The sequence below is a fragment of the Mustela lutreola genome, chromosome 6 (assembly GCF_030435805.1).
Source record: "Mustela lutreola isolate mMusLut2 chromosome 6, mMusLut2.pri, whole genome shotgun sequence".
Classification (NCBI taxonomy): domain Eukaryota; kingdom Metazoa; phylum Chordata; class Mammalia; order Carnivora; family Mustelidae; genus Mustela; species Mustela lutreola.
The window spans coordinates 70,741,048-70,885,226 of NC_081295.1; the positions used below are offsets into that span (position 1 = coordinate 70,741,048).

Sequence of the window (144,179 nt, forward strand, 5' to 3'; positions counted from 1 at the left end):
AAAGTTTCTTCCATTGGCCATTTCTTCAGGTCTTTATTCTCTTATGAAGGCTCCCATGTGCATGTAAAATTTTAATAAAATTTCCATTCTTTTCTCCTGTTAATCTTTGTCGGTTTCACTTTCAGACCCAACCAGGACTGTAAGAGGGTCAAGGTTAACTTTTTCTTCCTCTGCAATGTGGTAGAAGCACATACTTTTATTTTTTGGAAAATTAAGACTTTACCAAGCTTGTTGAACAAACTGTTCTACTCCTATTTGCTAATAAATGCCCATATTGTCACATAACGTGCTAAGAGACTTGTTTTCATTTTAACCCAATAGCAAGAGACCAGCTACATCTGTCTGTAACTATTGGCAAGAATTATAATCAACCAAAAAGAACTTAATGGTGATTTGTACCCCCATAGGCTTAGATCCATTTGACCAGTCATAAAAGTCATAGAGCATATACTCGGGAGACTTAGAGTAGATGTTTGGGAAGTTGGAGGAAGAATAAGGCTAAGGGATGAGCAGAGAGAATGGAAGCCAAATTCGGGTAGAGAGGAGAACAGAAGGAGTTGGGGGAGGAGCGTGTAGGGAGGGAATGAAGAGGTTCTGGATGGAGAGGTTCTAGATCCTAGAAAAAGCACGAGGAATGGGTCTTAGGCTCCTCCATTCCCATAGTTCCTGTGATAGTTCCTTGACAGCTAAGCCAGCTCTGGTTTTCCTTTCTGGAGAAGGAAGTTTCCAAAAGCCTGCACAGGTAGAATTTCTCCCTGCCCTGCCTGCTTGCAAAGACTGGAATGATTTAAGGACAACAAAGATGTTTGCTCCCCAGTTAGAAGAGAAATGGCTAAACATCAGAGTGTACTCAATTAATCAATGAATAAGCATGAATGATTATTTTAGATCTTTACCTCTTGGGAGCTCAAGGGATGGAGGAAGTTGCTCCCAAAGAGCCATGCACAGAGACAGGAATAGGCAGAGACAGTAGTGAAGGCTGAATTGCCAATAGACGGATATTGAAAATTTCCTAGGGTCTCCCCTGGCCTGCGACCAGTACACTTTTTGCCTGGATGCTTTTTCAAGTATAGCTAAGAATATAGGCCAATCTGTTTCTCAAGGTTTCAGAAGACTTTGTTTGAGCCTAGGGGAATATTTTTTTCTTCTTTTTTAAATAATAATTTTAGTTCTCAGAAGATCTGTCACTGAGAAAGCCAGAAGCTTAGAATATATGCGAATCCATTCAACGACAGGTAAAATGACTTAGTAATTTCTGAGTGTCTAGATCATCAGAGAAACAGTCTTTTCAAAAACCTCTGCCCTCCGTCTTCCTGATTCACCTCTTCATTCGCAGTCCATGGGCTCCATCTTCCCCCCCATCCTATGCTCAGCAGGGGATTCTGTGCTGGTTAGGGCAGGCCAGAGAGGCAGGAAGGTGACCCCAGCTAACAATGATAGCACAGTGGCTATGCCCGTGCTATGAAGGAGGTTTTAGCTGTTTGAACTTTGCAAGCTCCTTGAAGGACAATGTCTAATTTGGTTTTGTTTTCACTGCCCTTCACACAAGGGCTGGTAAACAGTGGGCTTTCAAAAAGTGATTGTCACATCAACCATCAAAGGGTGGGATCTTGGGGGACATTTCATTTTCTAAACGGTGCAATTCCATTTTGTAAGGATGTGGATTGTTTTTAATAGTGACCCCACATTCTTTCCATAACCGGTGGTTATCAGGCAAATAATTCTAAACATATGAACAAGAGTTGATGAAAGTCCTGAAGGCCAAAGAGAAGTAAAAGCATGAGGTGTCAAAGCAAAAGGAAAAACCTAGACATGGTTGGGAGACTAAAGAGATTAGGGACAGCAAATGGCAGGAAGAGCCAGAGAGGAAGATATGAAAGACATAGTTTGGTAGAAGCCAGCATCCACTGTCCAAAAGATGCCAGATGCAGGTGTAGGTTCAAGCGATGCCTTGGGGAACTGGGGGAGGGAGAGAGTATGAGAAAAGAGTGAACCATCAGCCTCTCTCAGGGTATTTCTCTTATGCTTAGGGAGTCTCTCCACTACCCTAGGACCTAGCTCCTTGGCCTGGCTTTTGAAGTTCTACTAATTTCCAATTTATCTTCTGTTCCTCTCTAGTTCAGACTCAATACTCTAGGCAGGCCAAGTGTCCTGCAGGCTTTACTTCTCCCTGATTCCAGTTCCTAACTTGAGCTGCAATTTCTCTCTAAAACACTGTCCTTGAAATATTTCCAGGATTCATATAAATCCTACAAAATCTAGTTCAAGGTGTTTCACTTCAGAGAGCGTTACTTTCTTCTTGATATTCTTCAGTGTGTCAAGGACGGTGCAGGTCTCCTTGAGGCTTCCCAATGCCACAAACAGAAGTCATGTAGGTGTGCGTGAGATACTTAAGAGTCTTTTAAAGAATCTAATACTTTACCTTAAACAATGGCAGGATTTTTTTTTCTTAATTAACTTGGAAGAGTGAATGTTTACATCTTAAATTTCTATTTTCCCACTCTCCTGGTATCTGCTCTTGGCACATAGGTATAAAATTTCATTAAGAGCAAGTTTCTATTTCAGGTTTATATCTAGGAAATGAATGTAATTTGCACACTCAGGTGCTGTTGGGATTCCTGAGAGACGTGAGCATGGGAATGATGTGCTATACCCAATAACGAGACCTTGGTAATGAACCGTATCCTGCAACTCTAAACAAACAAATGATCATTTTGACTTACAAATTTATGCAATTGAAATATTATGTACACCTGGGTAGTTGTTTCATTGATGAAATGAACTTCAAATAGGGCTTAGGCCTTAAAGACTGAAAGCAAATATATGGGACAAAAAGATAGCACAGAGATCATGTTTCAAAAAGGCCACTGACCAACACTATAAGTATTGAATTCCTTTTGCATTTCAGAAATAGCTTTTCTGTTTCCTAAGCTTTTAAAAAGATACACAAGCTTTTGAAATTGCTTTCTTATTTTTTCTAGTCAGATGACCCAGAGTACCACTGGATTAATTCTTCCTTTACTTTCCTGAAGTTGGTTTATAGACTAGTCCATGCCTTCCAGTTTTAGAACCAGCCACATATGTTCTCCCTTTCTTATTGTAGAGACTTTTGAAAACTGACCCATAAATATAGGACAGTGAAATACTGTCTGTATTTTTCACCATGAACTGAAAAGTAAGTTCTCCCAATTCCATTAGGAGCCCAATATGTTCCAACATTGTGTAAAAGTCTGAGGAATCTGGATGAATGGAGTCTGAAGTCTAGAAGAACAGAAATAATGAGAAGAGAGTCTACGACGAACATATTAAAATCAATTTCTTGGGGCACCTGTGGGTTAAGCCTCTGCCTTCGGCTCAGGTCATGATCTCAGAGTCCTGGGATGGAGCCCTGCATCTGGTCTCTGCTCAGCAGGGAGCCTGCTTCCCGCGCCCATCTCTGCCTGCCTCTCTGCCTACTTGTGATCTCTCTCGCTCTGTCAAATAAATAAAATCTTAAAAAAAAAATCTTAAATTCCCTGGACTTTCCAGTATACAGTTTATTCAGTGACATACTCAAATTGACAATAATCTCCATTCTGACCAAAAGTCAACTCTTGGTTGACTATGGCAACAGGAGCCAGACATCAGTAATAACACACATAAAGTATACCTAGAAATACCCAATATCACACCTTTTCAGATATTCTCCCTTTCCTTCCATTGCAAGCCCGTGGCAGTGTTACCATTATGCTATAGATGGTCAATACTCAATTTTATCTCTCCTTTAGCCGGACAACAGAGCCATAAATTTGTGTCGACAAAGTAAATAATGAAATATATAAGCTTAAAAAAAAAAGAATTGAAAGAGAAGAGCTTGAAGGAGCCACAGATGAAATACGACACATTTAAATATCGGGTAGCGGTCTATACTTTTAGAATGAAACTTTTTTGGTGTAAGTTTATAAACATACAACAATTTTGCACCAGAATTTCTTAATGTATATCATTGCCAGAACTCTAGCATAGGAAAAGAATGGCTTCTATTAAATTTTCTCTGTAAGTTGCTAAATATCTTGCAAGTCAGTATAAAACACAATGCAGTGATCACACAACAGAGTGTATTTCCCTTAGATTACTTCCTAAGAGACTATTCCCCTCTGTGAATTGGTAATGAGCATACTGTACTGTAAAGGATAATTAATAATCTATATTGAACATGATTCTGACTCTACATCCCCTTCAAATTTTTGCTCATCTGTATTTCATTTGACCGTCTTAAGGTCTTGAAACAGTAACAGACTGTAATAACAAACATAAAATACAAGAGCCTTTGAAAGATACTTCCTTAACTCTTTAATTAACTGGCTGGAAAGATCATTTGACTTCTCAGGCTATTAGCATTGTAAATGGTAACACATTTGGAATTGGAAGTGCTTTAGAGAAAAAAAATATACCTAATGAACACAGAAAATATCTGAGTGTAGAAAAAAAGTGATTTAATTTTTTAAATTTATTTATTTATTTGACAGACCAAGATCACAAGTAGGCAGAGAAGCAGGCAGAGAGAGAGAGAGGAGGAAGCAGGCTCCCTGCTGAGCAGAGAGCCCGATTTGGGCTGGATCCCAGGACCCCGGGATCATGACCAGAGCCGAAGGCAGAGGCTTTAAAACCCTGAGCCACCAAGGCACCCCGTGATTTCATTTTTTAAAAATAATAATCTCTGAACAGCTTTGAGCTATCGATGACTCATTAGTTGACAACCTCATTAGTTGTCAACTAATTAGTTGACAATAGTGATTACTTCGCTAACCCTTAGGGTGACTATTGGAAATAAGCTGGAAAATAAACACTGATAATATCTATTAAAATGTATTTTTAAATCAACTAAGAATGTTTTCTCACTGCTTCCATGATTAAAAATTATAGGCTTGGTTTTGTTCCAAAATAAATTGTAAATGGAATGCCATTTGCTATGCATGGGTTTTCAATAAGCCTTAAAAACATATGGTATTGTCTCCGCTCTATCCCTCAAACCCCACACTTCTTCCTTCCCTCCTCGTCTTCCTGCCTTCCTTCTTGTACATGTGGTTTATTGAATATGGATGCAAATGACTCATTTTAGTTCCATAAATCTTGTTCAAAGATAATATAATAGCTCAGGCAGGCATAATGGCATAATTTTCATGGCAGAGCTTCACAGTTAATATGTTAAAATGCAGGAAGTCAATGTGTAAGATAAATACTAAAAACTCCCATTTCTAACTGTGCCTTATCTAACACCTGTCCCAAGTATATCACACCCTGTGTACCCCACACATACTTCTAAGATATGATGAAAGTTTCAACACTCTATTTCCTACCTGAAATTTTAGATATTTTTCTCCGTGCTAGTCCTAATCAGCACAAAATCTATTCATCAGAGTTTGAACATAGGTGTTTTTAAAAATCTTAAAAAAAAAAAACCGACTTGAGGGGCACCTGGGTGGCTCAATGGGTTAAAGCCTCTGCCTTCGGCTCAGGTCATGATCCCAGGGTCCTGGGATGGAGCCCCACATTGGGCTCTCCTCAGCAGGGAGCCTGCTTCCTCCTCTCTCTCTCTCTCTCTCTCTGCGCCTGCCTCTCTGCCTACTTGTGATCTGTATCTGTCAAATAAATAAATAATATCTTTTAAAAAAAAAACTGACTTGATTTTAATTGATGTAGATCATGGGAATCAACAGACTTGGATTCAAGTCCTGGTTTTGCTACTAACTTTTGTGTCCCACTGGGTATCAGCTCTAATGTCTTATAGCTTCTAAATTCTAGGCTTTCATGTTTCCATCAGTAAATATTCAATCTTGGTATCATAAGTATCATGGCATTATGATCTAGATTATAAATAATTGCACTGCAAACAAAATCTCTAAAGTTAATTGACAGAGTACACATGCTCCTGGAGACACAATCCACACCATTTCATGATGAGAAGGAACTAGAAAGTCACTAGAAATCTCCAAATATTAGATGGGGAATTAGTAGGGAGGAATGAAAATAAATTTCTCAGTAATTTCTGTATAACTACTGAACCAACCGGTAGTAAAGGGAAACAATAAGAAGAGAATACTCAGAGTTTAAGATTAAAGTGAAGACCAACTTGATGCCTGAGAAAGACAAGATCCTATGTGCAGAAATTCCTGTATCTCTTTCTTACTTACTTTCTCTTCTCTTACAGTCAGCAAAAGAAGAAATACATATGTAAATCAGTTTACCAGGGATGTGTTTCCAGAATAGGAATTGACCTGCCGACATTTAAGGGTTGAAGGACCTAATTCTGTCACTTTAATGAACCCTGTTCTTGGGCAGGCCTGATTTTTAAATTTTATCTCAAGAAGGCATCAATGAGTCAACGGTACTTCAGTGAAGTTGGCCTTTTCCCCCCTTATGCATTCAACCTGAGTGAAACAGTGTATAGAAAGAAACCAACTGGACTACTTCAGTTTGAATTCAGATCACAGAGGACTTAAATCATTAAATGGGGATCTGATCCGATATTATGGTCATTATCACTATTGATATAAGGCCTGAGATGGGATTATATATAGCAAGGGGGAAAGTGTAATTCTTTGGAATTAAGTGGAAGGATAATCTATGTATGGCGGCTGCTACTTGGAGAAGAGTGCTTAAGATCTTTGAACAATCTGAAGACCACAGAGGTTGGATGTGTATCATGGGGCAAGCCAAGACTTTCATATTTAAAACACTGTAGGTAAAGTTTTGGTAAATTGATGGATTTTTTTAAAAAAACTTATTTTACTTCTTTTAGTCATTCATGGTATGTTTCCATAAAATAAAGAGGGTTAAATTTGAACTTGCTAAAGCAATGAACTAAAAATTTATCTTTAGTACACTGTTCTTTGCTAGTACAATATCCATTTTGCTTCAAAGCTGGGCTAAAAAAGTTTCCTTTTTACTGATATTACCACTGCTTCTTCTAAAATTACATGAACAGAAACACTAATTTGACGATGAAAACTTTTACAATTGGTAGCTGCTTTGAAGCCAAGAGTTTAGGATATTCTCTTACCCAAATATGGGAATATATATATAGAGAGAGAGAGAGAAAGAGAGAGAGACAGAGTGTGTGTTTGTACCTCTTAATACTCTCCCCCTATTTTCCCCATCTCTTCATCCCTCCCTTCTGGCAACCACTAGTCTGTTCTCTTTATTTATGAGTCTGTTTCTGGGTTTTTTTGTTTTTTGTTTTTTGTTTTTGCTTTCTTGCTTATTTCTTCATTGGTTTTGTTTTTTAGATGCTACATATAAATGAAATCATGTATTATTTGCCTTTTTCTGTCCAACTTACTCATATAGGATAATACCTTCTAGGTCCATCCATGTTGTCACAAATGACAGACTCCTTTCTCTTTTATAGCCAAGTCATAATCCATTGTGTATACATACCACATCATTTTTATTCATTTATCTATCAATGGACATCTCAGTTGCTTCCATATCTTGGCTCTTGTGAATATGCTGCAATAAACACAGGGGTGCATACATCTTTTTGAATTAGTGTTTTCATATTCCTCAGATTAAAAACCCAGACGTGGAATTACTAGATTTTATGGAACTTCCATTATTACCCTTTTGAGGAACTTCCATACTGTTTTCCACAGTGTGTGTACCAATTTACATTCCTACCAACAGTGTATAGTCTCCACATCCTTGCCAACATCTGTTTTTGTTTTGTTTTGGTTTTTGTCTTTTTGATATTAGTCAATTTGACAGGTGGAAGGTGTTATTTCATTGTGGTTTTGATTTGCAATTCTGTAATTAGTTATGTTGAGCATTTTTTCATGTGTCTATTGGCCATTTATTTTTTATTATCTCCCAAAGTCAATATTTCCTGCTTCAAAGCAGCTCTACTTCTTTTGTCTAAATTATTATACTTACATTATCAATGTCAAAATAAATTTTATGTTGATCATACATTAACTTTGGGCCACCTGCCATCACCTGGGATGGGTGCCTTTCACCCTGCTTAGTAGTCTGCTGACAACTGGCTCACTTCTCTGAAAAAACTCCTTTTGTTTGGGGGAATATATTAGTTCCCTGTGGCTGCTGTAACAAAATACATGGAGTTAGTGGATTAACATAGCATATACTTACTCATTTACAGTTGTGGAGGCCAGAAATCCAATCAGTCTCACTGTGCTTGAGTCAAGGTGTCAGCAGGACTGCTTCCTGCAGAGGCTCTAAAGGGAGAGTCCATTTCCCTGCTTTTTCCAGTGTGTAGAGCTTTGTTCCTCCATTTGTTGGCTTGTGACTCCTCCCTCCATCTTCAAAGCAAGGATCTTGGCATCTTCAGTTTTCTCTCTGGTGTGATCACATCATTTCCTCTGTAGCCAACTCTTTCTTAGTCTCCTTCTCATGAGGACACTTGTAATCACATGGGACCCACCTGAATAATACAGGATAATCTCCCCCATCTCAACATCCTTCATTTAGTTAGGGTTACAAGTGTTTGTTTTATTATTGTTGTTTTTGTTTTTTGGGTTTTTTTGTGGTTTTTGTTTGTTTGTTTGTTTTGCTACATAAGATAACATTCACAGTTATGCAGGGGTGTTTAGAGTAACTGTTTTCAAACTTGGGAGCATCTGACATTTGCTAGGTGCTATATACCTAGTTATTTTCCTGAAAGCCAATGAAATTTTAAGTGAGTGATCCCAAGTTTACTAGTCAGGGTTCTCCAGAAAAAGTGAACCAATAGGATAGATAGATAGAGAGAGATGGATAGATAAATATAGAGACATTTATTATGAAACATTAGCTCACATAATTGTGGAGGCCAAGAAATCCCATGATCTGCCAACTGCAAACTAGAGAGGCCCAGGAGAGGTAGTGGTGTAGTTTCACCCCCAACCTGAAGGCCTAAGAACCAGGGAAGTCAGTGGAATAAACCTCAGTCCAATTCCAAAGGCCCAAGAAACAGGAGTACCAATGTCTGAAGGCAGGAAGACAGATGTCTCAGCTCAAACACAAAGAACAGACCTGCCCTTCTTCTTTTTGTTCTATTCAATCCCTCGACAGATTAGATGATGTCCGTCTGCACTGGTGACCAGCTGACGGATTCAGATGTGACTCTCTTCTGTAAATACCCTTATAAACACACCTAGAAATCTGGGCATGCCTTAGTGTAGTCGACATGTAAAATTAATAATCACACAAGAACAAATATGGAAATGGTCTAATTCAATAGGTGGGTAGACCTAGCTCTTTAATAGGAGCAAAATAAGAAAGCCACAGAACCCAATACATATACTGGAGTATCAGAAGTCTTCAGCAGAATATATTTCAAAAGTTTGAAAAACAATACTTTAAACAGAATTGCATATTTAAAAAATGATAGCAAATTTAGGCAGAGCACAAATTTCTAATAAGAACAGAAGTTTATTAAATGCTTTATAGTAAAATATTGAGTCTACTCTATTACAGTATACAAGCTTGGTGTTCTAACAAGTAACATTGACTCAATGTCATGATGCCATCACAAGATGGAATTGTGGGGAGCTACGCACAGAAATTTATCTTCCTTCTCCTTTTCCACAATAGCTGCAATAATACTGATGCTCAGTAACATTTAGGCATTAGCAAGAACCTGTAAAATTTCCTGAGTATTCCATTAAACAGTTCTTACAATTAAATGTTACCTTAATGGGAAACATGAACATTTTCTAATGGAAACATTCATTTTCGTATTTGTTATCTTCAATAATTGAGAGTTACAATCCCCAAAATGTATTACACCATAAGAAAGTCTTTGGGGTCTTCATAAGGCTTTCCAGCACAAGACAAATTTCAAGGCAATTTGTCAAGGACTAAATTTCCTTGAATCACCAAGCTAGTGATACACAAAGATAAAAAGAAAAGTCAAGGTTAGCTGTTGTTTTCCAAAGAACAGGATCTGAAAAATCTCGAGGGAAAAGAAGGATGTGGGAATGAATGGATGCTGGATGATAAAAAAGATAGCTAGGAAAGATATGGAGACTAGTTAGCGTTAACTAACCCATAGCGTATTTTTGTGACTAATCAACATCTTCTTCATGTATATAATTATTTCAAGATAGCACTCCTACAAACTAAATTGGTTCATTCCTTTTTCAAGTTAGATGCAGATAAATTTTGATTCTGAATATCTAAAGTTATAGCTAATAGCATTTTGATATTTACTCCTAAGAATACCTGGCACTCTCAGCCATGGTTCTTGAATACATGGTTTCTTGATAAAATAACACTAAAATAGAACAAATAATGAAAAAAGAGTCCCAGAGCTCAGGGTACTAACCACAACGAAATTAAATAATTCCTATCAATCAGCTCACATGGAACTAGACCAATTTCACCAGTCCAAATTATTTAGCTCACCCAGGAACTAGATCTTTCTCCTTTTAAATAATTTAATTGATTTTTTATTTTTTTTAAAAAAGCAGTTGTTTAGAAAATTTGTACTCTGGACAATTCATCCTATACAGATGACCATCAATGAGAGAATTTAAAAGTAAAGAAAGGGAGCTTTAGTACAGATGGAAGTGTTCTGTGTGCATATTGATAGAAGAGATACATTTTCAAAAGAAGGGAGAATATAAAATCACGGGTGATCAGAGAAAGTCCTATGATCATAAGTAACCTGAACATACAGCCATCGCCGCCACAGAATTAAGCAACCAGGTCTAACCCACTACAAACCGTTTGATAAAAAATGCGTATGATCCATACTTTAACAGGGAAACACTAGTGAGTGAAAATAGTTTTAAAATATATAGCCTTGTAAAATGATATATTTTTGAACATTAAAACCTCGTTTCAGAAGTTCCCCGCTTTAGGTTGTTACTCAAGAATTCATCATGTTCAAAACTCAAATTGTTATGGGATCTTGAAATCATGAGAAGCTTCTCCTTATTGGTAAAGTCTTTTTTGATCGCAGCTTGGGGTACAAGCAGCCTCTCCATGGGGTCCTCTTTATTCTCTAGTTTCATGTATCCTTTGCTGTTGCTTCGATCCAACCGAGGCCAACTGGGGTGTTTCCGTTGTTCTGCCTGAACAGTTAGGGTGGAGGGACCCCTGTCTAAGTCTAAGGATTTTGAATGTGACGAGAGCAAATGTAAAGAAGTGTTGGACCCAAACTGTCTTCTAGCAGCCCCAGGAGACAAGAGCTGTCCAGCCCCGGGTCCAAGGGCCACAGAAGACTTGTATTGGCTCGACAACGACTCCCCAATGGAATTATTCCTTGGGAACACGGTGCTGACTGGCTGGAAGGACTCATTGGCATTGGGCACAGGGACCACGAGTGAATCCATCGACAAATTCCTTGACCTACTTTTGAGGTTCTCAGCATCTTCAGTGATGTTATCTATACTGGGCTCATCAATAACACAGTTATTAAGTTTGATCACAGGCAATGTAAAAGCACTGATGGACGATGACACAATTGATTTGGTTTCACATTTCTTAGGGCCGCTGGTCTTATCATCAGTCGTCTTGGAGGGAGGTGGATAGAGGCCAAAGACGGAGACGGAGCTGTCTGAAAGCAAAGGGGGCATGAGATGCCCCAAACTCTTATTTTCGTTTAGTGCAAACTCATCCTCCTCGACAGAGCTGTCCATCCGAAAACTGCTCCTAAAACCCGAAAAAGAGGCAATGGTATTTGCGGCCAGTCTCGAGGCACAGGAGCTCCCATTCTGTTTTACTTCTGTGTCTCCCATCAATGGGAGATTGTAGATGCCATTCATATGCTTTTGCTCCTTGATTCTCAGTGTGTGGATGTCGATAACTGTGGAATAGATATCCCTCATGTGTATGATTTTGGTTTCTTTGTCCCGGTTCTCATGGAGAATGGCGTTGGCACAAATGAATATGAAAATGCCAATCCCCATGGTGAAAGGGCCAAGCATTTTCATTTTATCAGAATGTAAATGTTGCTCAAAGAAGCGGACCACCACGCCACCTTGGTTCCGAATGACCTGAGTCTCGTTGGTTGACAGTGTCGTCTCAGCATCAATAAAATGTCCTTTTTGGGGCCAATATCCAAGGACTGCCATTGCAATTCCTACAATGGAGATAAGCACTCCCAAAATGAGGAAGAAACCGGATGGGGAATAAAGCCGGATTTTGCCTCGAACGACTACGACATCGGCCTGAGGCCGCCGCCTGACCGGTTTCTTCTCGTGGGCAGTAGGCGAGGGGCTGAGGCTGACATGATGCTGTGACCTGGCAGAGTCTTGCCTTTTCAAGGCAGCCAGGCCGGTTATCACACCACCGGTTGCTATCATAGCTCAGTCTTTTGCTCTGAAAAGAAGGAAACAAGATGATAATCTAACACGTCCTGGGACATGCTCATCTGTTCAACAATTGTTTCTATGTTCTTGCTGTTGCTGTTTCATATAATGAAAAAGGGCAGAACAGTATATTTTTAATTGACATAGTTTGAGTAGAAGTTTTGCTTATTGAGTAATGTAAAATCCTGGGGATTTCCTTCATCAGCTAAATTGGTATCTCCAATCAGATAAATTGGTATTTCTATTATTAAGGAAACGTGAGTTCAAGGTTTATTTTACTTAAACAATCTTTCACTTATGTAAAACAGTCCCAGGTCACAAGGTGCCCGCTCACTCTCTCGCTCTCTCTCTGTCACACAAACACACACATGCTATCTTATTATTTCTGTTATTTTAAAGAAATGGGACAATAGGCCCCAAACCATCAAAACCTAGACTTACAAAGAGAATAGATTCTAGCAACGTACACTATAAAATCCACTCTTGTGACAGTAACCAGTAAACTCTTAACTCCCACATTTCATTTCTCCTGTTCCATTCTCAACCTCCTTAGTTCTTTGTGTCCATGAACATTCCTGGCCCCTCCTTGCTTGAAACTCTCTTCTCCAGTCTTTCATGATTCTAAGTCTGGCTCTTCTCTGACCTCACTGACCACTTCAATCTTGACTCATCTTCCCTCCCCTACACATAGACCACCTTCTCCTGAGAGGCCTATCATTGGCCATCTTCTCTTTAGACCCTCCCTTGGCGTTCATATCCACTCCTACACTTGCCACCATTACGTCTGTGCTAGTGAATCGCAAGCCAGTCTTTCAGACTCTCGCTGAGTTCCCAATGGTGAACCATTGGGGAGCACATGTACATTCATGCACCACTAGCAAAGCTGAACCCACCTTCCCCCAGGACTGTCTGACTTGTTTGCCTTCCTTAAGGGTGTCACTTCTTAGGTTTGGATCTTCATAATTATCTTTGGCTCCTCCCTTTTTTCCCCCTCGTCTTCTCATCAGATTCTAAATCCTAGGAATGTTCACTGCCTGGTGTCTCTCAGTTCTATCCTCCATCCCAATCCCACCCCTCCTAGCCCAGCGCAGCTCGCAGTACCTCTTACTAGACTATTATAATAACCTCCCAGCTAGCCTTCCAAACTCCAATTTCTCTTCCTCCAGTCAAGCTTTTACACTGAGGACAGATTAATTATCTGATTAATTATCCTCAAACACAGCTCTGAAACGGTTTAAAGAGTGGAATAATGGATAAAACATTCCCCATTACCTAGCAGAGTTAAATGGGGGATTTCAGACCCAAGGGATTTAGTTTTATCTCTAACTGCTCCCTTTCATTTACATAAAACAAAAACCTTACGATGTTCCCTGTACTTCATACTGTACTATTTCTGAGACTTTGTTAATAATGTCTCACTATCTAGATTGCCCCTTACCCTCCGTACCACATTGCACACATTAACATCTGGCTAGTCATCAAAACTCATATCCCACTTCCTTTAGAAAGCCTTCCTTGACTCACTCAGCAAATCCCACCCGAGCCCTCATTTCTCAGTGCATTTTAGCAAGTATTACATGGCACTTGCTGCATTATAATGTCTCTGTTCTTTGAATTCTTGTGGTTAAACATCAAGTTCAAGTCATATTTTCATTACCAAAAACATTCAATGTAATAACTTGTACATAGCCAGTGTTCAAGAAACATATGCTAAAACATTCAATAGGAGAGTAATCCTTTCCCTGAGATTTATTGGATGACCATCGCGTTATTATACTAACTTTCCTAGTTAAAAATATGAACAAACAAAATTAATACCAAAACAAAAAGCAACATGTTGTGAGTTGGTAAAATATTTGTCATTATTTGCAAGAATAGTTCTCAAGCTGCCAGAACTGGCTGGTAGGAAACAGAGGATATTTTAAGACTCACAAGGTCTCTGGCAAATTTTGGAGAGGGTTGCTTCACGGCATCAAATCTCATCTTGTGAAACTGAGCTCTCTTTTGAGTTGCTAGTTATGATTTCTGAATAGTGTTTCAGTAACCAGGGTTGTGGATGGTATCTACCCTTTAAGCTAGCTGAACAAGCTGGAGAGGAAATCCAGCATTCATTGGAATTATAAGTAGGATTAAAATAGTTTGATGCTGAAAGAAGAAGCTAGACTGTAACCCACAGCATAAGTGTATGAAATGTATCAACGCATACATACTACAGTACAGAATGTCTTCCCAACCTTAGCTACCACAGGGTTTCATGTCAACCTATGTTTTCTTGATCCTAAAACAGTTTCAAATGTTTGAATACAGTAATTTGATTAGATAGAAGCCGTCTCACTCAGTTATTTCCATGTGGCAGACTGAGGATTTAGTCCGAGATCCTTCTGAACAGAAACAAAACAAGGCAAAAGCTTTCATCTGCTTTGAAAGGCCCCACTATGGTTGACCCTTCCATTCAGAGTCCACGTTCACCTCCATTTGTCAAAACCTTTCTGCTAGCATTGCCACTCTCCATTCCTGAGGCTGACAGAGGAAAGGGGGCTAGAAGAGAAAATCGTATTCGAGAAAGATGGGTGAGGAGAGGAAGGCAGAAAAGAGCGACAGTGAGTGGGCTTCGTATGCGAGCAGGTGGGTTAGACTAGACAGGAAGGAAAAGCAAGCGCAGTCTAAGTGGGAAAACTTACAGCAAATGGAAGGAGAAAAGAGTCAGGGCAGAGTTTGGAAAAATCAAGAACAGAGTAGGGGAAAAATGAAAGGATCCCATGGCTTCTTCAACAGGGCTGCCCTGGCCAGGCCCAGACGGGGGCACCACGAGTCTCAAGGAACAGGAAGCTCAGGGTATGTGCCAACATCCTTCTTTAGTGAGCTGTTGTTATGATTAGGTCCAAAGTGACCCAGAGCGGAAAGCAAAGATGCTTAACACAGTCATTGCTTCAAAGAACTTGAACCCCAGTGTAGGAGCTAGTCCATCCCCATAAAACAGAATTAATACCCCTAGAATGAAAGTTTCTATAATGGAGGAGCTAAACCAGCTTCCAGCAGGTGAAAGCTTTCTAACTTCCATCACAGTGAAAAGTCGAATGAATTGCATTTCAGGCAGGGTCAAAGGAAAGCAAGGCTGGCACACAGAGGCCCTGGTCTGCCTCTAGCTAGCACCCAGCTCAGCACTGGAGGAGGAAACCAGGTAAGGCTCAAGAGGAAAGGGAAGGGCAGGTCTTGGAAGATAGCAAGTGTCACTCCCAAGCACCTGAATATTCCATTCACATGTGATGGGGCTGGAGTAAGACACACATACTATTGTTATAATCTTAGGAAAATTAATCTCAACTTGTAGACCAAAGCAGCAATGGGGGACTGACCCTGGGAACAATATAAAGATGCTAATGGCAGTTCTGCAGTAAGAAGTCCATGGAACTGTAAATATGGAGAGAGTACATGCACAGGCCTTTGCACCCCCAAAGCGTAAGGTTAGCTTGGTCTATGGGGTACAGTCTATGCGAAAGCAGCCTCAATCTATTTTTTTTTTTAAACTTATGCTGCAAAGTCATATCCCCTCCACTCTACACTTTCATGATTGTGAGTGTGCTCTCTGCCATCCCAGGGCAGGGCTGGGACTTATCTCCTTAAAGATCCAAGTGGAGAATTTTACTAACTGAATTTCATTCTGTTGCCTTGGGCACAGAATTTATGCTTCCCAATCTATCTGGAAGCAAAGCTTTACCTAACCTTCTGGAACCTGAAGGAAGCCATGTGGTGTTCCAATAGGGCCCTCCTCCTAAGTGGGTGCTGTTACTTTGGGTAGCTGTTCTCTCATGTAATTAGTCAACACTGACATCTTGTATGGCAGTTATTGCAGTAGACTCAAAATCAGTTTTCTGGCCTCAAGAATGTAATGATCAGCAACCACCTTCTTCTTTTTTTTTTTTTTTTAAATATTTATTTGACAGAGAGCGATCACAGGTAGGCAGAGAGGCAGGCACAGAGAGAGGGGGAAGCAGGCTCCCTGCTGAGCAGAGAGCCCGATGCAGGGCTCAATTCCAGGACCCTGAGATCATGACCTGAGCCGAAGGCAGAGGCTTAACCCACTGAGCCACCCAGGTGCCCCCAGTAACTACCTTCTTGAAGAAGCCATTAGACTGGAGGAGTCAAGATGGCGGAGAAGTAGCAAGCTGAGACTGCTTCAGCTAGCCGGAGATCAGCTAGATAGCTTATCTAAAGATTGCAAACACCTGAAAATCCATCGGCAGATCGAAGAGAAGAAGAACAGCAATTCTGGAAACAGAAAAACAACCACTTTCTGAAAGGTGTTTTCTTTCTTTAAAAATATTCTTTTCTTTTCTTTTTTTTTTTTCTTTTTTCTTTCTTCCTTTTTGAACCTCTTTTTATCCCCTTTCTCCCCACTCACGATTTTGGATCTCTTCTAATTTGGTTAAAGCATATTTTCCTGGGGTTGTTGCCACCCTTTTAGTATTTTACTTGCCCCTTCATTTACTCTTATCTGGACAAAATGACAAGACGGAAAAATTCAACACAAAAAAAAGAACAAGAGGCAGTACCGAAGGCTAGGGACCTAATCAATACAGACATCGGTAATATGTCAGATCTAGAGTTCAGAATGACAATTCTCAAGGTTCTAGCCGGGCTCGAAAAAGGCATGGAAGATATGAGAGAAACCCTCTCGAGAGATATAAAAGCCCTTTCTGGAGAAATAAAAGAACTAAAATCTAACCAAGTTGAAATCAAAAAAGCTATTAATGAGGTGCAATCAAAAATGGAGGCTCTAACTGCTAGGATAAATGAGGCAGAAGAAAGAATTAGTGATATAGAAGACCAAATGACAGAGAATAAAGAAGCTGAGCAAAAGAGGGACAAACAGCTACTGGACCACGAGGGGAGAATTCGAGAGATAAGTGACACCATAAGACGAAACAACATTAGAATAATTGGGATTCCAGAAGAAGAAGAAAGTGAGAGGGGAGCAGAAGGTATACTGGAGAGAATTATTGGGGAGAATTTCCCCAATATGGCAAAGGGAACGAGCATCAAAATTCAGGAGGTTCAGAGAATGCCCCTCAAAATCAATAAGAATAGGCCCACACCCCGTCACCTAATAGTAAAATTTACAAGTCTCAATGACAAAGAGAAAATCCTGAAAGCAGCCCGGGAAAAGAAGTCTGTAACATACAATGGTAAAAATATTAGATTGGCAGCTGACTTATCCACAGAGACCTGGCAGGCCAGAAAGAGCTGGCATGATATTTTCAGAGCACTAAACGAGAAAAACATGCAGCCAAGAATACTATATCCAGCTAGGCTATCATTGAAAATAGAAGGAGAGATTAAAAGCTTCCAGGACAAACAACAACTGAAAGAATTTGCAAATACCAAACCAGCTCTACAGGAAATATTGAAAGGGGTCCTCTAAGCAAAGAGAGAGCCTACAAGTGGTAGATCAGAAAGGAACAGAGACCTATACAGTAACAGTCACCTTACAGGCAATACAATGGCACTAAATTCATATCTCTCAATAGTTACCCTGAATGTGAATGGGCTAAATGCCCCTGTCAAAAGACACAGGGTATCAGAATGGATAAAAAAACAAAACCCATCTATATGTTGCCTCCAAGAAACACATTTTAAGCCCGAAGACACCTCCAGATTTAAAGTGAGGGGGTGGAAAAGAATTTACCATGCTAATGGACATCAGAAGAAAGCAGGAGTGGCAATCCTTATATCAGATCAATTAGATTTTAAGCCAAAGACTATAATAAGAGATGAGGAAGGACACTATATCATACTCAAAGGGTCTGTCCAACAAGAAGATTTAACAATTTTAAATATCTATGCCCCCAATGTGGGAGCAGCCAACTATATAAACCAATTAATAACAAAATCAAAGAAACACATCAACAATAATACAATAATAGTAGGGGACTTTAACACTCCCCTCACTGAAATGGACAGGTCATCCAAGCAAAAGATCAGCAAGGAAATAAAGGCCTTAAACGACACACTGGACCAGATGGACATCACAGATATATTCAGAATATTTCATCCCAAAGCAACAGAATACACATTCTTCTCTAGTGCACATGGAACATTCTCCAGAATAGATCACATCCTCGGTCCTAAATCAGGACTCAACCGGTATCAAAAGATTGGGATCATTCCCTGCATATTTTCAGACCACAATGCTCTAAAGCTAGAACTCAACCACAAAAGGAAGTTTGGAAAGAACCCAAATACATGGAGACTAAACAGTATCCTTCTAAAGAATGAATGGGTCAACCGGGAAATTAAAGAAGAATTGAAAAAAATCATGGAAACAAATGATAATGAAAATACAACGGTTCAAAATCTGTGGGACACAACAAAGGCAGTCCTGAGAGGAAAATATATAGCGGTACAAGCCTTTCTCAAGAAACAAGAAAGGTCTCAGGTACACAACCTAACCCTACACCTAAAGGAGCTGGAGAAAGAACAAGAAAGAAACCCTAAGCCCAGCAGGAGAAGAGAAATCATAAAGATCAGAGCAGAAATCAATGAAATAGAAACCAAAAAAACAATAGAACAAATCAACGAAACTAGGAGCTGGTTCTTTGAAAGAATTAATAAAATTGATAAACCCCTGGCCCGACTTATCAAAAAGAAAAGAGAAAGGACCCAAATAAATAAAATCATGAATGAAAGAGGAGAGATCACAACTAACACCAAAGAAATACAAACTATTATAAGAACATACTATGAGCAACTCTACGGCAATAAATTTGACAATCTGGAAGAAATGGATGCATTCCTAGAAACATATAAACTACCACAACTGAACCAGGAAGAAATAGAAAGCCTGAACAGACCCATAACCAGTAAGGAGATTGAAACAGTCATTAAAAATCTCCAAACAAACAAAAGCCCAGGGCCAGACGGCTTCCCGGGGGAATTCTACCAAACATTTAAAGAAGAACTAATTCCTATTCTCCTGAAACTGTTCCAAAAAATAGAAATGGAAGGAAAACTTCCAAACTCATTTTATGAGGCCAGCATCACCTTGATCCCAAAACCAGACAAGGATCCCACCAAAAAAGAGAGCTATAGACCGATACCCTTGATGAACACAGATGCGAAAATACTCAACAAAATACTAGCCAATAGGATTCAACAGTACATTAAAAAGATTATTCACCACGACCAAGTGGGATTTATTCCAGGGCTGCAAGGTTGGTTCAACATCCGCAAATCAGTCAATGTGATACAACACATCAATAAAAGAAAGAACAAGAACCATATGATACTCTCAATAGATGCTGAAAAAGCATTTGACAAAGTACAACATCCCTTCCTGATCAAAACTCTTCAAAGTGTAGGGATAGAGGGCACATACCTCAATATCATCAAAGCCATCTATGAAAAACCCACCGCAAATATCATTCTCAATGGAGAAAAACTGAAAGCTTTTCCGCTAAGGTCAGGAACACGGCAGGGATGTCCATTATCACCACTGCTATTCAACATCGTACTAGAGGTCCTAGCCTCAGCAATCAGACAACAAAAGGAAATTAAAGGCATCCAAATCGGCAAAGAAGAAGTCAAATTATCACTCTTCGCAGATGATATGATACTATATGTGGAAAACCCAAAAGACTCCACTCCAAAACTGCTAGAACTTATACAGGAATTCAGTAAAGTGTCAGGATATAAAATCAATGCACAGAAATCAGTTGCATTTCTCTACACCAACAGCAAGACAGAAGAAAGAGATATTAAGGAGTCAATCCCATTCACAATTGCATCCAAAACCATAAGATACCTAGGAATAAACCTAACCAAAGAGACACAGAATCTATACTCAGAAAACTATAAAGTTCTCATGAAAGAAATTGAGGAAGACACAAACAAATGGAAAAATGTTCCATGCTCCTGGATTGGAAGAATAAATATTGTGAAAATGTCTATGCTACCTAAAGCAATCTACACATTTAATGCAATTCCTATCAAAGTACCATCCATCTTTTTCAAAGAAATGGAACAAATAATGCTAAAATTTATATGGAACCAGAAAAGACCTCGAATAGCCAAAGGGATATTGAAAAAGAAAGCCAACGTTGGTGGCATCACAATTCCGGACTTCAAGCTCTATTACAAAGCTGTCATCATCAAGACAGCATGGTACTGGCACAAAAACAGACACATAGATCAATGGAACAGAATAGAGAGCCCAGAAATAGACCCTCAAATCTATGGTCAACTAATCTTCGACAAAGCAGGAAAGAATGTCCAATGGAAAAAAGACAGCCTTTTCAATAAATGGTGTTGGGAAAATTGGACAGCCACATGCAGAAAAATGAAATTGGACCATTTCCTTACACCACACACAAAAATAGACTCAAAATGGATGAAGGATCTCAATGTACGAAAGGAATCCATCAAAATCCTTGAGGAGAACACGGGCAGCAACCTCTTCGACCTCTGCCGCAGCAACATCTTCCTAGGAACTACGCAAAAGGCAAGGGAAGCAAGGGAAAAAATGAACTACTGGGATTTCATCAAGATCAAAAGCTTTTGCACAGCAAAGGAAACAGTTAACAAAATCAAAAGACAACTGACAGAATGGGAGAAGATATTTGCAAACGACATATCAGATAAAGGACTAGTGTCCAGAATCTATAAAGAACTTAGCAAACTCAACACCCAAAGAACAAATAATCCAATCAAGAAATGGGCAGAAGACATGAACAGACATTTCTGCAAAGAAGACATCCAGATGGCGAACAGACACATGAAAAAGTGCTCCATATCACTCGGCATCAGGGAAATACAAATCAAAACCACAATGAGATATCACCTCACACCAGTCAGAATGGCTAAAATCAACAAATCAGGAAATGACAGATGCTGGCGAGGATGCGGAGAAAGGGGAACCCTCCTACACTGTTGGTGGGAATGCAAGCTGGTGCAGCCACTCTGGAAAACAGCATGGACGTTCCTCAAAATGTTGAAAATAGAACTGCCCTATGACCCAGCAATTGCACTATTGGGTATTTACCCTAAAGATACAAATGTAGTGATCCAAAGGGGCACATGCACCCGAATGTTTATAGCAGCAATGTCCACAATAGCCAAACTATGGAAAGAACCTAGATGTCCATCAACAGATGAATGGATCAAGAAGATGTGGTATATATACACAATGGAATACTATGCAGCCATCAAAAGAAATGAAATCTTGCCATTTGCAACAACATGGATGGAACTAGAGCGTATCATGCTTAGCGAAATAAGTCAAGCAGAGAAAGACAACTATCATATGATCTCCCTGATATGAGGAAGTGGTGATACAACATGGAGGCTTAAGTGGGTAGAAGAAGAATAAATGAAACAAGATGGGATTGGGAGGGAGACAAACCATAAGTGACTCTTAATCTCACAAAACAAACTGAGGGTTGCCGGGGGGAGGGGGTTTGGGAGAAGGGGGTGGGATTATGGACATTGGGGAGGGTATGTGATTTGGTGAGTGCTGTGAAGTGTGTAAACCTGGTGATTCACAGACCTGTACCCCTGGGGATAAAAATATATGTTTATAAAAAATAAATAAATAAATAAATAAAATAAAATTGAAAAAAAAAAAAAAAAAAAGAAGCCATTAGACTAATTATAAATAAACCTAACTAGAGGGTCAGCACACTCACTTTCCATATTCTTCAAAAAAATACCATGATTTTGTCAGAAGTCAAACTAGAAGACCGGTAAGACAGGTATCATCATCTGTTGACAACCAAAAATAAAAAAGAAATTTAGATAGGGTTAACTTTCAGCTACATATTCATCAGCCTCTTTTCCATTCCTGGGGCTTATATATCAGCCATAGTGTTGCTAGCCACAGCTATCAAGATGGCCAGCTTACGAATGACACGTGCATCTTCTTCCTCACTGCGCAAACCGGCTTCCTGCTTGGCTATCTCTGGGCCTTCACAATCTTACCCATTCACCGTAGATCTCCAGAAACCATCAGGATGGATTCAGTCGCAGTGGCCACCTTTCTCCCTACAGATGTAGACCCTTGGACTTACTCGTGCGCCCCATTCTAATCTACTCGTCTACCTGAGACTCATCTTCCCCTGGGACCATGCTTATTCTACACCCTCAGCCAAAACCTCTTTCTCTTTGACTGAGCAGATCTCAGCTTTGCATATCATATGTTAACCCCACACCATCCTGTCTCACCGTCAGGCTTCACCTCTCCTCCTCTTGCTCTGCTAATCATTTTTAAAGCCTTGTAGTTGTCCTTCACCCCTGTCACAAGCTTAAAAGCGCATTGTGGAATTGGCTCTTCAGAGCATTCATCCACACTTAGGACTCACATCCTCACAGAAGCTTATTGCCTGTACTCTTATGTCCTCATCTGACCACACTGACCTACTGTTCTGACCACAGTATGAGTCTCCCACACATCAGATGTGGCTCCAGAGGCATGCGCACACTTCCATCTGAGATAATAAGTAAGTATACTTGCAAAGTTGAGAGACGTTAGAAGTCTTTGAATCAGACATTCCTTTTAACCAACTAAGTACCAGGAATGCTGTCTCAGATCCAACAATGAAGTTGCAGAAAGAATAGGATTGGAATACAAGTTTTCAGATTCCCGGCCCAGTGTTCACTCTTGGTTAAATATTCCTCTTCTTATTGTTTTTCATGCTATCTCAATGCCTTACAGAATTCAATGCCAAAAATGTGATATATGCTCAGAAAGTTTCTCTTTTGACTATAAATTGACTTGAGGAAAGCCAACCCATGACTGAAATGTGCTGCAGATCAGGGACACCAAGTTAATAACACCTGGTCCTTGATTTCAAGGAGTATGGAGTCCAGTTGGAGAACAATAAAGTATATATTTAAAATAAAATGAGGCTATGATGATGGACTTATCCTGGAGAATGCTCTTCCACACTATCTGGAGGAATCAGGGGGAGGTTTCCAAGAAGCGGCAAGAGGGGAGACTCACTGTATCAGTAGGAGTTTGCCATGCAAACAGATTTGAATTCATTTGTGTTCCTCACTGTTTCATGACGGTCCTCGCACTAGGGCTTTTCTTCATCTTCTCAGCTGAAGGATGCTTATTGTCCTAAATATATTTGATATTGTCTTACTTCTATGTTTGAATTTTTATTCTTATCTCAAGGTTTAAAAATTCACCAGAATATGAGGCTATCTGCCAAAGGAAGTAAAAATTAATCTGTGCCTTCAGGACCAAACAAAAACATTATATAAAAACCCCATGTGGTATCCACAAATGTGACAGATGGAAATATTTTCTGTTCAAGCTAGAATAGTTATAGGACTCTTCCCAGTAGAGACATTTTAAACTTTCAGACTGGGATTTTTAATCTATATCCTTGCCAGAGTTGGAAGAGAAAATGCCTATGGGTGACTAATAGTTCTATCACATTAAAGTTTAAAAAGTAAGAATAGAGTAGAAATCATTTTTTAATGTGTAGAAATGGTTTTGCACATGGAAAGTGGAATTGTAGAAACCTGGTAGCCAGGCAACCTTGAACAAGTTTTTTTTTTGTTTGTTTGTTTGTTTTTGTTTTTGTTTTTAAGATTTATTCATTGGGCACCTGGGATGCTCAGTTGATTAAGCGTCTGCCTTCAGCTCAGGTCATGATCCCAGGATCCTGGGATCAAACCCCACATTGGGCTCCTTGCTCAATGGGGAGTCTGCTTCTCTCTCTACCCCTCCTCCCAGCTCATTTGTGCTCACTCTCTCTCTCTTGCTCTCTTGCAAAAATAAATAAAATCTTTTAAAAAAAGATTTATTCATATATCTTAGAGAAAGAGAGAGAGAGTGTGTGAGTGCACAAGCAGGGGGAAAGGCAGAGGAAAAGGGAGAGAATCTCTGGCAGACTCCACGCTGAGTGTGGAGCCCGACACAGGGCTCAATCTCATGACCCTGAGATCATCTCCTGAGCCAAAATGAAGAGTCGGATGCTCAACCAATAGAGCCACCCAGGCACCCATTGAACAAGTTGGTTTTAGATTCTTATCTTAGTTCCTCTATCTGTAAAATGGCAAAAAAAAAAAAAACCCTTCTTTAGTACATGGCATTTAGCACACGGGAGGCAGAAGACCAGGTAGGAAGGGCTTGAACTCTGCCACACCACTTAATAGCTACAACCGAGCAACTGACTCAACTTCCTGGAGCCTCAGTGTCCTCATCTGTAAAATGGGGACAGTAACAGTATCTGTAAGGTTGTTGTAGAGCAAAGGAAATCATGAACATGAAACACAACTCAGTATGTGGGAACAATGGTCTACGTTAGTGATGTTAGCTGTGTCTGTTGTAAGGTCATGTTAAGGATAAAATGAAGTATTATCCGTGAAATGTTTACTGTAGTGTTAATTGTAGTGAGTTATCAATAAACAATAGCTATTTTGATTAACTCTTCATTGCTCAGTGCCATTAACTTTTTCACTGTTCTGCTAGGCACATGGAGAGGAAATTATGATCACAACCTTGTACTGGGACTTAGAGTCAAAAACTATCTGCATTGGAGACTGCATATTTTAGTGCCCAAAGCATTAATAACTTGGTAGTTATGAAGAAGAGCCACATTTATAGAAGAGAGACACAGGTGGGGGGTTGTATAAAGCATGCCTTTCTTTTACGTTGTATTTCTTCAAATTTGGAGGCCTGTCTTGAGACAAAAAAATAATAAAAGCAATAATAAAAATTAAGTAGGAAAACCCAAACCAGTTCATCTGATGTTTTTACTTATCTTAATGATGCAATTGAACCAAACCCATGAATTTCTGATCAATTCTGCAGGCACTGTTCTGCTTCCATTGGGACCCTCGGGCATAAAACAGACTGAAAATGAAGAAGAATATGGGGCTTGGGGATATAGGGACTAGAGAATTTGCCATAAGGGTGATATAGGATGAAAATCGCAAAATGTTATTTTTGTGACAAGGGGTTTAAGCTGTGATTTTGTGTACACCGTGAAGACCTTTGCTGGTCTGCCTTGGAGAGAAGGGTTTCTTAATATTCAGTGTAAGTCCACATCTGCATGAGTGCTGGAACTAAAGGGAGATATAAAATTTTTTATAATGAGCAGAATGATACTCAGGTCCTTAAATATAAAATACCACTTCATGGTTGAGTACATCCTATGCACGCAGAAAACTCTAGAACACAGAATATGCTTGGAAATCTATACACACTCTTTGTTACTGAAGCCGGCTGACAAACTGTAAGATATGGGCCCAAACCAATTACAGACTCTGCAACAATGACATCGAACAACTGCTCTCCCAGGACTAACAGCCATGAAGCTCACAGAGCACAAAAGACTTCAGAAGGCCAAATAACAGATCCATAATGAGCCGTTAGACAAAATCCTGCTGAGACCCAGTGGGAGACATTTTCCGCGGGAACAGAAGAAATTAGAAGGCTATTTCCCCCAAAGTAAAAATATGCTTCCTTCCTTGTACCCCAATTCTTCAAATCTGTACAACACTTACAATGACGGTCACACACCCTGCTCACGGTGTTTCCGGGCAGGAAGTCGACCTGAAACGGATGCACAGGAGCTATTGTTCAATAGTCCCAAATTTACTAAAATGCATGAAGTTAGCTGTGATATTCTTGGATAAAGAGCTGAAACACTCAAAACCCCAGGCTGGACTTTGTATACGGTTTCCCTGCCGCAGAAGAACATCTATGGTAACTTCACTTAGGAGGTATGGTGACAATATTTTTTGGAGACAACATTGGTAAGGGAGACTCCAGTATTAGTATCCTTTCCAGGGACTTTAAATGCCTGGAGAGTAGCAAACATAGTATTGACATTCCTATAGGGCAAGGGGATAGGCTGAAGCTTGGTAGTGAGTTTCAATTTTACTTGCTCCACTTTGTGGCAAATGTCTTCTCTAAGGCCGCCAGCTCTGTCTGCAATGCAGCTGGGCCAATATTGTGAAGGATGCCAAACATCTTCCTTTCTTCTCTAGTGCAAATGAGGAACCATTTCCCACCAAAGCAAACCACCATCGAAATTAGCAATCAGCTGTTCATCCATCATAACATACTGTACATCAAGTTTCTTTTTTTTTTTTTAAGATTTTATTTATTTATTAGTCAGAGAAAGAGAACAAGAGAGAGCGTGTGCACAAACGGGCAGAGTGGCAGGCAGAGGCAGAGAGAGGCAGAGAGAGAAGCAGGCTCCCCGCTGAGTAAGGAGCCCGATGTGGGACTCAATTCCAGGATTCTGGGATCATGACCTGAGCCTAAGGCAGCTGCTTAACCAACTGAGCTACCCAGGCGTCCCTGTATATCAAGTTTCTTACATAGTTTTCCAAACCATGGTTGGTCAAGGCTGCCATGAAGCATTTGTAAAACCCAAGGAACACATTAGGAAGTAATTCAAACTTAATCATTTCCACTAGAGAATTTCTTTATCCCCTAAGTGTAACCTGAGTAGGATCACCCTTCAGGCGAGGGAGGAAGAGGTGTGACAGAGGGCAAGACCAAACTGCTCACCAGTCACAAAAAGAATGAGTCTCTTCAGCTCGGAAATACAAAAGTCCTTTAGCATTAAGGAACATATTCTTTAGAGAAACGTCAGTGAAGGAGGTAGCAGGGGTGCATGTGACTATTTCTATTTTCATTTTCTTCATCTTTTCTCCCACTTGTACAGGTTAGTGGCAGGAAGGTGAATGGTGGAAGACAGATTTTTAGACTTCCAATTTAAAAACGGTATTTGTTAGTCAGTTTGTCCTTCTCCCCTCCTTTCCCCTCCCCTCCCCTATTCTCCCCTTCCCTGCCCCCTATGTGGAAGCTACTTGAGCTCAAGGCATCTGGCAATACGAAGTGGAGAGTAATTACCTACACTCCTGGTTTCCCTAGTCTCCCCCTCCTAGAGGCCAAGAGAATGTTGGATTTCTCGTAGCTCTTTAAGAAGTGGGAAGAATGTTTTCTCATTTGGTTTCTTAGAATTGATTTATGAGAACTCTTTATATATTGAAGAAATCAGCTCTCTGGCAGTGTTATGCCTGGCAAACACATTTAATTTACATTTTTAAATACTGTATCCTTTATCAAACAAAATTTTAATTGTAAGTGGTCAGACTTATCAATATGTTGATTGATGGCTTCATAGACTCATTAGATCTTCTTCAGTGGAAGATTATGTTAAAAATTCTCCCATATTGTGGTACCTGGGTGGCATCTGACTCTTGGGTTTCAGCTCAGGTTATGGTTTTGGAGTCACGGGGCTGGGTCCTTCAGTGGGCTTCCAGCTCAACTTATAGTCTGCTTAGGAGTCTCTCCTCAGCCCCTCCCCCTGCACATGTGTGTGCTCATGTGTGCTCGTGCCCTCTTCTCTCTCAGATAAATAAATCTTTAAAAAAATTCTCCCATGTTTTCTTCCAGTAATTTTACGTTCTAATTCTCCTACATTTTAATTTTCTTATGTATCTGGATGTGTGTGTGTGTGTCTAAGAATACAGGTAGGGATCTAATTTGTTTACAAGAAATAAACCTCTCCCCCGCTGCTTCAAAATGTTACTTTCACTGCATATTAAATTCTTAGAGTTGTAGTATGTACCAAATCTCATATGCACTTTGGTCAATATTAAAGTTGACCATTCTGTTTCATTAATGTATTAATTGCCTGAACCAAACTGACTTGATTAGTATTCATATTATAATAGATATTTGGATAAGATTAGTTTATTTTCATTTTCCTGTGTCAAAAGTTTCTTATCTATTCTTACATTTTACTCTGCCTATGAACTTCAGAATTTGATTTTGAAAAACCTGGCATTTTTCTTGAGATCCCACTAGATTTCTACATAAGTACCGGGAGAACTGACAGTGTTATACCACAGTAGCATTTTATCTAAAAGTTTTCTTTTATGTCATAGTTGTTGTTTTTTTTTTTTTTAATATAGATCTTTCTCATTTCTTGTTACTTTATGTTTCTTGGGTATTTTGGCACTGGGTTTTCACTGTATAGCAGTAAGCTTTCTGTCACTATCATTTCTGTCTTCCAGTGGTTGTCATTTGGATATGGGAAGCCTACTGATTTTTGTGCATTAATTTACTAAGCTGCCTTACTGAACTAGTTGATTATTAAAAAAAAAAAAGAAGAAGAAAGAAAGAAAACTATTTTAGTTCATTCTCTTGAAGGTGTCCTAGGACAATTACATCATCCAGATATATGTTTGCCTTTTATTTCCCAATTTTAAACCTACAATTGGCATTTTCTTTTTTCTTTTTTTTTTTTTCTTTTTTTTTTTAACTTTATTTATTTATTTGAGAGCAAGAGAGAGATAATGAGCAGTGGGGAGGGGCAGGGGAGAGAGAGAAAAAGACTCCCTGTTCAGCAAGAACCCCAATGCATCCCAGGACCTGGAGATCATAAGCAGAGCCAAAGGCACATGCTTAACTGACTGAGCCACCCAGGTGCCCCTACAATTGTTATTTTGTAACTATACCACCTAGGCCATGGAGAGCAAAGGAAAACAAGTACATAATAGGGAGGCGTGGCCATCCTTGCGTGACTCCTGGGTTTAATGGAGCTCCTATGGTTTCACCATTGAAGTACCAGTGAGTGAATGTTTTATGTAGCGTTTTCACTTAGATTCCAGGGGACAAAATTAATTATGTCAGAGCTGCTGCTGGATAGAGACAGGGAGGCAGGAGAAGGAAAGAGGAGGGGAAAGGCAAAGGACAGAAAAGAAGGAAGAAGGAAAGGTGGATACAATGGAGGAAGAGAAGGAGAACCAGGTTGGGTGTGTGGGGGGGAGGATTATGGTTTATTAATGCAATGCTAACTACCTAAAACCATGAATCAGTTCTATATATTTTCTTGAAAATCCTTACTTCTTTTCATACCTTCTTAAAAACAAAACAAAAAATACTATACAATTATATAAGGTCAGGAATTGTCCTGCTGGGGATGCTGGGATTACCAGATCATCTATAAATCCTGACTGATTATACTAGTCAAGAGGGGAAAATTGAGAAGAATGATAAACTGCATATGATATCAGGAATATGAAAAAAAAAACTGGAAAGAATGCATGGCAGAAAATGATTTCAAGGGAGGTTTAACCTAATGGCAGCAAAAGATGGAACCCTGTTTCTAAAAACACCATACGTGCGCATCTCTGCTTTCTACAATGGTAGGGTATGTGGGGGTCATGCCCGAGATATTTTTAGCTTCAAATATCTGTTATACTTTATAATGGTTTGCTTTACTGGTAATTTCCCGTGAGAAATGACAATCCAAGAGAAAAATGGACAAAAGGCATTCATAGCCCAGTCACAGAAGGAAAAGTACAAATGTCTAGGTAGCAAAGGAAAAGAGCAACTCAACAGGAAAGAAAATTGCCAACTAAACCAATTTCAAAAGTCAAAACAGATCTTCACTTACTAATTGACAAAGAAGAAAAAGAGGGATTGAGTATGTCCATTACCGGTGGGGTGTAAAGCAAATAAACCCTAAAACGCTGTCAGTGAGAGCACACGTTGGTATATTTCTGTGGTTAGTTTGAGAGTGACTTTCAAAAGGTTAAGTGTCCATTCCCTTTGTCGCCGCCTCCCCTCCACCACTTCACTTCCATGACTACATCCTTTAGAAAGACTTCCGCGAGTCTCCACAAAGTGTGTGTTCAGTGCTATGGGAATGGTGACATCTGGGAAACTACTTACATGTTCATCAGAAGATTGGCTAAGTTGTTCATGCTGCATCTAAATAATAGAATAGTATATAGATATTTAAAATAAAGAGTGTGTACTAATGAGGTGAAACATTTACATCATATTTTTTAAAGATTTATTTATTTATTTTAGTGGTGGAGGGGTCGAGGAAGAAAGGGAATCTCAGGCAGACTCCTTATTGAGTGTGGAGCCCAACACAGGGCTCGAGCTCATGACCCTGAGATCACGACCCAAGCCAAAACCAAGAGTCTGACGCCCAAGAGACTGAGCAAACTGGGCGCCCTATTTACATCATATTTTTGAGATTTTAGAACAGAAATAAAGAGTTTAAGATCCTGTTTATATCAACGACACAGAACGTATGTTCAGATAGGCACTGAAGGGATGTGGAAGACCACAGCACAGCCAAGAGTGCTCAGATGACAAGAGGGTGAATGCTCGCTTCAGGTATAGCCAAAGTCTTCATCTTTTTGCAAGGAGCACACGCTGCTTTTATTTCAGTTCCCTTTTGGAACTCTAAGTACAGATCACCCAACGCCCCCCCCCCAAAGAAAGGACACTTAAGCCTGTAATATAGGAGTAAAAGGGAGAGCCATCTGGTATACATTTGGGTAATCTGGTGGGCTTGCTGATATAAAAACTGGTATAATTTTGCCTTTGAGGCAAAAATGCAAATATAGAGAAAATAGAAAATGGCTAAAATCCCTAACCGGACTAAATCAGAAACTCAGGAATGAAAGATTTACTTACGTTACATCATAATGGTGAAGGAGAGAGAACAAAAGTCAACACCTGCATTTACTGGGTTCAAGGTGACATAAAGGATGAGTTACCAACTGGCAACTGTCTTTAGGAAATCTGCAATCTGGGAGATGCTCATGGATACTGTGTGTATTGTAAAGCAAATCCTTTCTCCGGACTCCTTGGCTGGTCTGTGCCTGGGTCATCCTGACTTACTCACATGGCTCCCTTCTGGCTTCCAGAGGGGCTGGCGCCTTCTTTCTTTCCCCAGAGCTCAGTTCTCGCTGATGATATTCAGTTACTCTAACCTTCCAACTTTGATTCATTTATGGAAAACGGGCTCCTGTTGGAGATTAGCCTTCAACATCAGAATTATTATTCTCATCAAGCATGCGGCCACCGAGGCTGGACAGAGATTTTTCAGCCTTCATTGTGAGGGAAACCGGGTCTGGGGCTCCGGAAAGGGTTCTTCCCTTTAACCTCATTTGCATTCGTCTCCTCCAGGAGATGAGGCAGCAAGGCTGAATCATATTTAATTTTCATGCCCTGAAATTAGATCTCTGTTCTGCCCTGTCCATTGATCCTGCTTCATCCTTTGCGTGCAGCATGGTTCTGTTGCCTACAGAGACCCAAGAATTGTCCTAGAGGGTGAGGATTTGTTTTGGTAGGAGCTTGTGGATCAAGTTGGGTGAGGTGTTGGTAAGGAGAGGGTCTCTTGTGCTCAATTGTTACGCCATGCCCACCCTGCCCCTGCGTAATCTGAACACAGAGAAAGTCTATTCACATGGAACTTTCCTTCAAGAGTCGATATCCTTAGGCTTATCTAAGATGAGTTTATGCCAAGGTTCAGCCATCCTATAAATTCACGTGACTTCAATCTGAGGGGTTTTTTTGTTTTGTTCTGTTTTAAAGATTTTACTTATTTATTTGTCATAGAGAGAGAGAGCACAAGCAGGGGAAGCAGCAGGCAGAAAGAGAAGCAGGCTCCCTGCTGAGCAAGGAGCCCGAAGTGGGACTCCATCCCAGGACCCTGGAATCACAACTTGAGCTGAAGGCAGATGCTTAACCAACTGAGCCACCCCGATGTCCCTCTAGTCTGAGTTTCAAAAATGCCCTCAGATCTTGATGTATGTCATCAAAATCTAAAAAAAAACAAAGAGGGTTATGATGATGAACCTTTGACCCATGTACTTTTTAAAGGAATATTTGGTCCGTTAGTCTACATTTTTGATCCTCAGTGATACCCGCAGACAAACATAACTTGCTTTAATAGTCTAAGTATTTTTTAGATTTGCTATAGTTACATGCTGAACCACAGATTTTATCTGTAGCCTTTTGGAGATCAATCCAACATTTGTTGGCTTATTCATATGTTGGCTCATTCAATCCTCACAACTCTGAAATGCAGGCTGTAGCTTCATGCTCACGACGTACAGGTGCTTAGCATCCCCCTTATAGCAGATGAGCTAAGAGTCCAAGAAGATAACTAAGTTATGTAGCAGTAGCTGTTTCCCAGGCCTGTCAGAGCAAGTTCTGACCATGCCGCTCCTCTAGCCACTTCATTCCTTCTGAACTGGCTCATCTCCCAAAGGAAAAGTATGGAGAGGATTGAGGCAATAGCGGAGTTTCTTCAGGCTTCGGTATCCTTTGCTTTAAACCGTTTATTTATATGGCATCTGGGTTCTTTTTTATTACTTTTGACATAATGCAGAGGACTGTTCTTGCTTCCTAAATCCATATAAGATGATGAAGTCAAGTAATTAAATAAATCAAATCACATTCCTAATTCTTCCAGAATGATGTTGATCATTTATTCAAATTTCTCGTTCACTTTGGAAAGCAGAGAATCTCACTTAGCTCTAGTTAGCGCTGTCTGGGCTGCTTCTTGTTCAGACCGCCACTTACAAGGATTTCCACCCTCAGTGCTCCTCTGTCTGAGGATCCATGCTTGTGACCTTGGACACTGACTTCTGCACTCAACAGGTGTCAGCTGAGCACCAACTGTGTGCCAGAGCTCCACAGTGAGTCTGACACCCTCTGTGCCTTTATCGGGCTGACACTCCAGAAGCAGACCACCAAGCAAGTACTAAGACACACTGTAGGCACAGCAATGGAAGTGTTTATGGGAGACAGAGAAAGCCAAAAGGAGCCAGTGAAGTTAGGGGGTGAGAATCCGGGGAGGGAATAAGCAGGACAGGTGTCAAAAAGAAGGTGACATTCACACTGTCTTCAAAGAAGGGAGGAAGAAAAGCAGAGAAGCAGGAAGGAATTCCCAGTAGAGAAAACAGAGGGAGGAGAGCCATTAGAATGGCACGAATGACTTGCAGGAATTATGGCCAGGTGGGGGTTTAGACCCAAGAAGCGTAACTTTCTATCAGCAATGCCCAAGCAGAAGACAGAATTCAGTGGTAAAATCCCTGAGTCTTACTTGGTGGAGACACCAGTCATCATCATCATCATCCTAGCTCCCCAACCCTGCCCCACCTGCTCTTATAAAATATTGAAGACTATGTACTGCTTAAAAGGTCATTTTAGGATTCGTTTGGATTTAAAAGGAATAAAGTTAACTACCCTAAGTTCTACAACCTTACCAAGATCAAAGTAAATATTAGTTAAACAGTGACTTAAAAAAAAAAAAAATGATGAATTCCAGAAAAAAAGAAAACAGTTTTACTCTGAATCTCTTCTAGGAGAACAGCCAAGAAGTTCAAATTATTCATCTGGAGGCTTTGGGGGAAAGTATGAAAATTACAAAGGAAGAATGAAAAATCAGAAATGGGAAAGGAATGAGTATTTATTGAGCTGTGACAGTCTGTTAGGAACTTAATATACACTATTATATTTAATCTTCAGAAAAAATTTTGTGAGGGAGGAAAATCTGTACCATTTCACTGAGACTCAGAGAGGGTAAGTAATTTGTTTCATGTCACACAGCCAGGAAACAGAAGAGCATGGTTTCAAATCCAGGTCTGTTTAGCTCCAAGAACATGTGATTTCTCCTTCAATTGTCCTGCACATAAACAGAACTAGGATAAGGGGAAAGATGAGGCATGATTGCAAATGTTGAGAGAAAACAAGGAAATGAGGGGAAGAAGGAAGAACTTGTGATTATGAATTTAGAATGCACTGAGGAAAAATACGTTTTTTAAAGAAGCAGGGGCACCTGGGTGGCTCAGTCGTTAAGCGTCTGCCTTCAGCTTGGGTCATGATCCCAGGGTCCTGGGATCGAGCCCCACATTGGGCTCAGTTGGAAGCCTGCTTCTCTCTCTCCCACTCCCCCTGCTTGTCTTCCCTCTCTCGCTGTGTCTCTATCAAATAAATAAATAAAGTCTTTAAAAAAAAAAAAAGCAAAAAAGCACATCATTTAAAGAAAAAATGTTATTTAAAGAAGGAAATCACATGCATCTCTGACTTGCACAGCAGAGCCCCATGTCCTCAACAACTGGCAACTGTTGGTGATGACAGAATGGGTTCCATTTCCAACCTTCATAGGAATTCACTTCTATAAAAATTATCAAAGCTGTAGGTGAGAAATAAACAAATTCCCCGAAAAAACACAAAAGTGCAAAAACAACAATAAAAACCACCCAAAACTACATCACTCAATGCATACATAAAATAAAAGTCAAATATCCCAAAAAGCAAGTAATGGTGGCAATACTCTTAATCGATTTCGTTTCTGATGTATCTTCCTACTTTGAGGCATACTCATGGGTATGTTGCTACAGATCTGACCAAAACTAGGGGAAGGATACTTAAAAATGACCCTTGTACTCTGAACTGATTTGAGAATATTTTAAACCCAATCGGTTTGAAGATTTCATTTTTCGGGGCACCTGGGCGGCTCCATCTGCCTTCAGCTCAGGTCATGATCTCAGGGTCCTGGGATTGAGCCCCACATCGGGCTCCCTGCTCAGTGTGGCACCTGCTTCTCTCTCACATTCTCCCTCTGTGCCCTCTCTCTCTCTCTCTCTCTAATAAATAAATAAAATCTTTAAAACAAACAAAAAACCCAAAAACCAAAAAGACAAAACAAAACAAGATTTTATTTTTCCTCTAAAGTGTCATATGCACAAACTAAGGAAATATCAGCAAAAGTTTTTTTATTAGTTAACAATGTTTATATAAAAGTGCTTCCTCTCTCTTTAGAGGGTTATCCAGCAACATGTATTTTCCCCCCTCTCAATTACATTAACACAATGATTTGACCCACCAATTATGGTACACTCAAACAAATAGTAGTAGTCACGTCAAAAATGTAGAAAAATATTTAATGACAGGAAGAAATGTTCAATAAATGTATTAAATAAATATCAAAAACTCAATGTAATAAGAAATCTCATTTGTTTGAGAACTAGATTTCACACACATACACAGCTGTCTACAGTCTACCGCTGGTCCAGACACACTGAGAAAACATACATGGAGAAAACACCCAGATAAGCCGTTTGGAAAAGAGCTCACTCCATGGTCCAACTAAGTACAATTCTTAATTTGCTCATCTAATAATGCATACTCCAAACAGAAGATCACTTAAAATCTAGACTTCCATTTCTTCAAGCTCATGTATGTCTTTATTCCCAAAGTCAGATTGCTTTGCTGTTACATCAAGATCAATTTAAGGGTTACAGCTATGAACGTAGAGCTCGACTCAGTCAACCAAAGGAGAAAAGTCCTTGTGCAAAATAGCAGATGCATTAATTTTATATTCAATCCCTATTGCTGATGGAACTTTTTCACTTCTTTTAATGATTTCAAAAAGGCTGACTGGCTAACTAGCTAGATACCAGGAATATCGTAAAGACACTTATAAATTTCTGAACTAGCTGATGAAAGGGTCCAGATGTCTTTGCCACAAGGAAGCTGTCCCTTAGCTATTCTGACCAAATACAGCCTTCAGAGGGCAATCCCCTCTGCTTCCCCAGCCTCCAGAAGGTCTTCTGGGACCAGAGGGTTCCAAGGCTTTAGGAATTTGTAATCTGTAACAATCAAAACAACATTTGGGCAGACCGCAGACCCATAAAAGAGAACCTGAGTATTATAATAGCAGAAGAGAAATAATTAGGATCATCCCAACAGTTCAAAAGCAACATGAAAAATTAAGCAAAGCACCTGAAAAGAAACGAGCTTCGGGAACTCCGGAGGCACCGGGAGGAAGGGGCAGGGACGGAGCTCAGAGCAGGGCTTTCCAAATACCATCACATTGGTATGACTTGCGAGCTGGTTGGAAATGCAAGTTCATGGGTCCACTGCACCCCCTCCATCAGAAATCCCAGGTATGGTTCCAGCAGCCTGTCAGAAAAAAGCTCTCCAGGTGATTCCCATGCCTGTTGAAGTCTGAGCCACGAAGATGGAAGAATTTCCTTAACAGACCCTGCCTCTACTGAGATAAAACACTGGGGAGAACCGGATTCCTTTCCATGGGGTGGGAAGGAGGTAGGGAAGGGAATGCTATTACTAGAGAAATATGGCTCAAGGCAGCGGTGTCTAGCGGTGCTGCGGAATCAAGGGACTCCTCTTTGCTCCCCCAGAGGTCACAGCCTGGCCACCAAGGATGGAAGAAATGAGTGGGAAGGGAAAGGCAATCAGCACTGTAGGATTTCAGGATCCCATGCACTGAGAAAATGCCCCCCATGCTCTCTCTGCTCCTGAAATTCCTTCAGATGGGGACGATGGTTGCCTACTCGTTCTGTTCGTCATTCCATTCAGAACGGCTGAGTTCCAGACGCTGCTGGGGCACCGAGGACCCCAGACTAAAGGAGAAGAAAGAGGCCTCTGAAAACAGAGAGGACTTGCCTTTGTGGACACCCCTCAGACTACACCCTGACCTGCTTCCTCTCAGCCCGGAGGCAGGGTGGCCGCGGGGTTGCCTGAGAGGGCGAGGGAAGGTGCAGACACGGGGCTGCACGCTGGAAAGCAATGTGCTTAGCTCCGTACCATGAAGTGTGTCATTCCAACCCTCTTTGCTCTTTAGCAGTTTATATAAGGCACAAGTTTCCCCTCTGGACAGAAAAGAATAACTAAGCACGGTGACTACAGTCACCGTTAGGCTACTTCCTCGTGGGACACCGAGGCACTTCTATCATTACGCAGCCCTAAACTTCTTGACATAGGCCTTACTTCTGAGGTTTCCTTTTCTTAAAGGACACCATGGGCAACAGGCGGAAATAAATCTCAAGTCATCCTTATGAATGAAATGTGTAACCAGCGTAAGTCCCAACAATCCCTACCATTGATCTGGTTCTTGTAAGGTACCAAGCATTGTGCTTGGTTTTATGTTCACTAACTCAATCCCCCTGACAACGCTCCTAAGGCCGGGGGTGGTCTTTAGGGTTGTTCACCGACATTCCAATTCTCCTTCCAGGCCCACGCACCTGCAATTGGATTGCGTTTTCTCTACTCCGTGAATCTAGGCAAGAGCAGTGGCTGGCCTTGGTCACTGGAATGTGAGCCAAGAGATGTGTGTCCCCCTCCAGACAAACTCTTTAGAAGCCAGTGTGTAATTTGCTATGGTCCCTTCCCCAACCATGATATTTCACAGCCCTCCAGACAGTAAAAAGTCAGTCATCTCAGGTTCCCAAGTACAGATGAGGTGCAGGAGCTGCTGGTCAACCCACAACGGACATGAATAAGAAATATATCTTCGATATTTCAAATCACTGAGACGTGGGGGATTTTATTATTGCACATGACCTACCTGACTCATACAGCTAGGTTCTGTTATTATTCCAACGTTTTATAAAGAAACTAAGAGCCAGAGAGATTAAAAAACTATTTAAATGAAGAGGGGTATTGTCACCAGGTTAAAAAAAAAAATTTTTTTCCCCCAGTGCCTGACTATCTAGCTTCAGGAGCCAAAGGAAATTGATTAGCTGATTTCTCAAAGGTTCCCTCTTGTGTGGTTCCAGTTCATTTTTCACCAAACTGATATATGATATATCACATGACTAATAATTGCTCAGAGATTGCCCTCCTCTACAGAGATTAAGCCACTGTGACTCGGGGCGCCTGGGTGGCTCAGTGGGTTAAAGCCTCTGCCTTCGGCTCAGGTCATGATCCCAGGGTCCTAGGATAGAGCCCCAAATTGGTCTCTCTGCTCAGCAGGGAGCCTGCTTTCTCCTCTCTCTCTGCCTGCCTCTCTGCCTACATGTGATCTCTGCCTGTCAAATAAATAAATAAAATATTTTTTAAAAAATTATTAAAAAAAAAAAAAAAAAAGCCACTGTGACTCACCTTGTATGTGACCAAAGGAAGAATCCAAACCTAGACCTGACACTAAAACCTGTGATTTTGTCACATTGCTTTTATGGCTAAAGGTATCCTGAAAAGACTAAAAGTTCTGGTCCCTAATAAACTGTAATCTTTTTATTTTTTTAACAGATTTTATTTATTTATTTGAGAGAGCGCGCATGAGTGGGGGGGGGGGCGCGGAGGGTTGGGGAGAGAGAAACAAACCTCCCACTGAGCAGAAAGCTTGCTGCTGGGCTTGATCCCAGGACCCTGAGATCATGACCTGAGCCTAAGGTAGATCCTTAACCAACTGAGCCACCCAGACTCCCCAATAAACTATAATCTTAAGATAATAATTTAAGTTACCACTCTAAGTTTTTATTTGTAAAATTAGAATACTTACTCTCCCATTCTTTTTTTTTTTTTTTTAAACTTATTTGACAGTCAGAGATTACCAGTAGGCAGAGAGGCAGGCAGAGAGAGAGAAGGAAGCAGGCTCTCTGCTGAGCAGAGAGCCCAATGTAGGGCTTGATCCCAGGACCCTGGGATCATGACCTGAGCCGAAGGCAGAGGCTTTAACCCACTGAGCCACCCAGGCGCCCCTTACCCTCCCATTCTTAATGGGTTGCTTGAGCTATGTTGAGTTTAAAGGGTTTACAAACTAGACATCAATAAAATCGGAACTGGGAAATACTGAAACTTCAGGCTTGGGACACTCCCTGGCTTCTGAGTAGCTCCCCAAAACAGAAGTAGTAACTTTGTATTCACCTTTTTTTAAACTTTCATTATTAGGGATAAAAATATTTCTAAAATATAATACTTAAAAAAAATGTAATGCTTCATTTCAGGTTCCTCAAACAATATTAAATATAATTTAATTTTCTCTTGATATCTCCGAGTTCTTTTGCTTTGTTGTGAATATGATAACCACCTATGACATACTTTTGTGTGATTCTCTGAAAGTTTTGTAAAAAGCCCAGGTCTTTCCCTAAAATTTTTATGATCAAGAATGGAAAATAACTTCTTTTTTAAAGATTTTATTTATCAGAGAGAGAGACAGAAAGCACAAGCAGGGGGAGGAGCAAGCAGAGGAAGAAGCAGGCTTCCCGCTGAGCAATAAGTCCAATGCGGCACTCGATCCCAGGACCCTGGGATTATAATCTGAGCCAAAGGCAGAAGCCCAACCTACTGAACCTCCCGGGCATCCTGGGAAAACTTCTTACGAGTGTAATTGTGTCACTAGGTGAATGTGGTTAGTGCTATCACACAAGTAAAGTTCCCCAGAAGTCTTAGGGAGGGCGAGGCTTCTGCCTGACGCTGCCATTGGGAATACGGTTACTACAACTGCTCTTCCTTACCCAGTTCTTATGTGTGGCCTTGTCCTTAGAAATGAGAAAGCCAAGAAAATAAGCTTACTGATGCTAGGTGCAAAGTAAAAGCAAGCAAAGTTGGAGTGAGGACTTGGAGCGTACCTATGCCTGGGCTTTATGACATCCATTCAAGTTGTTTTTTGACTTTGGGATGTGTGCCTACTTCCTGGTTTTGCTGTGTTCTTAATAAGTCTGCAAATTTGCAGTGAATGTGAAGTTCTTATGTAAGATCAGGCCCACATGCTAGAGAGTTATTTAGATAAGTTGTGGCATGAGTATTAGGAGACCAATATTTTCTAAGTGTTACATTCTATATACATTCTCATAAAGAATCCTTTCCAGTTGTTCAGAGCTTACCAATATAGTTAAATTTCTTCACCTGAAAGATTCTTTCTCTCTGTTCCCACACGATGCCAAGTCAATTTGAACCTGAGGATACGAGACTGTTGATAACACTTTCAAACAAACTTTTTAAAAGTACCACCCATTTGTGCTCAGATGTTCATTATTTGTGTTTTTTTCTTCTAATTTGAATTGCCTTTATAATTTACCACCAAAGTAAGTATTTGAGTGACATTTATATGGATCTATCATTCATTCATTCATTTACTCATTTCCTTTATTCATTTTCATTCATCCAACAAATACTGAGCATTCATTATGTGCCAAGCACTCTCCAGGGAGATGGGGATAAAAACGATGAACAACTCGGACTCGATCTTCCCCTCCTTGGATTTAACTGGAGAGGCAGGAAGATAGACATTGAACAAATAATTGCGAGTATTACATGTGGTTAAAAGGGCAAATGTAGGATGGCGTGGAAGTGAATATCACAGTAACCAACTTTAATATTAAGAAGTTTGAGGAAGTGGCTCTAAACTAAATCGAGAAGGGAGGGAAGAACAGTGTGTGCCAAGGCAGAAATGGTAGAGTACCACGTCTCAAAGAAGCCAGCAAAAAGCAATGTGGCTCAGGCAAGGAGGTGAGGAAAAATGTTATAGGGGCAAGATGACATGCAATTATTTCACAGATCATCTTAAGGGTCTTAAACTCTAACTTGGGAGACACAGTGAGTGGGCTTTAAGCAGAGAAAGAACTGGATCAGATTTGCATGATTATAGGATTCCTGGTGCCAGAGGGAAAGGAAGCAAAAATGGATCTAGGAAGACCAGCTAAGAAGCCTTACAGCAATCTAAGGAAAAGACAACAGTAGAGACAACCAGAGTGGCGGCTAAATGGTGAGAGCAGATGGAGCTGAGAGGGTAGAATGAAGAGATCTTGGTGTTAGAGCAGATGCAGGAGTGAGGGACAGGAGCTTGTCAAGATGGCCCCATTTGCTGGCTTCAGCAACTGCATGGATGAAGACAACTTTTAAAGAAACAAGGAACACGTGATAAGAAGTCGTTTAACGGTAAAGTTTAGCTTTGAATATGTTCTTGGTTCTCATATTCCTACAGACTTACTGTTAATTGACTATATGTACAGACACACACACACACACACACACACACACACACACAGCAGTCCTCTAAGCAAAAGTTGAAAATTTAATCCACTGATAAAACAGGCATGAGGCTTAATGTCCACAAATCACAATGTTGTTTTTCTTAGTGAAACAGATCCTCTGATTCTTTACACTAGAGTCAAATACTAACTAATGAATGTGACTAACTAATGAACCAACTTCCTTTCTCCTACAATACTATTTTTTTGTAACCTGGAGAATCCCAGCAGCAATTAGTATGGAATAATTGTCAAACTTAATTTACCATTAAAAAAAAAACCCAACAACTAAAAAACCTGCTCCCAAAATAAAAATCCATGTAATTATGACATTTAAAATGTAAAAAGGAAAAAAACCAGGAATGTCTATAAAATATTCAGTATGGGTGAAACATATTGAAACCTTGGAAGAGTTGGGAATTCAAAGTATTATTGTTACCCAATTATCTCTAGTTTAATTTCCAAATGACTTGTTTCAGTGAAGATGATGAATCTTCCTAATGATGTTTACAAGTTCTGTAATAATTCCTTACACATACATAGCACAGTAACTCATTTGCATATCAGATTACAGTTTTCTTTTAGATAAAGGTACAACCTCAGACACCCTCCAAGAATGGTCTTGTGGGAAACCCTGAAGGCACTAAAGTGGAGGAAAGGGACCTCTACAGCAAGGAGGGCTGGGCAGATCTGCCAGCTATTTATTCATTTTTTTTAAATTTTTATTTATTTATTTGTTATAGAAAGAGCGTGAGAGAGAGGCCAAGCCAAGGGAGCAGCAGAGAGAAAAGCAGGCTCCCTGCTGAGCAGAGAGTCAGATGCCGAGCTCCATCCCAGAACCCCGGGATAGGACCCGAGCCAAAGGCAGACGCCCAACCAAGTGAGCCACCCACTCACCCTAGCATCCATTTAGTAAACTATGAAAGTGGGGCTTGAGGGAATCCCAATGGCTTTTCAAAACTTAAGGATCCATCATCTTATGGAGTCTTCGGTTCTCTTTTGTCTGACATGTAGTCCTCTTGAAATTATAAAGAGCTGATTTTTTCACCAAGGAAGGATATAATTCATTTATAATGAAGCTTGCTGTTAGCAAGCCAACCACACAGAATTGAGAATGCATTAAATCGTTCACCTCTCCACATTCCATTGTTATCTGTTAGTCTCTACAGGATGCACGGGGATTTGGGGATGAAAGAGGTTTCCTTAGCCTTCTGCGCATCTCCGTGACTTGCACCTTATCAGGCACTCAGTGGAAGAAAACCCTTCTGTTTGGGCCAAACCTCTGTTCTCTCCATCCTCTATGGTCTCTAACAGCCTGGTTCTCTTCCCTTTCTTCCTGTTGCCTCAGAGGCTAGATCTGCAAATCCTTGCATTCCTCTGAATTCTGTTCTGCAAGGAGTGGTAGGGGCGAGCATTCAGTGCTCATGAATATGTTATCTATGAAACAATGTAATTTTATACTGCCTCAAATAATTTATCTCCTATGAGTTAACATGAAAAAAGAGTCTCTGGCTCCTCCTTTCCTCTGTATTTCATCTCTAAAGGTTGGTTTGGAAGTTCACTATGGCTATGGCTCCAGAAACTCAGTGTGTATGAGCAAGGAAAAGTATCCCTCCAAGCACATAAATGTATTTGCTAGTTTACTTGTTTATTATGTTTCTCCTCTACTAGATCATGAGCACAGTTTGTTCTTAAGTTCTTAGCATAGTGCTTGGTGCACAATATTTTGTGAATGAAGGTAGGAGTCCAGGTCACTGGACTTGGCTGGGTGATGCTACAGAAGAGAATTCTCTGATCTCATGAGCCAGGAAATTCAAGAGACAATGAATGCACTCATTCTTGTACTCTGGGCTGTGCCATGTACATTTAAGAAATTATTACAGCATTTACAAACACCATTAATAAAAATTCATCATCTTTACAGAAGCAAGTCGTGTGAAAATTGAACTGGACATAATTTGGTAACAATAATACTTTGAATTCCCTTTTTTCCCCAGGATTTCAAAGTGTTTCATATGCTGAATATTTCATAGACACTGTAGCTTCTTTTCCTTTTTACATTTTCCATGTCATAATTACCTTGATTTTTATTAAGACTTTTATTTTGGAAGCAGTTGGAAGCAGACTTTTTCTTGTTGTTTCCTTTATAGTAAATTAAGTTTAATTATTATTTCATACTAATTGCCACTGAGATGCTCCTTCAAGTACAAAATGAATAATACTGAAGGAGAACAGAAACAAGTCCCCAAATCACACTTATCAGTAAGCATTTGGCTTTGGTGTAAAGATTCAAAAGTTCTACTTGGAAGAGGAATTTAATGATCTTCTAGGCAAAGGATGTTCCAAAGCTTTACGGTAGCAAAAACTTTGATATGTTCCAAGAAAGAAAGAAAGCCAGGTGCTCAGGGCTTAGAGAGTAGAGGGGTGAACAGCACAAGATAAGAGTAAAGCGAGGGACTGGGGCTGGTCATGGAGTTGTATGTAAGAACCATAGGGTTTGTTGAGTGCTTTTAAGCAGGCTAGGGACATGATCTGATATGCAGGCATCGCTTTGGCAGCTGTGAGGATAATAAATGAGGATGAGAAGGAGATGAGGTGAGACACTGTTTGTTTGTTTTCCTTTCCTTCTCTTTTTGAAGGAAGAATGCAGGCCTCTTGCGCAGCACCGGGCTCCCATGTATAGCCCAGGGGGATTTCCTTTTCTCCAGCCCACAGGTGTTTCTCACCCCCAAGACAGACAGGTGGCCAGGAGATTGTGCTAGGCTCTTTGTTCTCATTTCTATCCCATTTTCATTTGTAATGAAGAACTTTGGCCCTCCAAGTATCCATTTCTGTCTTTTTTGCTCTTTTTTCTAAGGTAGGCCCTCCCTGGGGGCCATTCAGAGCCAGTGTCTCAGAGCAATATCAGCAATATCCTATGCTTTAAATTGGGGAGTCTGGCAGAAATCTTGGGGCTCTGTCATAAGTCGGGCGACAGGGCCCCTCGTAATTTGCCTTTGGGAACTATGTTGACAAGGAAAGGCCTGGGGTATTTGATGGTGCCAGGCGGGATGTGTTTGTGTGCAGGCAGGGTCAAAGGTTTTGGAGAGAACTGTCCTCACTTTAAGGCCCAGGTAAATGGAAGTTAGACATCTCATTTCCAGTTCTATCCCATTCCCACCCCAACTAGATTTGAGACAGGAGGTACTGAAAAGAGCAGAAAAGACCACATGCACTGACCTATTCCACATATGGATAACGAAGAATCAAGAACACTTCCAGATCTCTCACCAGCGGCATGGTTGTGCCCTTTGTTGGGAGAGAAAAGACTAGGAAGAAGACTGATGCTGAGGAGGCTGGTGTTAGTTGTCAAGAGTTCAGGTATGGACATGCTGAGTTTGAGATGCCTGTGAGATACCAAAGGAGCACAAAACCCAATGAATGCCTACTTAACATCTCCATTTTGGTACCCCATAGGCATGTCGATGACAAAGTTTTAGTACAATTGAGACAGAAAAACAGTCTGTCTCAATTGTACTAAATTGTACTTGAGAGATCTGAAGGCAGCTCCAGGGCCAAGATCTAGGCTGGAAATAGAAATGTGGGGTCACTAGTATACGTCCCATGTGCAGAGTGGACAGTGCATTAGACTTTTTGTCTGATTTCAAAGAGTAGAGATCTGATGAAATGTCAATAAGGCACTGGTACTTGATTCTGAAGTTTACATCATGGGTTACTTTGGACACGAAATCTCCTGAAGACAACTTACTCTTAAGTAATTAATGCACACGTCTATTTTGGAAAAGAAACACTATAAATGTGTGTTCATTTCTCACTGAATGTGGAATAAGTTAAACATCAAGGTCTGCTGTATTAAAATATGTATCTTCACATTAAAAGATAAATCTTTAAAAAAATGAATTGACATGAGGATACTTAAGAAATCACTTCTCTTTAATGGTATGTTTCAGAATCTTGGTTAAAAAATATGACTATGGGGGGGGCGGAGTCAAGATGGCAGAGAAGTAGTAGGCTGAGACTACTTCAGCTGGCCGGAGATCAGCTAGATAGCTTATCTAAAGTTTGCAAACACCTGAAAATCCATCGGCAGATCGAAGAGAAGAAGAACAGCAATTCTGGAAACAGAAAAACAACCACTTTCTGGAAGGTAGGACCGGCAGAGAAGTGAATCCAGAGCGACGGGAAGATAGACTCCGGGGGGAGGGGTGGGCTCCCGGCAAGCGGAGCAACGGCGCACAAAATCAGGACTTTTAAAAGTCTGTTCCGCTGAGGGACATCGCTCCAGAGGCTAAACCGGGGCGAAGCCCACACGGGGTCAGCGTGGCCTCAGGTCCCACAGGGTCACAGAAGGATCGGGGGTGTCTGAGTGTCGCAGAGCTTGCGGGTATTGGAACAGGAAAGCCGGCTACAGAGACAGAGCCGATAGTAAGCTCACAGCTCGGTGTTACCTTGAACCGGTTGCAGGCTCGGTGAGCTCGGAGCGCGGCCGGAGGTCAGGCAGACGGGAGTAACTGGGCGCTGTTCTCTGAGGGCGCACTGAGGAGTGGGGCCCTGGGCTCTCGGCTCCTCCGGGCCGGAGACCAGGAGGCCGCCATTTGTATTCCCGTCCTCTGGAACTCTATGGAAAGCGCTCAGGGAACAAAAGCTCCTGAAAGCAAACCTGAGCGGATTACTCACCCCGGCCCTAAGGGGCGGTGTAATTCCGCCTGGGGCAAAGACACTTGAGAATCACTACAACAGGCCCCTCCCCCAGAAGATCAACAGGAAATCCAGCCGAGACCAAGTTCACCTACTAAGGAGTGTGGTTTCAATACCAAAGAGAGCAGCAGAATTCCAGAGGAGGAGAAAGCAAAGCATGGAACTCATGGCTTTTTCCCTGCGATTTTTTTTAGTCTTGCAGCTAATTTGATTTTTTTTTTTCATTTTTTGTTCTTTTTCTCGCCTTCTGGTAAATTTTTTTTTTAACTTTTACCTTTTTCTTTTTTAACATTTTTTAACTAGTTTATCCAATATATATATTTTTTTTCTTTTTGATATTTTTCTTATTTGTTTTCTTTTTTTAATTCTTTTCTTTTCTTTTTTCTTTTTTTTTTTCTTTCTTCCTTTTTGAACGTCTTTTTATCCCCTTTCTACCCCCTCACGATTTGGGATTCCTTCTAATTTGGTTAAAGCATATTTTCCTGGGGCTGTTGCCACCCTTTTAGTATTTTACTTGCTCCTTCATATACTCTTAACTGGACAAAATGACAAGACGGAAAAATTCAACACAAAAAAAAGAACAAGAGGCAGTACCGAAGGCGAGGGACCTAATCAATACAGACATTGGTAATATGTCAGATCTAGAATTCAGAATGACAATTCTCAAGGTTCTAGCCGGGCTCGAAAAAGGCATGGAAGATATTAGAGAAACCCTCTCAAGAGATATAAAAGCCCTTTCTGGAGAAATAAAAGAACTAAAATCTAACCAAGTTGAAATCAAAAAAGCTATTAATGAGGTGCAATCAAAATTGGAGGCTCTCACTGCTAGGATAAATGAGGCAGAAGAAAGAATTAGTGATATAGAAGACCAAATGACAGAGAATAAAGAAGCTGAACAAAAGAGGGACAAACAGCTACTGGACCACGAGGGGAGAATTCGAGAGATAAGTGACACCATAAGACGAAACAACATTAGAATAATTGGGATTCCAGAAGAAGAAGAAAGAGTGAGGGGAGCAGAAGGTATACTGGAGAGAATTATTGGGGAGAATTTCCCCAATATGGCAAAGGGAACGAGCATCAAAATTCAGGAGGTTCAGAGAACGCCCCTCAAAATCAATAAGAATAGGCCCACACCCCGTCACCTAATAGTAAAATTTACAAGTCTCAGTGACAAAGAGAAAATCCTGAAAGCAGCCCGGGAAAAGAAGTCTGTAACATACAATGGTAAAAATATTAGATTGGCAGCTGACTTATCCACAGAGACCTGGCAGGCCAGAAAGAGCTGGCATGATATTTTCAGAGCACTAAACGAGAAAAACATGCAGCCAAGAATACTATATCCAGCTAGGCTATCATTGAAAATAGAAGGAGAGATTAAAAGCTTCCAGGACAAACAAAAACTGAAAGAATTTGCAAACACCAAACCAGCTCTACAGGAAATATTGAAAGGGGTCCTCTAAGCAAAGAGAGAGCCTACAAGTGGTAGATCAGAAAGGAACAGAGACCATATACAGTAACAGTCACCTTACAGGCAATACAATGGCACTAAATTCATATCTCTCAATAGTTACCCTGAATGTGAATGGGCTAAATGCCCCTGTCAAAAGACACAGAGTATCAGAATGGATAAAAAAACAAAACCCATCTATATGTTGCCTCCAAGAAACTCATTTTAAGCCCGAAGACACCTCCAGATTTAAAGTGAGGGGGTGGAAAAGAATTTACCATGCTAATGGACATCAGAAGAAAGCAGGAGTGGCAATCCTTATATCAGATCAATTCAATTTTAAGCCAAAGACTATAATAAGAGATGAGGAAGGACACTATATCATACTCAAAGGGTCTGTCCAACAAGAAGATTTAACAATTTTAAATATCTATGCCCCCAACGTGGGAGCAGCCAACTATATAAACCAATTAATAACAAAATCAAAGAAACACATCAACAATAATACAATAATAGTAGGGGACTTTAACACTCCCCTCACTGAAATGGACAGATATCCAAGCAAAAGATCAGCAAGGAAATAAAGGGCTTAAATGACACACTGGACCAGATGGACATCACAGATATATTCAGAACATTTCGAGCCAAAGCAACAGAGTACACATTCTTCTCTAGTGCACATGGAGCATTCTCCAGAATAGATCACATCCTTGGTCCTAAATCAGGACTTAATCAATATCAAAAGATTGGGATCATTCCCTGCATATTTTCAGACCACAATGCTCTAAAGCTAGAACTCAACCACAAAAGGAAGTTTGAAAAGAACCCAAATACATGGAGACTAAACAGCATCCTTCTAAAGAATGAATGGGTCAACCGGGAAATTAAAGAAGAATTGAAAAAAATCATGGAAACAAATGATAATGAAAATACAATGGTTCAAAATCTGTGGGACACAACAAAGGCAGTCCTGAGAGGAAAATATATAGCGGTACAAGCCTTTCTCAAGAAACAAGAAAGGTCTCAGGTACACAACCTAACCCTACACCTAAAGGAGCTGGAGAAAGAACAAGAAAGAAACCCTAATCCAAGCAGGAGAAGAGAAATCATAAAGATCAGAGCAGAAATCAATGAAATAGAAACCAAGAAGACAATAGAGCAAATCAACGAAACTAGGAGCTGGTTCTTTGAAAGAATTAATAAAATTGATAAACCCCTGGCCAGACTTATCAAAAAGAAAAGAGAAAGGACCCAAATAAATAAAATCATGAATGAAAGAGGAGAGATCACAACTAACACCAAAGAAATACAAACAATTATAAGAACATACTATGAGCAACTCTACGCCAACAAATTTGACAATCTGGAAGAAATGGATGCATTCCTAGAAACATATAAACTACCACAACTGAACCAGGAAGAAGTAGAAAGCCTGAACAGACCCATAACCAGTAAGGAGATTGAAACAGTCATTAAAAATCTCCAAACAAACAAAAGCCCAGGGCCAGATGGCTTCCCGGGGGAATTCTACCAAACATTTAAAGAAGAACTAATTCCTATTCTCCTGAAACTGTTCCAAAAAATAGAAATGGAAGGAAAACTTCCAAACTCATTTTATGAGGCCAGCATCACCTTGATCCCAAAACCAGACAAGGATCCCATCAAAAAAGAGAGCTATAGACCAATATCCTTGATGAACACAGATGCGAAAATACTCAACAAAATACTAGCCAATAGGATTCAACAGTACATTTAAAAGATTATTCACCACGACCAAGTGGGATTTATTCCAGGGCTGCAAGGTTGGTTCAACATCCGCAAATCAGTCAATGTGATACAACACATCAATAAAAGAAAGAACAAGAACCATATGATACTCTCAATAGATGCTGAAAAAGCATTTGACAAAGTTCAGCATCCCTTCCTGATCAAAACTCTTAAAAGTGTAGGGATAGAGGGCACATACCTCAATATCATCAAAGCCATCTATGAAAAACCCACTGCAAATATCATTCTCAATGGAGAAAAACTGAAAGCTTTTCCGCTAAGGTCAGGAACACGGCAGGGATGTCCATTATCACCACTGCTATTCAACATAGTACTAGAGGTCCTAGCCTCAGCAATCAGACAACAAAAGGAAATTAAAGGCATCCAAATCGGCAAAGAAGAAGTCAAATTATCACTCTTCGCAGATGATATGATACTATATGTGGAAGACCCAAAAGACTCCACTCCCAAACTGCTAGAACTTATACAGGAATTCAGTAAAGTGTCAGGATATAAAATCAATGCACAGAAATCAGTTGCATTTCTCTACACCAACAGCAAGACAGAAGAAAGAGAAATTAAGGAGTCAATCCCATTTACAATTGCACCCAAAACCATAAGATACATAGGAATAAACCTAACCAAAGAGGCACAGAATCTATACTCATAAAACTATAAAGTACTCATGAAAGAAATTGAGGAAGACACAAAGAAATGGAAAAATGTTCCATGCTCCTGGATTGGAAGAATAAATATTGTGAAAATGTCTATGCTTCCTAAAGCAATCTACACATTTAATGCAATTCCTATGAAAGTACCATCCATCTTTTTCAAAGAAATGGAACAAATAATTCTAAAATTTATATGGAACCAGAAAAGACCTTGAATAGCCAAAGGGATATTGAAAAAGAAAGCCAACGTTGGTGGCATCACAATTCCGGACTTCAAGCTCTATTACAAAGCTGTCATCATCAAGACAGCATGGTACTGGCACAAAAACAGACACATAGATCAATGGAACAGAATAGAGAGCCCAGAAATAGACCCTCAACTCTATGGTCAACTCATCTTCAACAAAGCAGGAAAGAATGTCCAATGGAAAAAAGACAGCCTCTTCAATAAATGGTGCTGGGAAAATTGGACAGCCACATGCAGAAAAATGAAATTGGACCATTTCCTTATACCACACACAAAAATAGACTCAAAATGGATGAAGGACCTCAATGTGCAAAAGGAATCCATCAAAATCCTTGAGGAGAACACAGGCAGCAACCTCTTCGACCTCAGCCACAGCTACATCTTCCTAGGAACATCGCCAAAGGCAAGGGAAGCAAGGGCAAAAATGAACTATTGGGATTTCATCAAGATCAAAAGCTTTTGCACAGCAAAGGAAACAGTTAACAAAATCAAAAGACAACTGACAGAATGGGAGAAGATATTTGCAAACAGCATATCAGATAAAGGACTAGTGTCCAGAATCTATAAAGAACTTAGCAAACTCAACACCCAAAGAACAAATAATCCAATCAAGAAATGGGCAGAGGACATGAACAGACATTTCTGCAAAGAAGACATCCAGATGGCGAACAGACACATGAAAAAGTGCTCCATATCACTTGGCATCAGGGAAATACAAATCAAAACCACAATGAGGTATCACCTCACACCAGTTAGAATGGCTAAAATAAACAAGTCAGGAAATGACAGATGCTGGCGAGGATGCGGAGAAAGGGGAACCCTCCTACACTGTTGGTGGGAATGCAAGCTGGTGCAGCCACTCTGGAAAACAGCATGGAGGTTCCTCAAAATGTTGAAAATAGAACTGCCCTATGACCCAGCAATTGCACTATTTGGTATTTACCCTAAAGATACAAATGTAGTGATCCAAAGGGGCCCATGCACCCGAATGTTTATAGCAGCAATGTCCACAATAGCCAAACTATGGAAAGAACCTAGATGTCCATCAACAGATGAATAGATCAAGATGATGTTGTATATATACACAATGGAATACTATGCAGCCATCAAAAGAAATGAAATCTTGCCATTTGCGACAACAAGGATGGAACTAGAGCGTATCATGCTTAGTGAAATAAGTCAAGCAGAGAAAGACAACTATCATATGATCTCCCTGATATGAGGAAGTGTTGGTGCAACATGGGGGCTTAAGTGGGTAGGAGAAGAATCAATGAAACAAGATGGGATTGGGAGGGAGAGAAACCATAAGTGACTCTTAATCTCACAAAACAAACTGAGGGTTGCTGGGGGGAGGGGGTTTGGGAGAAGAGGGGTGGGATTATGGACATTGGGAGGGTATGTGCTTTGGTGAGTGCTGTGAAGTGTGCAAACCTGGTGATTCACAGACCTGTACCCCTGGGGATAAAAATATATGTTTATAAAAAATAAAAAATTAAAAAAATATATGACTATAGATCTTCTGAGTTCAGCAAATCATTAGGTTACTTCCACATCAACATTTAAAAATGGCATTACTCCCTGTTCCTTTCATGAGCAATTCATTTCTAAAGCAATTTGGTGGGGCTGAGTAAGGCAAAAATCCACATGGGTGAAGGGTAGCCATGGTGCTGGAGAGGGGGGTGTCAGAGACTGGCTAGAATGAGGAAGATATTCACCAAATCTGGATGTCAAACTCTGAGCAGAGTAAAGAAGACATCCCAAAGGGAGGGAGTGGGGGGTACCCAAGCACTGATTTTCAGGGTCCAAGCAGAGCAAGAAGCACTTCCACATGGGGCCAGCCCAGGGTGTCACACTTGAGCCAGGTGAGACAATACTCCCTGTGGGAGAGGGCAAGGTGGCCTGATGTGGGCATTGAGACCAGAATAACACAAAGGAGTAACACTATTGCACAGTAGCCCAGCACAGGGAATCAGAGTATGAACAATGAGGAGGGAGTCCCCCTATGGTGGGGTGGGACAGCGTGATGACTCTCTACTGAGAGGGTCTGTGAGCAGCAGCAACACCCTGATCATATTGAACATACCTATCACCCATATTTTGGTTTCTAAATACCATTCTCCATTAAAAGGAACAAGAGCTTCTGGGAGAAATGAAAAATTTCAAAACTAGAGTAGTGAAAGTGTAAGATGATCTCAGAATAACATGTACCCCCCAAAGCAAGGAAATGCTCAAACAATAATGGCAATATGTCAAAAAGACACAGAAGCCAGCTTGAATGTGCTCTCACTGGCCAAACATGGAACAGGTGAGCATCAAAATAAATAATGGTAGTCATAGGTTATAACCCATTAAACCATGAGACCATAATAATATAAACTAGTAAATGCATAAATTGAAAGTTTAAGAAGGAAAAGGATATTTGCATAAATTCAAAGTATCCCTTCACAAAATATTTATTCATTATAAACAGAAAACACTGTGGAACTTGGATTGATTAAGGAGTGGCAGAAACCAGATCAAAGTGAACATTATTATCATGAGATGAACTGAAATCATGCACTAAATGGCACAATTAGAAAAAAGCACCAAAAAGGATCCAGAATAAACCACTGTGGCATCAAAATTATTTCATGATAGAGGCATTTTGAGTTCCTAAAATCCCTTATCTGCTTAAAAGCAGAGGCTCCTAAAAGAACTTAAAAAAAAAAAAAAAATCAGTTGTCATAAATCCCATCTCTGGGAACAATTCCAATCTTCTCTTTCAGAGAGAGAAGCTGACATCACACCTGGACTGATATTGTCGCAAAACCACCGTATCTCTCATCTATTTTCCCCAAGGCATATTATCCTTCCAAAGAGTCATTTGTTCTTCCATAAGTGTCCTCTCTCTGCACTTCCTTTCTGAATAGTCATTTGTTCTCCCAGAAGTAAGCATCTGCCCCCCTCTTTTCTTATTAAGATGGTATATAAGTCTCAAATCTTTACTACTGCTTTGAGTTATATTTGTAAACTACCATGCATATGTAGTTAATTGAGTCTGTTTTTCTTTCCTCTCACTAACTTCTCTTTGTGAGTTTAATTTGCAGGCCTCCATTCATTAAACTGAAGAGGTTAGAGGAAAAGTTATTTTCCTCCTCAACAACCACTTCTGGGATACTCCTGCCCAATATGAATCTAAGAACAGGGAAGTGTCACCAGACAAACCCCTACTGAAAAACATCCTACAAAACTGGCCTTTCAAGATCATGAAAGTCTAGGACAGGCTAAAGAAGCATTCCACGTTGAAGGGGGAAAATGATATGACCACTGAATCTGACACGTGATTCTGGACTGGATCCTTTCATTATAAAAGACATTATTGGGATGCCTGACAAAACTTGAATGGGGTCTGAGGATTGGATGGTAATAATGTATCAGTATTAAGGTTTTGGATTTGATGTTATATTGTAGTTAGGTAAGAATGTCTTTGTAAGAAATGCACACCAATGTACCTGCACACTAACTCATGTCAATGAGTTATTTTCAAGTGGTTTAGGGAAAAAAGTTTTTTATACTATATTTGCAAAATTTCCATACGCATGAGGTTTAAGAAAAATCAACACTTTAAAAAATGGCATTGATTTCCCAACAAACATGATCAATTACTGGTTTGAAAAGAATCTCAGATGCCAATATGAGATGCCATATTGATTTCCCCAAACTTCCATTTGACGGAGACAGCCTCTCCGTAGTAACCACTGTACATGCCACTGTGCTTTCCCTACATCTCTGAAAACAGGAGAACTTAGTATTAATTAAACAAGAAGGTCGTGCACCCCCCAGATTCAATCTCATCAGAATGAAGACATAAGTTCACTAACATTTCACTGGGGCTTTTGAAGTAATCATCCTTGTCATGTTCGTGGATAACCAGCTGCCACCCTGCATAGGAGCAATGTCTCATTCATGTGCAGGTTCTAGTACTGCAAAATTATGATGTCACATGAAATCCCTTCACCAAACAGACTTCCTACCACTATTAAACAATATCACAGAAATACAAGATTTTTCTTTACGTGGTTCTTTTCACATTTCAGCAACATACTATGTGTTCTCTTTAAATGCAAATTTAAAGAGAAAATGGCCACAACTGTAATTAGATCATGTGGACTTAAAAAAATCTGGTTCTTTTTTTTTTTTTAATGGAACAGTTCACATGAAAGGCATTTAGCATCTTATCACTCCACAGATTTTGAATCCATTTGAATTTCTGCTGGCCTTTTAGCTGTCTCCTACTGAAGAGACTCTCGTTATAAGATGAGAACAAAGCAGTGCAGCCAAAACCATGAAGTTGGACCTGGGTCCCTCCCTAAATCCTGCACCACACAGAGAAAGCCCATTCATAGAGAACTTACAAAGGAGTTATGATCACAGAACACCTGAGAGCTGGCCCAAGAGATTAGATAAGGCTCACCTCACAACTTAACTCAAACACATTCATTTTAGTTTCAAGAAGCATTCTAGTCAACCTAGCACTTTATTTTAAATAAATGGAGTCTAGAATTTTGTTGTTAGCCATATTACATGAACTGCAATAAATATGATAGACCTTCTAAAAAGTAAAAATGAACTTCCATATTTTCTGATAGCTTACTTCAAAAACAGGATTCATTTAAACGTGTATTAAAAAGAGAGAGTGAGGAAGTGCCTTTCATACACAAGGCACAATATGCCACAGAGGAAACACGGCCTCAAAACTCACCTGGTAGTTTGCTCTAATTACTCCTGTCCCCCCAATGCTAGGTCACAGGCTTTTTAAGATGCTGAATTATCTTCCTCTTTGACATAACCCCCTGCTAGTCGTGAGATATCAAAACACTTTATATGATAAGAATGACAGGCAGGAATAAAATCCTATCTGTCTGAAGTATTTCCTGTCCATCAGCTCTTTGAACCTGAGCCAATCCTGCCATGATGGGATGTGGGAAAGTCTGACCAGGTAGAACCGAGCAAGGCTGGCCGCTTTGTGCGGGTCGTCAGGGAGCCGGTCAGGGCCCAGGTAGTTGTAATAATAAACTCACGCAGAGAAGCTGAGCTCTTCTGGGAGTGCAGTCTCTCCTAAGATAACGTAAAGGTTACTTCTCACTCCGTACCACAGTTCATTTCATATAAATGAACGCATGCTAGCTCAGAGGGAAAAACATAAATACATCACCCGAAGACATACACTGAAACTTAAAAATAGACTTCAAAGCATCATGTGTCAGTTCATGTCCTACGGAAAGATGTCAAGACGTAATTAGAAATCTGAGAGCTTCCTGGGGGGAACCCTGGGACAGAGAATGGGGAGGGCTCAGAAGGGGTGGAGGGAGCTTCAGACCACCATAAAACCGTGGACCCCACAAAACTAAAGAGGAAAGGACAAAGAATCAAATGTAGCTCAGAGAAGGTCTCTGCCAGCATGATCTCAAGGACAGGGCGCCCACCAGAAGAATCCTGTGTTGGGCACAACACCCTGCCATGCTCCGTCATCCCTGGAGAGGGCCCTGGAGAGGGGAGGCCCTGCGGGAATGCTGTGACACCGGTAGCCAACCACTCCTGCCACAGTTTCTCTTGAAAGGGAGATGGGGGTGGCGGGCCTCATCTACAGCTTCCATGGGGGAACAGGACCCCCAGCTAGATGTTATGCAGAGAATACAACACACATCTTTCTCCGTACTCTGCTCCTTGAAAGCCTTTCAAGTTTCCCCTGTGCCCACATAATAACGTCCAAACTCTTCAGCAAAGCATGGGATGTTCTTTCATGATCCAGACACTTTCTGGTCAATTCTATTTCCCACCTTTTCTCCCTAAGCGCCCCACCTGTGCGCATGCCCCCCACGTGCCTCATGCCTTTTTTGCATCCCTGATTTTTCTCACGCCCCCTTCTTTCCTTCTGTGTCTGATTGCCCAGGCCCATCTCAGCTGCAGCACCTGCCAAATCCAATCTGGGTTCTGAGTCCAACCAGAGTCTAAAGAGAGGAATCATGGGAAGTAGGCAAGAAAGAGAAGACTTGGGGGATACAGAATGGAGGTAGAAGCAGTGACGGAACCAATCCCAGTGTCTGGGAAGAGGTTTGTCATAGACCTTCTCCAGCCCCTGGTGTAGTTGAAGAATAACCCTTGAAAAGTGTCCCTCCCCCCACCCTTGGTAGAAACCTGGAATTGCGATCCTCTGGTGTCCCTCTGGTAACTTTCTGTTCACCCTTCAAGAGCCCCACTGGGTCCTGAAACCTGTGCAATCTGCTCTCGTCAATCAGACCGTGTTCATATCCCCTCCTTGGAGCCACGGCAGCATTGCGTACAATGGGGCCCTGGGGCTGTACTGGGCTCTGAACTTCCCCACCACATCTGACGGATCTCTGTATGTCCACACTTGGTAGTAGAGGGTACTCCATACCCAGTACAAGCAGGAGAACAGAACTGTATTTATCACGAATGTTAGAACACATAGCATGTGTTAGAACAGATAGCATGTTAATAATGTATCAATACAGATGATATGTAAAAATTAGAAGGATAGAGGATAGAGAATTCAGAGATCATGTCTGATATATAGACTCATGAGCTTTATCAAGAAAACCAAAAGAGAAAGTTTCAAAAACATGGAAAGTCAACCATCAAGAGGTCAAATGCAGCCTGGATGGGAGGCTAAGATGTACAGTATAAACTACTCATTGTAAGATTTTCAGTCTTGAAGGAGAGGAGAAAGCCAGGGAAGTAGTTCAAGATGGACACATGATTAAGGAGAGGGTGCTGGTTTTCTGTTTAAGATGGAAGAGTTTTGTTTCTGGCGACCAGACTGACAACGTGAAACAAAATAAACTGTTTCTAGGGAATAAAAACTGGGAAGTGAAGTTATTTTGTTTGGAACTCAGGACACTGGTGCAATGTCTACACTAGCGCAACATGGAAACTTGGAACTGGATGAGAGAAAACTACATCTTAATGCAGACTCACCATACAAACGTAATGGGATGAAAAAGTTGGCTTCAGAAGACTTCATGCATTTTTACCCTCTTTATGTTTAAAAATATGTGCTAAACAAAAGATTGGGAAATCAGAGGGGGAGACAAACCACGAGAGACTGTGGACTGTGAGAAACAAATTGAGAGTTTTGGAAGGGAGGGGGGTGGGGCATTGGGTGAGCCTGGTGGTGGGTATCATGGAGGGCACGTATTACATGGAGCACTGGGTGTGCTGCATAAACAATGAATTTTGAAGCACTAAAAAGAAATAAAATAAAATAAAATAAAATGGACAAAAAGGTCTTACTTATGGTACTAATAGTTTGCTAATTGAATTTAATTGAAAAATATTTTATTTATGCATTTCTTTGGGAGCAAGAGAGAGCAAGGGTGGGCGGAGGGGCTGAGGGAGAGGGAGAAGAAGATTCTGCACTGAGTGTGGAGCCCAAGGCAGGGCTCGATCTCATGACCTAGAGATCATGACCAGAGCTGAAACCAGGAGCCAGACGCTTAACGACTGAGCCACCCAGGTGCCCCTAAACAAAAGATTCTTTTGAAATATATACACATGATTCAACTATAAAGAAGAGCAAAGAATAAAATAATACGAAATTCAGGATATTGCTTCGGAGAAGAAGGAAGAGCACACAAGCGCTTCAAATATATTGGAAAGGGTCTAGTTTTAAGATTATGGTTGTTGTACTATTATCCTTTAAACTACGCATATATTTTATATTTCTCCAATATATGTGTGGCATGTTGTATATAGTTTTAAAAATCAAATATAAAGACATAAAAGACTCATGGGCTACATTATATGTAAAAAAAACAAAAAAAGGAGCCACGGTAAAAAGTAAGAAGTGAAAGCTGTGAAAAAACAAGTGTAACTGATGGAGGCAGATCCCAGGAGAGAAAGAATTTATGGGTTCCTGAGGTGGGTGAGTTCACCTTGGAGAGGAAGGTCATCTCTTCCCAGAAGCCGGAGAATGATAAAAGGATGAAGACAGGCATGTCTTAGCTTGAAGCAGATCCAACTTATGGTTTTATGTTTTGTCAAAACCCTTCAAACACTGGCAGTTTCACACGGGTCCATCCCAGCAGCGGAGAACTGATGGTCCACTGAGGTCTTAACCATCACAGAGCTGAGCCAGACTGGGAAGCGGGGGGTGAGGGGACCTGTGGTGGGCGGTGGGAGCAGGCACAGACAGGGATAGGGCAAGCGGTGCCCAGGAGGGAAACTGAATAGTCCAGAAAGTGCACCCGGGCTGGAAGCCACGACATGTTAATGGCACCAGCCCACAAAACTGTGACATCTCCCCCAGCGGGGGTGAGCGACCGACCCAGTTGTCAGAGGTGGGGGACTGAGCACACGGACATGAATGCACACAGCTTCTCACTCTTAGAATGACACTCCTATCAAGACACAAAGTCAACTAATGGGAAATGAGTTGTAAGAAGAAGTAAAAACAAAACAAAAAAACCTGTGGCGGTAGTGCATTTCAGTAGTAAAAGCAGCTCTGAAAACTTTCTGAAATAAGAAGGATTTCACACAAAAGCCACAGGATGAATGACCCATATCGTCTCACTTAAAAATACAGGTTAGCAAAGATGATATATTTCTTTCAAAATTCTGTAATTTGGGGGATGCCTGGGTGTCCCCGTCAGTTCAGCATCTGCCTCTAGATTTCTGCTCAGGGGTCATGATCTCAGGGTCATGAGGTTGAGCCCCACATCGGGCTCCACACTCGGCGTGGAGTCTGCTTGTCCCTGTCTCTCTGCTCCCCTGCTTGCACACATTCTCTTTCTCAAATAAACAAACAAAATCCTTTTTTTAAATTCTGCAATTTTAAACATATACTTTGTTTCTTCCCATAACGGTCTGACTATCTAAATGACCATCAATGTAAATTAGCAGGAAAAATTCCCTTGATATTAAAAAGAGGGCTATTTCTGGACATAAGTTATAAAATAATCTTAATAACCAGGAAGAATTCATCATTACAGTATCTAGAATTTCCTTGGTATGAAAGTGGTATCTGTGTTGGCCATTCATTCTGTCTGAACAACTGGCAAATAAATCTGTGAGCTGCTGTTCTTTTAAAAGTAATTCTGTAACATTCTTGTGAATTTTTGTCACATTAACAACAGGGTTTGAGTTAATAAGTAGTGATCCCTAATGCAGCCACATTTCAGATATCCCTCAGAACAGACAGGACTGCTGATGAGAGGTGCCCAAGACAGAACTTTCCACTAACGTGCTTTTTTCCCAAGTGTTTTCACCTGGTGTGGCTGCACCAAGATAAAAGAAGAAGTGGTGTGGCCCATGACTGAAATAATACGAAGGGAAGCCACTGCAGATTTGAAGGATGGCGGATGGTAAATAGGACTAAGATGCAAAAGTTAAGGAAAAAGAGCCAAGAGAGGATAGAGAAATGACGTGAAAAAAAACACTCTTGTATACAACTAAGGAGGTTGGTTAGGCAATATTTTCATAATCACTTAAAAAGTGATTATAAAAATAAAATTTCTAATAGATGAGCAAGTACTTCACTTCATCTAATGCGTGTTTTCTTTTTTAAAAAAATATTTTATTTATTTGACTGAGAGAGAGAGGAAGCACAAGCAAGGGAAGCAGAAGGCAGAGGGAGAGGGAGAAGCAGGCTCCCCACTAATTAAGGAGCCTGATGAGGAGCTCGATCCCAGGGCCATGGGATCATGACCTGAATCAAAGGCAGACACTTAACCAACTAAGACACCCAGGTGCCTCCTAACACATGTATTCTTAATAAATCTTGTGTATCAAATCCTTGTAAAATTAAGCAAATTGTAAACCTAGGATTTATAGAAATTCCTCAAGGTGGTGATGAGTTGTTTAAACTGCACACAGTATAGATTTCCCTTTTGCTCCTGCAGCATATTTCACAATAAAAGCTATACATTTTGAAAAATCTTGGTTATGTGATATGCTAAAGGACAAGCTCCAAAGGGAAAGGGAAAATATTGAATATAGAGAAAGAGAGGCAAAATTAATGTAGTCGCATTCTGAAAGAGAAAAAGGGAATATGAAATCTTGAGATGGTTAAGTAAGCCCCGGCTCCACCCTGCAGCTGGAGGTGGAGTGGAAAGGAGGCAGGAGGAGAGAAGGATGAGCCAAGCTGCTATTAGGGTGAATCAGAGGCCAGTGCTGATGCCGCAGGGAAAAAACAGGTCAGGTATATGCAATTTTGTAGGGATCGATCTCAGAAGCCAAAATTATCACCCCCTAATTCTTTTCTGGAACACAACAGGTAATCAATACATGTTGACTGAATAATGAACAAAAAAATTAAGTTTCATTAAAGTTGAACAGATGCCCAAATAACCCTCATTAAGTGTAATAAAAAGTCCTTTGTAAATCTTACCCAATTAATCATAAATCTCAAGTAATATGTAAATAGAACAATTGGCTGTGAGTTTTGTATTTCTTTCCTTCAGATTTATTTTAGTCTCTTAATATTTTTTCCATTTTTTACTCAATTGTGTCCTATTTTCCATGAACAGTATTGTAGTCTCTCCACTGGAAGCAGTGTCTGAATTCTAATTCCTTGAGAATTGCTTGCGTTTCACTTCAAAGTTTCATTATTGTTATTGTTTTAAGTGTATAACTTCCCCCCCTATTTATTCTGGGAAATGTTATTTTTACTAATGTTCCATTTGCTTATTATATGAATTACTCATGACAAGTTAGAATTTTTTCTGTTAAAAGCACTTCACAAATTCCTTAAGTATTTTAGTCATAGTAAGAAAGCCAAAATCCATTAAGTTTTTTTGTTAAGAAAAGCTATGAATATATAAAATTTAAAATTCTTACACGGCAAAGCCACTGTAGTCAAGTTTAGAAGACAAACTGCAAACAAAGAAAAGTTGCAACATATAGAACAGGCAAAGGAATACTGTCCCTTCTATATATAAAGAGTTCTTAGATATCAATGGTTAGGGGTTCTTGGCTGATTCAGTCAGTACAGCATGTGACTCCCAATCTCAGGGTCATGAGTTCAAGCCCTAGGCTGGGCATGGAGCCTACCTGAAGGAAGGATGGAAGGAAGGCAAGAAAAAAGAAGGAAATCAATGGTTAAAAACAACGATGGCAACAATACCCCCATTGGAAAAACAGAATATAATAGAACATAAACAGGCAAATTTACAAAAATTTGAAAAAAGTTATTAACACAGAGAAAATGTCCAACCTTATGCCAAGTGAAGTCATGACATATCATTTTTTTAAAGATTTTATTTATTTGACAGAGAAAGAGAGAGAGAGAGAGAGAGATCACGAGTAGGCAGAGAAACAGGCGAGAGAGAGAGGGAAGCAGGCTCCCTGCTGAGCAGAGAGCCCGATGCGGGGCTCAATCCCAGGACCTGAGACCACGACCTGAGCCGAAGGCAGAGGCTTAACCCATTGAGCTACCCAGGCACCCATGACATATCATTTTATACCTATCAAATTTACACGGTTAAAACAATTGAAAAGATGCAGTGATGGAGAAGTGTGGAGTAAGCATGGGCCTGGGAAGATACTGGGAGGATAACAATGTCATAATACGTATCCAACTTTAAAAATGTGTACATCCTTAGACCCACTGATTTCCTTTCCAGGCATTTATTCCACAAAGTCAGGTACGTGGGATAAGAAAACACTGATGTAAGTTTTAAAATATAGAATCAAATGCTCTAAACAATCAGATACAAACATATACAGCAAAAGTACAAAAACAGGGAGGTGAAGGCTTTATGAAGTACCAGTTACTTCCAAGGAGGGAGGGTAGAGCATGGGATGTAATAGGAGGGGGTTTCCAATGGTACCCGAAACTTTTTCCTTTTTTTTCATATAACCTTAAAAAAATATATTTATTTATTTATTCATTTGAGAAAGAGAGAGGGTGCTAGTGAGAGGGACAGGGGGAGGGGAGAGAATCCCAAGCAGACTCCCTGCTGAGCACAGAGCCCAACACGGGGCTGGATCCCAGGACCCTGAGATCATTATTACCCAAACCGAAATCAAGAGTGCAAGCAAGTTCATAACTAAAGTCTGTCTGATACTTTCCTTTGCAAATTATTCTGACATCAAATATCCCTTCTCACTGTTTTCATATGTATTCCAGGGAGGAAAACGGAACATTATAAGCTTGGTATCCCTGCCCTTTTCAGAAATGCCATCAAAAACGACAGTCTTTTCAATAAATGGTGCTGGGAAAATTGGACAGCTATGTGTAGAAGAATGAAACTCAACTATTCTTTTATACCATACACAGCGATAAACTCAAAATGGATAAAAGATCTCAACGTGAGGTGGGACGCTATCAAAATCCTAGAGGAGAACATAGGCAGTAACCTCTTCGACACTGGCCACAGCAACTTCTTTCAAGATATGTCTCCAAAGGCAAAGTAAACAAAAGTGAAAATGAACTTTTGGGACTTCATCAAGATCAAAAGCTTCTGCGCAGCAAAGGAAAAGTCAACAAAACAAAGAGACAACCCACGGAATGGGAGAAGATATTCACAAATGACAGTACAGATTAAGGGCTGATATCTAAGATCTATAAGAACTCCTCAAACTCAACAAACACACAACAGATAATCATGTCCAAAAATGGGCAGAAGACATGAACAGGCACTTCTCCAAAGAAGACATACAAATGGCTAATAGACACATTAAAAAATGTCCACCATCATTAGTCATCAGGGCGATTCAAATCAAAACTACATTGAAATACCACCTTACACCAGTTAGAACAGCCAAAATTAACAAGACAGTAAACAACCTGTGTCTGTGTTGGAGAGGATGTGGAGAAAGGGAATGCTCTTACACTGTTGGTGGGAATGCAAGGTGGTGCAGCCACTTTGGAAAACAGTGTGGAAATTTCTTAAGAAATTAAAAATAGGGTTACCCTATGATCCTGCAATTGCACTACTAGGTATTTATCCCAAAGATACATATGTAGTGAAAAGAAGGGCCATCTCTATCCCAATGTTCATAGCAGCAATGGCCACAGTAGCCAAACTGTGGAAAGAGCCAAGATGCCCTTCAACAGTCGAATGAATAAAGAATATATGGTTCAGAGTGCCTGGGTGGCACTCTGGGTGCCACTCTGGGTGGATTAAGCCTCTGCCTTCAGCTCAGGTCATGATCTCAGGGTCCTGGGATTGAGTCCCGCATCCGCCTCTCTGCTCGGCAAGGAGCCTGCTTCCTCCTCTCTCTCTCTCTCTGCCTGCCTCTCTGCCTACTTGTGATCTCTCTGTCAAATAAATAATTAAAAACTTAAAAAAAAAAAAAAGAAGATATGGTTCATATATACAATGGAATATTACGACTCCATCAGAAAGGATGAATACCCAACTTTTGTATCAACATGGACGGGACTGGAAGAGATTATGTTGAGTGAAATAAGTCAAGCAGAGAGGGTCAATTATCATATGGTTTCACTTACTTGTGGAACATAAGGAATAACATGGAGGACATTAGGAAAAGGGAGGGAAAAATGATATCAGAGGGGGAGATGAACCATGAGAGACTGTGGACTCTGAGAGACAAATTGAAGGTTTTGCGGGGGTGGGAAGGGGTGAGGCTGGTGGTGGGTATTATAGAGGGCACATATCGCCTGGAACACTGGGTGTGGTGCACAATGAATTTTGGAACACTGAATTTTATTTTTTTATAAAATTAAATAAAATTTAGAAAAAAAGAATCATTGTCTTAGATAACCATGCTATTATACCCTCTGTATTTTAACTGCCATTATGTGTAGCATTTGCTTTAAATCCAAAGGTGGATTGAGCGTGAGTTACCTTCTTGAATATATAACACAATCCGGCCAAGGTGTGTGGCGGACCTGTTCTACCATCATTACCAACAAAACCTTCTCCATCCAACCAATGAATTTAGAAGCAATTGTTATGAACTGAAATGCAGTTTCATTAACCTTATATTTAAAAAATAAAAAAAAAAAAACACGTCCTGATACAGGTTTAACAAGAGCTTTTTAAAAATTACTTAATTGAGCATTTAAGATTCTCAACCAGAACCTAAAAGATTCTCTGAGCTACTTTTACTCAAATTAGTTGTTTATATACTCATTCCCTCTGAAGAAACAATTTGGGAGCTCTGTTCTTCCTGAGTGTGCCTTTCACAAATCTGCTACTAATGTTTCAAATAGTAGAATAGAACAGACTGTCCAGGGCTGGCCATTGGAACTGATTTTCCAAGCCTCCAAAATTACAGATTGATTTTGACGTGTTTCAGCTGGCTGGCATTTCAACTAAGGTTCCAGCCACTGGGGAGAGGGGAAATCAACTGAAGTGACCCCTTTTCCAGGAACCTCAGTCCAGCTACAGGAATTATAACCAGTCCCTCCAGGATGGTGACATAGCTAGCCAGAATTGGTTTTGGAGGGGAATTGGGGAGAAGATCTTATTTTGTTCCCTCCTCTATGCAGAATGAACTATGAAGGCGGATAACTTGTATCTAATACATCACTGAGAGCCTACAACTTGCAAAACATTACAATACAATGAAAACAATACAGAACAAAGAGAGGAGACCAGAATCCTAGTATAGTATTTAGCACGAGCCAAAAGGGTGATTTCGGGCAAATCACTTAAGTATGCCTCGCCCAACTTCCTCAGCTGGGCATAGATCACACTAACTTCCAGATCCTAAACATGCTTACAAGTTAAAGATTTCACGATTCAGTGTTCGCTAAAGGGTCCTCCAACTTTTGCAAGCAGGCAAGTGAATCACGCTCACTGTCCTCTATTACCCAGCACTGTACCCTCTATTCCCAAGAGACAATTTCTAACATCCCATACCCCCTGGAAGCTGCAGAGTGTAAATTCAGCCTTCATTCCAATACTTTGAACATACCTTTTGACATCTTAACACAGCATAAGGCATGCCAAAAAAATAAATTAGGAGGGGCATTGTCAGTCAGACATGAAGAAATGAGGATCATGTGCCAAAAAATGTCCTCTCACATATAAAGAAACTGGTAATTGGAAGTAAGAGGAATCCCCCGCCTCCCGGAGCAGACTGTGCAGAGGCGGGGCGTCCCTGCCAACACCCCAACCTTTGCCAGAAGCAGAAGCAGCGTGGGGGGGGGGGGGGAAGAGAGCTCTTCCACCCCTGCTACTCTGAGTATTTGCAGGGATTCATTCCAGTTCCTGGCAGGAACCTGTTGGCAGAAGCAACCATGCGCTTCTGCAGGAACGGAAGGGAATTTCAATAGGATAGTTGTGAAATGGCAAAATCATCTCAAGCCTTGAGAGAGGTTCCTTCTCGCCTGTCGGTTCAATGTCTTCCTTGAGGTGGTCCAGATCTTACAGACTCGAGGCTGGGTTTAGCAGGATGCTGGCTCCTTCGACACACAATAGGCAAGAGCCAAATCTTCCGGGGGTTGGTATAAGGTTTTGAGACGTGGACAAATATTGACTTCAAACCCTGACAACTGATTCACAAGTACAGTTTGTTGAATCATTACATACAACTAGCGCTGTGACTTCATTGTTATTTCGCCTCAAAAACAAGGCGCTGTGCAAATCATGGGAACGGAAATTCGTTCATTAGCCTAATGGAGGAGAGCTATGTGGTGCTGAATCGGTAAGATCAGAAAAGAGAGAAAAATCCCTTTTCAGAAGGTGAGATGAGATTTTGAAAGATGGAACATAGTCAGAGGCTTTTCAAATGTGATTTATGAAAGGAGACATTTTGGCAATGTACCAACATGTTCCTTGTCCAATCAGAACAATATGGGTTCCTTCAAAGAAACCATCATTTAAAGGGTTAGTACTGTTACACAGTGATGTTTTGGTCACCTCCTTAGTGCCAAGAAAACTGGGGGCCACGTTTCCCTGCTTTACATCACAGACGTGAAAAATAATCTTCATGATTAAAAAAAAGGGGGGTTCTTGAGACTGTTCTTTTTAGCAGGAAACTAGTTTTTGAAATGCTCAGGCAGAAAATGACAAAATACTGGCACGTTTTGCAGGCTGATGTCACGTGATCGTGAAGCAGCCTGGCCTCTTGAACATGATCTTTGATCAGGCTCTTTCCATGAAGCTGTTATTGACACTGGAGGCTTTGAAGCTGGTGTAAAATATCTACCCACCACACATCTGCCTCTGATGTTTCAGCTGGTCACTTCTGGTCCCCAGGCAATGACATGACTCCATCTGTTGAAAAATTATTTCGTCTCTATTGCCCTAACGCTAGGTACATACCTTTTTAAATAGCACTCTTATAAGAATTGATTTATTTTTTCTTTTGTTATTTCTCCCTCTTAAGATCTAGTTCCTTGAAGTCGGAGGCAATAAAGGGAGGCAGCACACCTTAACACCCAGATGCCCTGGTATTTCTTCTGCTACCTATTACAGATTATCTCACTCAGCTAGAACTTCTTTCTTGATCTCAGCATTAAGATTCTGTTTTAGATTCTGTATCTATGGATCTCCTGTTTATATCCAATAAAGATACCTGCATAGTTTCTTCATTCCTAATTTCTGCTGGTTAATTCCATCAATTCATTCTGACTCAACTGTTCTGCACTTTGCTAAGTCTATACTGCCTGATTCACTCCTACAGAACCCCAGCTTTATTTGAATAGTTATTAAACATTTACTAAATGCCAAGAAATGGGCTATGCATCATAGAAAACCAAAATGAATAGGAAACCAAAACGAGTGTGATGTCAAGAAGTCACAACATAGTGGGGGACACAATCAAGAAACATGAGTTATCCTTGGTAAGTGCCAGAAGACACACAAGCAAGGAGTGCTGGCGTGGTAACAGGCACATGGTGCAACAATGATCTCAGAGGGCGGTGACCAAGTGGAGGGTGACCATTGCTTCTAAGATGAAGAGATGGCCGTGCTCTGTCTTAAAGAGCAGATGTTCGTTCAACGAAAAAGAGAAAAGAAAACAAGGAAGAGGGAACAGCCGGCATAGGCATGGAAGCCTGAGGGGCTGGCACGGTGAGGTCAGGATGTTATCCATGGTGAGAAAGGTAAGTAGGAGGCACATCACAAAGGGCCATCTACATCATGCTGAAGGCTAACCTTGGTCATGAAGGCAATGGCCAACACTAAGGAATCTGTGTGTCCAGGGACCAGGCAACAGACAGACAGACAGACTGGGTAAAACTGGAGGCAGAAAGGCCAGTTTGTTCAGGCATGTTTTTCAAAGATAACAGCATCTATCATTTATTAAGCAGAAAAGGCATTTTTCCCCGCCCTGATTTACATGCATTATTTCATTTAAGCAATTTGCACACATTATATCTCATGTAATCTTCACAACAGCCCTGAGAGATCAGTATCCATCTGACAGATGAAGAAAATGAGGCAACAAGAGGAGAACCCATCTGCAGAAGGTCACTGAGTCATCAGTGGCAAAGGAAGATTCTGATTCCAGATCCCAGCACTAGGGCTGGGACGGCTTTGCTCCCCGGGATAAAGAATCCTGAAGGAAGCTGAACAGGAGCAAGGAAGGAACACGATGTGCTCAGGCCTTTTCACGCCAGGTTTCTGGTTTTGGAGCTTGTGAAATATACAAGAGGAGCTCTCCAGGGGCTAGAAAATGTGATTCTGGGATTCATAGAGAGGTTCTAAGCTAGAGACACATATTTGGGGATTTTCAGGGAATAGACGGTTGGAGCCCAGCTGCGGAAGGTGTTCCAGGGTTTAAGGGAGAGAGAGAGGTCCCTTTGATCTCTGCCCGGACTTTGAAGCCCAGAGTCTCAAGTCTTCAATCCCAAATTAACATCTACTTTGAGTAGACAAACTGCACCATTCTATCCATGATCACAGCATAGGGGAGAGGAGCATATGAAAAAAAGATGGTGACATTAATGGTTTCAGGAAAAGAGTTCTCGGGAGATGATGAACCCTTGCTATTTTGGTTCCCCCCAAAACAAAACCCACGACACAGAATGGACCAATACAATTATTATGTTTCTTCCTCTTTAGATATCTTTTCCTCCTTCTCTATTGGTTTCTCTTCTACTAGTGTGGGGATGGTAGCTCAGAGAGAGAGATGCAGTGCTGCCTGTAGGGACTGGCTGTCTATTGGGAGGGGCACAGAAAAAACAACGATCACATGGCGAAGCGTAGAATGCCCTATGTCTGCTGTGGACCACAGTGTTCACCCTGGGACAGCTCTGTGCCTGGGACAAGAGACAATGTCTGGAGACATTTTCATTGCTACAATAAATCTATAACAAAAATTGGAAGAGGGTGTTACCAAATCTAATAAGTAGAGGCTAAACATCTTAAAATGCACAGGATGGGGGCGCCTGGGTGCCTCAGTCAGTTAAGTGTCTGTCTTGCTCAGGTCATGATCCCAGGGTCCTGGGATTGAGCCCCACGTCTGGGCTTCCTGATCAGCGAGGAGTCTGCTTGTCTCTCTCCCTCTGCCCCTCGTGCTCTATCTCTCACTTTCTCTCTCTCTAAAATAAATAAATAAAATCTTTAAAACACACACACGCACACACAAGATGATCTCCCACAACCAAGAATTGTCTGGTCCTCATTGTAACTAGTGTGGAGGCTGAGAAATCCTGCTGTAATGAAGGAGAGGGCAGAGGAGACCAAACCCTTAAGGCTGCCTTGGAATACCAGAGCAACCCCAGAACACTGCAGCTGACTCCAGAAGAAGGAATCTGCCAGCAGTGAGGCAATATCTGATGTTAGTGGACCTCTGCTCCTTACTGGGCAGTATTTTTTTTCCCACAGTCCCAATCCACTATCAGCATTCATTAAGCACCTACTGTATGCAATGTATTATCCCAGCTATGTGGGGGAGAGATGCATAACAAAGATTCTGCCCCTTTAAGCATTTGAAGAATACTAATTCTTGTCAAGCTTTCTCATACTTTACTATTTAAACCTCACAGCGATCCTATGAAATAGTTGGTACTAGTCTTGCTCTGTAAATTCAGATACAGCTTACTGAGACTGAAGACGTACTTCAGACCACAGAGAAAGTGGCAGAGCAGCTCTGAATGCCTCACACACACTCCCCCTGCCCTCTGCGTGACAGCATCCGACATAGGTGTGTCACCTTTACAAGACATGGTCATCAGGGCTGGTCAGTCCAGGAAAATGTGACACATTCAGATTCTCTCTAAAGCTACAGTCAAGAACTTCAGAATGCTTCTTGGTTAAAATTAGATGACTGGGGGTTTAATAATATATCACTTTTCCAGGATCCAAACAACGGAGATAAAATAAATAAAACCATTATGATTTATAATCATGTCCATCAAGCCATGAGATTTTTTTAATCAAAGAAAGATTACAGTCAAAAATAGTTCGGGGACTCGTTGAACATCTCATTTGTTTTACTTTTTGAAACGTGATGAAGCATTTAGAGCAACTCTGAGCTATCTAGAACATCTAAAAAACCAAAACACTTATTTCTGACCATTCTTGACAAGTGCTTAATGCCCTTGGAAGCAGAATAACGTTTATTAGTAATCCTTAAGTGTCAGCATGAGCCATTTTTATAAAGTCATTTTTATACTTCTTTTTTTAACAATTTTTTAAAAATTTTATTTATTTGACAGAGATCACAAGTAGGCAGAGAGACAGGCAGAGAGATAGAGAGGGGGGGAAGTAGGCTCCCTGCTGAGCAGAGAGCCTGATGTGGGGATTCCAGGAGCCTGGGATCATGACCTGAGCTGAAGGCAGAGGCTTTAACCCACTGAGCCACCCAGGCACCCCAGGCAATTTTTATACTTCTTCAGTAATTGGTATTAACAAAGAAGTGGGGGGGGGGGAGACCCTATAGTTTCATTATAACAAAGGGAGCTCATGAAATGAAATTAGCCCATGGAATATTGAACTTACATCCCTTACAAAGTACAACTGACCTGGAAATTTTACTCAGAAATGTTTAAATTTTTGAGATCTGAAAATGAGCAAATCATCAGAATCAACTGATGGTATTAAAATCTGGCTTGCGAGCTTCTGTATCTAAAATTACTAGCTTCTTAAAACTCTCAAGAGTTATATCACTGCTTTCCCTTATCATGTTAAACATCTTTGGCTGGGATCCATAGGAATACTGTGTATCACTTTCAAGTCTATAACACCTTTTTTTCTCTCATTTTTTTCTGATATAATGATAGAGTTGTGGGTTGAGAGAGACGACATAAGTGTCAAAGAGCAAAAGCTCTAGTGACAACCTGGTAAGCAACCAAGGGTAAGTTCCTTCATTTTTCTAGAATACTCTTAGATGGAGAATTGTTATCTCACAGGGTACAGTGAGAATCAAATGAGAAGGCATGAACAACGTACCTAGCAAAGTACACAGAGTACACACTAACAAATGTTAGACGTTTCCTTCACAGAAAGATGAAATTCAGATTCTAAAGTAGTTGTCATGTTATACAGTCCTTCACATTGGAAATGGCTACCTTTCACAGGAGTCCCGGACAGGGGAGTTGGCTTGGTGATGTACAGTTCCTGGTCCTAGCTCTCCTTAAATGCTTTTTTGTCAGGCTCATAGCTCTCTTCCCCTAATGGTACAAACACCAAATATCTATTCTCCATATCAGTATTCCCAGCACATACCTCCACTGCCCTTCTCAAAATCTACACTTGGTGATTCTGGACAACGGAACATACCCTGGGCTGAGACCCAGAAGATGGCTCCCACCCGAGTCTGGTTCCTGCTTCTCCAAGCCTTGCTACATGACTGAGTGGTCTTTGTGGATCTTTGTTTCCTCGTTTGTAAAATCAGAGGACTATTCAAATACAACAATCTATAATGTAACCCACAATTTATTCTAAGGTCCTAATTTGTTGAGAGACAATGAAAATATCATTGACTTACCTACTTATGCAGCTAGACTATAGCAGTATTTTCATATTATATCGCTTTTATTTTATATAAAATGTGTTTTATTTTATATTTATATTAATGCATCTTTATCAGATAAATGGATCTTTTTTCAAAAAAATAAGTTTGCTTGACTTTTCCTTAAACAATAATGATTAGTTTTAAAATTACTGCCATTTAGGGGAGCCTGATGGCTCATTTCTTGGAACATGAGACTCTTGATCTCAGAGTTGTGGGTCTGAGCCCCACAGTGGGTGTGGAGATTACTTAAAATAAAATCTTTAGAAAAAAATATTGCCATGTAGTGATATGCTGAATGCAATGAGCTAAGTGGTTTTATAAATTTATAAGTTTTACACAGTGGTTAACATAGCTCATATAAACCAGAATAAATGAGTTTTCAGTAAGGGCATTCAAATGCTTTTTTTTTTTTTTTTTCCAGTCTCGGTAATTTAAGTGTTTATAATGGAGCGATGCATGTATATGTTAAGTCTTAGAATTATTTTAAAAATCGGGTATCGGGGAGCCTGGGTGGCTCAGTGGGTTAAAGCCTCTGCCTTCCGCTCAGGTCATGATCTCAAGGTCCTGGAATCGAGTCCCAAATCGGGCTCTCTGCTCGGTGGGGAGCCTGCTTCCCCCTCTCTCTCTACCTGCCTCACTGCCTATTTGTGATCTCTCTGTCTGTCAAATAAATAAATAAAATCTTTTTAAAAAAAATTAGGTATCTACTTACAGACATAAGCATTAATAGTCATTGTTTCTGGTGACAAGATTGAGAAAGCATGATTACTGAATTATGACACTCACTAGAAGAATCAATCATCTCCTCAGACATAGAAGCAACAAAGATACATGAATTTTGACTATAAAGTACTATACATGAATGCAAATGTACATCAGCAAGAATACAGATCAATCACATTGACAGAAACAGAATCTACCTAAGTGATGAGTTATTCCACTCTGAGGACAGGTCCCATTTTCTCCAAGGACAGACATATCATCTCTCTTCAGAATTCATTCTGGGCATTATCAAATTACTTTGGGAGCATCTATATTTAGATAATTTCCTAATGTTGCAGGTTTAAGCACATTTCCTTTTAAATTGTTTTCTTCCTAAAGAGGAAGATAGCGGATTCTTACACATTCGAAAACCATTACTATAAACTGTCTGTTCCCCAGAATCCTTTCCCACTTTCCAACTTCTCAGTCAAGCCTTAGTTCTCACCTAAAAATGCACCTCCTTCACCGCCTTCTTGATATGAAGACGGCTGAAGGGGTCATAATCTCCAAAGGACCTCCACTAGTGTACAATAATAAAGTTACTGAATTTTGGGGCGCCTGGGTGGCTCAGTGGGTTGAGCCTCTGCCTTCGGCTCAGGTCATGACCCCAGGGTCCTGGGATGGAGCCCTGCGTTGGGCTCTCTGCTCAGCAGGAAGCCTGCTCCCCCTGCCCCCCCGTCTGTCTCTCTGCCTACTTGTGATCTGTCAAAAAAATAAATAAAATCTTTGAAAAAAAATAAAAATAAAAATAAAGTTATTGAATTTTAAAATTTTATTCTCCTTCCTGAGTGGCCCTTGCCATTCTCCCTCCCACACTATTCATTAGGAACACTTCAATCTGTGAAGCAGAAACTAAGTGTAAGCTCGATGCTCAAAGACCCCGGGTCGCCTCTCACTTCTGTGTTCTTTCCCATCTTCACAAAAGGACTTAAAAATGGCCTTCCCACAGACAAAGAAGAAAAAATAAACAAACAAAAACAGAAACAAAAACCAGAAATGGGACAGGGCTCTAAACCAGCCTAGTCAGTTTAAACTTCAAGTCCAGTTGCGCATGTATGACGAATGCATGTGTACATGTATGACACGTATGACCATTCCAGGAAAAGATGCTAATGGGTAAGGAAACGGAGTCGGGACGCTGGTCTACAATCCCCTCTAGATGTGAATCCCCTTGACTCAACCAACTGCAACAAACCTGAGAAGCCAGGTGTCCAAGTTCACATGACTGCACTCACCTTGAAAGATACAGCTTTCCCACCCTTCTAAAAACTCTGTCCAAACAGAAACACTTGTTCTGCTACGCAGAAATGATGGGCGCTTCTGCAAACACCTTTCGTATTACTGTATCACGTTTATTACAAACACAAGAAGCCAGGACAACCGTCACAGACCGGTGATCCCTCACGCTTCATTTCCAAGCATCTCAGCATCTTGCCCCTGCCACCTCCGAGTGAGAAAGGCACACTGTCACCAAATGATAGCACTCCGCAGCATCTTAGGGGCCAAATCCTCTTAGAATAGATAATTAAGAGGGACCCTCTTCCTCCCACTCGTTTTAATAGCATTAAGGAATTACTGACAGTGAGCTGGGCTGTGTGACTGCCTCCCCACATGGAAAGGGATCAGGTTTAGAAATAGGTTCTCCAAGGGCGAGAGTCTGGGACTACTGCGGGTAATCTGTAAAAGGGCCTGGCCTTCCAAGCCTGGGGTGAAGAAACAGGAACACTGCCTTCTGACACAGTGTTAAAATAACAGCACTGTCATGCAAGGCAAATCTGTTTTATCAGAGGATATTCTAAAGTCATTATCTGTTGAGATTACATTTTTTTCATTTTTTAATAGTTTCTTCCTTTCTTTTTTTTTGGGGGGGGGGGTGAAAAAAAAATATTTCAATGCTAATTACCTAGAGGAGATTCTGAAGACCCAAGCTCTGTTTTCTGTCCTGGAACGCTGGTGTAGAGAAGGGACAGAGACCAGGCGCTGCGGTCCTCGTGCTCTGAAAAGACGATCAGTTCCCGTGTGCCTGTCTTTATGGCTGACAAGAACACTGCTGCCTTTAGGAGCTCTGAACAGAAACCACAGAAGGTGCAATTCCAGTCACTCTGACAAACCTGAGCTCAGTGTTCAGCTCTGTCGCATGCAAACGGAGGGGCTACTCATGGTCACAGACTTGACAGCCCATACGTGCCGTTGCACAGAGGTCTCTCCCCTGTCCCTCTCAGCCTTCCCCAGAGCTTCAAGGCACGGGACCAGTCCCTGCTGGGGTCCCAGTTTTACTCTGTTAGAGAGTAAAATTTCCCTTTCCGGGATGGGGCTTGGGAGGAGCCAAGAGAATGGAAATCAGAAAGTTCTTCCAGTACTTCAGGCAGTTTTCCCTACGACCACACATCAGTTGTATAAACCCAGACACAGATTCCTAAGTGATACGAAGAATACAGGTAAACTCTAGATAAGAAACAACAAATGTTGGAGGGGCTGTGGAGAAATGGGAACCATCTTACACTATTGGTGGGAATGCAGGCTGGTGCAGTCACTTTGGAAAACAGTGCAGAGGTTCCTCAAAACATTAAAAATAGAGCTATCCTATGACCCACCAATTGCACTACTGGGAGTTTGCCCCAAAGATACAGATGTAGTGAAAAGAAGGGCCACAAGCACCCCAATGTTCCTAGCAGCAAAGTCCACAATAGCCAAACTGTGGAAAGAGCTGAGATGTCCTTCAACAGACGAATGAATAAAGAAGATGCGGTCCATATATACAATGGAATATTACTCAGCCATCAGAAAGGATGGATACCCAACTTTCGCATCAACATGGACAGGACTGGAAGAGATTACGTTGAGGAAATAAGTCACGCAGAGAGAGTCAATTATCACATGGTTTCACCTACTTGTGCAGCATAAGGAATAACGTGGAGGACATTAGGAGAAGGAAAGGAAAAAGAAAGAGGGGAAAACTGGAAGAGGAAACAACCCATGAGAGACTGTGGACTCCGAGAGACAAACTGAGAGTTTTAAAAGGGCGGGGAGTAGAGGGATGGGTTGGCCCGGGGTGGGCATAAGGAGAGCACGTGCTGCAGGAAGCACGGGGTGTTACACGCAGACAAGGAATCATGGAACGCGCCATCAAAAACTAATGATGTATTTTATGGTGACTAACATAACACAATTTAAAAAAAAACAACTCTATGGGTGCCTGGGTGGCTCAGTGGGTTAAGCCGCTGCCTTCGGCTCAGGTCATGATCTCAAGGTCCTGGGATCGAGTCTCACATCGGGCTCTCTGCTCAGCAGGGAGCCTGCTTCCCTCTCTCTCTCTCCCTGCCTGCCTCTCCGCCTACTTGTGATTTCTCTCTGTCAAAAAAAATAAATAAAATCCTTTAAAAAATTAATTAAATTAATTAATTAATTTTAAAAACCCAACACTATATAATTCAAGATTAAGAGCTCTCCCCTCACAAATAGCCAGTCTTGGCCCAGAATATCAGTAAGATTTCAGGAAAAAGGGGGAGGGGGCAGAGTTTCTTTCTCAATGGAAGGATAATTTTCTCAACCAGGCATTTTTCACTCAAAACACAGTCAGAGGGCCAAAGGGAGTTCCCTAAAAACTTACCTGAAAATCCTTCTTGTAGTTGATAGTCATGGGAGACTGCTTATGAGTTGGTTGCTGCTTAGACTCCCAGGGAAGTGTTTTCAAAAGGGATGCAAGATCCCAGGTTGCAAGGTGATAAGCCTTCTCCTGCTCCAGCTGAAGCATCATGGAACTTTCAAGTTAAAGTAGTGCAAAGAAGTTAATTTTCTCTTTAGACCAACGAGCTCCTAACTGGCGTCTTCTTGGGGGGATTTTGGTGGAGACCAAAGAACTGGAGAAACCAGACGCAATCCAATTCAACAGCTTCCTCTACAAACCCCATCAACCTATTCTTACGGTGCCTGTTCAGCCAGAGCGAACTATCTTTCCTTCCCACTCAAATTATTTACTGGAGGAGCTTTGATTTGGCAAAATAAGATAACTGCTTGATGAAATAAGGTTAATAGGAGAAATGGTCTGACAAATCCCCAACAATAAACTCTGTTTAGAATGTAAACAAACTCTGTTAGATCACAGGAAGAACAGATTATAAAAATGGCCATAAAAAGCTGATGAGCCCTCCTAGGGCCCCAGGCGGGTTTCTCCACTCCCCTCCAGCACAGGCACCTGGCAGGGAGCCATGGACCTCCTCCTTCCTTGCAGTGACAGTGACGTTAAAGATTTATTATTGTGATCTCTGTAACTTGTAACGCCCCAAAAGCACACGCATGGAGCTCCATGTTCGCAATGCAAATCCCCTTTCCAGATAAAGACTGGTTTTCTTCTGACTGCTTGCTTCTGTATTTATAATCAAAAGTTTATTAAAAATGACTGGGTTTCTTATGTTTCTAATGAGACAAGAGGCTGTACTAAAAAGAAATCCTTTTGCAAAAAGACAGTAAGTAAAAGTACTCCAAATACAAACATTGGTGATATGAGAAAAAAAGCAAAAATCATCCTAAACTGTCTGACATGCTAAAGCTTCTAACAAGAAGAAAAGATCCCATCAGGAAACTTCAGGGAAGAGTCATCTGCTCCCTGACAAGTTCACTTATGTGTGATTTGCTTATCACTTCAACTGTGAAGCTTGATAGAAAATGCCAAAAGATCCAATGATGCCTCTGGGAAACGTGCTTTTCTTTCCTGAATCAAGGAAATTGCAAAGGAAAGCTCTAAATGTCACAGAATTAATATTCTTTTTTTTTATTAATTAAAAGTTATAATTTAAAAACAGAGGTAACAGAGGTACCTGGCTGGCTCAGTCAGAGGAGCAGGTGATCTTGATCTTGGGGTTGTGAGTTCAAGCACCACATTGGGCATAGAGATTACTTAAAAAATAAAATCTTAAAAAATGTGTGTGTGTGTGTGTGTGTGTGTGTGTGTGTGTGTGTGTGTGTAAAAAATATACGTTAACAGAACATCATGCAGGCTTTAGAAAAGTATGATTACCAAAACTTCAGTAACATGACCACTCTTAATAAACTCAAAGAAGTACATTCTGGGTGGCTCAGTGGGTTAAGTCTCTGCTGTCAGCTCAGGTCATGATCCTGGAGTCCTGGGATTGAGCCCTACATTGGTCTCTCTGCTCAGCAGGGAGCCTGCTTCCCTTCTCTTTCTCTGCCTGCCTCTCTGCCTACTTGTGATCTCTGTCTGTCAAATAAATAAATAAATAAAATCTTAAAAAAAAAAAAAAGAAGTACGTTCTGAAAGGATAAGTTTATTTTATATAAAACACTGATAAAACCAACTCATTATGTTCAGAAAGTACATACAAAGTGATTTCTTCTTTTTTCAGATGATGTGAATAAATTCTTCCTCCACACTCCTTGGGTCAACTGGCCCTCAAAGTATGAATATTTATCAGAATTATTCAGAAAATTTTAAAATTTGTACTCATAATAAAGACAGTATTCACCACTTTTTGATGTACATTTTCATCTCTCTGTGCCAACCAAATGTGATTTAATATATCATTAAAAACGAGAACTGAGGACACTTCCTGGGTTTTGAGCACAACAGCTCCTAATTTATTGATCAGTATCCTCAGAGAGACCGGGAACTGCCGTCCAGTTACGAGGAGTCCTCATGACAAGAGTCGTGATGGCTACAGAGCCAGAAGAGTTCCCACTGCCAGGCGCTCAAGTGTTCAATTTTCAATTTTATTAAGATGGCTTCATGGGAGTTTCAAAACATCCAGATGAATAAGCCCAAGAAAAGCCCAGATTATCTATTATCAGGCAATCCTCCCATCTGGCCAGGTTTTAGCATGCCCGCCTGCCCAGACTTGCTGTCTCAGTGTCTGTCTCTCTCTCTCTTTGGGATGGCACTGCTGACTTCTTCACCATCATGAGGAAGAAAATTTGTAAGGAGAGAGTGGCTCCTCCTCTAAATGAGTAATACCTCTATCGTGATAAGCCCCACCCCTTCATCAAAGTGAAACTAGCCCTCTTGATGCCACGGGCAGCTCATGAACCCCTCAGGGCTATTGTCCACATTCAGCTTAGGTAGACCATTCCATGACCTCTGGGAGGAATCCTGAACACAACAGGACATCGTACCTGGCCTTGAGGAGCTCATACAGTTCATCAGGTGAGAGGGTTTGCTTCCTGTCTGAGGTCACGAGGGAGCCAGGGCAGGTGCCTTGAGGAGCACAGCCAACTTAACAGAAGAGAATGAAGAGTACAAACTCAGCAGACCGAACAGCAGACGTGTCCCTGCTTCTCAGTGTACCCTCCTGGCCCCTGGCCCAAGCCAAGTGGAGGGGGATGTTGCCTGGGCACAGGGAGGAGGGGCTTCCTGTGGGCTGCAGCTTTCTTTCCACCCCCTGGTCTCCAGCAGGTGAGGGCGCAGCTCCCCATCAGTAGAGCTGAAGTGGGCTCTGTTTTCTGGGGACACTGCTAGTGGCGCCACACCAACAGATAAGAACTTTCCCCTTCCACTCTCCAGTCAATTCTTTCCACTGTCCTGAGAGAGACGTTAGGTCCATTTTTATGACTGACACCCATGGGTTTGAGAGAAACAGAGGGGGACTAACCATGCTCAGGGCGTCAGGCTGGACTGCTGGCATGAGCAGAGCACCTTGAAATTGCTGGAAGATGCATCCAGCTCTCCCAAGACAGGCAGGGGAAGAGCCCACAGAAGAGTCCTCACCCCCCCTTGCCCCCTGCCCCTGGAAAGGATTTCACATCCGGGCAGAGCTCATAGCTGCTGCATTCACAGCACATGTGCAAAAGCAAGATCGCCCTGGTGGCAGTGAAAGGACAGAAAGAACCACACTGGGCAGTGTCACTCAGTGTCACACATTCTGCAGGGTCTTTTATTTACATGACTTTTTACAACCCGAGTAACCCTTCTAAGGAGGTCACGTCCCATGCTACAGATGAACAACCTGGGGTCCTGCAAGGTTACATAATTTGAACAAGGTCACCCAGTTCTGAAGTGGCAAAACTGAAACTTTCCAGCGATTTTCAAATAATCCCTGGCAATGGGACTCTTTTTCCAAAAAGCATCTCGCTTCAATCACGAAGAGCTCGGAGAATCAAAAGTTGACTCTGTATTTTAAAAATATCTCTGAAGGAGAGCCACTGGGGCCAGACAGCCAGATGGCAATGATTTCCAGAATGAAAGTAAGAGAGAGCACAGACCAGAGATGGGATCTCCCTCAGAGAAGCCCCGGGCAGGTCGGTGAGACAGTCTTTCAAACGTTAACCTTTGGTTAGCAATTCCCCCAATCCCACTAGATCAACCATAGAAAACTAAAGGATAAACCTTCATGGTCCCGACACTTATATTTTAAAATGACACTCTTGACTCTTTCCACAAGCTGCTTTTCGCATGTGCCCCTCAACAGTAAGAAAGGCTGCCTCCCTTTATGGGTGCAATGTCGCAAGATGATGCCTATCTAGCTGCTGAGTAACCGATGTTCACTGAGCGGCACCTGCCACAGGAAGACGACTGACATCCCGAGAGCACTGGACTTGGAGAAAAGTAAATGGAGTCCCCAGCGTGGTAACCCAGGGCCTGTAGCTGCATACCACCTCTGTAACCAGCCATACCGATCCAAGGTCATGTCGACCTCCACTGATACTTATAAAAAAAGCCCCCTCTGAAAATGAAAAATAGCCCAGCTCCTTTCCTAAAGGGTTGGCTTCAGAGATGGCTCACCAAGAAGTACAACAATTTTTTTCCATCCTCCCCCAGGCCCGCCCCCTTTGGTTGGGGGCAAGCAAGAAGCTGGGTCATGGAACCAGCAAGCAGTACCTGGCGTTGCTCCTCAGGATACACTGTTCATGAAGGTCTTACATAACTGATGGACGCTCAGGCCAGGACAGAGAAAACCATGGGCAGATTTGCCTTCTAAGCATTCAAATAAGAAGAGAAAGTTATTAAAGGAGGAGGCTCTCACCGTCATGGGAGATGCCCAGCAGCACGGTGCTAACTTCCAAAGAGCTTCAAGGCAGGAAAGGTGATGCTATAGACCTTTAGATCATAACTTGAGAAAGTACTGTGGACATAATAAGCTTTACTGAGTGCTCTAATAACTTCATTGTATAAATAAGGTTTATTCCTGAATTTAAATACATCCAGACCCATATGAAAATATGATGAAAAATATTAAAAAATGGAAAGACTATATTCGAAGACTTGAGAAACAGTAAAATCACTTCCCATTTGACAAAGATGATTTTTGATATTTGCACATTCGTTTCACGTACTACCGTGACTCTCCACCATGTTTTTCCCTGTGGGAAAACAGGAAGAGGATGTGATGCTCTCTCAGGGTCCAACATAGAATACTGAATAGGATAAGTTAAGCTCCCAAACGGAGAGGCTTGAAGTAACCTCTAATAACAGGTGTCTTTTCTCTTCCATTTTAATGAGCTAAAAATGCACTAGTAATAAGAGCCAGCATAATCCTCTGAGTTTTCTGCTAGATGTTCAAGCAACTCTCTTAAGTTATATGCTTTTCTTATAATGCCCTGGAACATAAAATAGCTTAAACCTCTATTTGTGGTTTTAAAAAGTTCTATCACAAAGATAATACATGACCTAGTGATGCTTTAAGAAGTATATGCAAATGTTTTAAAAGTATAAAGACTCTGTCAAAAAGAAGGCAGCAGGGGCATTGATAAGAGACCATACTGGTAATCGGCATGACAGTGAGACTGACCTTCAGATGTGCGACACAATCAGTATTTTTTGTGAAGAAATAACTTGTGCATCTATTTTGCTCTAATTTGGTACCAACAACTATGACATGAAATTTAAGGGAAAAAAAAAAAAAAGCTTTCAGTAATTTCTAATCCCACTTCACCCAAAAGTTTGAAGGCAATACTACACCAGTGTTGTGCTGAGAGATTAAATCAGAGAAAGAAACTGAACCCGGATCTTCAGAAATTGTTCAGTAAGTGACACATGCCAACAAAGCTTTACTGCTAATACCATGTACCTTTTGTCACTGACATCACACCTCTAGCTTTTCTTCTACCTGCAAGGCTGCTACTTCTTGGTATGTTCTCTAATCAGCCCTAAACATGGAAATCCCCAAAGCATGGTCTTAAGTCTTCCCCAGTCTCTGCCCCCGCTCATGACTTAGTACCAACTACATGCTCATAAATCTCAAATTTATGTCTCCACTCCAAATTTCACATCTGAACTCCAGACCTATCTGTCCAAATGTCCACCTACTCTTTCTCCTGGGATGCGTCATGGGCATCTCAACTGTAATGAGTCCAAAACTGAACTCAGGAACCAAATTTAGGAATAAAGTCTTCCTTATCTAATCAGATGATACCACCCTCCACCTATCTGGTCATGCTAAAATCTGGGCATATCCTGGACCACAATTTCCTACGTGCTGTTACCAGTGTTGGTTGATGCTGCCTTCAAATCCTGTCTCCACTCTGTCCACAAATCTCCAACATCACCTCTGCCATCCCGTCTAAGCTCTGTTGTTTCTCTCTTCATGCATTCTTGCCTCCTCTGACCCCTTTATCACAAAACTGCCCAGTGGTGGTAAATCAGCTCATGTATTTTCTCTTTCAAAGCTTACTCTTTGGAACAAGTATCCAACCCTTATCACCTCCCACAGGGCATTTCACAATGGCCTTTGCCCAGCATATAACCTTTCCTTCTACCTTCTCTGCTATGATCCAGTGACAGGGCTTTCTCTCTGTTCTCGAAAACACCGAAGAGTTTCTTTGTCAACCTGCCTGCATGGTTTTTCTCTTTGGCACAGCTTCTCCAGACAAGTTTCTCTTGTTTCTGCCCCCCAACTTACAAGACAGTTCTGGGAAACATTCCATTAACCTTCTGACTCATGACCCTCTCTCCTAGCAACATCTATGTTTTCGTGGCGCTAACGACACTTATCATCACATCATTATTGGTGATGTAATTTTTTGTACCCCATTACCAGATGATAAGCTCCTTGTCCACCCCACTCAGATTTTCTCTAGCACGAGACACAATCAGTGCCTAGAACACAAGTATCTGTCAACCAAACAATGCTAATATTTAAGAGAAGGTTTTATGGGGTATGCCCCAAGTCTTTGACCATGACAGCCTTAGTTCATATTAGGTGGCTAATTTAAGTATAAATTTCATAGCTTTTCTTTTCCGGGGGCCAAGATTAGGAGGAAAAGGGACCGGATTTTAATCCCATATCTGTACTTGTACGTAGTAAGCAGGCTTTAAAAACAGTGAACTGCTTTTTCAGAAAAGACTCCTCATGGCTCTCATACTCTGAATCTGTGAACACACAGAGTTTTCAATCCAGAACAAAATTTTGCATACCTCCCCAAAAAAAGCTCCTATTGGCTAGAATTCTCTGGGGTTTTCTTGCTTCCAAGTCTTTCTCAATGTCACTTTCTTTTGATCCCATGATTTCTGAGAACCCTGAATTACAGTTCAGACCCATCAGTGAGAGCCTACGGGTGGGAAAGGCAGAACCTAGGTCTCTGCTTCCTGGCTATTTCCTTCTGAGACTAAGTAATGATGGTAAGACCCAGGCCCAGCAAAGCCCCCACTGCAGGTCTGGATGGGCAGCTGCTTCCCATGTTACTCAGATGATTCCTTCGTGGTTGTAAGATCCTGCAGGGGCCTGTGCTTTGTTCTACTCACATTGGCCTCTCTGCTGTGCAAAACCTCTACGCCAGCCCCCACTTCTCAGAGGCTGCCTCTCCATAGCCCTTGTGCTTCCTGTTCCCAGGCCAGGCACTCCCCTCTCCTGGAGAGTCTAATGATTCCTTCCCTCCCTTCCTTCAGGTGCCTGCTCAAATGTCAGAGGGCTATTTCGTGACTATGCTACACCACTCCCCATCCCAACTACTCTCTATCCGTGGGACCTGCTTTATTTTTCTTATGATCTGTCACAATAAATTATAGGCTATCATTTGTCTCCTCCAACCGGAACGTAGCAGTCATAAAGAAAGGAGCTTTGTTTCCTGCTCAATATCCAGGGCCTGAAACAGTACATCGTAGGCACTCAGAAAACATGCATCACATGAATGAACAAAGGAATGAATGAGTGATGCTCTACTAGAAACCAAGAAGGCAGCAGGATCTTCCAATCTAAAGCTTCAGGAGTCACTGAAGGTCAGAGAGGAGTGGTGCTGATGAGGGTTAGGAGGAAGAGCTTAGGTTGCCGGGCCTCAAGGCAGAAGAGCCAAGAGACACCCCCTATTTGCACGGCCACCTTCCCTACCCACCCCCCTCATTGCACCACACTGCAAGCTGAAGAAGAGAGAGCTCAGTTCATGGGGTGGAATGTGGGCTTGAGTCCCAGGGGCCTGCCAGTCAGCAGGTCTCCTGCCAAATGAGCAATGAGGTTCTGACAGTTGGGGTGGGCGAGGAGAAACTCCCGCAGTAGTACCAGTAGAGTGAGCGTCAAAATGCAGGTGGCCTTGTTTCCTGGAAACGGATGGCATGTGCCGTCTTTTCATCTTTGTCTTCTCTTTGTAATTTGACTTTTAAAAATCACTTAACCAAATTCTGAATTTAAGGCTTCTGTGAATTAGTCCACAGTTTGACTCACCACCACTCCCTTTCCTGGAGCTCGGATGCAGGGAGACCAGTGTATCATCCTTCAAAGCTGTTATCCTCAAAGTCCTGAGCCCTACTAGAGCCTTCTAGGCTGTGAGTTCCTCCAGAGGAGAAGCTGGTGTGCTCCCAGCACTGACCGCAGCGGCCAGCACTGAGCACGCGCTTGATAAACATCAGAGGACTCAGTGAGTATATTTTGAACGAGATCTCCCTGAAGACACCAAGCTAAACATTCACTAGCAAACATCACTAATTACATGCTGTTATTTTCTTCTGCTCAATTACGCAGGTGTTGGATAGAGTTAGTTGTGGATAGAGATTAGTTCAAGGATTGGAAGACTCACAAAATACATAGGGATTTCCACATGTGTCAAAGAAGGTGTGATAAGAACACCATGAGGACTTCCCAGAGATTTCTACCTATATGGCACAGGTGCGAGGGTGGGGGACGATGTACAGAAGATAATTATATTTGTGAACTTTATTTTTATTTTCAATATTTCATTTTTTAACACCCTATCATTTTCAAATGTTATTATTATTCAGAAGCTCCTGTGTGATTCAGTCAGTTAAACATCCAACTCTTGATTTCGGCTTGGGTCATGATCTCAGGGTGGTGGGATCGAGCTCTGAGTCGGCTTGAGATTCTCTCTTCCTCTCCCTCTGCCTCTGTCCCCCCCAAACAAATAAATCCTTCAAATATATATATTATTAATATTCAGAATAAAGTTAACACTTTATCTAAATATTTTCAGAGAAATGATTTAGTCTTTTACTAAAGAGTCTGTGTTTTATATCACACAGTGGCTTTCTTCTCCTGACATCATGGAAGATCAAATATGATTAATACATTTACTAAATGCATACACATCACTATATGAGCCACAGTTAAAAATTTAGGTTTCACATAACAACAACAACAACAAAAAAGCACAGTAGACTGACTGAGCTGTTTATATTCTACAGAGAGGACTATATTTATATTAGTATTTAATGTTTTATTTATATGAAACAGTCTTTGAAGAGGGACATACTAAATATGGAATGTCTTCAGCCATGGAACGATGTATGGCACACCTTGGGTTTCTAAAGTGATGGGTGCTTTTGCTCCCAACCCCCTACTTTTAATAAATGGTCTCAAACATCAGGCTTCAAAAGAAAAACCTTCTTGTAACTTCCAAGCACGTTGAGAATGAAGCCTTCCCTCCTCTCCCCCGACCCCCAATATGCAAGGCTGGCTCTTATTATCTTGCACGTATGAGCCAAGATGCCTTAGTATATGTGCTGCCGAAGCGAGCACGAGCCAAGATGTCTTAAACACAGAGAGGTCTGCCCTGACCATCTGATCTCCTCACAGCCCCTTCCGCGTCCGAACCCACCTTGTTTGTCTCCCCCATCTAGAATGCACCCTCACCACAACCTTGGCTCTGAGCCCTACTCTATTCCCAGCTGCCATCACCTAGGTAATTGCATCAATTATTAATTAATGAACTTCCTACAGAGCTTGAATTGACTATCCCATGCATATCCCATCCGTAAGTAAGGGGTCCTGCTTTCCCACATGGTTTTCTACATCATCGTACAGGATATGCCTTGCATTTGACCAAATGGGTCGTCAGTATAACTTGGCGGCAACTTCTGAATGAAGCTCACTAAGTCACAATTTGTTGAATAAATGAAAGAAAATAATTATGTTCAAAGTTACTGACAGAGATCCGTAAAAGAAAACGGAGTTATAATGCTATAATGTTCTTCCTCAACTTTCAGAAGAAAATCAGAAGTCTTTTGATTTTAGTTCTGTATTATTTTTGTAGAAAAATGGCAGTTGTGAAAATATTGAAAATGGCACTCAAAACTCAAAACCCACGTCAAATGGACTGCGATAGGAAGTTTAATAGTTCTTTTACAATCGCAGGAAATATTTCTGGATAAGAAAAAACACCTGCAGAGGTTTAACTAAGATGCAAATTCTGCCTTCTTAGGGAATGAGTCAAAGTTTCTCACTATGAAAGCTAGATACTAGGATGTGACTGGCTTTTTTTCTGGAAAAGGGAGCAAAATCAGAAGGTTCAAAATTCAGAATCTTCGGCTTATTGGAGGGGAATCAGCGGTTTTAGAGAGCAGGTGTTCTGGAAAACCTCAAGCGTCTTCACATTTTATCTGGGCCCTCACATTCTGCCTTACTGGTCAACCTGGTCCAGAGTTCCCTACTGGGAACACAGCCACCAGCAGAACAGGAACAGGTTTGCCCCCCTTAGCTTACGGCCCCTCTGCACAGTGACTTACAACATCCCACCGAGCTACAGACACAGAGGAGGCCAGGGCATACTAAGCAAAGTGGGCTCTGGCTCAGAAAGTTTTCCACAACATGGTCTGAAGAGCACCCTTACAAGATGTGCATTTTATGATTTAAAAAAAAAATTACTCACAAGCTAATCTGCTCTCTGCCTTGTGCCTCTATCTAGATGTATAATCAGGAATGTGTGTAAATACATATTTAAAACTTGAATGGTTTATCACAATATTTTAACGATCTAGATTCCAAAAGAGAGGTTTTTTTTTATAACAAGGAAACCAAGTACGTGGTTAACAAAAATTGCTACTCATTTTGAAATGGCGACTTTTCTTATTTTAAAAAAATACACAGAACCCTAGTTGATGAAGGGGGTATTTCCATGCACTGTCAATTACAAATTTACCTATTCTGAAAATCAGTTTTGCATTAAGTATCAAGAGACTTAAAACAGCCATACCCTTTGACCCAGGAATTAGCCTCTTCCATGGATCTTTCTTAGAGAAATAATCTGAAATTTGAACAAAGATTTCATCAAAATGCCACTTATAATGCCAGGTATTTGGAAACCATCTAAAGGTCCAATTTTAAGAGAACCCTTAATAAATTGGGCTATATCCACATAATCAAATATTATACAGACATTAATAAAGCTTGCCGAGGCGTTGGAAAATATTTAGGACATAAGGTTAAGCCAACAGAGCAGGCTGCAAGATGTTAATAACTATGGGAAAAAATTCATTAAAAATGAGGAAGAAAATGTCAAAATCTGATGGGCACTTTGGGGCCAGGGGATTATAGTCTGATTTGTTAGACTTCATGTATTTTCTAAAGTTTCTATTGGGAGGGTGCATTGCTTTGATGATGAGAAATAAGAAGATCTCTTCAGAAATGCTAAGAAACCCTACTTTATTACTAAAACGTGCACACAAAGGTCACGGAGCTGATCTGATCCGTGGTTTGCCAAATGAGCCCAAATTTGTGTGTCTCCTATCCCTCCATCAGCGCAGAGAATACTGAAATTCCCTGGCTTCACCCTGCATGTCAGCACCAAGATGCTGATTCTCAAAAAGGAAAATATTCCTCAGCGGCTGCCAACCTATCTGCACCTTTGTGACTCGCTCGCTGTTTGCCAAAAAGCTGGCTCCTTGTCCTCGCTCCTTTTACCTGAGGAGCCTCTAATATGCTTTACTGATTCTAGTATCTCTACCAGCTTGATTTCAGGGTACTGCAATCATCGGTTTACCTCTGGCTCTCCCTTTAGCTTATGAAATTCTTGAGATTCTTGGCATCCTGACATCCACAGGATCTAGCTGAGTAACTAGTAAGCAGTGGCATTTGATAAATTCTGTTAAATACGTTTTACGGTCTAGGAAGAAAGCCACCTCCATAGCCCCCAAGAGAAACATTCACGAACAGGACCCTCTTGTGCTGGAAATCTTGGTATCTGGAATCAGAAACAATCTGAGATATCATTTCCAGCTTAGGAAGGAGCAGAGCCTGGCCTTCCCAACCAGGCCCTGAGGTCCTCCTGTCAGACGGAAACGATTTCATGGAACATCAACACCAGACAAGGCCCCTCTGTGGTCACGACGGCTCAGGACAGAAACAAGGCCACTCTGTAATCACACCTGAACATATTTCTGTTCTGACAAACAGAAATATGGACACTGTCTAACCCCTAGTGTGACCGATGTCCCCCTAATCGGGCTCATCAGGGACTGCTGCTTCTTTGCCAGTTAATGCATTAACCTCTCTAGTTTTGGCTACGTCAGTTAAGACTTACTGAGATAGAAAATCACAGGATTATTCCTGCTTCAATCAGAGCAGAAGCCCTGTTTCTTTAAACCTTTCCCAAATCGTATAACATAAACTCAAATCTTAAAATCTTATAAGTAATTTCTAACACCCTCTTACTGAGACCCTCTGTGTTTCCCTATGGTGTGTGCCTTCTCCCTTGCTTAAACAAGTAGCAGCCCCAACCTGTTTCACCAAGGGTTACTTCTGGTGCTTTCTGGTCAGAGAGCATTAGTAAGTTCTTAATCCTACCTGCACTGTTCTCCTCTCACTCTCTGCTCATATATTGTCATCAGAACTCACTTCCTCCTGGAAGCCTCCCTGGATTGGCCTTTCAGGTGTTAGATGGTTCCATTCTTTTTAGTCTTCATAACATTTAGTTCAACTGCTACTATTAAGTTTATATTTCATAATACTAGCCAGCACTATGATGTTGATTGCACTCTGAAAAATCTTTCTAACTCTAAAATCACCTTGTCTTATTGTGTTGCTTTAAAAATGTTATGGATAATTATATTTATCTCCTCAAATAGGTCTGAGTTCTCACAAATATGCCTGAAATATAAATTTTTATATACCTTCACATTCCTTTCTACTTATCGTGTGTGTGTTTGTATGTGTATATATGTATACACACAGCCCACTGCACATAATGAAATCCACAGTCACGCGTCTGAGCAGATAATAGTTTGATCTTGCATTTACTGGGGAATAACATAATGTCACGGCTGTTCTGTCAGTAAGCAGTTTCATTCAGTGTATCTTCAAGGATAGACCTTTGTAGCTGGAATGTGTTTCATATACCTACAACATTCCGTGTCCGCTCATGCTCTTCCTTCCTGACTCCCTCCCCTCCCTCTCTCTCTATGTATCTACTCATCATATTTCAGGACAAAGTACCTGTCCGTATCAAGGTAAATTCAGGCCAAGGCAGCTGGCAGAGGTCCCTTCACTTCAACAGAAATCAGTGACTAAAATTAAGCCTTCCGAACATCTGACTTGCTGACGTATCTGTCCTGCAGAATGACAGGGATCCTGCTCGGAGGGGAAAAACCTAGCGGATTATGAGTTCTTGGCCAAAGCCGGATATAATCCTGCTGGACAGCCCCCTCCGGATGACCTGCTCCCCTCTCAGTGCTGATGACTGCAAGTCAGCTCTCAGTCTCCCTTCACAACCATAGGCCCTGCTGACTTCCCCATTTCTAGTCCCCAGACTTGACATTGACCTTGCCTGCCAAGGCCGGGATGACTCCCTGAAGATCCAGAATGAGGTCTAGATTCAGACAGAACTGGGTTTCCATGACAGCGCCTTCATCTCCAGTCTGGCTCCAGGAGCTCAGGAAGATCATCTAACCTTTCTAAGCCTCTAGTTACTGGCTCAAAGGGAAAAAGAAAAAAGAAAGAAAGAAGACAGAAAGACAGACAGACAGAAAGAAAGACAAAGAAAAGGAAAAGAAAGCCTAATATTTACCCTCCCAGGACTGTAATAAAGATTTGGTGGAGATTATGTATCTAAGGCACGTGGCAGGTGCTCCACAAACGTTATCTCCTTTTTTCCTAGCGGTGCCTGACAACTAGTAGTATCCTGTTTCCCTCTGAGGAGGTGTCCAATGTGTGTTCTTCCTGCCTTACACCAGGAAGGCGTTTAAAGCAGGGCAGATGGCAGAGTTCCTGTTCTCAGACCAACAATCAAGCCCCAGTTGTTGTACTTATGGGCTCACCTGTTTGACTTCCTGATACCACCCCCACTTCCCTTGCTCCACCCCAAACCCCAAACCAAGAATCTAGGTCTGTTCTATTCTCTGTTTGGCAATCCTGTCCTTTTTTCCCTGGAGCATGGGTGCTCTGCACCTGTGCCCTCACGACCTCTATTCCATCCCCTCTGGAACTTCTGTCACTTTAGTTGCTTAGTAGAAGCCCCGACCTTCAGTTTCACCTCACCTAGAGGACTCTGACCATGGCCTTGAGGGGTAGTACGGCAGTTTATTGAAGTAGGGGTATTTGTTTTGGACGGTCAGGGTTTGAATCCCAGTGCTGCGGCTTCATGACCACATAACCTTGAGCAAGTTATTACTCCCTAACTTCCAGTGTTCTCACCGGAGACGGTTTTTATGAGATTTAAAGAATATGGTGAATTCAAAACATGTAACGCAGGACCTGGCATACTAGGTAGGTCCCCAATAAATGTCAGTGCTACATGCATAAACATCATGCCCATTGGACTCACCATGACCATTGGCCTCCTTTCTACATAGCCAGTTACCACGTACCTACCCACAGCACACAGCCATGTCACCTACTACCTCCCACTGATCTTCCAGATCCATTCATTCCTCACATGTCAACACAGAATGTCCTTTATCCAGTCATATGTCCTTACCAGACTCATAATGTCATGCACACCTCCCAATATTCTAATTTGGTACCTATCATCTTAGGATTTAGGTCCTAAGTGGTAACTCTAACCTATGCCTGCTGCCTCCCCCTTGCCCTACTCCCATGAACTCAGGGAACCTCCATGAATAACGGTACTATGTTCATCACTTCACTTTCCTGTTCAAACATTTGCTAGACGGGTAGTCCCTAAAGGAGGGGGTCTCCAATTTCATGATCTTTAGATGACCAGGGCTTCTGATCATGAAATGGCTAGGCTGGAAATAAAGCACAGGGATATTTACTAAAAGTACATGGATACAGATAAATGGTGGCCTCCTCAGCCAGAAATATCCTGCAACCACACCTCTTTCAGCAAAGTCTAGACACAAGTGGTATTACTTCATCACTGGGCTTTGCCTTGGTTAGGAGGAGGGTCCCATTTTTGTAATGGGTATGGTCTTGGGCACCTGAGCTGCCTCCATGTGCAAACTCCACACCACTGTTCAGGGGGTCTGTCCTGAAAAAGGAGGGGACAATTCTCCTCAGTGGCAGACATGTTGTTTTTGATTGACCACATTGGTAGATTCAGAGAACCACACCTCTAAGGGATCTTGACACGATTGCCCATCGTGGTGTCCCCGCCAGCCTCTGCCTCCTCACCCTACCACCACCACCATGAACACAGTGTGGGGCACATGATCTAGTTCAAGACTGCAACTCTCTGATGGATGTGGACTGATATAGAGCCAGTCAGAGCCCTTGAAGGAAATGTCTATGAACAGGACCTGGAAGAGACAAAACCTCTCTTTTCTACAGCTCAAAAGCCTAAAAAGGCAGGATGGGAACTACTTGATAGTCAGCTTTCCCAGCACATAGGAAGGGGCCTCAGAATGAAGCTGACCCAGAGAGCAAGGAGCTGAGAAATACGGAGAAAGAGAAAGAGCCCTTACAAAGCCCACGTGAGCCTCTGGGTTCTCGCCACGACTGAAGCAAGGTCCATCTTGCTGCATTTTCCAGTCATATGAGCCAATAAATCCTTTTTTTGTATAACATAGTTAAATAGAGGTTCCTCACACATATAACGAATCCTGACCAACTCCCTTGGCCAAGGACGCCGCGGAGGAGCACCTGCCCATCCTTGATGTTCTATTTCTTCAGGCAGAGAGGAGGGCACCACAGGAGGGAATGGAGAGATCCATATCTTCACGCCTTGTTCATATTGTTTTGGCTCCTGTGTAATTTCACCCCCAGGGACAAAAAAAATCACAACTTGCTCCTAGCATACATCCCATTCGCAATACAACAACCCCCCTACCCCTTGCCAATCCCTGCCTTCACAGGAGAGTTTCCTTTTCCCAGCCGCACTCAAAACTCTTTGAAGAGTCTTACCAATGACTCTGTAAATAGTCAAATCCCCAGAATTCTTGCTGGGGAAAGGGAGGGAGGCGAGGTGAGGAGGAAACACACAGAAATAATCAGACTAAACATCAGCAACAGAAATCAAGACATTTCAGGAGGTTTCGCTCTCTTAGAGACTTAACTTTCAGAATGTAAACTAAATTTTTACTCAGAAAGTTGAACCTCCACTAAAATCAGACACCCACCTTATCTCTCTATCCCATGAACACAAGGTTTCCAAAGCACATTGCAGCTTCTCCTATCTCTATAAGTCTGCAGAAAGGCAACGGGGCATACAGGAACACATGTGCTTTGTAGTATTTTCCCGACTTCCTCACCTTTCTGCTCTCATTACCTCTTGGGGATGTTGTGAAAAATCAATTGCCATTATTTGTGAAAATTCATCAAAATCTGTCCAATACTCAGCAAAAGTTGGCATTTATTATTTATTATGTATTATAAGCTCAGATAATCAATGATCGGTCAGATCTCCTTTACCTCGTATTAGCATCATTATTACCCTTACCATGTGTCCAGCATGGACATGTCTTGCCCGTCTTCCTTTGCGCAACTCTATTAACTGCACCCTTCCCAAATTACACTTTGGCTTCTCCCTCTCAATTCCATCAAGACTCATCACACAGCACTTTAAAGAGACAGAAGATCACAGGTCCGAAACCCTCAATCTGTCGATGAGAGGATGAGGGTGTAGAAGCCCTTGAAGGCCAAGTTACATATCCAGGGCCACTCATTCAGTGGCTTAGTCAGGAGAACTTGGGTTTTTCCAAGCCCCCATCCAGGGTCCTTTGCAACCCACCACACTGTGTGCACCAGTGCCCTGCTGCTCAAGGACCATCCCAGATGCTCAGTGATCTGTGCACACTTTCCAGACCTCTCCACACCAGACTTCAAGTTCCCATGGTAGAGGTTACCTTGCAGTCCATCAGCCAGTCCACAGGAATACATCCAACATGTGATCATCCGTGTTCTCTGAGTGCTTGGGTAAAAATCAGACATGAGCAGACAAATCCTATCTTAAGTTCTGAACCAAACACACTTACCAAAACTGCACATCATCTATCCCTTAATAAAATGAAGGGTCCATCTCACTGCAGATGTGCTTTTTGGTCCTTATACAAGTTCTGCTTTTGTTTTTGTTTTCCAAAAGCATTTTGTTTGAGGAAGACTTCCTATGCTGTCTCCTATTTAGGGAGAGTATTAATAAATGAAATTTATTTTGAAAGTGTCTTCCCTTTAGATGCTATATTCTGTTTAATAAGTGCATTATTATGAGGACTTATGAATTTATCTTCTACTAATTTTGCTTAAGAAATGCAAAAGGTGACATCTGCTTCTATCCTTGTTTTTATCTATTTTCCTGAGGTCAATATGAATTTCTTTCCCTTTATGCTGATAATCTTCAGGGCAATGAATAAATTAACACAATCGGTTCAGATTCACTCCCCCTACATGTCAGTGGTTGGTTATCTTCTCCTCCCAGCGAGCTGTTGTCAAAATTCTGAAACCACACAAGTCCAACTATAGCAATCTAGCTCTGGGAGCATTCAAAAGCTTCACTAACAATTCTTCCAACTTAAAATAACAAGTGCAGCCATCCCTCGTTACAATGAGCCTTCTTGAAGAATTCCTTTTGATTATGGGTGCCTTTGGGATACCACATGGCTTTTACCTGGACCCGACTCAGAAGCAACAGGTAAAGCCTTTCTGTGCCTACCGCCTGGAAATCACACACAGAGACTTCCCACGCAACAACTCCCTCTTTCACTGAAGGCTTTCCCAGCCTAGGATACAAAGCTAATTATAACCAGGGTTACAAATTATAGCTAAATCATCCCATAATTATGAGCTCACTAGTAGGACTTGGTTAGCATAAATCATTTCTAACACCTCAGTATATATTTTTAAGAGTTAAAAAAATCCTGTATCATTAAATTGCTGAGACCTTTAACTATAGTTTCCACTTAATGAAAACATTATTTTCTGTTTAGAGGGACTCCTTTCCTTCATTTAAGCTGTTTGAAAACCATGAAACTACAAGCAGATGCTTCTGCCCAGATAAACAGTAGTGGAAAAACGAGGGTTTAAAAAGTTTCAAAATCTAGCCTATTTTTCACAAATTGGTAATATATTCGCATATCGGCAGCCAAATAACAAACTGAAGGTCAATTGATAATAAGTATGTCTACAGTGCAAGGCGTGATAAACCATCAAAGTAAATAGGCTTTACAGCGAACTGGTAATACCTATGCATAGAGCACTCCAGAAAGTGTAGCTCGGAACTTGGTTTGACAGCAAAACCAAAAGAGTTCAATATTCTTACTGACAAATAAGAACAGATGTCGATTCCTTAAATATTTTCTATGCATACAGTTGTCCACGACTACTTCTAAAGATCTTCAGAAGAAAAAAAAAGAAAAAAACCACAAGGTTCAGAGACACTTTAATGCAACATATGTAGTTCTGAAATACACCAGACCCAGGTGTACTGGGATAGACTCCAATTAGTAAATTACACATATGTGAAGCATCTGACTTTCTGTCATCCCTGGTGCCTGGTACTGAATAATGAATTATTTTTTATTACATGTGTCACACACATACACTTCTCCATCTAAATCGAAAGGTAGTAAATAGACAAAGAGAGCTTACACCTACACCGTGTGAAATGCTGGCGTGGATAATTAATTATAGCAGAAGAATGATTAATGAAGCAAATCTTGCAAAGCCTCAGTTCTTTTTCTGAAGGACGGACTATGTGACTATATAGGGAGAAAAGTAGTGCTGAAATCGGCAAATAATCGCTCTGCCTCACCATTTTGCCCATGTATTGCTTTAGGAAACCCTGACTACACACTTCGCTCCTGCCAGGGACTACTATAAACTGACGCCGCGGACGTCTTCGCCGAGAATGCTGACTCTCTGGAACGGAGACAAAGGAGGGTGTAGCTCGGGGAAGCCTAGTCAGGCGCTCCGAGGCTCGGGGCTCCCGGAGGCTGCCCCGCAAAGCTTCCCTTGCGCTCCGAGGGCTGGGGAGTACGAAACTGATGGCGGACTTGGTTTATTTCCCAAACTTCGGGAGACAACGTTTACCCTAACTCGGGCGACTGAAGCAGGGGGGAGTGGGGGTGAAGAAGCGCCCCTCTGCGGCTGCCGCCGCTGCCCACCCACCTCCCCGCCCCCCGACAGCACCTTCCCTTCCCCCTCTCACCTGTCCTGAACGCGCGGCCTCAGGGGTCCGGGGGTCTTTCCGGACTCTCACTGCAGGAGCAGTTGGGACGTCGGGCGCCTCTTCAGACGAGCGGAGGAGGCGGCGGGCTCGGGGGCGTCAGCGGGAGTCTCCGCAGCCGCCGGCAGGCGCGGGCTCCCTCCCCATCCCGGCTGGGCTCGGGCGGCGGACGCGGCGCGGCCACAGCGGGCGGATGAGTCAGGCGAGGGGGCGGGCGGCGAGGGCGGGGGACCGGCAGCGGAGGGTGGGGGGCGACCCTTACCCCCGCGCCGTGGGGGCGGCGGCGGTCTCGGGGCGCGGGCCGAGCTGCTGCCTGTGCCCGCCGCGGGTCGCGGGGCCGCTGGCCGCCGCCATCGAGCGCAAGGAGCCCGAGCGCTCTTGCCCTCGGAGGTCAGCGGGCGCAGCGCGCCGGCCGGGAGGCAGGGACTCGCCGCTCCGGAGTCGTCGCCGCCTCCAAGAAAGACAAAAGGGACCCGGGGGCCTTGAGGGTAAAAGTTTTCTGCTCTCGTCCAGACAGATCCCAACCACCCCTCACGCCCTAATCAGGGAAGAGGCGGGCTGGGGACTGGGGACTGGGGACTGGGGGCTGGGGTGGGGGGCGGGGCGAGCTTCCAAGAGCGTCACCGCACGGTCGGGACCCGGGTCGGAGCCAATCTCGCCGCCTCCCACCGCCCGTGGGAACTCCCCCAGCCCTGCTGCCCTCGCTCTCGCAGCCCGCCTCCTCCTGGAGGATGCCGACAAGATCCGCTTCTCCCCTTCCCAGGGCCCCCCAAAGGCCCAACGCGTGACCCGGCCGCAAAGTTACACTTCTGGATCCGGGTTTACCGAAGACAAAACCTGTCTTGGGGGACAAAATACCCCCTTTCAGGAGCTCTTCTCCGGGCTGGAAGGCCAGCGGGTGGAAACGGACACACCCACCCGTGGGGCACGCCTCTGTCTGCGGTGCAGCCGCAGGTCCCAGAGCCGAGGTCCCAGCCCCGCCAGTCCACTGGAGCAATAGGGGAGCCCCTGCGGATGCCCGGGTTTCCTGGAGCAGGCGCCGCGGCCCCACGCCCCTCAGACTCTATCAGACGCCGCTTGGGCGGGTCGGGGTCCCCCTGGCGGGCTGCGCCGGCGCTGCGCGAGCGGAGCCACACTCGGCTCCCAGCCGGCTCTGCAAACGCCCGTTCTGTGTACACCGCCCAGAGCGCCCAATGGATTAGCCGCGGGTGGGCCCCGGAAGGAGCTGTGAGAGATGGCTTGGGGGTGAGAGTTATGGGCAGGAGGGATAAGGGCGAACCGGACCGCTGAGTGCTTCGATGAACGGTGCTGATGTTGAACTCCAAACATCAAAGTTAATGAGGGGTACAGGTTACTCCTCCTTGCTCCCTAACTTCCAGTGAGTGGAGATTGCCCTAGTCATAGAGTAAAATGATATGATAATTAACTCCAATTTGGAAGAGACAGAGTGGTGATTTTATTCTATGCAGGTCAATTCAGTAAATAAGGTTTCATGTAAAACTCTGGATTACTTTTCCAGCCATGACACCGGCATGTGCGCAGCACATCAGTGCCAGCACTTGCAGTGGGGTACACCTGTGCGTCTCCTGAATGTATTTTAGGTAATGGATCGGAGAGCAAGTATGGCATCCGGTGAAGTGTGGTTGTGTATTTAAGACAGGGGAGGGAGGGATAGGGATTCCATGCAAAACCCCAAATTTTGCAATTCAGGTGTGGCAATGAGAAGAGACTGTGGAAATAGGTTTCTTGTGGTCCCGTCTTCCTGTCTTGACTAGAAGAATTTGAAGACTTGGCATTTTTACTAAATTTTTCGAAAAATGTTAAAACCAAAAAACTAAAGGAGTAGGGAGGGAGCTGAAGAAATAAGTCACCCCAGTAAACCATCTGTAGTTTTATTTTTACCCCACCTGAAGCAATAACTCTTTAGCCCAGAGCCACTTGCTTAATTCTCTTTGTTTTCTTACACATTTGTCAAGGCACCTCACCAAAGGAATGTGATTCCACTAGGCCTTTCTTATAGTTGTAGCTCTGTGTATTTATAAAGCCACATTTTTCTATAAAGCTTCTGAGAGTAGACATCACCTGGTTGTGTTCACTGGGTTCCCAGGGAATGAATAACAAGTTCACAGTGTCCACAGAGATCATCAAACATGACATTGCATCTAATACAAGTGGTAAAACATTTCAAATGCCCATCTATCCATCCTACACATTGAATAGCTGAGCCTTTCTCAAAGAGGAAGTGATAAGGGTTATGAAAGAAAAAAAATCCCATTCTTATGGCCACAGATGCTGATGATTCCTCATTTCTGAAGTTAGATTTCAGTGATTCAACCAAAGAAGAAGCTGCAGCAGAGACGGACTGCATGAGACTACCAAAAGGGAATTATTTATATTTCTTTTAAAAATAATTACTACTTGTCTCAGAAAAGATAGAGATAAGATGTTTTATAAATAGGGGATTATCTACAATTCAGTAGACCAAGCAACTCCCTAGATATTAGTTACAAATTCTTTTCTGGCATTGAGTGCTCAAGGCAAGCCCAGGTAAATTATTTAATCTTTGCTAATGGCCAGCGTCTGTCCATCTGAAAAAAGCCCAGTGAGGATAACACCACTGGTAATGGATTTTGAATTTAGCTCTCTATCTGCTTTTGAAGTAATGGATGGGGACCTCTCACCATCAGGCTGCACTGCACTTCACACTTAAAATTTTTGCTCCGTCCTTATGAGGTTTGTAAATTTCCACTAGAACAAGCCCATCTTATAAGTGTGCATGTAGGAAGAGAGCACTCATCTCTGTAATTCAAGCTCAACTACCTACAAGCACAACTGACAGAGGGACTTCAAACCTCATTTCTCCCATTCCTTAAGTAGGAACAAAGTACCTATTTCAAACTGTTTCTGTGCAAATTGAATGAAACAACATATATAAGACTTCTCTCACCTATGACTTAGATTGTCAATACATATTGAAACACACACACACATACACAAACATAGAGACTCTTCCTGTGGTATCAAAAATTAACGAGAAAATTTTTGAAATACAGAGATTTCAGTCTTCACTCTTGATATACTAAAAATGTAAGCTCAATGGATAGCAACACATTTTTAGTAAATTCATTTTGAAAATACACATTGGAATAACAAGAATATCATTAAGTAGAACACATAACAAGGCTAAGGGAAGGCTTGTCAGAAAGTTTATGTGTGATTATACCATTTTCTTTTGTCATAAATGTAGCCCATAGCATCTCCAGACATGAGACGAGGTTCTCAACCAAAAAATAAAAAAATATCTTCAATGGAAAACAAATGCAATTGTTTCCTAGATTCTTATCTGAATTGTTTTGCTCCAGCTGTGAAATAAATTGATAGTCTTAAGATCCCCAAGGTATCTGGCTGGAAGCCATAGTTGCTGTTTCAAAATAAGGGGTAGAAAAGGACAAAGTCAATTAAAGAAAATGATCTATCTGATTTTATCTTTAAAATTTGGAACAAGGTAGAAGAAATACAGGGAAAAGTAAAAGGTAATAGAAATACATTTACAAATAAATGTTTAAAGTCATTTTATTTCACTGTGATTTTGAATAGCACTCTGCCATATTTTTAATCTTTCTTTCTCATTTTGTATAATTGATTAATAGTTCAGTATATTTAGCTGCAGAAAGATGTTGTTTATTTCTCTTCATTAAGCATGCAAGTGAGAGTACTAGCCCCTCTCAAATAGAGGTTTTATAACTTTGCAGCTGATACTAATACTTAAATATTTTATAAATTCTGTATTAACCCCCTTATTTTATGATAAACCTCTTTAGCTTATGTTTACCTGAGGAGCACTAGCAGTATACCCTTCAAAAATACAAACTGGGGGACAGACTCTCTTTCTCCGAAAACTCCAGTTCCTTCTTGTGAACAGATTTGTACCTATATGTAAGGAAAGATCATCTTATGGCTGGCGATCCAGGAAGTATTTTCTCAGGAAGTTTCTGATTGTATATTTTATTGCAAGAATTTACTCACAGAAGATGTTAGAGATTTGGCTGAATAGTAACCCACCTGTTCCACTGTCCATGGTACTGAACCAATCATGCATCAGTGCTGGGCTACTCAAAGTGTGGTCAGCACAGAAAATTGTTAGAATAGCAAATTTCTGGCTTCAACCCAAACCTACTGGAGATCATACTCCACAATTAACAACAACCTCAAATGATTACTCAGCTTGTTAAAATTTGAGAAGTGTTGCACTAGGACGCCATTCATATTACCTTGTAACTATCCTGGGGCTTTGTTTATATTACTCTTCCTTTCAATCCCTTCCTGAGGCACAGCTGAAATCCTGCATTTTTAGCTATGTTTTATTTGGTGATGGTAGTGTGGTGTTATGCAAAGAGCATAGCTTTTGAATCAAAGAACAGGGCTAAAATCTCAACTTGTACTGACCACTCTGATCTCTGTTGTCCTCATCCATAAAGTGTCAATAATTATAGGACGTCCTTATAATGCCATTTTAAGGATTCAATGATAATAAAATAGTATTTGTAAAGCACTTAGCCTGGCATATAGCAGATGTTCAACAAGTGTCTCAGTCACCCTGACGGCTGCCATCTTGGCATCACACAATTGGGCATTGTAAAAATTTATTGTATAACAAGTTAGTCTTTAATTTCTGCTCAGTGAGGGTGCTTGGGTGGCTCAGTCATTTAAGCAGCCAACTTTTGATATCAGCTCAGGTCATGATCTCAGGGTAATGAAATCGAGCCCCACATTGGGCTCTGCACTGGGCATGGAGTCTGCTTAAGATTCCCTCTCTTCCTCTCCCTTTGCCCTTCCCTCTATTTCTAATAAGTAAATATAAATACATAGATACATACACACATGCATACATACTAATAATTTCTGCTCAACCAAATCATAGTACATACAGATTGAATTAATTAATAAAATGAGATTTTAATATCCACCATATTCTCTGTCTTCACCCATAATTATGATCTAGAGCAAAGAAGGGTATGTTCTTTCTTGACAATTATATGAGATCTGTTTTTATTAAATTGGAGCAAGATGACTTGGTATTTTGAATTCTAAAATGTTTATAAATATCTAGATGCCTTAATTCTACTACCAACAAAAATCTGTACACATGTACAGCTGACTTTGTAAACAGTAACTGTTTACACTTATGTATAGTCTCTAATGAAACCACGATGTTGATAAAATAGAATGCAGTTTAAAATTGTGCTATTTAGGATCCCTGGGAATACCCTTTCACACACTTATTTCAAAACATGAGGAAATGTTGACACATTCATTTTTCAAAAGAAATGTCAAACCTGATCATCTGTTCTATTACAATAGTCATTTAATGAGTTTTGACACTTGGGATCATTGCTCACTGTGCCATTGTTGATCTGGAAACACCTGTTTCCACAAGGGAATAAGCTGTAATGAACTTGAGCAGGCCAAGTCTTCTTTTAGGCACTATATCCATTGTTTTAAATTATTGGAAAAAATAATCTTTGAAATACTTTAGATATCATTTCTTTCATCTCCCTCATTATTTTAGTTAATGAACACAAGTTAATTGTCTATCTCAGGATCATGTAACTAGAGAGTGGTAAGGGCATGACTAGAACCTGGATCTTTTTATTCCTAGTTGAAGGTTTATTCAGCATTCACTAACATAACTCATGTTAGGCTACTTTAATATCCCCAGGTGGTTATTGGAGAGCTTGTAGCCTATCCCTGGAAGTAGATGAATTTCCCCAGCCTTACCACACCTCCCCACCTAAAGGAACAGTCTTATAATAATTTATGAATAGAAATTCTGTTTTGGATTGTTCATTCATTAATTGAGAAAGCATTCACATAATGTACTGGACATTATATTCCATTAGGGTCATATAAAAAAGAGTGAGAGGAGTCCTTTTCCTTATATGTATTGTGGTCTGGTGTGTTTTGGCACTTTTATAAGCATACAATCACAATGTGAAAAGTGCCCTAATAGGGGTAAAAAATGATGATATAAAATAGGGGTTCTCAGAAATCCTTTGGGGAGCTAGAGTTCAAAGGAGGTTTCAAAGACATGGGGATACAGGATATTGGTCTTAAAAGACTAAGAGTCTTCAAAGGATGGACTAGGGGGGTAAGGGTGAGCAGAATTCAAAGAGACAGAACTGTGTGTGCAATTTCCAGAGAAGAAAACAGTGTGGGACATTCAGAAGAGGGTAGGTAAACCCAGTATGGCAGAAGTGTGGAAGGAAGCCAGAGCTATCAAAAGGAATCTGGAGAGTTTGACCGGGACCAGCTCACAAAGGGCTCCGATCTCCAGGTTAAGAAATTTAGGTTTTAACCTGGAGACATTAGGGAACATTAGAACGTCTTTTTGACAGAAGTGGTAGAGGTTTTGTGGAAGGGGTGAGAAACTCAGAAGCAGGCAGACAAAAATGTTGGATATTTTTATAATAGCCTAGGTAAGGGAAGGTGATGGAATGAACCAGGACATTGGGAATAATGATGAGTTTGAGAGCTTCAGAAAGTACATATTTTTATTTACACTGTCTAGGACCAGTATTCAATGAGCAGAGCCGTGTGCTGCCTTTTCTGTTCATTCTTCTGCTAAATAAGAAATGAAGACTAAGAGTTCATTTGCTATTTTCACCATGGTTTAAATTCTGTGTCCTCAAAAACATCTGATTTATTCAAGAGTTAAAAATTCAGATATATATTAAAGCAGTAGATTGCAGTATTGTCCATAGTTAACAAAAATATCATAGCAAACCTTCATATAGTACTTACTTTGAGGTCGGCACAATTCTTAATCGTTTTATATCTATTAACTCTTCACAAAAATCTTCTAGATTAAGTACGAATTTTCTCCCCATTTTACAGCTGAAATAACTGAGAACTATAAAGGTTAAGTGACTTACACAAGTTAGTAAGTAGAGGAACTGGGTTTATGAGCCATGCAGGCTGATGCCAGATTTGGAGTTCTCAAGGACTTTTAGTTGTCTTTCAGTGAAAATGGGAAAGCTCATCAGTAGGAGATTGTCAAGTTATGATATGTTGACACATTGGAATACCATGTAGCCCTAAACAGAAAAGATCCATATTCACCTATAGGAGTGAATGTCAAAGAGATAGTGCTAAGCAAGAAAAGAAGTTGTGGAATATCTTGGATAGTGGAAACCCATCTTTGTTAAAATGTGTGTGTGTGTGTGTGTGTGTGTCTAAAGGTGTTAGGCGTGGAAGGATACATACCAGAATATTAACAGAGACTATCAGTGGGGAATGAAACTAAACTCATTCTAATTTTTATTTTATGCAATTTTGCTCCTTTAATTTTTTTTATAATGACTTGTATCAATTTTATAATAATATTCTTAAAATAACAATAACAATCATTAAGACTTTTCTCTGTAACTGTGGACCTAGCAACAGATGGATCTTACTGATAAATGACATATGTAGGAAGTTTGTGTTCATATTTTCAGACTTTTCTTCAAACCTGGCATATACACACACAATAACAAATTTAAATACCAGATTTCACCTTATAATTCATCAACTAAAATACAGAATTTTTGGAATCCTTACTGGAGATGTGCAATCTGAATTTAAAGCTTCCTGAAAGAAAGTTCTTCAGGACTTTCTGGCAAATGCAATCAATCTGCAGCTTCATTATATTTCCATCTTCTCATTGTATGAAAGAATAATTTACTTCAAAAGGCAAGGTAATGGTTGCTTGATTATTTGACATCTTGCTAGCAAGAGCATTATCTAATTATACTCTTCTGCCTCCATGAGAGAACGCAAATTTTTGTCATAGAATATTTGATTAGTAACTTTTAAATGACTTAAAAAACAGAAAGTGACATGTTATTGCTATGAGAGAAATTAACCTTTTTAACCAGCCTGATGCCTCATATAGCATTCCTTTTCTTACTGACAAAATAAAACCTCATTCCTCAAATGCATGTCAAAGCAGCTCTTTTATTTTCCTGTCTGCTTCCTCATTAATTATTTAAACAAAAGTTAATGTGTGCCAACCAAAAAATCCAAGAACTATGCTTTTACAATGTTTACCCAAATATACTCAAGAACAATGCTCTCTTACAATGTCTTATAAAGTATAGTGTACCAGTAGACTGGTACAGTTACCCAACTGGTTAGTTACCCAACAGTTACTCACAGACTGGTCAGTTACCCAACAGAGGATTTGAAATTACTTTTTTAACCTTGAAAGAGAAGGTACACGTTGGAATGTTGGAGCTCAAAGAGTTTACCTGGCCCAGAGTCTGACAACTAACAAATTTTAGGGTTAGGATAAGGATACAGGTCTCCTGTCTTGTTGTTCAATATCCTTCAATGCAAAAATACTGTCTTCCAGTGAATGGTTGTAGTGAGAACACAGGTGGCTTGCCAGAGCTTTTGCAAATCAAGAGATTAATGAGGGCCTGCTTACTGGATCCACAATTTTGCTGGACAATGGAGGAAAGATTTTTTTTTATTGAAAGGTAAAGATGACCTATGAGAAAAATTATAAAATTACAGGGACTTTTAAAGACAAAACACAAAATAGCAAAGAAGTTCTGAATTCCCATCTAATGTTTTGACATATGCTCTAGTTCATGGCACACAGTAGATGTAAAGGTAAAAATCCACTTTCCTCAGCAAAAGGAATATTTTGATGAGATTATTTGTGAATCTCTCGCAAAATTAGAAGCTAAGCAACATAGAGATGAGTCACTCGGGTTTGAGAGCATCTGAAATATGAATTAATTACTGCAAACCAGTAAGTATTTGATTGCCCTCTTATTTCTTCCCAACAGTTCCACAGGCAAGGGAACATACCAGGCAAAGGACTGATATTTTGGACTGAAGTTCATTTTGATGAACTTCACCATTGGGGGGTGGGGAGAGAGAAAACCAATAGGCTGTTAGGGCCTCTAGTACCATCTATGGGAAGGACAGTAAGTATAATCTTATGATAAAAACTGTTCTTTTATTCAACACATTCCTCATGAGCTCCTACTACTGTGTACCAGGCCTTGTTCTGGCCCAGCCATCTCTACCATTAATGATTCAGATCTCAGAGGGGCAGAAAATCATTACATACAAAGTGTAGCAAAAGGATGGGCGCCTGGGTGGCTCAGTGGGTTAAGCCGCTGCCTTCGGCTCGGGTCATGATCTCAGGGTCCTGGGATCGAGTCCCGCATCGGGCTCTCTGCTCAGCGGGGAGCCTGCTTCCTCCTCTCTCTCTCTGCCTGCCTCTCTGCCTACTTGTGATTTCTCTCTGTCAAATAAATAAATAAAATCTTTAAAAAAAAAAAAAAAAAAAAGCAAAGTGTAGCAAAAGGAAGTGATAAGTGCTTTGAAGACGTAAGCAGGGGAAGAGTCTAGAGAGTGATCTTGGAGCAGGACTGTAGTTTTACGTAGAGGCATCAGCAAAGTCTTCTCTAGGGGCAGATGCTTGAGGAGTATATCTAAGTGGAATAAGCCTTAGCCTCACTGGTTGTTACTCACAAACAATAAATCATTGAACACTACCGCAAAAATTAATGATGTATGATATGGTGACAACATAACACAATTAAAAAAAATCGGCCCGGGTGCCTGAGTGGCTCAGTTAAAGAAAGCCTCTGCCTTTGGCTCAGGTCATGATCTCAGTGTCCTGGGATCAAGACCTGTATGGAGCTCTCTGCTCAGCAGGGAGCCGGCTTCCCTTCCTCTCTCTCTGACTGCCTCTCTGTCTACTTGTGATATCTCTCTATAAAAAAAAAAAAAAAAAAAAAAAAAAAAAAAAAAAATCTGCAGCAGGGACAGACCAGATTGAGGGAACAGAAAATGCAAAACGAAACCTCTGAGGTGGAATGTTCTGGGCATGTTTGGGACCAATCAGAATGCCAGGATGACCAGGCAGATCAGGGAGAGGATGAATGATGAGAGATGAGACAGGGAGGAGACTGGGGCCAAGCACCCAGAGCCTTGTAGGACTTAAGCTTCAGTTTAAAATCACATCATTTTAAATTATACCCTTATTTCCTATAACAAGAACAGTGACAAAATTTGAGATTTTTAGGGACACTTGGCTTGATCAGTCAGTGGAGCATGTGATTCTTGATCTCTGGGTTGTGAGTTCAAGCCTCACACTGGGTATGGAGCCTACTAAAAAATACGTAAAAAGAAAAAGAAAAGAAAAATTTTAAAAATGAGATTTTATTTCTGGATGCTCACTTCAAAATTCATAACCTGAATAAATAAAACAAAAACATATATGTGTAGGTGCTTAGATTCTAGAAGGCTCTTGCCCTCCACTCTGACTTTGAGCAATTGTACCTACATAGAAAAACCTGATAGCCAAGAAGGAAGCAGCATATTAGCTTTACAATGGCTATGCAAATACATTAAACAAACTCCAAAATGAAGAGCTATCAAATTAAAGCTGAATTGGAAATATTGTTATGGTCCAAATCAGTCTACTCTTGCTGTCTGCATCCCTGGGCCCTCTGTATCAGCTGTTAAGCTGGAGCACAGCATCAGCCTTTTTAACTGAGAAGTTGAAAATTTCAAAGGTAAAGGGATGTAGACCAGAGGATCCTTTAACACAGAGATCTCCAAGGGAGTCAAGAGAGGAGCAAAAAGTATGTACTCCAACACTTCCCTGTTTGCTCTTTGCCCACAGAAACAATAGGAAACAAGAATACACATCATCTCACTTATAGGTTGAAGCTAGGAAAAACAAAGTAACAAGTGCATGGATACAGAGAACATATTGGTGGTAGCAGAGGTGGGGTATGGTGGTTGGAAGAAATGGGTACAGGGGGTCAAAATATACAAACTTCCAATTATAGAGTAAATAAGTCATGGGATATGATGTACAGCATGACGAGATGTACAGCATGACGACAGTAGTTTGCATTATTGTATCACATACTTGAAAGTTACTAAAAGAGTAGATGTTAAAAGTTCTCATCACAAGAAAAAACAAACTTGTAAGGATGTATAATGGTAGGTGTTAACCAGACACTCTGGTGATTGTTCTGTGATATGTACAAATACCAAATCATTACATTGTCCACCTGAAACTGACTTAATGTCCTATGTCAATTACACCTTGATAAATGTAAACAAAAAAGAAACACAGGAAAATGAAAAATGTTTCAAATTCCTCCAACTTTGTAATTTTTAAAGAATTATAAACCAAAAATAGGTAAGCTATATATCATGCTAATCCTTTTTGCTGAGGCACCTTGATGAAAAAAGCCCTAAAACTCTCAGAAGGAAGACATGTCTGTTACAGGTAACTCTCCCTCCAGTAGCATAAGCTTTCTTTGTTGCTTATAGAAACTGTGAATTTCATTCAAAATAAGAATGAACTCTTCAAAATGTTTAATTTCTAGCTCAGTGCTCATGAAGATCCTACTGGAATGGTAAGTTTTGAGAAAGAAAAAATTTCATAGTCTTCAAGGACCTTCACTCAACTGTAGCTACATTGTCCTATTCACTTGACATTAGTATTGTTGTTGATAGGATGAGTATTTAGGACCCTTTTGATTGGAGTGTATTTGCAATTCTAAATATGAGAATTGGTGGTAAGAAAAGTCACAAAGTGAAGAGGTTTCAACTCAAAACCCCTTAAGCTGTGAGTCACACTTGAGTTTTAAGATGCGATAAGTAAAACCATCTGCTGAAATAATTTTAATAGGCTTTTACTCATAAAGCCTTAATATCTTTATTCATTAATATAGCTTCTTTAAAAAAAATTGCTCCTTGACAGTAACTGACCCCTCCTTTCTTTCATAAAATCACCATATTAATTTTTAATGAAGTCATTTTCTAGCTTAAAAACTTCAATGGCGGCCTATCACAATAAGATAAATGGAAAATATTTAGCTTCTCTTAACCACCTAGTTTGTTTTTGACCCCTCTAGACTTATCTATAACCCCTCTCATGGCACTAATAGAACTATTTTATCTGAGTGTCCTAACATTCAACTTGGGAATAAGACAAAATCCATGACTCATGACAGATACTGAGAATTTTTGAGTTCCAGTTAGGAGAATCTGTTCTCTGCCTTTCCTTCTTGTGCTCCCTATGTACATTTGTGAAAACAGGCAGCCTGATTTCCTTTATACCACTCAAAGACAGCTGGCAAATTCTTACTTCCTCCCTGTAAGGAGGGGCTTAGAAGGTCCATTTCTGTTTACTCATTCAGTGAACACATGTCAAGTGCCTGCCATGGGCCAGGCACAGAGGACTCACAGCATCCCTATGCCCCTATCTCTGGGAAGGGGGGGCAGTTTCAGGATACATGGATTTTCTCCCTATTCCCGACTCCCCCAAACCCATCTCATTCATAGTTTTGTAGACAGCTGTCCTGCCTAGAGAATTCTTATCACCCACCCGAATATGGTTCTGTCTAGACCAACCCATCCCTTTTCATCCAACCCATCCCTTTCAGCATGAGGAACACCCTCCCGGGCAGGACAAGGTGACAAGTTGTTGCCACGGCTGTCTCACAGGAATGTCTCGTTGGATGGGGGGATGGGGGGGTGGGGGGGGGTGTCTGCTTTCTTCTGTCTGATTGAAGAAAAAAGAGATTGGCAAGTTTTTCGATTGCCTTTTTCATGCCTAGGCCCCTTGTCCTAACATTTCTCTCCCTTGAGTGGGACCCCATGGCCCATGGCCTCCACCTCCATACAGGCATCTGATGCCTTCCTGTTCTCTTCAGTCCTCTTTCTCCTCCCTTCACCCCCCACAGAAAACTCATAAAATTCAACTCAATTAAGAATTTATTTATTAGGTGCTTATTAACTATGATCATCAGCCTCCTATAACTTGATCATCAGCCTCCCCCTAACCAAGAAATTTTAAACCAAACGGACTGATTAATTTGGTGGAAAATTATTCACAGCCCAGGTTTAGATCAATGAAGCATGTTTTCTTCCTCCATTTGTATACTACTCTGTGTTCTAGTTATAAACAAATAGTGCAGGAATTTTGATAGGGAAGATGGAGGGTGTAAGTTAGGTGTAGTGGGGGTCAGTGTCCTGAAATAGCAGAGGAAAATGTTCTAAGTCAAAGCAAATCTTTCTTTCCTTCCTTCTTCCTTTTTTTCCTTCCTTCTTTCCTTTCCTCTTTCTGTCTTTGGAGACTATGTATAATGGGAAGGGGGGGGTGGCATCAATGGAGGGGTTGCCCACCAAGGCCCAGGAAAGCGAGAAGTCAGTCAGTGTCTCTGGAAAAAATGTTAGCATATAAAACATTAAGAGAATAAAGTTGGATTACAAATTAGATTCCAGGAATTTGGTGGTGTGCCAACAAACAGGTGGCTAGAGATGTCCATGTCGGGAAAATACTAGGGAGAAAATAACCACATGTTAGCTATAATCCTTACTGGTTGGGCTGGTTAGGGGTGAATTTTGTTTTTTAGGTATTACCACGTTTTCTGCAATGAATAGTTAGTACTCTACAATAAGAAAAATAAATTGTTAATAAGAGGAAGAAAACAAACTCAGAAATATTTTCCTCTCTGAGGGCGATCTGCTGCCTTGGGGGGTCCAGCAGACTTCTCTCACAGAGTAGAAAAGATGCCCTTGTCTCTTGTTGGTGATTTGTCCTCCACTAGCACTTTCTGTCCTGTCATTTCAGTTCACCACCACTTCTCAGGACTCCTAGACTCTAACCTGCCTAGCTCACACCGCACCCCTCTCCTTTGTCCTCGGGACTAAGTACTTATTTTCTGACCCCAGGAGAGGAAAATGTGAGCAGCGCAAAAACTGGGGCCATAGGATACATTAAGCTTCGCCACAGTACCACAGAGACATGCTTTTTATTACTTAATCATTTCTTTACCCATCCATTGGTATCTTATTTTTGTGCTGACCAGAATTTTCAGACAAAGTCCTGTGTGACGAGAAAATATCCTTTCCATTCTCTTGGTGATGACTTACGGTACGGGTAGTTCACTTCAGATACTGAATTGTGGAGATTTCAGGCTGACCTAAGGGACATCAGGAACAAGCCCTGAGCTTTCAGTGAAATGAAATCTTTTCTAAGTTAAAAAGGTTATTTGAAAAAAGATTCTGAGAGCTATTGATAATGCATCCCTGAAATTGCATTCTATACCAGATTCAATATAACATTACCCCCAAAAACCCAAAGTACATTAAAAAATCAATAACAATAATCACAGAAGTAATCAAATTCCATCATCATCTCTAAAAAGTTAAGTTTTTTTCCGTATAAGTTTCCTAAAATTACTGACTTAACTCCATTCTAGAAAAGTCAACGTTTTGTTCCTAATAGTTTTGAATCAAGGCCCCACAGTATGGTCTGAATATTCTAGGTTCACAGACTATGTGCTTACTTACCAAAACATGGTCAACATTTTGTTTTATACACTATAGATAAAGACTTCAATAATTTTATAAAATTTTAAGAATATATGTTACTGCTACCTTTCAAGGAAGCAATTTAGCTTCTTACTGTAGATCCAAAAGAGTTAAAGTAAATTAAAATATCATGTTTCATATGAAACTCACTATATATTGAATATTGGGTAAATAATTTCCCTTTTTTTGTTTAACAATAGAGTCTCACTTTTTAAGCTATCATTAATGAAAAGACTGTACATTTCCAGTATTCTGGAAGTCTGTCAAGACAATATGGTGTTTCAAAGTTTTAAAAAAGAGAGAAATCCTTGAATAAACAAAAACATGCCATGGTTTGGAGAGGCTCTAAAGTGAGTTTTAAAGTGATTATCTTTAATTATAAATGTGATTGTAAGATATTAAAATTAATAGCCCAATTCTTAGCTAAAATTAATTAAAAATGATGCTTAATGCACAGGTTGCTTAGCAATTACATTTTATGATTTCACATTAATTTTCCAAAGCTGAAGCTCAGTTTATTCATGGGAACCAAAAAACATCTCATCATGAACATGAAACATTTTTTTCTGAGGTTTGTAAGCAACATCGTGGTGGAGGAAAAAAAGATTCTAAACTTCTGGTCCTGAGCTATTTTATTTTATTTGTTATTATATTTTATATATAAGGTCATACGAGAACCTGGTGAAAGTTATGACTCCTCATCCCAGAAAAAGCTTAATGCCATCATAGTTACAGAATTTCCCTACATCTGTAGAGAATTCATTGTTGGCCCAATATCCCCAATATCGTTTTGGACCGTCCGATTATCATAAGCCTGAGGTTAAGAATCCCTGTCCAAAGACCAGGTTAGTGTTTCATATTAAGTCAAGAGACATATCTAGGGCTTGGGTTTGTAGGAACTCTTTATTTCCCTGCCAAGTTTAGTCTACTGATGGGATAACAGGAATAGCTTGTGAATATCTGGAATTTATTGAACTGAATTTGAAAATGTGTTTGTGTGTAGAAAGCACACAACTATACATTTTAATATATCATCCAGTTATCAGGGTCAAAGAAAGTAGAGAAGGTAGAGTGAAATGGCATCCTTTGGCCATTTATTTTCTGGAAGGCTTTCAAAGAGCATGTTTCCATGCATCTAACAAACCTGCTACTGTAACAAACGTCCCACTCACAAGGGCTACTGCGGACACCACTTGTAGTGCACCAAACACCTTCCAGGGCTTTGCTCACGAACAAACGGAAGCTAGTCTGCACGGACACCAGGTTCTCACTACAGATACACCTCTACCTGTGTGCCATGGAATGTGGTTCCCTGGAATATCCTCACCCACCCCGTGTATAACGGAAATGTTACTGGAATTTTCGGTCAGAGTGGGCTTCAATCACCAGAGTGGCCTTCATTTAATTTGGAGGCAACTTAAGCTTCCATTTCTCATCCAACAAATCTCTGTAAGTTTTTAAGTGACAGGAGACAACAAACCAACCAACTACTAAAACCTGAATTAAAAACAAAAAGTAGGGGCACATGGGTGGCTCAGTCAGTTGAGCTTCGGACTCTGGATTTCAGCTCAGGTGATGATCTCAGGGCTGGGCGATCGACCCCTGTGACAGGCTTCACCCTCAGTGGGGAGTCTGCTTGAGATTCTCTCTCTCTCCCTCTGCCCCTCTCCCAGTCTCTCATTAAAAAAAAAAAAAAAAAAAAAAAGGAAAACTAGGTCTTCCTACTGTGTCTTTACTTACTTAAAAGTCATTAATGTTTTACCATTTTGCATTGTCCATCAAATAGTCTAGCTTGTCAATTAGCTGAACAATTCTGATGTCATGTGTTGTGTTAAAGCAAGATAAAGTGATGGACCATATTGATTATTACCATGTAGCTTCCTTTCTTGCTTGGTTGCTTGATAGCAAATTGTCAAGTAATAAACAAACATTAATGTGGAGAGTTTGTGGAATCTAATGTCAATAAGGCTCAATTATTACAGGAAACCAAAAACCTCATATGGCCCAAATGTATTGGAAACAGTTTAATGCTTCTGACATCATATTTTGCTTCCAGACAGATTTCACTCAAAGATGACACACCTGGTCTGGAGATCTGTCTCATCAGGGAAATTAGACATCTTCAGGGGGAAAAAACGGTTCAAGAAGAGACACAATTTGGAGCAATGTAACCTTGAACTTCATCATAAAGGATGCCAGATGGCTGACTATTATAGCTGAAGAAAAAAAAAGTCTCAAAATGGTAAATATATATAAATATGATCAAAATATCAAATTGCATCAGATCTAGTATTTTCTTCCTTTAGAATTTCCAGAAAATTTTTGTGGAATTAAAAAACAAGATTTTTGAGAATCCTTTCTGATTTTACTTTAACTCTTTTTGTGTTTATTTAATTGAATCATGTTTGTGGAAGGCAGAGTAGCAGCTCCCCAAAGATGTCCATGCCCCAAACATCCAGAAAAGGTGAATATATTATATTATTTAACAATGAAGAATTAGGCTGTAGATGGAATTAAGGTTGTTCATCTGCTGACCTTGACTTGGGGAGATTATTCTGGATAATCCGGGTGGGCATAATCTGATTACCAGAGTCCTTGTAAGTGAAAGAGAAAAGCAAGAGAGTCAGAGTCTGGGAGAAATTTAAAGTTGCTATGCTGCAGGCTTTGAAGATGGAGGAAAGGGGCCACCAAGCCAAGATATGTTGGAAAAGGCAAGGAAAGTTTTTCCACTAGAGCCTCCAGAAGGAACCAGCCCTGACAACAACTTGACTTCAGCCCAGGGAGACTCACTTTGGATGTCTGACCTCCTTTTTTTTTTTTTTTTTCAAGTGACCTCCACACACAGCTCAGCATGAAGCCTGATGCAGGGCTCAAACTCACAACCATGAGGTTAAGACTTGAGTAGAAATCAAGAGTCAGACAAGCAATAGAAAACAAATACAGTATTACCAAACACCTATCATGTGGCCACCTCTGCATTATAGACTGGGTACATATTGAAGGAGAAGTCTTGATCCCTAATAAGTTTAGTGGAGGATAAAATCATGTGTACCAAATATCTCCGCAGCATATCATGTAGTGATACGGGAAAATCTTCACAATCTTAAGAATCCTCTGACTTTTGAGGAGCTACATTAGGAGGATAAACTCGATCATATAAGCTGAGAGAAATCGACTTAGAAATTTATATAGAATATTTAAATCGCAAAGACCAACATCTTACATTGAATTGGAACTCATGTCTGGGCTATTGATGTTCTTTCTTCAATACCCAAGCACCTGTTACAGAAGGTAACAGTGGAAATTAGCCCTTAGAACTCCTATTTTCTGAAAGAGGAGTTTGGAAAGAAGACAGTGTGATTGTGGATGTAGGAGCCCACTCAGTGCAAGCGGCAGATGGTGAATGCTGGTAGCATTGAAAACTAACACTCTCCAACTTGTAGTTTGCTCCCAGCTGCTCTTACCCTCTTTGCTGGTGGTGGTAAGCGTCTGACGGTCTAGTGAAGGTTTGACTATAACTTACATTCAGTGCTTTATAGCTGAGTCATAAAACTTTATGTAAACCCTTGGGAGTACAAACACTGCCTGAGGGGCACTTACCAAGTGGCTGGAAACCAGGCCTGTACCCAGTTCCTCCCAGGATGGGGTAGCAAGGTGCAAATTCCACATCATGAATGGAGGGGTGGAAATTTGGAAAAGGGTATGTTACATATCCAGATTCTGACAACCACAAGGAACCGCTACCTCCCCCTCAAAGGATCACAATGTATAGCAGTTAACTTGCCCTTTTGGCACAGAGAACCAAAGAATCACCAAAGACATTGTCAGGTGTTTGGGCAGCATATACAGATGTGAAGAAGAGTGAGCAGGCAGGCACTCCCCCAATATTAATGTGAATAGCTGAATTTTTAGGAGCTATGACCAGCATTTTAGATAATGACTTTTCCAGCTTAGGAATCAATACACTTGCATTTTAGAGCAAGTATAGAACACTACCTACTATAGCAAGATTGATTACTTCATTTTCAGGCAGGAAATGACTATATTCTACTACATGCTCGCTTAAGACTACTAGTCTGTAGCATGTGAAAATATGGTGGATTTTTCCTCTGGATATTTTTGAAGAGAAATCACTATGAGATGCCCATTTTACCTGTGGCAAATATACAAACAGGATCAATTATCAGAGATGTTACTTTCACTTACCAGGTCTAACCTCTATAACTGTTATTACCAGGTCTATCTTCTATAGTTGTCATTACGATTCCTTCTTCCTTTTTTAGAATGAAATTCTCCCAGAGATAGTGGCATGCACTGAGTTGTACCATAGGATGTGGTATCATACATCGATTGAACACAGGCAAATCAGGATTCCAACCCCAGGTCTACTACGGTGTGTGCCTAGCAATCCGAACCTCATTTTCCTCGACTGTAAAGCAGAATACAAGAAAATAGCTCCTAAGTGTTTTCTGATAATTAAAGTTGTAACTCACGTAAAGTGCTTAATGCATTGTTTTAATAAATGTTAGCTTTCATTTTAATAGGTAGTGCATAGAAATCCACTGACACAGAGCACGTGTTTGATAAGGTTAACTTGGAAAACCTTAGGTTTGGGGCACCTGAGTGGTTCAGTTATTTGAGTCCAACTCTTGGTTTTGATCTCAAGCTCCTGGGATCAAGTCCTGCATCAGAGTCTGTGCTCACGGTGGAGTCTGCTTGAGATTCTCTCCCTCTACCCTTCCCCCCACTCACACTCTCTCTATCTCAAATAAATAAGTAAAATCTTGGGGCGCCTGGGTGGCTCAGTGGGTTAAAGCCTCTGCCTTCAGCTCAGGTCATGATCCCAGCGTTCTGGGATGAAGCCCCGCATCTGGCTGTCTGCTTGGCAGGAAGCCTAGTTCCTTTCCTCTCTCTCTGTCTGCCTCTCTGCCTACATGTGATCTCAGCCTGTCAAATAAATAAATAAAATCTTAAAAAAAAAAAAAGAATTAAATTTTTAAAAATTAAATAAATAAGTAAAAGCTTAGGGGGGTAAAATTCTCCTGCTAGACAATGTTGGTTGACTGAATAAATGAATTAATATTTATGGATCTGATTTGCTTAAATCTAAAATACATAGTAAGAATAAGTATATTGTTCTTCACTCAGCAGGATACTGGTGGTACTGGCAGGAAGATTCACTAATGGGATTATCTCCTCGGTGATGACTGGGCAGGGCTGTGCCTGTCCTGGGGACAGGTCATACATGTTGGACAGTTGCTTGGCCAGCATCAGGGCTGGGCTCATCAGTCTTGGCACATTGTTTTCCCTTTCTGGAGCATACCCACTCACGAGGGGAGAGAATTCACAAGCTTGGCCTCATTTCCATTCACCCTGGAGCATGACAAATGCTGCTGGTCAACTGCCTGCTGACCACTTGGCTCATCTTTGGGGATGGGAAAGTGAGCTTGAGAAATATAGCAGCTGGGAGCCTGACCCTCTGCTACTGTCAGGCCTCGGCCCCTCCCCGGAGCTCAGAGACAAAGGCGATTGCTGCAGCCAAGTGTTTTTGCAAAGATTATGAGTCTTTTCAATGAAAAGGATTGATTGATAAATGCCATGTCCTCTTTGCACCGAGCGTGCATACCATCTGTCTGCCGGTAACAGGTTTGTTTCCTGTTGATAGGGCCTGGTCCTCCATATTTCACGGCCTTTCTCAGAGGACTGCACTGATGGTGCAACATGAAAGGAAGTGTGCGGGAAGCAGGAGAACTAGAGATGTCATCTGGATCTGCCACAGCCTTCGTCTTTGGCTGTGAACCAGGACAACAAGACTAGCATTCTCAAATGCCTTCTGTGGACCAGTTCTGTGTAAGAGGCCACATACGCATATCTGGGCTTAAACCTCCTGACAGCCCTGTAAGATAGGTGTCGTGATCCCCCTTTACAGATGAGGACGCTGCATTTCGGAGAGACTGTATAACTTGCCCAAGATCACTGAACTAATAAGGCACCAAATTGGGAAGCTAACTTCTGCTAACTGCAAAACCTTTGTTGTCTCTACTGCACCATGTTGTCTCTGGAGCTCAGTTGTCTTAGTCCTACAATGAGGGAGATGAGCTAGGTGGGGGCATCTCCATTTTCTCAATAGTCACACAAGTTCAAAATCCAGTATCACATAGAACACAGCTTTCCTCTTCTTTCTTTCTTGAAAAAACACAAAAACATTTTCTTTAATAAGAAGCCTATGCCTTATATAGAAATGTTGCAGGATTATTCGCTGAGGTTAGTAATTTGTTTAAACGTGTTTCCCTCCTCCCTTCTTTTCCCACTGACAATTTCAAATGGGGCTCAGGACTGTGTTCCTTCAACTCAGAATGAAAAGCATAAGCCACTTGAAAAACAACAACAACAACAACAACAAAACCCAGAGAATTTTCCTGGTTTTTGTGAAAGCCTGACCTCCTTGGTGTTATTTGGGTAAGTGCGGCAGGGGTAGAGGTGAGAGGAGGTAGTGCCTTTGAGGTAGGTCGGCAGAGGCAGGTGGAAAGATTTCAACAGAGAAGGAAAAGAGTGGAGTTCTACGTGCAGGATTCTGAGCATAGCTTCAGGGCAGAGCCCCAGAGACATGGCCGTTCTGCCGGTCCCCTAGCTCCACCGAGGCTGGGTCTCAAGCACAGGCTGGCTGGCTTCCATGTGGCATGGTGGCGGAGGGCATGGGTATAAAGCATGGGGAGAAGACGACCATGATGAACTACAGAGGAAACAGTCTTCCCCCTTTTTGTCATGATGAACTACAGAGGAAAGAGTCTTCCCCCTTTTTGTCAGCACCACATACAATCTCTCGATTCTTCTGCAACCTTAATGACTAAGACTGAATTTCTCACCTGTCTGGCAGCATAGGAGCTTGGAGAAGATTTTATGTGGATTTAAAATAATAAATAAATGTGATATTTCCTGCCAGCAGGGTTTATAGACTGAGTCACACCTGTGCTACGGCTTTGGATGTGACTCAAACATGAGTCAAGTGCATGTGGAAGTTTTATTCAAACCCATCTTCCTTTTGTTTATCATTTCTCGTAAGACCCCTTTTTCATGGTGTAATTTTAAAGGAATTGAATATGAGCTTTTCAAAATTCTGTATTAAATCATATGCGGCATCTATTACAATTGCTAATTGATCCAAGTCTATTTAACACTATAACTGCTTGTTGTCCCTCATGACACAATCATGCAAGAAAGCATTAGGATGCAATGGACCACCAGTTTATACTAATGTTACGACCCACATTTCAAAATCTTGGCTACTTCCGGAGAGAAGTCGGAGCAACAGGATCAGGAAGGAGCACCCAGGCATGTGAGTGGTTGTGGTCAAGTTCTAAAGTGCAGCTTTTAAGTGAGTGGAAGGAGCCCAGGACTTTCCTGTACTACGTATACTTCCTAACTTACACATGCATGGCAAACATGCTTTTGCATGCATCAAAGATACATTAAAATATGTTTAAATGCTGAAAACCTGTAGCAAGTTCGAGGTTATAAACCTAATACATCAACTGTGGCTGTCTTGGACTTTATTGAGGAAATACACACGAGGATTATATTCCAGTCACTTAATCCACCAGCTACTTGTATCTGACCTTGACTTTCTTCCCTCTCTTTTGCTACAGTGGGAAAATTGTAGCAGCCCCTCTGTGTCTGAAGCCAGTCTCCTCCAGCACACTAAGATATTTCCCTTGCACCAGTTTGCAACCTTGCTGTAGAACCTCTCTCCAGCTACAACCACCACTGGACAGCCTGCCATGACCTCAGATCTCCGTCAGCTAATTCTTCTCCCCCTTCCCAGCACCTCATCTTTATAAAAACCAGACCATCCTCCCAGCCTACATTTTCTTATATCCCAGTTTCTTTGCAGCACTCTTGGCTCCATATCTCCACTCAGTTTACTCATGCCAAGATCACAAATGTCCCTCATGTTGTCAAACCCACTAGAGCCATGGTATTTAAAGAAAAATCTCAGGACTGGACTGCATCAAAAGTGCAAAGAAATACATAGATCCTAGCTTGAACTGCAATGAGATTTCTGCCAAACTAGAAGACTTGCACAACTCTTGTTTGTGAATGCACACAGTTCTCTGTGGCCGAATGGTACCTGCAATTTCACTTAAGGTTACACTGGCGCTTCGGGCAATAAAAATATATTTAATTTAAAAATGACAAGATTATCATTTAAAACAAGGACAAACACCCTGACTCCTTGGCAAGCTTGCATGGGAAGGTCCCAGGGTGGCAAAAAGAATGGATCAGTTCTTGTGTGCATGCTGTACCTAAATCACACTAGGTTACTGCGTCTGGGCCAGTTTTTTTGCGTGGATTAACATTTTCCAGTTCCAAAAAATTTTCTCCAAAATGTAATACGTGTTATTTTAGTTGCAGCTATTTTCAAGAATAATGTTCAGATCTTTTGAATTTAAAATTTGACTTGATATTTTTAAAAGATCACTTGTTCTACCCCATGACTAATTTTTTCTGATACATAGAGTTTTAACTTTGTTTCTTCAAGGCAAGAGAAATAGTGTCAAAGGGGAAGGAAGCACACAATAAATTGGTGTAAACAGCGAAGTAAGTGCTTCACAATTTGAAAAAAGCTAAGTACAGATCTCAACATACATTTTTATATTTTGATGGTAAAGAAGGCAGTTCCAAAAATTATGCTTCAATATTATATAAATGGATGCAACCATTCCAAAATATAAATATCAAAAGTATTCCTCACATATGTTTTTAACTGCAAAATCAACCACACTTAATATACTCATAGTAATGGCTTTTGCCAAACTGGGGAAGCAAAATACTGAAAAACAAACAAACAAATAAAAACCCATACTGAATTTAAAAGCGTGGTTTCTAGTCCAAAAATAAAAGGGTTAACCTATTTATCTCAAGATAATTTCTAACCAAAAATATCTACTATTTTAAATCAATATTTTGGGAGGGGGTGCCTGGATTGCTTAGTCAGTTAAGCATCTTTCTTCAACTCAGGTCATGATCCTGGGCTCCTAGAATCAAGCCCCACATAGGCTCGCTGCTCAGCGGGGAGTCTGCTTCTCTCACCCCCTGTCTTTCCCCCTGCTTGTGCTCTCTCTCTCAAATAAATAAAATAAAATCTTTTTAAAAAATCATTATTTGGGCATTCACCTAATCTTTTTAAACTCTTATCCTGATATCTAATAACATTTGATCAATCTAGAATGTAAAGAAATATTTTAAAGGCTTATTTGTGAAGTGTTCTAATTTTAATCATGCATTTAATATGTTCTTTAAATGCTCCTGGGGCACCGGGCCGGCTCAGTTGGTGGAACATGTGATGACTCTTGAGCTCCTGGTTGTGAGTTTGAGCCCCAGATTAGATGTAGAGATTACTTAAAAATAAAATCTTTAAGAGAAAAAAGATGTTTCAAATGTTCAGGGCTGGATTGTATTTACTAAGTCATCCCTGTGCATCTCAGAGCACCATCACATTTTAGTCATTCATTTACTTATTCGTTGATTTAAATATTTATTGAGCATATATGCTATATATCCAGCACTCAAAAGGCACTAATAAAAGGGAACCAGAATGCAGTTTCTTCCTTCTCACTTTACTTTCTGGTTGAGAGCAGACTATTACATGATGTTTACCATGTGACCAATTAATCTAATTTCTTCTTATATTAACTCATGCCAGTCCTGCAATAACCTGAAGAAGTTAATACTATCATCATTCCCTTTTACAGATAAAGAAAAAGAAGCACAGAGAGGTTAAGTAATGGGTCATATATCACACAGCTAATAAGCAGCAATCCAAGAAACAAGAAAGAACAGGGAAATTTTACAATCCAAAATGTTAGTGTGCTTTGTACATAATTGGGGGGGATACGAATGCAAAAAATGAAGTAAGATGGTCATAGGAGGTCATTTGTCAGGGAATGGTCTCCAATGGCATCTCCAAAAGCAACAGGGAACTTGGATTGGTATGAAGGAAGTGAAACCTGGTCCAGAAAACCCTTGTAGCTTGCTAGGTGCAGCTAGGGCGCCTGGTTTTTGTAAGGGCTGGGAGAGAGGTATCCATTGTCGACTTCTATCACCTATCTCTATTTTAGATATATCTAATGTTCACCTATCAAAAGATTCATTTAAAAACCTAGCAGACGACACTGCTGTTTTGACTTTTTATAAATGCTCCATTGTTAACTACTTGTAAAACAGTTTTATTTTATATGTCAATGGCTGCTCACATGGTAGTCATTGTTTGACTTTCCATCCATTATTCCAGGAACATTTTCTATTGTGAACTTCTAAATGTCAGAAAAAACTAATAGCTTGAGATTCTGCTCCAGTCTGATCTGTGTTTACCGGCAAATCACGACCACACTGCCACCTAGTGGGTCTTAGCAGCAGCCTCCGCAACTGACAAATCGTAATTCAAGTATCTCCAGCCCAGAATTCCTTAAAATTTCTGTTTTGACATTGGTGGCTTAGAACACACAGCTCATGTTAATATAGAAATGATATTATGAGTAGCTGGTACGTTTCCAGCTTGTTCACACAATCATTCATCCCATAATGTACTCTGAACACTTTCCAGCTCAGCTGTCCCGTCCATCTCCACAGTTTCACGGAATCTTCTTGGATCATGATATAAGTTCTTTCTGCTTTCACTGTTCTGATGGTCCACGAGCAAATGCCTGGTTCCCAGCCTTCCACTCCAGCCATGCTGTCTCAGCCTGCAGTCTGGCCTTGGGCAGAAAAAGAACCCCACTGGGGGGTCAGTCTCTTTCTCTCAGTCCACTTTTGATTGCTGATGCCATGACTCGAGTTTCAGAAGGGCCGGGCCTCTGTCCAGTGCTCCCAGCTGTGTATCTCCTCCACTTCTACCCTTACCTGGCCCACGTGGGCCCCTCTCTGACTCTGCCTCGCTGATGACTCAGTGGAATCCTCGCTGATCTGTTCCTGTCAGTGACCCTCATCCTGCCTTCATGGACTCCCTGACTTGTTTCTCTTTTCCGAATATTTTGAGAGCATGGTGAATTAATACTGTTGCCTGATAATAGGAAAGATGGAATGCAGCAACTCAAGGGATTTTTCTCTTTCTTCTGGTTTCCTGTGAAAGCCCCCTCTCCTGGAATTGAGACCCACATATGTCTATGAGGCTATTATTAGCTAAGGAGAGTCCATCTTGTGGTCTTGACTTTTTTCCAAATTCTATGTGAAGGTGCCAAGTGTACTCTGGGTATGTGGTTATTTGTATATTACCACAGTAGAGAATTTCATACATTTCATTGCATGACCAGTGCCTGGAAGAGTATGTAACACATAGTAGGTCTTCAAGAAATACTTTTATGGATGTTCCGTGAACTCGAATTCTTCTGGGGAAGAGCTCATGGACTGGCCACCAACTCACCTAAAACGGGATGGTCAGATTTCCCATTAGCATTTCAGGATTCTAGGAATGGGTTGGACTCTACCTCTGTCTTCCTTCTCCCACACTCTTGTCACCTAGTTGGTTATGGTTGCTAGGGAAAATTAAAATCCATAGACACAGTAAGAACAATAAGGTGGATGGCTGGTAGTAGCTGTGAATTAAGACCAAATTGTGTCTCTTAGGCTTTCTCATTGTCCATCTGCATCAAATTCTTAAAATATCATAGACCAGGACTCAGAAGACTGGAATGTAAGTCTGCTTGGTCACCTGCTGGCTGTGCAGACCAGGGCTATTCCTAACTTCCCAAAGCCATTTTCTCATTTACTAAATGAAGATGGCAAGACTACAAGTGTACGATCCCTTGCCTGCAATTCCAAAATCCTAAAAGTTAGGAAAATAAAATGCTTTTTCATAGCTTTTTTAACATCATAATCTGACTTGTATGAAACAAACGAATGGGAATCTTTTTAAAACTTTTATTTATTCACTTACGATTATGAGGCAATGTCTCAGAACCACTTGGATATATTTATGGTTTAATGTATGATAAAGGCATCAACTTACCTTTCTAAAAAAACGTAAAAATTCTGGCCCAGTGTATGCACCTTCATATGACACATACTTGGACTTGAGCATTTCCTAAAAGGTGCTGTGGATCTTTTCCTCTCTCAGGATTTTGTCAGGAACGTAGTCACAGAACAAAAGCTGTGAGTTATCACAGTGCCTGGCTGTACTGAGCCCTCAGTGAACGTAAGTTATAATTTCTAAATTTTAATTTCATTTCCCCCCTCCCAGAGAAAGACATTTTCTCTGTCCTGGAGGGGCACAGACTACCTGGAGCACATTCATCCCAGGGCTGTATAGGCTTCCCAGAAAATCTCCCCTAGCACATATACACACTTTCACGTGTACTTTCAGCGAAGCCACCAAGTTCCCCCAAAGTCTATCAAGGGACCCTACTCTGGAAGTTCATCTCTACGGAATTCAGTAATACCATCTGTGTAAGAAGAACCCCATTAATGTGATAGGTGGTTACTTGGAAATGATTTAAAACTATTTTCAAAACTATTTCATACTAAAAAAGTGCTATGCCTTATGTTAATAAATATAATTTTAAACGTTTGGAGAAAATTGAAATACCACAAAATACGTCAAAGGCATATACAGGTAAGTCACTCTCCTGAGTGGCTTAGGCACGTAAATGAACCAAACAACCTCCTATGGGCATCACCAATTCTATTTTCCTATGATTCTGCTTTTGTTAACAACTTACATTCATATAATATATATAACTTATAAAGTGATGTCACATACGTATTGCAATAAGTCCTCAGAGACTCCTGAGAGCTAAGACAGATAGTACCTTCATTTTACAAGTGAAAAAAAAATGTAATTTTAGAGGAGCCAGATGATTTATATTGGAGGTCACAAAACTGGATCTCCAAATGCCTAATCTAGTGATTCTGCCACGATACTCCACTGGCTTTTATGACAAATTCTTCTCATGGATACCTTCTTCATCTCCAAGTTTTCACTGACACTCTAAACTATATTTGCATTTGGCTTGCTTTTTGTATATATGTGTTATTCTTATATATATTGTATAATATATTTATATTTATAGGGAATATAGATTCTATACAGTCTATCTAGATCTAGATCTGGATGTATACTTTTGACATACTATAGTATGTCTTTGACCTCTTCTTCCTCCTCCTACATTTTCCATGGACTTTTCATCTTAGCACATTGCAGTTGCACCATATATGAGGTTAAGTCAATAGGTGTTTTGAAAATCAAGGGCAAGAACACCGCATTATTTCTTAGAGCCTATTAGCTTGAAAGCACCAGACACTACACAATTCTAGCAGAAATCCTGTGGTCTGTTTATATCCTGGGATTCAAGTAAGTCATAATGCAATGGACATATGAATTTATATTTAATAAACATGTGCTAACCCCAATTTTTCAAGTGCTTATATTCAAAAAGCACTGAACAAAACAAACAAACAAACATTCAAACATCCACAAAGCTCTTAAAGCAGCTGGAGGGCATTTTGTTACATAGGGCTGTACCTGTAGAAAGCTCAGAAGGAAGTCACGTGTCAAGTCAAAGTTGGATTTGTAGGACATGTAGTCCATTTCAGCCGTGATATTTTTACAATTCCTCTACCAGGAGAGATTGACTCCTGAAGGATCTGGTAATTTTCCCAGAGCCAGATATTTATTTGTGAAGAATTTTCACTTGTCATTTTGCTAATTATTGAATTTGAATTCAATATCCCCTTTGGTTACGTACAGCTAAATCCCACCTGATCCACAAAAGTCATGAGCTGGGTTCTCTTTCAACAATAAGAAAAGTTACACATGAGCAAGTCTGACTAAGACCTAAATCGCACTTTCAGATTGTGTTCGGATTTCAGATTGTTCGTATTTGGAAAAGCAGCCCAGTGGTTCCACTGACTAGAATATTAATAACAACAGTAAACAAACAAACCAAACAACCCACCTCCAAATGCTTCGAGGGGTTTAATTCTCACTTCTAAGCTATTTGGCTTAGTGCCAGTGTTATTTTCAAAGTGGAAAGCAAGTCTACTGTAAGAATATACTGCTTTGATTTTAAGGGTAAAATGAAGGCCTATAATCTTTATATTTTTAAGTGAGGAATCATAACCTAACATGGGTGTATATCTGACATTTACAAAAGGTTTTAAGAAATATTGTCTTGCTCAATATTTCAGGGTCTCTTAAGGACTCTATCTTCTACCACAAATGTTGTTTTTATTGAATAGATGATAACAAAGTGTAACAATTAGGCCTTTAGGCAAAAAAATTGAAATAGGAATAGAATGTATCTCATACCTTCAAATTTCTTTTCTTCATGTTTAGTCAAAATCATTAATAACACCTCCCCAACTCACATACTTTGTATGCCCTTTCTCTTCTCCCTTGTACCGAGACCTTATGTCCAAAAAGCAGCTGGGAATTTTGGTTAGAAAGGGCATTGGGGAGGGCATGTGCTGTGGTGAGTGCTGTGAATTGTGTAAGACTAATGATTCACAGACTGGTACCCCTGGGGCAAACAATACATTATATGTTAATAAAAAAAAAAGAAAGAAAGAAATGACAGATTAAACACACATGCTGTTCGTTGCTCCTTCACAATATTCCAGATTGAAAATAAATGTGTAAAAGGGCACAGAGCCATAAAAACAAAGAGAGTGGGAGAAGAGATAACAGCAGATGAAAGATATCAACAGAACCTTGGACTCGGGAAAGCAGTTGGGTGAACGGCACCCGATTACGCAGACCCGGGAAAACAGACCTGTGGGCTTGCAGGAGAGGGAGCTGCTTAGCTCTGCCAACCCTCAGAAAGGCTCCAACCCTAGAGAGAGGGGACAGTTCTGAAAGCAGAACTTCAGAGCCCTGGAGCGTGGGTCGAAAGTTCATGCGAGGGTCGGTCAGACCCCCGAGTTCCCTCCCCAGGACCCTGGCCTGCTCCTCCCCTGTTGAAGAGACTTATCTTTAGACAGATGTACAGGTGCAAATGTAGCATGAGATTAGACTGGTGAGAGGGAATGCCAAAAATAAGGGCGTGAAATAGACTCCCAACAGAAGGGTCAGACTCTCAAGGGCTCCACTGCCTACCAGCTTGCTTACAGTGAGGTTTTGATTTTCCGGGGGGGAGACACAAGGACTCCTTAGGGTCGTCAGTGGTTTGGCAATGCTTTGAGACATGTCTGATGCTTGCATCTTGTGGGGAGAAGCCAGGGATCCTACAAATACACAGAGCAGCCCTGCACCACGGAGAATTCTCCAGCACAAAATGGCAACAGTACTGGGGCTGAGAAACTCTACGCTTCAGGTGGTGATTTTGGTGTGGTCCCCAGACCAACAACATCTCCATCACCTCAGAACTTGATAAAAACGTGCATTCTCCTGAGTCTCTCTCCAGACCTACTGAATCACAGACTTGGAGGCTGGGGGCATAAGACTCAATCCTCCATTGGAACAGGCCTTCCAGATGATTCTGATGCAGCTGTAATGTGAGAACTACTGCTGAACCATTCTAAGAACACGGCGACCAGAGGGAGAAGTCCTAGAGATGCTGAGGACTGGTGATCCTCCAAGGCAAAAAGTTTGCCACAGCCTCCGTGTTCTCATCACGTGCAGACCCAGTTCCTGCCCCGTGGGATGACCATCAACTTGTTAGTGTCTTACTCTTAAAAAAGAACCAACCGGGCCCCCAGGGTGGCACAGCAGGTTGGGCGTTTGACTCTTTGTTTTCACTTAGGTAGTGATCTCAGGGTAATGGGATTGAGTCTCCCCTTGGGCTCTGTGCTCAGCACGGAGTCTTGCCTGATGCCCCTCTCCCGCTCTCTGCCCCTCCCCCGCTGGCTTGCTCTTGCATGCACTTTCTCACTCTCTCTCTCTCAAAAATAAACAAATAAATCTTAAAAAGAATAAAAAAAAAAAACAGCCAGATAAATCACCAGACTATTAAGAAAATTAGGGATCAAAACAAATAAATGATATATATGAGGTCCTATGAACATACTGAAGTACTATCATTAATATATCTGACAAAATAAAGTGAGCTTTAAAAACGAGGCACTGAATCCAAACAAATCACCCAAAATTAGGACCCAAGTTACATGAAGAATAACTTGCCACTGGAACCCAGAGCATACAAAGTAAACTTGCTTTGTACTACCTTCTAGGGAAGACAATGGGTCAGCCCCCAGTCACTCATTAGGAGGAGGTGTTGGCTAGCTTTAGCTTCTCTCTTTCTGGCTCTGCTTCTGCCACCCTTGCTAACTGTGGTTTTAGCGTGTTAGGTGTAGGAATTGAGGAGAAATGAGGGGAAGGAACACTCCCTGGGCTCGATGGAGGTTTTAAATGGGCTCCTTCCTCCTTGGGTACTCTCCTGTGTCCATCCGAGGCCGCTCTCCTGATGGGCATGGAATCTGTTTCTGCAGTTACCACACTACTCTTGGTTCCTAGTTTTCCTGTTGTCCAAAGAGAGGTCCTATCCTTTGGAAGTTCTTCTGAAACAGGACTTCAAACTTCTCCAGCTCACTTTGGTTCTTCTTCCCTGTCCCTCTCCAACATGGCTGTCATCCCGCCACAGAAAACTCTTACACATCCTTTGTCCTGATGAACTCAAGTGTGCTGGACTATCCCAAAGCACTCAGCTCCATTCTGCTCACAGACCTCTTAAACTCTCCCAGGTTGACTCAGGCTACAAAGCAAGCTCTCTGAGCAGTCTCCTGGCTCACTAACCATGGCATTGGAGGTCAGCTCCCCCTCATCCCTGTGTATTTGGGTAAGGATGGGGGACTCACAGTATAACAGCTCTCTCTTTAAAAACTTCTCATAGATGCCCCCCTTTTTTCCTGCTCTCAACTCTTTCAGCTTTGAAGTTGGCAAAGAAGTTTAAAAATGTGGACTCAGAACTACCTTGGCTAGTTCTACACGTAAGGATTCGCCTCAGTCATTTTGAGGTCTGACATCTATTGTTTGATGCCTCAGTTGAAAATGAATGCAGGATAAATCCTTCGTGAACCATGATACATACAGAAGAAAGTGGGAAGCTCAAGCAATGTTCTATATGGTAAGCTAGGCCCTCCCCAAATAAATGAAATAATCCCAGCTCCAACTCATTCCATTTTCCTTGACTAAAGACTGAGTGTTTTCCTCTTAAAAAACTCAGTCATGATTCGGGATGGGGTGGGGGACCTAAGGTTGGATGCCCCATAAAACTGAGTTAGCCCAGCCAATCTGTGACCAAACCCAGAAGTTAGGATAAGAAAGTTGTCTTCAGCAAAGCATTTCCTTTGATGAAGATTTGATCTCTTTTGATGGGATGTTTCCAGGTCAGACCCTAAGAGATGAATCAGAAAAAAAGAGACTAAGAGAAAGCAGTAGACCCATGGACATCCTTACAAATTTTATTGTCAATACTTCAGCTGACCCCTTGCTCCAAATCTCAGCCAATTTTAAAAAGTATAGCATAAGCAGCCCCTGGAATACTCTCCTCTTCAGTTTTTTTGATTTTTTTAAGGAAGGCTCAGATACTTCTCTGTGGGCACGTAATCACAGGCTACAGCAATATCCAGGGCAGGAGAGGGGGCTGGGGGGTCTGCTCTTGCCTTGGTCTTTGGATGGGCACATAGTTTCAGTAGGCCCCAGTGCCCTCACCTCACATAAACTGCATCATTAACAGAATTTCAATGATTTCTAAATAACCTTCCAGCCCTACCATGTTGTAATTCTGGCCACATAAATAAAACACTATTTTGGTAGCCGGATGAATAAAATTGATACTCACAGCAGAAAAAAATAATAATATAAGGTTCAATATAATTCTAACATCACTTCTGAAAGCATGGAAAATGCGACAGTGGGTAGGAGGCTGATGCTGTTTGTGCACTTTAACAGTTTTCCTTTATAAAGATAGTTCCTCCTCTCCGTAGCTCCATGATTTGGTGGGGAGAGTGAGATGGTGAGCAGCACTGTGGCTCTTTCTCAGGGTCCCCTCAATTGATTTCAGTCGTATTCACTCCTCCAGAGCTGCCCAGCCTGGGGTCATCTTTCCAAGGTACACTCGGTTAATATGGAGCATTGGGTATACCACCAAAGGACTTGTCCTTCTTAATCCACAGGGGAAGAATATTAGCTATGATTGTAGTTAATTTTTTAAAGATCTAAACCTATTAAATCCGGCATATTGCTATGGGTTACTGAATGCCTCATGCTCGGATCTATCTCTTCAATGCAGTAGAAAAAATCCACGGCTATGTTAACAGATACACATTGGCAATCAGTCTTCAACTCATTATTTTTGCAATATAATTCAGGTCCTTAAGATCTATAATCGTAGGGTTTGGGAATTGACAGGTGTTAAATTATCTGTACAGAGCACATTTACTGTAATTTTGGACTCAATAGAAGTACATTATTTATTGCCCGGAAAAATTACAGCACTAAAAGAGATAGGAAAACTATAACATTCAAGGAAATTGTGCTCCCTAGCTCATAACCAGAACTGTTTACATGCAAGGTGTATTGAAATTTTGTTAGAACATGGTATGTTGTGCCTTGATTTTTAAAGAAAAAGAATTTAAATATTTTTATTAACCAAAAAGTATTTTTATTTTTATTTTTATTTCTATTTTCTTAAAAGATTTATTTATTCATTTATCTGAGAGAGAGCACATGGGGAGGGGCCGGGGGGGGAAAGAGAGACAAGCAGACTCCCCAGCCTGTTGTGGGACTTGACCCCAGAACCCTGAGACCTAACCTGAGTCAGAATTAAGAGTCAGACACTTAATGGACTGAGCCACCCAGGCGCCCCACAAGAAAAGTATTTTTAGAAGACAGAGATAATTAACCTTGGAAAACAACTCATTTGTGTCAGTGAAGAAATAAAATATATGAAGTTATTTCTATTAATATAAATTCTACCCACAAAGGGTTCTAAAGCTCTAGATATTAAATGAAATCTTCTCAAAAGACAATCTAGGTTTTTACTAAGATTACATTTGCCCTACCAATATTGCAATATTTATAAAGATATGGAGGCAATTCTGGTAATGATGTTTTACATTCTTTGAAGCAATTGAAACACACCGAAATGGATTCTGGGACTCACATGGATAGGCATGCCAGAAAATTCTGGGAGAATATCATTCTCTAATATAAGAATAGAGAAACCATGGGTATCTTAGCTTTCAGTCATTTTTTTAAGTGCCTGCAGCTCGTTTAGGGTTTCAATTTAGGACAGGAGGTTATGCTCAGGAAAGGGTATTATCTTAATTGAATAACAGAATTACCTGCCATTTGGTACATTGGAGAAAGATTTTTTTTTCCCTTCGTATGATATTATTAAGTGATTGCTTTCTGAGCTGAAAGGAAAACACTGGGAAAGCTGAGGAATACAATTAAGGGGAGTCAAGAATGACTTATAATTAAAAAGAGTAAGCTTTGACTTCCCAGAGGCACAGGAGCGTAGAGGAGGACAGTCAAGGAGTTCGGTTAATGCAGCTGATGGCAATGAAGTGATCTGGATTCAGACCCCCCACACTCAGCACAATAATGGTGCCCCGAGTCCCTCAGGTCTCCTTTCTTCTGTCGGCAGGAGGCCAGGAGGCTCACACTTCTTGGTGACATTTCTGCTTCTTGCTGTTCTTTTTCATTTCCCCTGCTTGGTGGCTGTCCGAACTTGGGCTCTGCTTGGTCAGAAGACCACCTTGTACCTCTCCATCTGACTCACTTCCGTCGTGGCTTCTGACGTCAAGGATTTTCAAAGCACCAACATCGGATCTGTGGCTCCACATGACAAGCGACGAAGACCATGACAGGAATATGTTCGCACATAATCCCTAGCATTTCTTGAGCACTTTCTAAGTGCCCAGCAGAGTGATAAGTACAGTATCAACTTACCGGATTACCGCAACTACTCTACAAAGTGGGAAAGAATAGTATCCGATTTTTCAAGCAGGGAAAAGGAAACTTTCTCATAATCACATAAGCAGCTAGAGCTGGGTCATCAACTGGAACTTAGAATCTAACACCTAGGCTCCTGTCCCTTAGTGTCTAGTTTCCAGCATCATGAGAAATAATATTTTCTGACACTTTACAACATGAATTCAAGTATGTGACATGCATTTTCCACTTGGAACACAGTGCTTGAAATATCCTGGCTCTCCTTCAGTGACTTTGGAGAAGGATCTCTTCCCACAGAGGTCAACTTTACATGATAAGACTGCTGAAGGAAGCCAAGTGTTAACACCAGAGATTAGAGTATGAGTCTTGATTTTGCTACTCACTAACTTTATAAGGTTGTTTGAACATTCTGAGTCTAGTATTCTTTACCACTAAAATAAAGATTATAATTGTGTGTTTTGTGAGTTATTGAGAGAATTGAGAATTATATAAAGAACAGTGTGTACTCATATCATTCTTTCAGTAAATGCTGGCTATCCTAATATTAATATTGGTTATTTTCCACCTGAAGGGTGACCTCATAAATCTCCTGAGTATCAGGACACCTTTACTTGGAGCTAGGTCAAAAGTCCATTGTGAATCAGCAACTAGGATACATTTTTAGCACCTTGATTTGCTTCTATATCATAGTAACTTCATTTCTCAGAAAAGGAATTTTTGCCTTGATTTGAGGTAGATTTGATCATTCCCTTGTTCCAGAGGCTTAATCTTGTAATCTAGGACCTACCCTCCAGCCCCAGAATTTCTTCCACTGATATCTTTCATAAGGTCTGATGAAACACCATCAAAACTAGGATTTGGAGGGTGGGGAGCCTGGGTGCTTCAGTCATTAAGGTCTGCCTTCGGCTCAGGTCATGATCCCAGGGTCCTGGTCTGAGCCCCACAATGGGCTCCCTGCTCAGCAAAGAGCCTGCTTCTCCCTCTCCCACTCTTGCTGCTTGTCTGTCAGATAAATAAATAAAATCTTTTTTTAAAAAATAGGATTTGGGGCTCTCTCCAGGTTGGTCAAAGCCCCTGGGGTTTGAGGTTTTTTTCCCTGAACCATTCCTACAAACAAATAGTATAAAGTAGCATGGATATTTGAACTTGCCAAATCAAGGAAACAGAGATGGAATGAGGGCCTCTTGACCTCTCCAGGATTTGTAAACATCTAAAAATCTCCTGAGACTTTATTTTAACATTCTGAGAGAGTTCTTCAGGAACTTTTTGGTCATGGACTCCGGTTCCAGGTTTGATCAAGATTAGCATCGAGCTAAACCAAGCATAACCAAACAAAGAAAGTAAAAACAAAACAAAACCCTGTTTGATCAGAGAGGCCAAATAGAGAACAGACTATAGGAAAAGACTCCCAAGAATGTATCATATATAATCCCATCAAATTGTATATGTTCTCTAAGGACTTAAATTTAGATATTGGATGGGATGCCCTCGAGCTCCATCTGAGACGGAACTCTTCTTCTGCTTCACCCTCAGCCACTTATATCAATGTCAAAAGATATAAAAGTACAGGTCTCAACTGGCAATGTAGAAACTGATTTTGCATAAATGTGTAGTTTTAAAACAGCTATCTCATAGTTGACAGATGCTATGCTTTTTCAGGCCAGCATCTATCTACTCATATAAAGAAATAATCAGAATGATCAAATTCAATAAAGCGGTGATTGGCATGCTATTCTTTGTAAGCAAAGCTATTTAGAAACTTACTCTGACTTTTGGACATGATCACTAACAGCCAATTGACCTAAGTTAATTCCGTAGTAAAATCCTATAAAAGAGCAGTATGGATCACAGTTATTCAATTTTCAACATCAAATTCTTTGTTTCTCCCACAGTTTGTGGAACAATCCAACTCAATATTAAACCCATTTCTCCTTCGTTACATTGTAAACCCGGGTTTCTTAAATCAATGCTGTAATTCCTTTCGTAAAGAATATTTGAATTATTGTTTTAATAAGGCCTTAGAAAAATACTCATTTTCACAGTTAATGAATACTTTTTAGCAATTAACAAAACAAAACAAAACAAAAAAAAAAAAAAAAGGAAGAAAAAGAAAACTTAACTCCAAGCCAATCAATACTCACAGCAGAGCCAGCTAGCTACATAATTTGCAGGGCCCGATGCAAAAAGAAAATGTGGGGTCCCCTTTTTAAAATCCATGATGAATTTCTAGGTAGTGACAGCAAAGCAATAAAATCAGACCGAGTCCTTGGTGTGGAAGCCCTGAGCAGCTAGCTAACTGCATGGTTTCACGTGCATGAAGGCAGCCCAGCTCACAGCTACATCCAGCTTCTACATCCAGCTTCTGCATCCAGCTTCTATAAGGTCTTTTGCATCGAGTGAATACTTCCTTCCCCACGGTATGCACAGGTTTCCACTGTATGTAAAGGCTGAGCTTTCTGAATTAATAAATATTACAGAATATTTTATTTAGATCCATGCAAGTATGTTCAGAAATGCAGAAATATAAGGGAAAAAATATAAGGGGAGAAAGGATTAAAATAATTCAAAAATTTAAGAGAAGGAATGAAATAGTAAGTCAGAATCATAGTTCGATCATCTACATCCTTCGTCACACTATAGAAATAGAAGCTCCGCAGTGAACCAACAGTGAAAACCTTAATCGGTAGCTCAGAATCTTTACTAGAAAACACCAGGCCCAGATGGCTTATCAGCTGTGTCTACCAAATACTCAGTTGAGCAGTTTCATGTTCGTGAACTCTCCCAGAGAATAGAAAAAGAAAGAACATTCCCTGGCTCATTTCACAAGGTTAGCATAAATCTGCATACCTGGGATGGATACGTTTTCCCTCGACTCTACATTTGTCCTCTGTATTTTTCTATACCTCTGAGGGTAGAAGCCCACAAACTGTATCTTGTAGCCTTCTTGCCATCTGGCTTCCTGTTAGTTTTGCTAATGTGAGGCCCTGACAAGAGTCTGGAAAATGAGACTAATGGTGAAGTGATTTGTTTCTCATTTCTGGCAGCTCCTCCAGGGATGGCAGCTCTAGCTGGGCTGCCGCAGCTCCCTATCAGGTTAACAGCTTAGTCCGCTCCCTTCCATCAGCAAGCAGCTCAGAGTCATGGCAGTCTCAGGTACAAGGTAGCTTTTTGTTTCTCTAGCCCTCATTACCTTCACTGGGTAACTGTTCCTTCCGTGTCCCTCTAACTCATCTAATAACCTTGCAACAAATTTCATTCTCTATATTAAGTGTCCTCTTCTTGTGATATCTAGAATGGTCTTGTTTTTTTTCCTGCTTCGATACTGACTTATGCGGTGGTTAAACCATCTGAGAATACTTTAAGAAAGTATTGAATATATTTGCATAAGTGCAAAATCCTGAGCAAAATATTAATTTAGTGAGGTATTAAAAAAGATACTATGCGGGACGCCTGGGTGGCTCAGTGGGTTAAGCCGCTGCCTTCGGCTCAGGTCATGATCTCAGGGTCCTGGGATCGAGCCCCGCATCGGGCTCTCTGCTCAGCAGGGAGCCTGCTTCCCTCTCTCTCTCTCTCTGCCTGCCTCTCCATCTACTTGTGATTTCTCTCTGTAAAATAAATAAATAAAATCTTTAAAAAAAAAAAAAAAAAAAAAAAGATACTATGTGATTGCCAAGTTGTGTTGATTCCAAGATTTCAAGGATAGTTGAACCTTGGCAGATTAATCAACACATTTCCCACCAATAATATTTAACAGGTGAAAAACCATATGATCTTTATAGACTCAGGAAAAACATTTGACAGAATTTAGTATCCACTTATGATTAAAATTCTTACATAACTAGGAGCAGAAAGGGATTCTATAACCTGATAAGGAAAATCTTCAATGACTTCTACCTATCACTTTTCTTGATGTCAAAATGCTATAAACATTCTCTTTAAAATCTAGAAAAAACATAATGACTCCACTACTACAACATCTATTTAACATTTCTTTGGAGATCATAGCTAGTGAAATAAGTCAAGAAAAAATAAATAAGAGGATAGAGTATTGAAAATTAAGAATTAATACCATAATTGTTTAGATGACATAGATGATATAGATAATCTAGACAGAAAACCCAAAGAATCTATAAAACCTTCATTAGGATTAATAAGAGATTAACAGAGTTGTTTGAAACAAAACCAATGTAAATAAATCAATTTCATTTCTATATAACAGCAACAGAAAATGCAGTTTTTCTATTTATAGTAGCGACCAAAGAATCATAAAATGTACACTTTGTAGATAAATCATAAAATATTATTGAAAGGTATTTTTAAATACCTAAATAAATAGATCCATATACCATATTCTTGGAAAGATTCAATATAATAAAAAATATATATCAGTTTTAATATCTTTAGCTTAAAGTTCTCATAGAATTCTAATTAGAAATTCATCATGACTTTTTTTGTGTGGAACTTGGCAACTTGACTTTATATACAAAAAATGAAAGAGCCCTGAAAAGGGCCAAAATTCTTTTGAAGCAAAATAATAAATTGAGGAGATTTTCCTTAAGCTTAATGAACAGTTATAAAGCTCTACTAATTGAGATACAAATGTAATATTGGCATAGCGATAGAGAATTTGGTCAATGAACTAAAGACAGAACCCCCACAACTAACCCACATATTTTCAGAAACTTGGTTTATGAACAAATTTGGCATTTCAGATATGAGAGGAAATGAGGGAGTGTTCAAAAATGTTGACAGAACAATTGTTTAACCACACAGGAGAAAAAGAAAATTGATGCATACCTCACATGAAACACAAAAATCAATCCTAGGAAGTTTTTTGTTTTGTTTTAAGATTTTATTTGTTTGACAGAGATCACAAGTAGGCAGACAGGAAGGCAGAGGGAGAGGAGGAAGCAGGCTCCCTGCTGAGAAGAGAGCCTGATGCGGGATTCGATCCCAAGACCCTGGGATCATGACCTGAGCTGAAAGCAGAAGTTTTAACCCACTGAGCCACCCAGGCACCCCAATCCCAGGAATTTTTTAAAAAATAAAGTTTAAAGAAAAAAACATTATAATGTTCTGGGGAAATGCATTTAGACACTCATTAGATTTTATTAAGGGAAAACAGATGACACGCTTTAAAGGAAAAGATTGGTATAGTCAACAGCTTTAGATTTAACACCTTATGTTAATCAATATATTTTTAAGAGATGAAAAACTAGACTAGGAGAGTGTACTTGCTGCATGTATAAATAATAAGAATTAAAGTCTAGAATGTACTCAGGAGACAAGTGACATTATTTTATTTATGGTTTTAAAAGCTCACCAGACCATTGTTTGTTCAATAAACTCTATAGGCACAAAAGTATAAAGTGGGGAACAGCTAAGAGAACAGTTACGTATAAAAGATAGAAATTTGGACTGGGGTAGTAGCAGTGGAGAAAGATTCAGGAGATGGATTCAGACAGACAGATTCAGGCTGGATTTTTGCATGTGTGGCCAATAGAACTTGCTGACAAATTGTGTTTCAAAGAAAAAGAAGAAAATTCTAATTTGATTCCAAATTTAATTTTAATCTCAATCAACTGGATCCCTGGGGTTCTATAAATAAATACATCTATTTCTATTTATGGAGATGCCTGAGGGAAGAAAAGTTTAGCATTGGGGAGAAGTCAAGAGTTCCCTTCGGGGCCATGTTAAGTTTGAGTTACCTATTAGATATCTACATGGAAATACTGGCTTCATGAAAATAGGCATCAGCTGCTTTAGCTCAGAAATCAATAGAGATATCAAGCTTAAAAGACGAATGTGGTAGTCATTGGCCATATATGGTAGGAAAGTACTCATCTGGGCTGTCATCTGAAACAGAGAAGGTTGTGACCTCTGCCTTTGGGGAATATTGACAAAGAGGACCCCTACTTGGAGGAGACGTGCTCTCCCGGATGTGGGAAGTGGGAAAAGTACTGAAAATAGCAATGTTCAGTGGCGTGTCCCAGGCAAAGTACTCTGTTGATCAGCTCCAGGAAGAGTGATATATGATAGTCAGTATTAATTTTTTTTTCCCAGGTTGTAGTCTTCTAATATCTTCACTGACTTTTCGTGGGAGGGAAAGTTAAGCTTGCTGTTATACTCATAGTGAGGACCCGGTAACTTAACTGCAGTCTGGAGAATTAGGTATAATGCCATAAAGGGAAACCGATAGAAGAGCACAGAACATCATTTCACAGCAGCTTAGTATGGAATGATTGACTAGCCAATCTCCCTTTTCTACACAGAGGTAAGGGCTGGGGGGAGCAGGCAAGAATCATTGGTTAATATGAGCCAATTGCATCAGTCCCATCTCCCTTGCTTGTTGTTGGTATATATACCTAAACCAGTTTATGCCAATAAGAAGTAACGAGAGGTTGGCTGGGGTCTTGACTCTTAAGAGAAAGCTGTAGCAAGTCAACTTCCTTTTCCCTAGACTTGAAAATGGAACTCTGTAGTTCTATTTCTATAAACCACCATCTTGTGGCCACAAAAGAAATGTAGGATAAAGGTGATCCAGTAGATGTGGTGGGAAAAGAGGGAAAGAACCCAGTCCTCTTCATCAACAACCAACTCTGAACCATACCCTACTCCAGGAGCCGCTCTGATGTAAGTCAGATTACTTTTACTTACTTTTAAAGCTCATTATGGGTCAGATTTCATGTAGTTGAAGCTGAAAACATTTCAACTGATACAAATATTGGTATGCAATCATCAGAAGGATTTATGGGAAAAATTAAACATTACTGGAGCTCAAAAATATTAAAGAACAGAAACCCAAGGATGAGATGAACTGCCTGAAGAAATTTAAGATGAATAATTGGACTGTAGTTGCTGGATATTGGAGAGAAAATCGATGCTAGCTAAAGGACTTGGGGACATTTGGGAAATTCAGGGTACTCAACAGTGTTCAGATTTCTGCAGAACCAGAAGTCAGGGAGTTATATAATTTTTGAGACCATCCTAACAGTCATATTGAAAAATAAATCACTGGAAAACTGAAAGTAAATGCTTAGAATTAGAAATCTTAATAAATATGTACTAATAATGATTAATATGTTCTTCAGTTGAATGCAATGAAAGAATAAAATTGAAATAATAACATTTCATCTTGGTACTTAATCACTAATCCTTCTTTCTGAAGTGCTTAAAGAGCATCACAAATAAGATAAACGTTAATAGCTGGAGACCAAGTAGAATTCGTTCTAAAAAAAAGTACAGACAGTAACTGTTCAGGCAAGGATTTTCTCAGAGTAGTCTGAAATGCCCTAAAAAAAAAAGCTCATTCAAAACTCTTTGAAGTGATTTTCAGAGTTGTGTGTAATGCTTAAAGCCTTTTGGAGTCTAGTATGTATATCATATGACATCCTTAGGTTAATCCTACATATGTATATTTTTTCTTAAGTAATCAATTTCCTTTAAAATTATATAAAACTACAATTTAAAAATGATTAACTTACTCTTGCTTACCAGCTCTGCACAACCATGTCCATCAATGTCTACTAATACTCCCAAAGAAACGTCTTGGGAGGGGACACCGGGGTAGCTCAGGCAGTTGAGTGTCAGAGTTGATTTCAGCTCAGGTCATGATCTCAGGGTCATGAGGTAGAGAGATGGAGAGATGCAGCCCTGCGTCTGATTTCTCACTGGGCAGGGAGTTGGCTTGAAATCCTCTCCCTTTGCCCCTCCCAGCACCTTGTTCTCTCTCTCTCTCTTTTTCTGTCTCCTCCCCTTTGTCTCTCCTTCTCAAGTAAATAAATCTTAAAAAAAAAAAAAAAAAAAAAAAAAAAAAGTCTTGGGAGTAAAATCTGTGTTCCTTACAATACAGGAAGGATCACTTAAATTAAGGTAGCACAAAAGGCTGTCTGCCCTCTTCTGGTCAATCTTGAAGTTAAGCCAGGCTTGACTTCCACTGCTATAAACTTTCACGCAGAGCCCAGGCTGTGTGAGTTTCTCTCCTTGCCCATGGGGCCCAACACTTATGAAAATCAAAGGCAGTCCTTACCTGGAAAAGTTTAGAGACTTAAGAGACAAATTCTGAAGTCTTTTGTAGCATGAACTCCTGAAAACATATTTTCATTATAAAAGGACATTGAGTGCTCCTAAACTTGAAGATATAGCAAACTCACTTCTGACAATAAAATAGTCATCACTGAATTAATAATCTGTCAATATCACATATTAATCCTTTATCTTTAGAGAATGACCTTTTAAAAAATATTTATGAAAACATCACAATTCTACAGGCTATTCTTAGGCCCATAACGTGACTAAGAAAACCATATCCTACTTAGCAATATTGTCACCTGCCAGGAAAACATGGTCATATGGTTATCTGTGAAAGAGAGTAATTATATGGATAATAAGATTTTTTCAGTCTTTGTCTAAGGGAATGGGCAGTGTGTCTGAGAAAGGTCTGTACCCTAATGGCTAGAATGATGCAATGTCTTCTGGGCCAAGGATATTTGTGAGTGTTTTCTCAATAACTTTATCAAAGGTGATGGAAACATGGAATGCCTGGCCCACAGAAGAGATTTTGGGCAGATGTAAGATGCTGTATTCAATCATAGAACATTCCTTCCTGCTGGCCTCAAATGTTGTCTCAAAATACTCCTTAACCTGGTACCTTAGGCAAATAGAGTGGGCACATACCATAAAACCAAACTGTTCCTCTGACATAGATCCAACAGCCCAGTTCCTTTGGCCTAACTGTGGACTAAATACTAACTCAGGGTTTCAGAGAATTTGAAACCAGGAGAGGGCAGTACTCTAGATTAATCCTTGGATAGAAACAGCCTGCAGTGTAAATGAATAAATAGACCACCTGAATTACCCAGCAATCATTTATGAGTTTGATTCTTAAGAGTCTTTTCTGAGAATGGAGTTGAATCAGGACCCGATGAAAATGAGGTTTTATTTATTTATTTTTAAAGATTTTATTTATGTATTTGTCAGAGAGAGAAAGCCAGCAAGTACAAGCAGGGGGAGTGGCAAGCAGAGGGAGAAGCAGACTCCTCACTGAGCAAAAAGCCCTAGGAAGGACTCGATTCCAGGACCCTGGGATCATGATCTCACCCGAAGGCAGATGCTTAACCGACTGAGCCAACCAGGCATCTAAAAAATGAGGTCTGAAACAGTAAAGGCCCAGCTCTTGTGCTATGAATTGCCCTGCCAACTCACTGCCAACCTGTGAGAACCCTCCTTGATGGCCAGTCCTTCAACTCACCTCTGTATATGCAACAAAAAATAACATCCTACTTGTAATTTAGTAAGCTTTAGTTTTAAAAACTTCAAAAACTTCAAAAACTTACCTGTTTTAATAACTAACCTTTAATAATAAAAGTCACTAACGACTTTTTAAAATTTTTAATTCCTTTCTTAATTTCTATTTTCTCTTCCTAAGCTAAATTACTTTTCATCTAAACAGAACTGTTGTAGACACTCATTAAGAACTTATAGATCTGCGCACATGTATTTATTTTAACAGGACTGAGAACTCATTAAATATACACTTATGTGACTAAGGGAAAGCCCACAGTTAATTAAATAATTCTGGAAAACCAATAAGTGTTGGAAATGGGAAATCACATGAGTATTAACAGATAAGATCACATACCAACAAGTTGTTTTAAATGATGCTCATATGTACAGATGCAGAGAAGTAAACTATAACCCTTGGAGATTATGGCAAAAATTAATGAATAACTTTGCATGATATTAAGGATCCTTCACCAAGACACTGCCTACAGAGCCGTGAGACTTTGGGCTGACAGCTAACTAATTTGCTGGTTCTCTATCAAGCTATGAAATAAACCAGGACCTTGAGTAGTAAGACTTAACAACCATTTTCAAAGGTCACTTGTTTTCAAAGGCATCACTATTGTGTAAATCAAACATCAAAATGAAAGTTCTGAAAAAAGTGTGCTAAAGGAGGTGTTAAGGAAGAATGTTGAAATAATGACTGTCACAGTAAATCCAGAGTGATTGGTTACTGCCTGAACCCTGAGGGCAAGGAAAGCAACAGGATTGATAAGCATAAAAATTTATTTTCTTAAAACTTATATATTGTTATATTTCCAGATTTTAGAACAGTGGTAACAATAATGTACATTTAATAATAATTGCCATAACTTTTTGCACATTTACGGTGTGCTACTCTATTGTGTAGGTACATATTACCTGTATCATCCAACCTCAGAAGAGCTCTGTAAGGTGACTTATTAGATGAGGAGACTCAATCACAGGACAGATACATAGGATACAGAGAGGCTCAAGGGAGATCCCAAAGGCAGAGCTAGAATTAAATCTAGGCAGCCTAACTCAAGAGTCATGTATTACTCGCAATGTTGTATTGTGATGGTTATTTTCAAGTGTTAATTTGGCTAGGCTGTTGTGCCCAGTTAGTAGTTAAAATACCAGAGTAGATATTGCTCTGAAGGTAATTTTTACATGTGACCTAACATTTAAATCAGTAGACTTTAAGTGAGGCTAACTCTTCCCCATAATGTAGATTATGGGTGGGCCTTATCTAATCTACTGAAGGCCTCAAGAGCAAAGACTGAGGTTTCTCCCAGAAGAGGGAAGTCTAGTTCAAGATGGCAACATAAAAACTCTGCTTGAGTTTCCAGCTTGCAGTTATGGGACTCAAGACTGTGGCATGGGCCCTTCCTTGAATTTCCAGACCGCCAGCCTACTCTACAGATTTCAGACTTGATGGCCTTCATACTTGCACAAACCAATTCCTTGAAATGAATCTCTTTCTCTCGATCTCTCTTATAGAAATTTCTCTCTCTAGATTTCTGTTTCTATGGAAAATCTTGATGAATTCATGTATATTAGTATAATCCGAAAGTTGTCTTACGTAACAATTTTTCATTTAGATTTCAGTATAACCTTATGCCCTAGGTTAAAATAAGTTATTATTAACATGTTAGAGATAAAGAAAATAGGCCAACAGAGAGCAGATTATTTGTCTAAATCACAGCACTAGTCAGGAATAAAGCTGAAGAAGACAAGATCTACCAACAGATGTGTTATGTTTGGTTCTAGCAGGTGTGTTGCCATCACCTACCTGGGTCTTCTGACTCCATGGTCTAAAAATATTTCCTCCACCTCATACCACCTGTCAAATACACAAGTACATTTATCAGATAATTCAAACAAAAAGGAAGAAGAGAACACTGAATCAAAAGCTTTACATGAATCCCGCTCTTTGCCACTTTCTGGGGCATGGTATGCAAAGTGGGCAAAAATGTTGAAAATAGAATCAAGAAAACCAGCCTCTTCATTCACTTCCTCAAATACACATAGAGTGCCTATTGCCCAGTATATAAGCTTATCCTTTGGAAGATGGCAAAAGGAGTGTGTTAATATTAAGTCACAGAGCAAGGGGGGGTCTATGCTAAAAGCCAAAAGTGTTTCTAACATTTAAATGAGTCCCAACAGTTGTATCCCCCTCTTTAAGCTCTATACCATGCCCCCTGTGCACCACTCCAAATTTTAATATTTATTATATGCATAATGTTAAAGGCAAATAATGCTAAGTTCGTCAAATGAGCAGACCACAATTGACACTGTTGGATCTAATAGATAGGATAAGTATAGTACATAGTGCTTAAGTGAAGAGTGATGTTTTCCAGCAGAATGTAAGAGCAGTACTTACAAAGATGTCATCTGAAGCAAAGTGAAATGGCTCTGCAATGAGTGTTTATTAAAGAGACTATACTATGCATAAGATTGTGATTAGCTCTGTTCAGCTATTTGATTCTTTTTTAAAAGATTTTAGTTATTTATTTGAGAGAGAGTGCTAGAGAGCATGAACAGTGGGGAGGGGTAGACGGAGAGGGAGAAGCAGACTCCCACCTGAGCAGGGAGCCCCACGTGAGGCTCGATCCCAGGACCCTGAGATCATGAACTGAACTGAAGGCAGATGCTAAACTGACTGAGGCACCCAGGCACCCCAGTAATTTGATTCTCTTTCACTTGGCAACTCCCATTCCCACTCACTTCAGTCAATTTTGCAAACCTTATCTACTCTCTTCCAACCTTTAATCCCCTCCTTCCATCCCAGAAGATCTCATTCTACTTCACAGAGAAATAGAAACCATCTGATAGGAATTTCCTGACCACCCACAGAGCTACCATCATCATTTCCCATTTGAAATGGAGGAGCCAGGGCACCTGGGTGGCTCAGTAGGTTAAAGCCTCTGCCTTTGGCTCAGGTCGTGATTCCAGGGTCCTGGGATTGAGCCCTGCATTGGGCTCTCTGCTCAGCAGGGAGCCTGCTTCCCTCTCTCTCTCTCTGCCTGCCTCTCTGCCTACTTGTGATCTCTGTCTGTCAGATAAATTAAAAAAAAAAAAATCTACAAAAATAAATATATAAAATGGAGGAGCAACTCTTCTTTCTTCTAGAGAAAAATCTTTACCTGGTTCTTTGGCTTCCCTCCTGTGATGGTGAATTTCATAGGTCAGCTTGGATAGTCTATGGGACCCAGTTTGGGGTCAAATACCAGTCTTTATGTTACCGTGAATGTGATTTATTTAGAAGTGATTAGCATTTAAATCCGTAGACTTCCAGTAAAAACAGATTATCTTCTACAATGTATCTTCTACTTCTCTCCTTTATACATTCTATATTTTCTTGACTTCTAAATAAATCCAACCTATCAGGTCAAAGAAATAGAATATGAATTTCCACAGCATCCTCAAATTACTACCTTATTCTCTTTTCAGCTTCACACTTTTGATAGTTGTTTATTCTGTTTTCCTCCTTTTTGTGCTTGTCATTCATGTATTTGTTCAATGAATGATGAAGAGGTGAGTGGAGAGTCTTCTGGATACAGGAATTCTAGACACTTAGAGGATATAAAAAATATAAACACTACTCCTTAAACAAGGCATAATTTAACATAATATAATATAATATAATATAATATAATATAATGCCTCGTGATAGTTATAAGCAAGAAGGTACAGAGACAAAGCATCAAAGGGTTGGGATTCTTCAGAAGATTTCTAGGAGGAGATAAAACTCCTCAAGATCACTGTAGTAAAGAATATACTCCAAGAACTCATTTAAGGGACAGAAGGAAAAAATTAGAGCCAACTACAAAGACAGATATGAAGTAAGGCATCCACAAAAAATTCTGGATTAGGCAAAAGTGGGGGGAGAAGGAGATTTTTAAAGAGAAAGAATGAAGGGAAGTGGGTAGAAGAGACAGGGTAACTGGGTGGTGGGCATTAAGGACGGGATATGATGTAGTGAGCACTGGGTGTTACATGCAACTGATGAATCACTAAACTCTACCTCAGAAACTAATAACATATATGTTAATTAATTGATTTTAAATAAGAAATAAAGAGAATAAATCTAATCTTGTGGAGAAACTAAAGGAGAAAATGTAAAGAAAATGAAGAGCTGTCAAGGAGAATAGAAAAAAAGGAATATATGCATAAATATTTTCAATTAGTAGGCCAACAGTCAATATAGAGAGAACAGTTTCAAAGAAAAAAACTGGAGCAGAAGTTGGATTATCATGCATTAAGGAATAAGGGAAGGGATGGAAGCAATGAATATTAAGTCTTCTTTCAAGGAGCAGGACTCGGACCTGCAGGACTTCTGGCATGATACTTCCCCATGATACTTCACTATTCCCCACCCCATGTCCCTCTGTCACCAAGGTTCACCACTCCTTTTACAGATGTCTCCCATCTTGATTCCTCCTTTTCCCTTCCTGTGCCTGCCTCTCTCCTACCTTCATTGGTCCCCTTGACTCCCATTTCCCTGCCCTGGGGGTCCTCCAATGTGAATGATGAAAAAGAGGGGGGGAAGGCTGTGGTGGGTGGGGGGATTCTGGGGGAGGGGCAGTGCATAGGAGGGACAGTGTAGCATGAAAGAAAGCACGTGAAAGCCTGGAATTGAACAAACCTGCTTTTAACCTTACTGCTGTCTGATCTTGAGAAAATTATTTAAATTCCATGGGCCTCAATTTCTTCATCTGTAAAACATAGATATTACCTTCTTTATCGGTTTGATATAGTGGTTGAACGAAATAAAATCTGTTCGACAAACAGGTATATGCACTCAAGGGTCTCAATCATTTTTATTATACCAAACTAATGTTCCCAAAATGCTGCCTTTATTATTTTACATCTGTGACCAAAAGCTTTCAAGATCCTGTGCTTTCTTACCATTTAAATGTAAATTTTTTTTCCTCGGCTGATCTCCTGGGCCAAGAACCTGCCTTAGTCATCTTTGCAACTCCAGTGAACAACTTAATTCACTTATTCAAAAAAACCTTCCGTTATCTAGAAAATAGACTTGTTCAATGGCACTAGGATAGAGTAAGATACTTTTGGATTCAAGCAGCAGACCACGTAAGTAGCAGGGACTTTACAAAAAGGATGCTTATCTCCTATAACAAAATTCTAGACGTAGTGACTTTCTAGATTATCAAGGCTGTATGATGTAGAATTCTTTCTCTCTTTCCAATCCACCAGCTTCTGTGTGTTGGTTTTTCATCCTCTGTCTTGCTTCCTCATAGCTCCAAAATGGCTGTTGTAACTTGGGGTATCACAGGACCTGACAGAACCACCTCCGAAGCAACACATACTGAGGCTAAGGAACAAAAAAGCTTTCCTTATTCGTCTCCTCGCCACCTTATCAGTGAGGAGACTTTTCTACATTTCATTTGTTTAATTCTCTTCTTCTCAGTTTGCTCTGTTAAATGTGGAAAAGCCCCAGAACTCTAATGGCTTTCTTTTCTACTTATTCTCCTTGGTGCCTTTATAACATTCTCGTGCTTTGGAAAAGATATATGCAGATAACTGCCAACTGTACAAATCTCACCTCTGAGGACCACGTTCATATATTCAATTCATATCTCCACTTGCTGTCCTGCCATATGTAATATTTTTCAATTTCCTTGTGTCATTCTATATCATGTTTTTGAGAATGATGCGTATTACCCATGAGAGTGTGTCCATTTTTAACTGTTGATTATTAACTTAATATGGAAATAAAGCATAATAGCTCTGTATTTCCTTGACCTGGGACAGTTACTACTTTTTGTTCTTACAAACAGAACTGCAAATAAAGAATTTTTATGTCTGCTTGATCTATGGTTAAGGAATAAGGAGCATTTATTTTCTAGTATAATTGTTGGCTTGTTCATTTCTCTTTCTATTCATGTAAAATGCTCTCTCTGTATGTTGTTGGGGGCATATACATTTGAAATGGTTATTACTTATTGTAACTTGAACTTTAGATCAATGTGTAGTAACCACCTATAACTCAAATAATGCTTTTCCCTCCAAGCGTATTTTTTGTATTAATAGAGCTACACTAACTTATGATTTTTATTTACCTGGGCTATTTTCCTCATCTTTTTACAGTGAATTATTTTGTGTCATTATGTTGATGCTCCTATATAATGAGAATTTTGTTGGATGTTTAAATCCCAATTTATAGCCTCTATTCTTCAACTATAGAATTTTGTCCATTGACATCTCTTGTAAATTACTGAAATTTTTAGATTTATCTCTCTTTTCTCTCTCTTTTTGCTTTCCGTTCAAAGTGCGTTTATCTTTGTCTGACTTCTGTAAGATTGGCCAAGGTATCTTTATCTCTTTTATCCTCTAATTAATTAAATATTATACACTCGATTTCTTGTTGTTTAAGTGATTATGTTGAAATTGCCAACATATATTCTAACCTTCTCCTAAACAATAATTACCCACTTTCCTTATTTAATGCTGTAGGTATTTGGGGTTTTATTATATCTTAGGTTTTTTTTTATTACTTAAATTAATAACCACTGAGACA

General features: G+C 40.7%; 1 protein-coding gene across 3 annotated transcripts; it reads right to left on the minus strand.

Annotated features, from left to right (window-relative positions):
- Window positions 1-9,188: 9,188 nt before the first annotated feature.
- Window positions 9,189-95,086, minus strand: TMEM200A (transmembrane protein 200A). 3 transcript variants are annotated; one of them, XM_059177565.1, is made up of 3 exons: window positions 77,449-77,607; window positions 74,933-75,083; window positions 9,189-12,303 (listed from the first exon to the last, which is right to left on the minus strand). In XM_059177565.1, the coding sequence occupies exon 3, from the start codon at window positions 12,285-12,287 to the stop codon at window positions 10,809-10,811; it is 1,479 nt and encodes a 492-aa protein (XP_059033548.1). In that variant the 5' UTR covers window positions 12,288-12,303; window positions 74,933-75,083; window positions 77,449-77,607; the 3' UTR covers window positions 9,189-10,808. The 3 variants fall into 3 exon arrangements, with proteins under 3 accessions (XP_059033548.1, XP_059033547.1, XP_059033551.1); XM_059177564.1 differs by lacking the exons at window positions 74,933-75,083; window positions 77,449-77,607 and adding an exon at window positions 94,027-95,086; XM_059177568.1 differs by lacking the exon at window positions 77,449-77,607 and having other exon boundaries at window positions 74,933-75,165.
- Between the last annotated feature and the right edge of the window lie 49,093 nt (window positions 95,087-144,179).

Bases quoted from the DNA above. Each gene is read 5' to 3' on its own strand.
- TMEM200A (XM_059177564.1), bottom strand. From the start codon at position 12,287: ATGATAGCAACCGGTGGTGTGATAACCGGCCTGGCTGCCTTGAAAAGG.